Genomic DNA, 144179 nt, shown 5'->3' with positions numbered 1-144179 from the left:
AAAACTAAAAAAACTCTTTATATCTTTTAATATTAAATATACAGAACTTCTGTAATATATTTTTAAAAAATATATGCAGGAGTAACATCTTAGTACACTTTGATAATTGTTATAACATTTCGTTTGTTAATAATTAATGTATGAAATTTCGAAAAATTGGCCCTTTTAAAAAAAATCGAGTATTTCAGGAAGGAAAACAAATTAAAACTCCGTAAGAACTACAACTATGTACTTTAAAACAATGTTTTAACGTCCCAGTAATAAACATAATACATATATTTAACTAAATTAGCTATCAGTAAGAATTAATCTAGTTCCCCCTCAATGTCACTACCAGGGAGATTCTCACATTCATTAGTTGGCCAAGAGTACAGCTCGTTATAAAACTCGTTGAATTCTTCAGGAATGAATTGTTTTAATTTTTTAAGGTCTTCCACCTTCACTTTTTTCAGAGTAACTTTGCCACTTGGATAAGCCAAACTATCCACCTGTAGAACAGTACCCGTATGTTTGGACATAAAAAAAGTATGACAGACCAAACCATTAATATTGGTGAATGCCTTAATGTAGCCTTTTTTATCATGCTCATATACAAAATAAAACAAGTTACTAATTGAAAAGTGAACCTTCTTTTATTTTGGGGTATTTATACCCTTGGTTTCTGAAGAAATGCGAGATTTTTTGTAATGTTTTCGGCTCCAAGCTTTAAAATCAAAAAATTCAGTTGCGTCTACAATTTCTTTCACCGTAAACTTTTGTGATCTGGAGTTACTAATAATAAGCTCGGTGAGTTGATGCATGTGATAAAGACGGTCATGTGTTTTTAAAACACTTGAAATTATACCAAAGTCCCTATCACAAGGGAGGAAACTATGCCCTCTCATAGGAAAGAACTGTTCAACTTTATCAAACCTACCACTGTAAGTTAAGTATAAACAAAAATGTGATAAGGTTTGATTTTTATTTTGTCCACCACAGTTGTCACAAAACAAAGGTAATGTATTATACTTTTGTCGAAGTGAGATCAAATAATCATTTAAAAAAGTCGCAACTTCATTAGGCCCTTTTCTTCCTTGACCTTCATGGTATATATATATATGTGACTTTTTTCTTCTTTAATGTTATGTATAGAAAAACATTAACTGATAGCTGTCTCATGTAATCAAGTTGTAAGACAGGTATTTTTGGCAAGCTTATCGTCTTCATATAGTCAAATGCCAATGATAGAATGTCCTTTGAGCTATCTTCTGATGTTTCATGTTTTAAAGCATTGTAAAATTTTTTACTCCTGAGCTTATGAGCATCTAAATCAGTCTGCGCTGCTCTTTTAGCTACATCATTGAGATGTGGTGATTTCAATCTAAGATTTAATTCTTTGCACGTGCAACAAGTGTCCACTTGTGGGCGCCCAAACCGATAGTTAAAATTTGTTTTAAAATGGTTCCAGTAAAAAGACTTGCTCACTTTTAAATCTGGATTTTTATCACAAAAAAGTTGCCACATTAATTTTACATTTAAACTTGCATTGAGGTAATATACTTTTTTGCCTGAGTAATGTGATTCCTTGAGTGGAAATGATCTTATGTGATTACTAACAATGTCATGAACATTCTGAGAAAGACAATTAGTAATACCTTTTCCTCTTTTATCTTCAGGGGTTATTCCAATTACCTTAAGGTTCCTTATTCTCCTTTATCGTTTTTCATTAATACTTAAGACAGATAAAAATGCCCTGCAACATATTTCTACGCGTATATTGTCTGCAATCACATGATAGGAGAAGCTATTTGGCTGCTTTGGTTTTTCAAAATTTTTTTGATGTGCCGTTCTTCTTTTAACTTTAGTGACATCTATCAATCCTTGAATATAAAAATCTTGTTTGTCTTTGTTTTTTATATCATAGAATTTGGAAAAGATATCCACACAGTTAGCCTCTCCAAAGTTTTCCAAACACTTTTTATTGCACCTTAAAAAAGAAATCAGAAAAATTAATATACAACTAATACAAGCTAGAAAACGCTTTTATTAAAATACACAGCATTATCTATAATCTTAAACAGAGAACAACATTGCCACCAATGTTTTACGGAAATAGACCAAATCATATTAAGTGTATTTGACTTTTTAGTGCTTCCACCTATGTTATACTCTCAAGAATTTTATAAGCCTAGGCTTACTATAACAAGATAACTATTCAGTGTATGTTAACTATCTGAAAAAATAATCATAACAAAACTTAGGCATATCAAACTACTATTCAAAAAAAGTTTAATATGTAAAACCTGTAAGTTATTTACTTTAAAGTCATTTTACTCATCATACCTGTATAAAACAGGTATACCCATATCTAAGTACTATAGCTGGTTTGAACTTAGGGTTAGGTTTTAGGGTTAAAATATTTTGAAGTATGCTTTTCTATAAATTTTAGACCTATAAACATATAATATATTTAAATTATTTTAAACTTATGCTTTCATGAAATTTGATTAATGTTTCAAAATCTTATAGTATAATATTTTTTATAATTTTAGTAGAGTTTCATGTAAACATTAAAGTTATGATAAGTTTAAAATGATTTAAATATACTATATGTAAATGTATATATAGTGTGTGTGTGTATATATATATATATATATATATATATATATATATATATATATATATATATATATATATATATATATATATATATATATATATATATATATATATATGTATATATGCATATTTATATATATATATATATATATATATATATATATATATATATATATATATATATATATATATATATATATATATATATACAGATTGGACAAAACATTTGCAACCAACATCGAACAATGCTAAAAAGTATTCCTAATTTTACATGTCTTAAAAACAAAATGAACTATACTACCACAGCAAACAGTTCAGGAGTCTGGCGTCATAGCATGCCATGACATGAGCAATCAGCTTACAGGTGACAGCACATAGGCAGAATTTCGTTGACAAGTGCCATTTTGCAGCGGACAAAACAAGTGCAACTTTTTTGGTTTGTTTCATTTTCTTAAGTCTAGTCCGTGTCAACGTCACAGAAGTTTTTTAATAATTAAAGGAAGTATCCAGAAGTTTCCATAAGTTTCCATAAGCATGCAGAAGCTTGCAGAAGTTTCTAGAAGAAGCATCTGAAGGCATCCAGTAGCATCCAGAAGTATCCAGAAACATTCAGAAGCATCCAGACGCATCCAGAAGCTTCCAGAAGCATCGAAAAGAAGCATCTAGAATCTTCCAGAACAGGTTCACACAGGTTTATTTTACTATATAAGAGACATGTAAATCGACATGTAATTCAGTTAGTATATGGAAGTCAATCAGTCAGTATTATCAAGACAGTTTATCGAAGTGAGTTTTATCAAAGTGTTTTATCGAAGAACATCAATACAAGAAGTGAAATACAACAAGTGTTTCATTACATCAATAAGGTCCACATCCAACCAAGAGGTTGTGTTCCACAGAGCATTATTTTATCATCACAAGGTAAATGTAACACGGTAAGCCTTGAGAAGCGTGATTATTTATCTTTATTATTTTTATGACTTCAAGTGCAAAAATGGCTCCCGACAGTCTTGGATTGGAACTAAGAAAGAAAATTATTGGCGATTACGTAAGTGGAATGTCACAAAAAAGTATTTGTGATAAATATCGCGTCAAAAAATGGACCGTATTAAGACTATGTTCCAAATATCGTTCTTCGGGGAAGTTGGCAGCAGATAACAAAGGTGGAAGACTGCGTTCCACCACTTCTAGGAAAGGATTCTATGATCGTCAGATCCGTCAAGAAGGATCCCTGGATATCATCAGTCGAGATACAAAAGCAATTAGAGCTGCCTGTATCGGACCGAACAATCAGACGACGTGCTGTTGAAGCCGGATTGTTTTCTTGACGCCCTGCACAGAAACCGCTGATTTCACTAAAAAACCAGAAGAAAAGACTCCTGTTTGCTACATCTTATATTGACTGGGTTGTGCAGAAATGGCGAACTGTCCTGTTCAGTGATGAATCGAAGTTCAACATCATTGGGAGCGATGGCATTTGCTGTGTACGTCGACCGGCCGGAAAACGCCTCGATTTACGTTACTGCCATAAGACCGTGAACCATGGTGGAGGCAATGTAATGGTCTGGGGGTGTTTTTCTGCTAACAGTCTAGGTCCAATACATCGAAACAATGGAATAATAGACCGTTTCATGTATAAAAATATCCTGAAACATGTTATGTTACCTCATGCTGAATGGAATATACCAACAAAATGGGTTTTTCAACAAGACAACGATCCGAAACACACTGCAAAAGTGGTCAAGCAGTGGTTTCAAGACAACCACCTATCGGTGATGGATTGGCCGCCTCAATCTCCGGATCTCAACCCTATCGAGAACCTGTGGGAGATCGTCAACCGCAGAATTAATAGTGAAGGTGTTCGTAATAAGGATCAACTGTTTGAACAAATCCAAAAGGCCTGGGCAGCGATTCAACAAAGTTTCATTGATCACCTGATCGAATTTATGCCTCGAAGATGCAAGGCTGTGATCGACAACAAAGGATTCGCCACGAAATATTGATAGCGAAATACAGCTTGGTCAACATTTTGCCGAGTTGCAATTGTTTTTTCCAGAAGGAAATCAACTTTTTTTATTACTTTTGATTAATTTATTAACTTTCGTGTGCAAATAATGAACTTTGTGATGAATAAAACTTGAAGAACTTTGTCTCTAAACAGTTACTTAGTTATTTCTCTAAATTGAAAAAATGCAGCACTTTTATATAAAGAAACTAAATTAGCATTATTTGGTTGCACTCGTTTATATATATATATATATATATATATATATATATATATATATATATATATATATATATATATATATATATATATATATATATATATATATATATATATATATATATATTACATTGGATATTTGAAACTTACCTGCAAGTAAATTTAGGGTACTTTGATGGGACTTCATTTCCTTTATGATTTATGTATGACTGTCCCATTAAACGTGGTTGTTTTATTTTTTTATGTTTGTAATCACAAGGATAACTTTCTTTCCTCTTTCTAGGACTTGGAATTACGAGATCCATTAAAATTTTTATAATAACAACAACATACATGAAACTGTTTACATTTTCCGCGTAAAATAACGATAAATAAAATTAATTTGCGCCTAAAAATACGAATCAGCTGGAGAGTAAATTTTTTAAAAAGGGCGTGTTTGAAGCAAATTTGCCCTTTTAAAAAAAATCAAAAACTTTCAGGTGGCTTTATTTGTGTAAGAATATAAAATTTAAAGACATTTTTGACATAAACTGATGAAGCTATCATAGAAGGACACAAAACACACAAAAAGTGAATTTCAAAAAAAATGTCAATTCAGCCCTTTTAAAAAACACTGATTCAATTTACTATTTCAATTTTTTTAAATTTATAATATTAGAATTATAAGACTCTTAATTCTATTATTATAAATAAAACAGAATTAAGAAACTGAGTTGAACAAGAATAAAGTTATCTTAAAATGTCTTTAAAAAATGAAGACATATAGACTATAGACTAACTATGTTGGAGTCGCGGTGCAATGGTCAGTATAGAATTAAAAAGTCCAAGGTTCAATGGCAACTCTGGATATAAAGGAAGACGTACATTTACCAGTTAAAATACTCCTTCGCGTTGCTCTGTGACAAAACAATAGGAGTTGGTCTTTTCACTGGGCGAGTTTTGCGACATCGGTTAGGAAGGAGGTGTGAACTTCTAATTAAATGTTTATCCGCGGTGCTCTGTGATAAAAAAAAAGATACAATATTATTGCAGACCGTATAAACACTAGATGTTACAAACTAGATGTTACGATAGATATATATACATATATATATATATATATATATATATATATATATATATATATATAGAGAGAGAGAGAGAGAGAGAGAGAGAGAGAGAGAGAGAGAGAGAGAGTAAACTGGAGTAAGAGTTAACGAAAAAATAAGTTAACGGTTTTACAATTTTGTTTCTTTTGCATTTATTGAAAGCTAAAACAAAAAATCTTTAAAAATGCTGGGCACCGTTTTGTAGAGAATTATGTAGTCTATCTAAAGGTGTAAAAATTATTTAAACAAAAAATAATTTTGCCTTAGCAAACCTCAAAATTCTCACCCTCGTAAAAAAAAAGTTTTTTTTCTAAAAAATCAACTTTAAAACTCCCAAAACTAAAATTAAATTTTACTAAACAAAAAAGGCTGTTTTGTAGAAAATTTTAAGACAATCAAGATTCTCTTTTCAAAATTGAATTTGTTATGACCGATCAGGAACTAGGCTATGCTAGAGCCTGAGAAAAGAATTTTAAATTTAGGTATGCTTTTTGAGCATCTTTTATTCGTTTTTTACCAACTAGTTAGGTACGGCTCCACTCCTTCGGCCTAGACACCCGTATATATGTAAACCGGATTTGAATCATGACTTTTTAGAAAGTAACTAAGCTGTAGGTATATATACTATTGGGGCAGTAGAGTATTTGTATCAGATTGATAATGTGTTTAAAGACAGAAAATGTTCTTTTTCCAAAATCATCTGCAGAACTGAAAACTGAGAAACTTATGAAAAGAAAATTTATTTGTTTCCCTAAAAAAAATAAGGCTGGAGGGTCTATTTTTTTTGCAGTGCCTGGGATGCAACCTAATCAACCCCCGCCTTAATACGGTACTGAATATTAGCATATTAGCAGAGAGAAATGACGTTCATTTATAAAAATTTTAGGGAATTTAAACACATTTTATTAATTACTGACCAAAATAGTTGAGTAAGTAAACACTTATTACTTACTTCTTCTCATTTAATGCAACGCTTAACTTTCCTTATTGCCATGCATAATCGACTTTTATTTTTATATTTATCGACCGACTTAGGTAGAATATTGTATTTTTTAGTTTTTATTCAATAACTTCCTTATTTTACAACATAATAAAATAGAAACATTACCATTTGATTTAGAACAAAAAACTCTATAAGACCGTATTTTTAATGTCTTCATAGCTAGTTTATAATTTAAAATTTAAAAAGTTTCAAATTAGTAAATTATAGTTTTATTCAAATTGATTCGCCAAAAAACCTCTTTACCCTTACAAAGATTTCATCAAACCAGTGGTGAGATTCAGGCGGTTCGTACCGGTTCGCAAGAACCGGTTCCTGGACAGTAACATACTCTGCGAACCGGTTACTAAATTCTTGGAAAACGTAACGAAATATAGTGCTCTCGCAATATTTAATTACTCGGAGTTGTCGCACAATAAAAATGGCTTTTTGACGAAGACAAAACACAAATGATCTCTTAAAATTAAAAACATTTGGATATGACACCGTATTACTTCGAAATATTGAAGACAACTTTCATAAAGTAAGTTACTATGTTATAAATAATAGTTTAAATTGATCCAAAACTAACAATGTTACATAGCGTTCGATAAACATTATGATCGCCACAATGTGAAAGAGTCTTAAATTAGTTCATGTCATATTTTTGGTTATTTCTTAGAATAAATCCTGAAAAATGAAGAGACGGCAGACCATGTTCCATTTCGTACAGAAAGTAAGAAAAACTGCAGATACTCTGGATGAGACTGCTTTGTCTTCAGCCACTGATACTGCATCCCTGAATGATGCTAAGGTAGAATAAGAAACAGATACCATATTAGTTCTTAATGTAGTGCTACAAGAGAAAATACTGATTCATCTCAGGATACTTTTCTGCAGGAAGAAATGAGTACCACCTCAGCTCTCAACGCTGTTCAGCAAGACAAACAACTTCCAGACTGCTGGAGTATGAAGCAATATGATTCATTTAAACAAAAATATGATGGATTAATTATGCAGGACAAAAAACTTATTTGCTTGCATTGTGGAAAATTTGATTCTCTGAATATGAAAGGCGTACATATTCCAATAGAATAGAAAAAGTGTCAAGTATTAGCATCAGGGAAGAACAAAACAACCTAGCAAGCTTGTCTCAATAAGAAAATGAATGAACATTTTACATCCAAGGCTCATTCAATTTGTGTAAATAAAGTTGATGCCTGTAAACACGATACTATTACCAAAAGCATTGATAAAGCTAATGAGAAGTACATCAGTTCAGCGTGCAAAGTTTTCAACACAGTGTATAGCCTAGCGAAAAGGAGCAGGCCATTTAGTGATGTGGAAGACGAAATTGAACTCCATATTAAAAATGGAATTGACATGGGTTTCTGCCTTCATTCCCGCAAAACTGCAGTAAAAATATTATCTCACATTGCAAAGGACATTAGAGGTCAAATATTTTCAAAGATTATGGAAGAAGGCCGTAAAATATGTGTCATTGTTGATAAAACTTCTACAAAATGCTGGGATAGGAGATCCTGAAAAAAGGCAAAGTTTTAGGGTCAAGATGGGCTGCATGTAGTTTTAGAGTAGCACAAGCAGTGTGGCGGAACTATCTTGTTCTGCATGAATTTTTCTGCAGCAATGCAAAGTTTTTAGAAATGGCTGCACGGATGTCTAACAAATATTTTTTAAATGACTTGGCACTCATGTCAAATATACTTCATGAAATTTCTCTTCTTTCAAATGCATTGGAAGCCAGAATCATCATTGTATCATTACCAATGGCTATGAAATTAATTAAGAGGAAAATAAAAGCATTTCAAATGCTCAAGAAAGATGGAAGACAACATGAAAAAGAAGTTGGTGTAAAGCTGGACTCTGAAAACTTTTAAAAAAAATAGGTTTTACTGACAATTCTAAGTTTGTCAATTTGCCAAGAGCTGTTGGATTCTATAATCCAAAACATGCAGAAGAGGTTAATGGATTCCAACCATTTGTCAAGTAGGGACAATGATAAAGGTTCACATCTAGTGCATGATCTCATAAAATTGGTAGAACGTATATCATGGAACATTGAAGAGGTTACTATACCATGGATGGAGGCAGAAGAAAAACTTTGCATGATTCAGGAAATTTTCTACAACAAAATTGATGTTAATGATTTTAGAGACTTTGTTGAAAGTGCAATACAGAATGATGAAAACCACACCATACCACCAAGTATTAGAAAGGCCAAAGTATTGTGAATACCATAGCTGTCAGTTCAGCAGAAGCTGAAAGAAATTTTTTAAAAATGAATATTACCTATTCAGATAAAAGAAGTAGGTTACTTTTTGAAAATGTGGACAATTTAATGACTATAAATTTGCCGGGTCTACCACTAGAAGACTGGGATCCTTAATCATCTGTAAAATCATGGCTAAGACAAAATCATTCTGCTGATGACAGTCGTGTAAAACAAAAAAAGTTAAAAATCTGCAATAAAAATCAAGCTGCTATTTGGAATTACTTGAAATAAATATGTGTATGAGTTGTATTTGTTTTATTTTTATTTTGCTTATATGCATATACATAGAATTGCAAATCTGTAGTACTTGGATGCATCATGCACCAAAAACGATAGTAGTTCAAATATTTAAGACTTCTAGTTCTAATATCTAAGATTCCTAAAATATTTGAATCCCACCACTGCATCAAACAAAATATTTTTTATATGATCTGTTGTACCATTAGATACTTTTGATTAAATAAAATTGAAGAAAAATTGATCGACTTACAACAGTGAAGAAAAATACACTAACTTAACCTCTTTTTAAGTTAAACGTTTTAATTAGCTATACAAGTAAAACTATTAAGTGAAAAGAAATGAAGCAATTAAATGAATTAAATAATTACAATTAACAAGAAAGATGAGGAGGTAAAGTAAAAAATATCAGTCTCTACATTTATTGGTTTAAAAAAACTTACCTCCAGGCGTGGATATTTTCTAAGGCAAGCATGCAAATCACATCCAGCTTTGGGATTTTAAACATTCACATGCAAACTGTTAGTCATTTTTGGTTGCATTTTTGTTCCAACGTTTTGGACACTTGCATTTTGCTATTTTTTGTTTTGTTTTGTTTGAACCTCCAATATTTGTTGCGTAGATCGACTTTCGAAAGGCTAATTACTTTGCGTAACATTAAAATCAAGTTTTTTTTTTTCATAACACTTTCTCATTTTTTTGTTTTTCAGCCTCTTTGAGCATGTCAGCATCTCGAGTAAATTAAGACATTTTCCTTTTGGTCAACTAACTCTGGTATTTTTTCGCATAGAGGAGTTAAGGTAATCAACTTGAATTTGCTCTTTCTAGAACTGTAATTCTAGAGCAACTCTTTTAAATCTGCAATCCAGCAAATTCAATTTGAAAAAATCTTCAGCAGAAGTTTTACTACAAAATTACTTTTTAAGTTTAACACTGAAAGTTTCGACTTTCGAAACTAAGAAGTCAGATAATAAAACTTTAAATAATTTACTCAAAGTAACTCATTTTTGAACTAATATTAAAATTTTTAAATTAAAAACAAAATTGGTTTTATATCATTTGGTAGAGCAAAAAATTCTATATGATACTGCAAAAAAGAAAAAAATAAATAATAAATAATGAAAAAAATATATACACAATACTGCAAATAAAAAAACAGATCGAAATGTTTTTCTCTTCGCATGCCATCAATTATTCCCGCATTTACTTTTGAATAAAAGTAAGTTAAATATGTAAAAAAAAAAAAAATTTTAATAGAAATAATTAAAAACATATATAAGATTGTATTTAATAAAATATTAGTTAACTTTTTCGCAATCGGATCGTTTTTTTTAAATCATTTTTTAAAATTTGAAGAGGGTAAAGTTATGACAAACAATGCATTTATTGTTTTATTGCAATTTAAACAATTGAAGAGCATTTTTCAAAATAATAAATTGAGAAAGATTAAAAAAACTAATTATCGGGCGAATTATTTTTGGAAAATCAATAATTTTATAACCGTAAGTAAGAATGATAAACTTTTTTTTTTAATACTAACAAAACTTTTTGTTGTTGTTTTAATATGGATTAAAATAAAATACGTTAAAACAACAAAAACTTAACTCCATGTTAAAAAATGGACAAAGGTCCCTTTTAGAAAATTGCTTATCAATTATATCTTTTATCCTTTTAGAAAATTGCTTATCATATATATATATATATATATATATATATATATATATATATATATATATATATATATATATATAATAGAACAACTTTTTACTTTTTCGAAATATACAAAATAATTTATCAAGTTGTTTAGTTTTGTTTTAAATTCTTCAGCTCTTTGACTAAATTTAATTTTATATTATATACTCTTTCCTGGTGGGCACAAGACGTGTTTTAAACTTCTAAAATACGTATTAAATTACTGGGTTAAGATTACCATTCTCTCTGTAATCTAGATTTGATACTACTACGATGGTAATTCTCAAAGACAAAATCCCCCAAAATATTTTGAGGTTGACTCTCGATATCTCGAAACCTCGGTGAACGTGGGGAAAAGTTCGAAATATCGAGATTTTGGCTCAAACTAGTGCGCAAGGGACCGAAAATAAAGTTCGAGATATCGAGATTCAACTGTATTATTAATTTATTTTTCCTTTTTTATTTGTTTGATACAATTGCATTAATACTATAATTATTATTTTAACAACAAAATTTTCTTTTTTTACCAGGAGTGTGCCAACACTTTTTTAATTTATGTTGGTTATTTATGCTAATTTATGTTGGGCATTTTATCTTAGATTACTAGATTTGAAGATAGATAGATTCTGTGATCATATTTATAGATGTTAATTCTTTGGGCCAGCCGTTTGAAGATAACATTTTTGGTCTTTTTTTATTACCAAAATTTACTACATTTATAGCAAAACATCTTCGTTGGTGAAAAGTATAAAGTGCAGAAGTACGGAGTTTGTTTCGTCTTTATTCAAATAATTTAAGTGGGTTGCTTATAACTTAGAAAAATAAACCATGAAATCGATATTATATAGCTAAAAAATAAATATGATAAACAAGTGAGATAAAAATATCTTATAAATAATTACTAGAAAAACACGATTAAACATCGATTGTCTAAAATGTTTTTTTCTTTTAAGACATTCCATGTATGTGATTGACAATATTTTACACAGCCAAATTAAAAAAATTAAACTAATCTGTTTTATCGATATTATCGAAAAGCTTTCGTTTTTCTTCGTCATATTTGTTTCTTTTCATTCGCGCATAAAGACCCACTGAAGAATCCGTTATAAATTTGTAAATTACATTGACCCAAGAAGTATGGAAAGGAATATTGTTATAGTACTCAGGAGCATATTCTCGGACTTTTGGCAATAAAGATCCAGGAATGTTGGGAAAATCGTGATGTTCATTGTGATAGCCTACATTAAATGTAAGCTTATTCAAAATCCCATAATATGAATATGTTTCAAAGCCTTTAGAAAACATGTAGTGTTCTGCAATAAAATGCCCTGCAACTGGATGTATTCCCATTCCAAGTAAAGAACCAATAATCAAATAAAATAATGCTTTTGGACCTAAGTAATAAAAAATAAAAGAATCAAATGCAAACTGTACAAGAAAGTTAAATGCTTCAATTTTGCAAACTTCTTTTGGGTAAGAAATTAATGGACGGAAGGCATAAAAAAGAGACTGGAAAAACATCCAAATAGCTTTTCCAAGTGTATTTGTAAACAGTTTAGCTTCTAACACTGTTGGAATATCAGTATCAACAACATCATGACCAAGATAACGATGATGTTCTAAGTGATACTTTTTAAACGACAAAGCCATTGGCACTCCGATAGGTAGATTTGCAAACATACTAAATATACGATTGTACAATGGCTTGGAATGCCCAAATGCCATATTATGTGAAATTTCATGAATAGCCAATAACAAAGCTTGATTCACTGTTCCACCTACAATATACGTTATTAATATCAAGAGAGGCCATTTAGTATCAAAATATGAGACGGCTGTTATGATAAAAAACTGAAGGAGCACCAGAGCAGTTACTTGGTATTTAAATTGATGATCAACGACCATTAAAGATTTGATTTCAGGGTGTTTTTCTGTAAAAAAAAAAAAAAAATAGAAAAAAGAATTTAAACAAATATAGAAAGAACAAAATTACATTAGCAAAAAGTACTGATTTGAAATACTGAAAGAAAAAAACGTAATAAAAATACATAATTTTTTCATAAAACTTAGTAAAAGTATTTTTCTGTTTAAATATCAGACATTCTTTTTTTTTTTTTTTGTCATGTTAGCATCAAAATGAGTGGAAAGTGTGAACTAAAGACAAGCACTTTATATGACAACTTAAAACTGACATATCATAACTGACAAGTATCCTATAAACATTTGAATTGCCACTTATCCTAAATTTTAATAAAATTTTAATAATAAAAATTATTAAAATTTTAATAAAAATTTTAATAATTTTTTCTAAATGTTAATAGTAGTTAAAAAAATCAACATTTTTTTTCAAATTTTCAACAATTTTTAGTAGGAACTGAATTAACAAATGTAAATAATTATAGAGAAATTTCAATTTTTCCTGCTTGTTCTAAAATATTTGAAGGTATTTTATTAATTTTTGAAGTCACTGCCATTAATAATTATTTAATACAAAGATAACGGCATGGTATTTAATCAAAAGCAAAAATGTAAAATTGTGTTAAACAACTTTTATTTTATTTACTTTACAGCTGGTTCCGAACCAGGTTTAGCACAGCCTTTATTTCTATTGTGAAAATTTTTCAAAAGCACTGAATATAGTTTGCAATTTTTACACTAAATTAAAGTTACTTCATCTAAATCATTTGTTTGAAAGCACCATAATCAGATGATTCAGATGAATCATAAAATGATTCATCTGAATCATTTGTTTGAAAGCAGCATAATTTAAACCCCCATTTTTTAAGAACAGTTTTGTTAGGCATTATGACTTGTTTTGAGTTTGCTTTGTGCAAACTGTCGCATTCCTGATTTTGAATGGATTTGATAAAAACTCTAACTTGTATTAAATTTAAAAAAAGTTAAATGCTTTTTGTTTCATGTTTCTTTTTCACATGTTTAACATAACTATCCCAAGACTAAACTTAATAAATTTTCTTATTTTATTGACAAATTTAAGTATCTAGATCATATAATTAAAAATAATTTAACTGATAATGCTAATGCAAGAGAAATTAAACATTGATATAAATGTACAAATATTCTTATCAGAAGATTCAAGAGATGCTCAGTTTAGGTAAAAACATAGTTATTAAAGCTGTACTGCCTTTATTTGTATGATCCAGCCTAATTTTTATGTAAATATTTTATTAAACCTACAATCTTGTTACAAGTAATGTACAAAAATGTATTTTGGCCACAAAAAGTATTCAAGTGTTAAAAACATGTTTATGGAATAAGACTTGCTTACTCTAGACATAGTCTTTAAAATTAGCTTTTCACTTGCACCAGTAATGCAGCTGTGTATGCAGTAAACAGGATTAGTAATTGATTACACTTATTTTAACTATGGACATTGTATTGTACTTGTGGTCTAAATCAAACAAATAATAATAATAACAACAACAACAACAATAATAATAATAACAACAATAATAATAATAACAACAATACTAATAATAATAATAATAGTAATAATAATAATGATTATTATAATAAAGCCTTAGTCAATTTATCAGAGTACAACTTCTAAAAATAAAAAAAAAGATTAGGCTTGGCTAAAGAAAAACAAAATTTTTAAGTGTAAACTTTTATATTATGTTATTCTTAAAAAAGCAAGTGATTTTTTATAATTTTGTTTTGGCTAAGACTAAAAAACAAAACAATAATATATCTTTGGGGAAAAAAAAAAAATCGAGCAAATAATTGGCATGCTAAATTGAAAATAGGACTAAAAAAACTTCTAAACATGACAACAATGCTTGATTGATTCAATTCTGAGTAAAAGCAATTTATAAAAAATACATACTACTAATGAGTACCAATGACATAAATAATGATTACTAATGACATAAATAATGACTACTAATAACTTATGACATAAAAAAATTAACTACTATAGGTGCAAGAAAAAATGTATAACAGCAATTATAACTAAGAGTAACAGTGTGTCTCAGACATACAAATGTATAATAGCAGTTATAACTAAGAGTAACCGTTGCGTCTCAGACATACAATGATTTACACTAACTATTTTGCTTCAGAAATATAATGCTTTACTGACAACTGCATAAAAATTAATTTTTTTTTATTTTTATTAAAGTATTTAATATATAGCTTTAAAATACATTTTTATAAGCATAGGAACCACTTTGTAGTGGTGTCAACAAAACCTATGTTAATACTATTGCTATCAACAAAAACTTCGCTGATACTACTACTTAATGCTTTTAGTTTGCTTTAGCCTAAGGACCTTAATCTAAAGCAAACTTATTTAACTTAAGCAAAATTTACCTTAATAAGATAAATTTAAAACTTGGTAAAAAAAAAAAAAAAAAAACCCACCTAAAATTTCTTTTCTTCTTGATTTATGAGGTTCCTCTTGTTGAGACCAATTGAAATCTGTCGCTGAAACTGTCCCTCCCATATTTTCTGAACCTTGTAAACAACGCTTTTTTAGTAAGTTTCTGAGGCCACATCAACTTTTCTGAGGTCACAACTTGAGTCTATATCGTGATGAACTTTGAACTCACGATGTCAGGGAATACCCTTATTGTTATGCAATATATTAAAAAGTTCGGTTAACTTAACTCCAAAATTAAAAATAAAAACTTGAATAGAAACCTGGAAACAAAAGTATTAAGTCGTTTAGCCAATAGAAAATAATAGTTAGACCGAACATAACACCGGAAAAATTTTCTACTTATTTTTTTAATTTTATTTTTGTAGGTCTTCAATCACGTTCAAAACAAAGAAAAAGCGGTTTGCTAGGGTATCATGTTATTTCCAAGAACTGGTAGTTCTTTCAATAGAGTAACGTATTAGTGACGTCAAGTTATTTGTTTGTCCAAATTGCGTTTTTAAAAAACTCTTGTTTCTGGACGATATTTGTCCGAATATCCATCTGACGATGTCCGAAAATACCTTGTGCTTCTAATAAAAAATCTATTTTCAGAATTCTTACGCTATTTTCAGAATTCTTACGCTGTTGTTTATTTGACATAAGGCGGGTAAATTAAAAAAAAATGCGTTTACTCAGCGCTTTTGGAGTAATTGTTCAGCTTTACGTGAATAAAGGTTAGAGAAAAATTAATGACGTTTTATTCACGTAAAGCTGACCAATTTTTAGTAAGAGCAATTGCTTTTTTTTTATTCACCCGGCCTTAGGGTGGCCCGTTATAGTATGAGATTTTTACTCCTGCGTTTTTTTTTACTCCTCGTAAAAACCCCATATTAAATTTTTACTTCCCAGTAAAAATCACACACGAGTTTTTACTCCCGAGTAAAAATCTCATATTAAATATTTACTCCCATTATTCATAATGGGAGTCAATAAATTTTACTCCCATTAATCATAATGGGAGTAAATAAATTTTGCTCCCATTATTCATAATGGGAGTAGATAAATTTTACTCCTATTATTCATAATGGGAGTAAATAAATTTTACACCCATTATTCATAATGGGAATAAAATTTATTTACTCCATTATGAATAATGGGAGTAAAATTTATTTACAACAAATCTCATATTAAATTTTCACTCACATTATGAGATTTTTACTCCCATAAAATATTTGGCGGCAAAATGTATTTTTGCAACCAAACCACGTATTTTGTGAATACTTTTGAAATTTTTAATTACTTTTTATATAACGTTTTAATTACTGCGGTTACTTAAAAAGCAATGAAGAAACGAGTATTTAAATAAAAATATTAAAATCTTTGTAATCTGCTAATGCAGTTGCATATATTTTGTTAAAATTATCAAATGAAGATAATTTCAAAACTGAACCAATTATCAAAGACATTGAATCAAGCGACACATATAGTGTTCATATCATGCGGCCGTGGCGCAGTGGTTAGAACGCTTGGTTTCTAAGCAGGAGATCCAGGTTCGAAACGAGCTCTGGACATATTTTCGCGTCACGGTAAGGAAGGAGGCGTGAACTTCCTGGTTAAATGCATTTCCGCGGTGCTCTGTGACAAGACCGTTAGGACTTCTTGGGGCACCTAAAATAAAAAAAATTAAAAAAAAATAGTAAGGCTCAACATGAAAGCAGTTTAAATGTTTCTAATGAAAGAATAGCAAAATGTGCAACTTTTGATATGAGAGAATCAATTGCAGAAAATTTTGAAATTATTAGGAAACAATTTAACCATATGGGTAACAAAATACAGGATGAAATAACGAGATATTTAAATATACTAACTTAAACGCATATTTGTGAAACTAAAATGCTTGAAGATGCGACATGGGCGACTGATGAAGAGATAATTGAATGTGTTTCATTTATGGAGGTGGATATCCAAGTATACAGCAAATATGGAGCAAAAACAAAATGGATGAACTACCCATGTAGTTTAAAGCTTAATAAGTTAAGTGATTATTCTATATTTCTAAATAACTCAACTGGAATTCACTTTGATGCTGTGATTAACAGTTGAAAATCTAGTGCATTTACTTATGTATTTATTTCACGAACTTTGTATATTGTTGTTTATTTTAAATTATTGTATTTTTGTTTTCGCTCCATATTAACTGTATATATATAAAGTAATTTTAAGATAACTTTTATTTTTTTCTTACAGGAAAGTAAGAAGAACATGTTGCCATACTTGCAAGTGGAGGGGATGGTGTGGCTGAAGATTCAAATCCCAAAGTTCTCGGGATTCTTACAACCCCAAATGCTACTGGTGTAGCCCAAAAAGATCAGTTTATCAACCATTTTAAATCATGGAAGCTACTTGATGATTTGATTGCTTTTTGCTTTGACACTACAACTAGTAACACCGGCTGTAAAGCAGGGTGTGCGGCTTTAATTGTGAAGGATATCAGTAGTGCAATTTTGTGGGCTGCTTGTCAGCACCACATTTAGGAGTTACACATTAAACACGTCGGGGAAGCAGACGAAAAAAAGATATTATTCAGTTTGATTTCCTGCAGATGGAGATAACCCAATCTATTGTCAAGAAATGAAACTTGTCTTGAAATGGGCCAGCAGTTGTCTACAAAAAAGTACATTTCCAAGAGAAGATTATTGGGAACTTATTGAACTGGTAATTGCTTATCTTGGCGGAAAATTACAAGATAAAAAGTTTTTTTGGTTCAAGAAACCTGGTGCTTATCATCGTGCAAGATTTATGCACAATAAAATATACATCTTTAAGTATGTTGATATTCCATCATTGTACCAAATGTTGACTACCAGTACATCACTGACATGCAGTGGTATCGCGAATTTGACAGTAGCAGCAGTGCAGCCTTTCAGTTGTGTTACATGTATCTTTGGTATTGTTTGATGAATCTATTCCTGCAATCGAACGTTCTGCCGCAGCTTTAAAATTGTTTAACAAAAAAAAAAAGAATAAATCAAACTTGGAAAACCACAAATTGAACTAAATAAAATTCCTGATTTTGTGTTGCTAATTGGCCCAGATTCCTGGCTACTGTTTAATTTACTCAAAATAAAACCTAATCAAGTGGATTGGTTGCAACTACCTGTTGAACAGTGGACAAAGATGAAGGACTAAAACTATGTTAAAAAAGTAGTCGAGTTTTTAGGAATGGTTAATAACTACGCTTAACGAGGAGTTAAGCTGATCCAAGACTTTAAAAACAAAGTCAAAGATCCAAAGCAGTTTCAATACGTACTTCATATTGTTGAGAATCATCACAAACGGGTGTCTCTCATTGGAAAAAAAAGAAGAAATTAAATAACATATAGTTCTTTTTATCATGGTTTTAGGTAATTTTGTACATTAGTAACACATTATATCTGCCCTGAGCAACCCCTAAATATTTTTCTTTCAGCCCAGTTTTTTACCTGTAATACTTTACTTAATAAAAAATAACATGCTAAAAGTTCTTGAATGAATTTTGAAAAACTGACAGTAAAATCTTAAAAAATGTTGAAAAATAGGCGCAAAAACGACAATTTACTCAAACTAGGTAACTGTGCTACCCCTAAATTCTGTTTGATTGTCCTAAAATTTTATAATAACCATTTTTTAATCGTTATACACCTCACATAAAAAGATTAACTCATAATTTAAAAAAATTGCGGAAAAGGGACACCCAAACAGGGCCTATAGAATCAAGAAAAAAGTTTTATTTATTGGTTTTAAGACAAAAAAAAACGTTATAAAACGTTTTGAGGGGTGGACATTTCCATTTCTGCGAAAAGAGGTGTGGTTTGAACCACGGATACTTTGTTTCTAAGACAAGTGCGCTACCACTGCGCCACGGCTGCTCAAGTTTATAATAAATTATAACAAAAATATTTTTATCATATTTTAGGCTACCAGAATAAATCATATATGTATATATATACTTTTATCGTTTTACTTTTTTTGCGCGTTAATATCTCAATAGCTTGAGAAATATAGAATAAAACGCAATTCTCTAGAAATATTTGATGACTGCTATTTCTCAAGTAAGAATATTATACAAAAAATTACAATCCCAGCGGGCTTGTGTCGTGTGGGGACGTCTCTCGGACGTCCGAGAGACGTCCGGACAGCCTGAAAACAATATTATTTAAAAAATTTGGGTTCCACTGTCCCAAATATAGAAGGAAAAAAACCCTTTTATTTTGTAGTATTTTAAACTAGATCGAAATGCATGGGAAAAAAATTTATCAAAAAAAAAAATTAACAAGCATTTAAAAACAACGACAAAGCAAAGTTTACAGCTAGGAATTCAAAAAATCATCAAATTTCATATCAAAAGCACAAAAGTAGTAAAAGTAAAAAGCTTTTAGTATAAAAATAGTAAAAGTTTTGATTCGAATAAGATTCAGCCACATTTATTTTTCTCATGATTCGAATAAGATTCAGCCACATTTATTTTTCTCATGATTCGAATAAGATTCAGCCACATTTATTTTTCTCATGATTCGAATAAGATTCAGCCACATTTATTTTTCTCATGATTCGAATAAGATTCAGCCACATTTATTTTTCTCATGATTCGAATAAGATTCAGCCACATTTATTTTTCTCATGGTTCGAATAAGATTCAGCCACATTTATTTTTCTCATGGTTCGAATAAGATTCAGCCACATTTATTTTTCTCATGGTTCAAATAAGATTCAGCCACATTTATTTTTCTCATGGTTCGAATAAGATTCAGCCACATTTATTTTTCTCATGATTCGAATAAGATTCAGCTACATTTTCCTTATTTTTTATTAAATATTCTTTCCACATAGCTATTTTTTTTTTGACTTTACAGTCTTTCACTTTTTCTATGAAACTTAAACAAACTTTAAAAAGTCCGCCTGAAACGCAAATCAGTACCTTTAGAATATAATCCTGTAATAATTTTTCAACAAATGTTTGTCTCAACAAATCTTGACCTATTTTGAATATCTTATTCTAAAACATTATCTAAACTGTCGATTTCTTTCCGCACAACGGCTGTAAAATCAAAAATATAAAATCAAAAAACACAAAAAAATATAAAATCAAAAAACACAAAAAAAATATAAAATCAAAAAAACACAAAAAAGTAATTAAAAAAAAAAAGAAAGTATATATATGAACAGTTGTAAAACTTATATATTGTAAAACCTTATTATTATTGTAACCTAAGTTAATGTAATTTTATAAAATTGCAAATAATTATTGTTTTATAAAAAAAAAAAAAAAGAAAAAAAAGAATATTCAAAATCATTATCAAAAGTACAACCACCCATAACAAATAAAATCAAGGAATTTGGTCTGAGTACAATGAAAAGTTAATTGATTGCCCTGGCGTTATTTTATTCAAATTGTAGAAGAAACATATTTTTGCTGGTGAAGGGATCAAGCACTTATTTGTCAAACTGGATGAATAAAGTTTCTCAAGTACACAGCTTATTTAATTTAAATAATTAATATATAAATAAAATATAGTTTTTTAAATAAAGTATATGCTTTTGAATTAGGTTGACAGGCCAAGAATCAGACGCAGTACTGAACTTAGTGGTGGGATAAATACAATTAGTCATTAATTAATAAATTTTTGTTGAATTATTCCTTTGTGATTAAAAAATAAATAGTTTCAACCCCATTAAATAGCAATAATAGTTAGTGGGTAAAAACGTTATGCAACACTCGTGCAATCCATTACTTGAACGTACAATGTTTTGTTGGGATCTAAAAAACGTTCTAAATTCAAAATTTTTGATATATAGCGTTTTTAGATCAAATTCATTCCTGATAAAAAAAATCCGGTAAAATTTTCAAAAAAACGTTTATAATGGACCACCCTAATACTCCACCAATTCACTCTCACGAAAATAAGGGAAAACTTAATAGAAGTATTAGACATAGTTAGGGCGAACTTTTTACTGCTTTTAATATTTCAAACTTAAAATTTAAAAGCTCATATGAAAAATCTGAAATATAAAAACTGAAAACATGATGTAAATTTTTTTTCTTATATTAAAATACACAAGGTGTAAAACTTCAATGCTCAAATGTATTAATAAAAGGTTTGCGGCGGAGGGAACAAATCAAGTTTTCAGCCAAAGGTAAAGCGCTTGCCGTTGAACGATTGAAAAGCTCTCCTTAGTGCTTCTCGAAGTTAAGAAGAGTTCCTATTACGGAAATAAATTTAAAAACACTTGTGGACATACAGAGAGTAATAGTTCTTAGCATAATTAGAAGCGAAAAGGAAAAAGACTTATTTGAAAGTAACGTAAGAGACAAACTTAATGAGACAAACTTAATGAAGATATTTAAATGATTATTATGATGCAATAGAAATCAGTTTAGGACAACAATTAAAAAATTACAGGACTTTCGTTACGAACACTACAGATAGCATTTATATGTAAAAATTATTTATCATAAAATAAGGGCTGGCAGTGATAGTCTAATCACAAATAGCAATAACTTTGTTGTATAACATGAAAAAAATTTGCAGAGAAGAGGAAATCTTTACTAAACATGCAGATTTTGTATCGAGCCGTTGTTTTATTTTAGCTCATATGTTTAGTTTAAGACTTCCATTCTCAACTTGGCAATAAACATTCTTGATACAAAAATATTGACAGCAAAAAATAAAGTCCGCAGTGTTTCTACGGACATGATAATTATATTTTAAAGTAATAATATTTCTGATGTTCCTGATTATTACCCTGATCACTGCCACTGGGTCAATTTTTGTGTTGCTAAACATATTGTGGCATCTACTGTTCCATATTGCACTCATGATGGTTTAAGTGAGTGTCAACAGCAGTTGCGAAATAGGGTTCTTCTCTAATGGATTCGCTGTTTCAGTTGAAAAGATCGAATTTATCTGAGAAAATTTTTTTAAGATCAAAGAGTTATATACATGTTTAAAATACTCCCATATTTCAACGGAAGGAAGACAGTAAGCAAAGATATGAATGTTGTCCTCAATTTTACCACAAGTTTTGCACTTGTTATTTTTAACAATCTGTTGCCTTGTGCTTTTGGAAAGCAAGGCCTCAGAAGGTACATTGTTGTGTAAAAAACGAAAGAGGATATTTTGTGTCAGTCTGCATGCGTGGGAGGTAAAGTTTTTTTTCCAAATTTGGGTCCACGGCATTGTTGTTTTTGTTGAACCGTTCCAGAAAAGTTCTGCTGGCACGACTGAGTTTTTGTTTTTTGTCACTTTTTTTTTAGGGGGATGTTAAAGAGGGAGCCGTTTTTGCCTAATATTTCAATTGTTGTTTTGTAGTACTGAGACGTTTTGTTGTCCCAGTGTTTCGGAAAATTTTTCTGTCTTAAAAAGTTCCAGCTTTGATTTTGGTTCGTAAATTTTAAAAGTGAACTTGTCAACCAATACTTTGAAAAGTAGTAATAATCGTGAGTTTTATCCCCTCCGCATTCTTTTAGTTGAAAGACCATTTTAAGGCGAAGAGCAAGACTTTGCTCCTTCGGAGATAAAATTCCGAGGTCCCCTCTTTTGAGAGGTAAGAAAAGTGTCTCTCTATTGACCAGATTGAAACTATTCTTTTGCCACAGATTTTCGAAAATGGCTTTGTACAGATGTTCTATAACCCATTCGGGGATGGGCAGCATGTTTGCCAGAAACCACACTTTTGACATTGCTAGCGTATTTATTCACATAGTCTTTCTCCTAAGTGACAAAGTACGTAGTCCCAGAAATTTGAGTTTTTTCTCTACCTTATTTAGAGTTACTAACCGGTTGAAATTGGTAGTTTCACTCATTGTGGTGTAAAAGGTAACACCTAATATTTTGAAACCGGTGTCATTGTTCCACTCTATATTATCCAATTCACATTTTAGGATCAAAACCCCCAAGAGCGAGACCCTTGGTTTTTGAGGCATTGATCACTGAACCACATGCTTTTTCAAACAGTTTTACTTTTTCTAAAAAATTGCGGACAGATTTTACGTCCCTGGCAAAAAAGTTTGAACCGTCTGCGTACTGCTGTAATTTAAGAGGTTTCGATATTCCTGGTAGTGGGAAACCCTCTATTCTGCTATCCGCTCTGACCACCAAAGCAAGAGCTTCGGCGAAAAAAGGGTACAGCAGAAGAGAGAGAGGGTCACCTTGTCTGACTCCTCTTTCCATAGGGAAGAAGACCGACAAGAAACCACAATTCAGAACAGATGCCAAAACCTCTGAATATAGTGTGTTAACAAAAGATACAAAATTTTCTCCGAGATTGAATTTTTGAAGAATTTGCAGTAGAAACGCACTTTGTAAGAAACGACATTGTCAAACGCCTTTTCTTAGTCTATAGATAAAATGAAACTAGGTAGATTTTTAAATTCTGCGGAATCTATAAGATCATGGACTAAATGTAAATTTGAGAATATTGTTCTACTTGGGATTCTGTAAGTTTGATTTGGTTCTATAATTTTCCCAATTGCTTTTGTAAGTCTTAAGGCCAGCGCTTTTGTGATTATTTTGTAATCAGCGCCGATTAAGGATATGAGCCTCCAATTTTTGCATTCAGTAAGTTCTCCTTGTTTAAGAATTAGTGAAATTACTGATTTTTTCAAAGAGTGACTGGTTTGTTTCTCTACAAAAAGTTTCTAAAGCAAGTTCTTCAAAATCTTTTTCTGAAATATGCCAAAAAGTTTTGTAAAATTCAGCTTGAACTCCGTCATGGCCCGGAGATTTTTCCGTTTTCAAATTTAAAAAGGGCTTCTTTTAGTTCCGTGCTGGTTAGACGGGTATTTAAAATTTGGTTTTCATCATCACTTAAACGTTTAGTGATGTGTGACAAGACATAGTTTTGGCTGTCTTTGCATAAATTTGTTTTGGTGTAAACATTTTTATAATATGAAACCAGGGAGTTAAGTATTTCACCAGGTTCACTCGTCAATGTGCCGTCATTCTTGCGAATTTCGGTAATTGACGTTCCGCTGTTGAATTTTTCCAAATTATACAAAAATTTTGAAGGTTTTTCTCCTTCTTCGACTAGTTTTTGTTTCGTGCGAATAAACGCTCCTGGAAACTGGAGCAAGAAAAGAGCATTGCGTTTAATTTGATGCTATCTAAATTCGGGTTAGCGTTTTGTCGCTCCCGTTGGATTTCGTTTTCAATCCTTTTGATGTGTTTTTTGCTTTTCGCACTTTCCTGTATTGACATATGTTGTAATTCAGCCCTAATAAAAAGTTTGCAGTCGTCCCACCATTTTAAAATTGACTTACAGGACCGTTTTTTAGTTTGCCAATCTTGAATAAAGAGTTCAATTTTCTGCCTATGCATCTCTATTTCCAAAAGGGAACAATTTAACTTCCAGTACCCTGGTCCTCTCCTAGTTTTAGTAAAATCGACGGTCGTTGTTAGGAACTCATGGTCGGAAAAGGGGTTGATGAGAACTTTAGTGTATGTTGCTTTTTTGGCGATTTTATCAGGGCAGTAGATTCTATCGAGTCTACATTTTACCTTCTGATTTCTCCATGTGAACTCTTTTTTGTTTGGAAATTTAAAACGAAAAACATCTACTATGTTATACTTACCTTGGAAGACCTCGAGTTCGTCAATGCCATAGGTGTGATATTTAGCGTTGTTTGTGCCTTCTGTGTCAAGTGGCAGGCCATGTTGAAATCTCTGGCCAACAGGACGGGTAGTCCTGTGTCCTGCGAGAAGTCTCTAAGGTCACCGAAAAAACGACACCTTTCTCTCGGCACATTAGGAGCGTAAATATTTAGCACCTGCATTTCGTGTTTGTCAATTTTTATCATGACGTTTAATATTCTCCCGTTATTGTCCTTTTTTAGCTCGTTTAAAAAAACGTTGGATTTAGAGAGAACCGCCACCCCACAGCAGTTGTGACTCGGACCAGAGTTTCAAATAGACTCGCCAGTCCGTTCGTCACTCCATTGTTTGACAGTGAAAGGTTCAGATTTTGTTTCCTGAAGGAGGATGAGATCGCAGGTGTACTTTTTGAGAAAAAAATGTCGCGTTTGTCTTGGTCGTTTAGACCGTTTATGTTGCACGTTAAAATATTAATAGCCACGATGGAGAGGATTAGATGTACTAAATTGAAAACTCGTGTGCCTTAAACATAAATATAATAATTCTAAAACCTGACATAAAAAAAGAAAACATATAAACCTTAACCTTATAGGACGAGTTTTCGTTTGAACTGACGTAATACTAACAGATGGACCATAACATTTTACACAAAAGCGCGATCTACAACAACACGGATTACCACAGCTTGCGCGCTAAATTAAAAATAGAACATGCATTTTAGAATAGAACGTAAAAGAATCGAAAAATTATACAGATTTGAAAATAGAAAAAAACAAAGAGTTTAAAAAATAGGAAAGATTTTCAAAAAGAATAGAAAAAATAAAATCTTACGATTTCTTCTCCGCACAATGTAAGGCATCATAGCCGTTAAAATTTAAATTTAAATCTTGCTCGTCGTCGATTAAAACAGTATCTTTTTTATCTTTTTCATAAGAAGCCACTAGTTTTCTTTGTTTGAAAATTCTGTGTTTTCTTCGCTGGAATTTCATTGCTACTTTTTTTTGGTTTGAAGCTGTTTCCTATTTTGTTTTTGAATCTTTTCCTAATTAATGTTTTTATTTCCACGTTTCGATCTTCATTTTCAACACGATTGGTTGTTTCGCCAATTTCTCCCATGGTCTCTAACTTTTCTGTTTGTGTGTTGGGCAAACTTTCTAAATTATTTGTTGGTACTTTTTCTGAGGTTTCAGTTGATGAAATTTCAGCACTTGCTGGAGTATTTAAGTTTACAAACTTTGTGCTACGTTAAGGGTATCCGCTGTGCTTATATCTTAGTGTGTATCCATCAACATTTTGATATCTTGGTAACGGTTTAATGTGCGGATTTTGTCAATTTTTGATTATAATTACTACATTACCCGTTAGTATATCTTCTCCGTAAACCTTAACCTTTTGGCAGCTAAAAGACTCAAAGATTCCTCTACCTTCCGCAAGGTGTTTACCTAAAGTGGTTAGAGCTGTTGAACCTCTGTTTAATAGGATACCGATAGGTATATTTTGCACTAGTACATGTATGTTGCTAACAAACTTTTGAGTAATTGTAACAGAAACGTTTTTAATAAAAATTTCAGTCTCAAGAAATTCGGATACTTTACTGATGTTGTTGACAACAAACTCAAAGTACCGATGATTATAATGTTTTGTAACACCCCAGACGTAGCATAGTAAATTTTATTTTGCAAAAACTTCCAAAAAATCCTCCACGCTACAATTTAGGTTACCGTAACGACATATTAAAACAGAATGTGACGAATTTTGAGAGGTTTAAAAATACCAAGTTTAACACGTCCAGGTTCTCCTTTGCTCTCTGGAGCCACCTTATTGGCATAACTTTTCGCCATTTAAAACTGCTAAAAGTAAACTATTTTAATAATAACTTTATTACTCCAATATAAAAAACCCACAAGTAAGACTCCTGCAAAGTTTCACTATGTGTTTTTTTTTTTTTGCAATTTAGTATTTGCCTTTTTTTTCAAAACAAACTGCACAAACAGACTGTTTAGAATCCGCCATTTTCACCGCTCCGTGTTTTACGATTTTTCATGTCAGGTAAAGACAAAGATATAATATATATTATCTAGATGTCTAACTTCGATCCGAAAAGTGGAGCCGCTTTTTGTCCTTTTTACAAACGGCGAATAAAATTTGTAAAAAAATATTAATTAACTTTTCTTTTCTTAAATGAAGTAAATATATTACAAAAATAAACACAATTTATGTAAAAGTGTTAAGCGGAAATTATAATACTTGTAAAATAATAATTTAAGATTCCTAAATTTATTTTCGACTAGAAAGGGATTAGGGTTTTTGAAAAGTAAAACGACAGACGCTTTTGAAGCATTTTAATGAATTAAAATACTTTATAATAAACATATGAATTATAATATATTTTAATAAACATAGGCTCATAAAAAAACTTTGATAAGTATTTTATAGCTATTAAAACTTGTTTTTGAATTATCTTTAATTTATTGGGAGCTTTTGACTTGCATTTTTAACTTCCACACTTCGGCTTCAGCTTTTGCCCTTTTTACAAATGGCGGACTATTGTTATAAACAAAAAAAAGCGGCTTTATTTTTTGTCCAAGAAAATCCCGCAAGTTAGACATCTAGTTTATATAATATTATCATTGTTTAAAAGTTATTAAAAAAAAAAGAAGCCAAAAATGGTGGACAACATTACATCATACTACAGTATCACGAAAGAAAGCAATGAAAGAAATTGTTTCATATTAAAAAACAGGAGTTTAAAAATCTTGAATTTTGCTCAACCATTACTGATGATAATGAAGTCAACGAGGGCGCCAAATTTTCTTCAGATGTTACAGAAGTGGATAAAGAGAGGAAAACCTTTAACTAAAAGAGAAAAAAAACCATCATTGCAAATCTGCGATAACGCTGAAAATTTCAAAAAGAGAGCTATTAAAAGAAAGGTATATAGTTGCTGATGGATCAGGAATTAGTGAAAGACAACAGCTACTTATTATGGGAAAGACTTTAATAGTCGGTGGAGCAGCTTTAAATGATATTACAGTTTCTAAAACATCAGTTCATAGAGCAAGATCGGCTAACAGAATTGAAGAAACTTTGATTCATACTGAACTTTTAGAAATTCATTGGGATAGAAAAACTTTCAAGCAAGCTACTCTCGAGTCCTTCATAAAGGGGGGGGGGGGGGCGCGTATTAATTTTTGTAAAACTTTACCACCCACCCCAAGCTTATTAAGACCCCATCCCCCCCCCCCTCCGCTTATTAATTTTTACTTGTTGTCAGCAAAAACTTTTTATTTCTCACCAAAGTACTTATATCAGCATATTAAATCCTATTGAAATTATACTAAAACAGCTATTCGAAAATTCGCATTCGACCGCAAGCCACGCTAGAATTAAATAGTTTTAAGTGTGTTTTGTAAAAAATATTAGTTTGGATCTATAAACTGAATTAAAAAAAAAAAATACTTATATTGTAACATAAAAAAACTTCTTCCCCCTTTTTATTAAAACCCCCCGTTTATTAGATCTAAACTAAAATCACCCCCTCCTTTTTTTTAATTTCCCCCTTCCCCCCTCCCCTTCCTTCTTCTATTAAGGACCCGAGAGTATTAAAAAAAAGGTGAGCAACTCACTGTATATGCTAGACCACCTCCTAAATTGCTAGGTACTCCTTAAATAGCTGACAAATCTAGTTAAACGCAATGTTATTTAATGATGAAATGACTAAAATTTAATGATGAAAAAAATGAAGTTGATAAATGAAAATTAAAAGCATCTGTTTTATTTGTCTATGATACAACATGTACAAACAGTGGAGCGTATAATGGAGCTGCAATTTTAATTAAGAAGCAAACTAGTCGTTTCTATTCCAATTTGAATGCAGACATCATATTCCAGAGCTCGTTATAAAAGCAACATCCAATGCTACCTGTGATCGAAACAAACCACCAAGAGTTCAGCTGTTTGAAATGAACTTAGAGTGTGGGATTGGCATCATGATCAAAATAGTTTTTTATTTCAACAAGCACTTGAAGTAAAGAAATGGGCAATGGAATGCATTCCGCATTCGGTATGCCGGTATCGTCATACAAGATGGATATCAAAAGCCATTTATTATACAAGAATAAAGATTATTGATAAAGAAGCAAAATAGGTTGAGATAATGGACAAGTACATTTGCCTTTTTTACGGAAATCGCTTTCTTCAATCTACTATTATTGTTGCTACTCCAGCTAACGACCTGCATTTTTGAGAAAATGAGGAAATTTTAAATCAATCTACCTTAAAAGTGCATTAGAAACCATCAAGTATTCTGAACGACAATATGGAAACTTATCTGAGTAGCAAGTAGTCTTTTCCTTGATGAAAGACTCTGTAATTTATGCAGAAAAGACTATGATGGGTCAAAAACTTATAAACTTGCCAAGACCAGACAAAGTGAATACTTTTGGCAGATCTTGCCAAAAGTATTCACTTTGCCTCCGATTATCATTTGGTGCTACGGAGAAAAATATTTCATTGATGAAAAGTCATGGTTGCTTTTACATCTGCTAAAATTAAACAGACCTCAAAAATGGCTAAACGTTCTATCAAAGCATTTGAAAAAATTTGTATGCAATCTTTCTTGTGTCAACGATATTGCAGAGCGAGATATCAAGCTTATAAAAGACATCAAAGACAAATGTTTTGATCCAGTAGAGAAAGAACAACTTGCTGAAGTTGTGGAAAAGCATCAAAAAAGCTTTAAAAAAGCATATTACACAAAGAAATCATTAGAACTAAATTTTCAACAAACAAAAAAATAACATTTCAGTAGCGTTATTAATTGTACTTAGGTCGTTAGAGAATTTCATAGAACTTCATCTACAAAGATACAATGTGACAGGAAATAATTAAATATTTATATATCATTTTAAAATGTGTTTAATTATGAACATTTTAAGTACTTGTTGAAATAATTAAATAATTATTTAATTATTGAAATAATGAATTATTATATATATATATATATATATATATATATATATATGAATAAAAACTCAAAATATATATATATATATATATATATATATATATATATATATAATAACTATTTAAAATATATATATATATATATATATATATATATATATATATATATATATATATATATATATATATATATATATATATATATATATATATATATATATATATATATGAATAAAAACTCAGAATTAATTTCTAAATGCAGACATGAAAATAAGTTCCTTTTAAAAAATTATAAAAACAAATGACCAGTCCAAATTTTTCCTAATTCTAAAAATTCTTTTCATGATTTTTTAATTATCTAATGTAGTTGATGCAACTTCCTGGTTGCAAAATACTACTATTATTACATAATTAATTATAACAATTCCCAACTTCCTGTGGAATAATTTTTCTATAATTTCAAAACTTTTTTATGTTTAGACATTCTTCCTGATGAACCTACTGATGGTGAAACACTGTGTAGAAGAAATCAAAAATTAGATAAGTGTTTTTACTAATATATATATATATATATATATATATATATATATATATATATATATATATATATATATATATATATATATATATACATATATATATATATATATATATATATATATATATATATATATATATATATACATATATATATATATATATATATATATATATATATATATATATATATATATGTATATATATATATATATATATATATATATATGTTTATATATATATATATATATATATATATATATATATATATATATATATATATATATATATATATATATATATATATGGCCATAAACAAGTAGGAGCTTAGGAGAGGGGCTATAGCCTCCCACTTTTTGTTTTTGTTACGCCTCTACCTAAATATATTTATGAACAATTTAAAAGTATTTATAAAAACATCTTTTTGCAAACATATAATGAAAAATATTTCGCAATTAAACTAACAATAAAGATAAATATATAGTAGCAAATAATAGTCTTTTCCATAAAAAAACTCGTTTTATAGAAGTTATTAAAACATTGTGTTGAACTCGTGTATATGTAAGACGATTTTTTTTTACATTTTTTTGTTAGAGACTTTTTAAAATTAATTTGTGAGGGACTAAATTTTCAATTTTCCTGTTGTTTTTTTAGTTTATTTCGAGTCGCTTTTAAGCTTGAAAAAATCTTTTAAGAATTAAATATTTAAAATTATATATTATTAGATAATGTTTAAATAAAAGTTTGCATAAGAGAGCAAAGCATGGCGGGATTGTTTTAAAAACTACCGTAAGATGGGGTCACATTGGCCCTTTGAAGGTAAATTTGGCCAAAGTTTGAAGTTGTTGTAATGTGCTGTATTTTGGCGATAGAATTGAGATATTGACTTATTTTATGTATTACCTTTTAGGTGGCAGTATTAGGATGATGTTTTAATAAAAGAACGTGTAATATCATTGTTCACCACCTCTGTAATAGTGACCTATCTTGGTTTTGAAGAAGTGTTGCATTTTGTTGTCTTCCCACTTTTACTTGTAAAAGCCTACTAAGGAAATTTTCGGCTGGCTAGTGTGTTTTTGTTTAATTTTAGTAAGTTTTTAAAAGAATTCCTTGTGTATAAACTTATTCTTTTATTTACAAACTGATGATATTTTACTCGTTTAATACAATTTAAGCTCTAACTTGGGGTAACTTTGGCCGAAGATCGTCGCATGGTTTGAGATTACATATTTTGATTTGGACATTTATTTTTTTGATTTATGCACATAAAACTTGTTGAAACTATTTTTTTTCTTTTTTTTGTACTATGTAAGAGAAGAGCAAAATATGTACAAAACTTATGCAATCATCATAAAAAAGCAATATCGCAGAATATACTCTCTTGGTAAATATACTCTCTTGCCCCGCATGTTGAATACAAGACAAATATGTGATCCACTAGGACAGAAAACGGGCCAGAAGAAACGCGCTTTAACCACTCAAAAAATTGAATGTTTTGATGCTGTGTGTAAGGGCTGATTTGAATCAAGTTTTAAAGTGTTAGAAACCTAAATAGGACAAAAGTTTTATTGGCGATAACTTATCTTCATATTTCCGTTTATATGTGCTTAAGATATTTTAAAATCACAATGTTCGGTTTGTTTGTCTCCCTCTAAATTCAACATTGCTAACTCATTCATTGGATGTTGCTTTCTTTGCGTCTATGAAAAGATTATGGCGCGGAATACTGAGCAAGTGATTCTACTTCAGGGTCTAAATTTTGAACCATCCTGAAAGATTATTTTTATACACTATTAAAAAAACTATTGGCAAATTTAGAAGTAAATCAAGAGGAGATTTTGGTGGCTGGGTTCAAAAAATGTGGAATTTATCACTTAAATAAACAAAAAACTGACTGTTTACCTGTAAACAAGCCTGTACATAAAAACGCTGTCAGCAAAGCTTATCCTTAAATAGATAAAAACGGACAGAACTTCTAACTTAATTGTTCAAAAAAATGAAAAAAAAAATCCAGCTACCTGTTGGTAAGAGTGTTCACTTCAAGATGTTGAAACAACTGAAATTTTAAAAGCAATTTCCGAACCCTTTGTATAAAAGAAGACCAGCACAACTACTGTTAAGTTTCATTATTATCGTTATTGTATTTTTGAACTAGCTTTGAGTGCTAAGATGACTTTAAGTGCAAAGAAAACTTTGTTTTTTAAGAATATATCTTTTGCTTGCCCTGCAACTACCGCTATTACTGCATTTATTATTAGTTATTCTTTCAACTTCTAGTGGTTTTAACAGTACTTTTACAAGTGAATCTCTTTAGATACCATCACTTCTGCTACTAATTCTTCTTTTGTTGACGATGCATCTACTGTTACTTTGGCAATCTCGTGCTTGCCATAATTTTTTATAAAGGTCTCATACTATTTAAAACCTTTTTTTTAAAGCCAAATTTTGTTTCTTACTTTCTTTAACTTTCGGCATCACGTAGGCATTTGAAAATGTTTTTAAATAATAATTTTTTACAGAAATTTACATTAATTGGTACTACCAATCGGTTGAATAACTTAGCTTATACATAAATATTCTAAATACTATTTAAATTATGTTATCGTATTTATAATATTTAAGCGATTTACAGCACCTGTAGAACGTACCCATGCATTGGGCCGCAGATATGCAGATCTCTCATATAAACGTTTGAATCTCCGTATTTTCAAAGTTTATAACATTTTTTGCTGAGTTGAATGAGTTATAACGTGAGCAGTAATATAGAGCATTTGACACTTAAAAGTAAACTTATGGAGCCCCTAAAAACATGCTTTATTGCTCTATACGTAAGAGATATGTATTACTACAGAATCTTGAAAAGTTTCATTGTTAAGAGACAAGTTGCTTGCATCCCTCTTTTTCATAGCTTTCCCCCTCCCCGAGTTAAAATAAGTTTTCAGCATCCGTGATATATATATATATATATATATATATATATATATATATATATATATATATATATATATATATATAATCTTATAACTTAAATTTTCGACATTTTTGCTACTTTCATAAATTTCTTTAAATAATATCTTTGAATATCACAAATAAATTTTGCAAGCTTAAATTCATTTAAAATTAGCTTTAAGCTATTTTATATTTATTATTATATATATTATAATTGTAGTTAGGATTGTTTAACCATTCTCAATCGATAAAATGGCTCATTAAAATTTTTTTAAACATTAAACAGAAACCACATCTTCAAACGAGCCAGAAATATTTAAATGCTATCTTAGTGTTAGAAAATAATTTTAATTTAAAAACTGAAAATAATTAACTGTTGCAAGTAAATGCAGGAAAACTCAATGACATCAAACATATAAACATAAGTTTTACTGATTGCAAGGTTTTTTTTTAATTTATTTCACATTTTAAAATAATCAATTAAAATAAAATAAAACTCAATTTATGGGGAAAACAGTACAATATGCAAGAAATTAATTAGAAATAATTTTTTTTTTTTATTAATAAAAAACAAAACGAAAAAGTTGTTTTCAATCGAATTATTATTTAATAAATATATTAAATAGAGTTTTATTTATACGACAAAAAAATAAAATAAAAATAAAAACAAGTTTCCACCTCATTTAATCCAACACAAGGTTCAAGTTTATATAGTAGAAAAAATATGTAAACGGTTCAACATTCTATGTACGGTGACTGGCGTAACAGATAGTCAACAAAAGTAATTAATGCAGTTGGCATTTGAAGGCGATGAAGCCTCTGAGATATTCAACTCAAAAAATACTTTAAGAAGCTGTAGACTCTTTTAAAAAACAAGTCTAGCTATCAACAACCATCAAAAAACTTAAAACTTGATCTTTTCAAAACCCAAACAAAACTTTAACCAAAACCCTAAGCAGGCAATGACAGAAAACTCAATAAGGGTGAACCGTTTTTTTTAAATTGCAAGCTTCAACAGTTGTTTTGACTGGAGGGTAGGGTTGGGCGGGGGTGGTACAACACTCAATTAGATGTATGCCAAGGAGAAAAAAAAAACGTAGTTTAATTATAAAAATATTGGGTATTATTATTGTAAAATAATAGATATTAATTTCAAACAAGTTCAGTGGATTATTGAACAATTGTAATTGTATTTCAGCCGATGAATAATAAGGAAATAATAAGAAAAATTCGTAAATCGTTTTGCCTTTCTAACATCGAGAAAGAAACCTAAAGATAAAAGAAATTTTTTAAAAAGTATTTTTAAAAATATTCATTTAGTTAATGATTCCCGGTGTTTGAGAAGTTTTGTGCCCAATGGGAATAAAACGTATTAAAACGTACTAATACGTTTTTTAGACGTTTAAAATACGTCTTGTGCCCAGAAGGTTATTTTAACAAATCTTTTTGTTTTACATGATGACAACACAAGACCACTCAAAAAAAATTCAGCAAAACAACTAATACAAATAAACCAACATAAGTTAAAATTAATAGAAAATACTGGTGCATCAGTAAACATCATATATATAAAAAAAACGCTTTACTGACTAAAAACATTTCAAAAACACATTAAAAAAAAGTCATATCTTACGGCGCAAGCCAACCTAACTAAATGGTGCAAACCAATCTAATTGACGAGTTTGTAGCATTGACCAAAACATTAACTAAAGTGATGTCAATTATATTTTAATATCGGAAACAAGCCACAAAAAATCTACTAATAGGCAAAACAGCTCTTGCATTAATCATCATTTAGTTCCAAACAAATGACACTAATAACCACAAGCAATTTGTGCAACTATTATCGATAATGACAGATTAAGTAAACATACCACAAAGATTGACAAAAACATTAAACTGTTTTAAAAACAACAAACTTAGTGAAAAAGTAGGAAAGTTTAAAATCACCGTCGAATTAAAAATAGATAATGCTTTCAAAAACAGATTTTATTATTTTATCTTTTATTTCTAATATGTTTTTAAAAATAGATTTTATAATTTGTCAATTATTGGGCGTTACGCCACCCTATAATAAACGAAATAGTTAACCGTGTCACAGATTCTACTATTTTTAGTAACTTAGATATAAATAGTGTTTTTCACCGACTTGAGTTATATTTCCGAGTCATGATCTATAGACACCAATCAGACACTCGTCCTTACAGGTTTCAGATCACTCAGTCTCAGATCACATAAATCAGATCACTCGTCTATAGGTTTAATTGATTAATCGTAAGGGTAACCTCAGTTCAAAAAGAATTGAAACATGAATTGAATTCAACAAACTGCAACGTAAACTGCCATATGCACTAAAACAAACACTTTTAGATATAACAGGACTAGCTAACATAGGAAACAATATTTTAGTTCATGAAAAAAACCGACTACTAAGATTTTTCTCTGAAAAGTTTAAAAAGACTTAAGATTTATCGCTAAAAAGTTTTAAACAGATTGCGTGACAACAGGTTAACTTCTAATTTAAATAAATGTACAGTTTGAAAAACATTTCATGGATTTATTTCTACGAGGATGGTATTAAATCTACTTTTGCAAAAACTAACAAAATATAAAAATACACCTCCACCAGAGAATGGAAAACTATTGAAAAGTTCTTTAGGATGGATGAATTATTTTTAATGATTTATCAACAAATTTAGTACAATTACACAATCACTTTGCGAATTACTGAAAAAAGACAACTAGTATAAATGTTCAGAAAACTGTCGAACTGTCGAACTGCATTTGACATTCTAAAAAAGCTTGTCATTAACTTATATCTGTATAACATTCTTTGACATTTAAGCTATTCTTTAAGAGCTTTTTCAAAAGCAAATCAAAGATATTCTTAACTAGAAAGAAAATACCTTAGCATAGTATATGAAAGTGAAAACAACCAGCTTTATTTGATTGGACGTCATCAACTAAAGACGGTTTTTTTCACACTCGTATAAAATATACAATGATCACAAACCAATAATAACATTTTCGAAAAACCTCTTGATTCTAAAAATTTTTTTAAAGACCTTTTTAAAAATTGAGAGAATAAATCTACAAAGTTTATCATTTATTTTAAAGCGCGTCAAAAGCGAATAAATATAAACGTATGTGCCAGCGCACATTTTTTAAGCTAGAAGAATGTGTAAATTTATTTAGCAAATTTGCCAAATTGCATGCTAATAATATTAACTGAATAAAATCATGCACTCACCAACGATACAATTTAGTAAGTAGGCTGCTGGCAAGTGAGAGCAAATGACACTATTAAGACAAAGCCTTAAGATATTATTTTTGAATTTACGGAACTTACACAACGTATTGTTGCATAAGTTCCGTATTTTCAAAAATGAATTAACTGTCACTACGAATAATGATGTAATATTGGAAAATAAAAGCCATTATACAATCAAAGACATATTTCTAACACATGAACAAAATGACTTGACTTGTGGCTGGATAGCTAAGTTGGTTAGAGCGTCAAACAAAAAGTTAGACCTAGACTAGCGATTGAACGATAGGATCGATCAGTTTGATTTAACAAAGAAGTTATGAAAAACTTACATTAATCTAATTATATTTACAATTTAGATTACATTAAAGTGATATAAATTTATATTACACATATAATGTATATATTTTTTATCAGTATCGTACTCACGGCAGTTTCAAGATGGACATACGGCTTCTTGTTTTTTTATCAAATTATTTACTTAAGGGGTGTTACTAAAACTTTTATAACTTTTGAAATATTACAGATAATTTTGTTCTGTAAAAAGAATATAAATAGCAATAAAATGTTTTATATTTTAACATTTAATAAAGTATCAAAAATTCTTTTGATTTTTGAATAAATTTTTGAAAAGTTTAATCTTACTTTTTTTAGCAAAAATAATCAGAAAATACACATTTCTGTTGTTTAATACATAATATAAACATTGTTAGACCATTTTTAAAGGACAATTTTTACTTTATTCAATCGGAATCGATAGAGGGATTATTAAAGTCCGATAACAAAATCGCCAAATATTACAAAAAATTCTTTTTTTTAAAAAAAAAAAAAAGAAGAAGTTTGAATGGAAATTAAGGTGGCTACCCACTATTAAAATCTGAAAAAATAAAAAAAAAGTGAAATTTTTTTCTTCTTATTTTTGGAAGGTTTAACCTTTATAAACAATAAATAACGTACAACAATGGTATAAAAGTTTTATAACTTACCGTAATTTTGTTTTTTAAAAAGGGGCAAACTTCTAAAATTTTAAATAATTCCATAGCAACGGCCTTAGCGACAGTTGAAACCTTTTTTCTCCATAACTATTGAACAGTTTTTCTTACAAATTTTACTGCATCTTAACCAAATAAAGTAACTGTAAGTCCTGTTATCGACAGTTCACATGCATCAACTTCGTTTAACAAAATTGATTTATTTTTTTTAAAAGTAACAAATAACATTCAAAAGGAAGCTAGTAATGATGATTGTAACTTGATTGTTAATTCAGACTTGCTAATTAATTTACTTAGTTTGATTGGTCGGTGCCCAAACTGCACAGCTGCAATCAAAGTTTTTCACGACACGGAAAATAAAAAAGGACTTGCTCACAGTTTTCTTCTCTCTTGCAATGAATGTGATTGGAGTATAAACTTTTTAACTTCTAAACCAATTATAGAGGATCATGGAAAAAATGGTCCAAAATCTTATGAAGTAAACTACAGATTAATAATGGCTTTTCGTGAGATAGGTTGTAGTTTTACTGCAATGAAAAGATTTTGCTCTATGTGCAAAAACGATGTGGTGCACGGCTAAGAACTTTGCGAATAAACTATCGTGGTAAACTGTTAACAGATGGTAAACCTTTGGCAGGTAAAGGACGCCTTACCGACAAAGTAATTAATAGATTACAGAATTATTATGGCTTAGCAATACGCCAAAATACAAATAATCTTTACAAAATGAAAAAAGCAATTGTTGCTATCATTTTTCATTGCTGTGAAAATGATGACTCAAACAAACGTCTTGAACTTTGTCGAAAAGGAGCCAAATCTTGGTGCAAATATAACTCAGACCTAGCTACAGACAAAAACACTTATAAGTCTAACATAACTATTCCTCAAGCAGTTGCAAATATCCTTAAACCAATCTTTTCATATCAGGATCTTGCAAACGAAAAGCTCCTGGAAAAATGTTTGCATGGTAAAACACAAAATGCAAATGAATCTCTGAATGGTATGATATGGACCAAATGTTCAAAAAGAGTTCTTGCAGGAAAAGATTCAATAGAGATAGCTGCAGCATCTGCTGTTATTTGCTTTAATGAAGGTTCCCAGGGACTACTCCCTATATTTTTAAAGATCGGTATTGTACCTGAAAAGTATACTTTAAAAGGACTGCAAAATATTGATGTTAAACGCGTTAGAGAGATGAACAAAAAGTCAGCAGAGCCAGCCAAAAAACGAAGAAGAAAGCTAAGATTAATTAAAAAAGGTTACAGTGATAAAACAAATGAAAACGAGGATGAATTTTATGCCTCTGGTTCTTTTACTTAAACTGTATGCTATTTTTTGACTTAATTTTATTTGTTTTTGTGTTTTTCTCCATTTAAAAATTTTCTATCTTCTAACAAAGGTATCTTTAGTTTGGTTTAATGTTTTTCTTTGAAATTTTTTACAGAGATAAAATGTAGTTAGGTGAATGTGCTGAGTTAAAAATATTTACACTATGGTATCCTATTCAAATAAAAATTTGGGTAACTTGGGCTATTTTGGTATTTAATTTAAGCATTAAACTAAATTGCAAATTCCAGAGCATTAAAAAATATATATAATTTTTTTTTTGACTCAGCACATAGTTCATACAATAAACAATGTTTTTGAAAAGTTTGACTTAATTTAAAAAAATTTGGCAGTTAGTTATCCTTGTTGAAAAATATGCTGTTTTTAAGTTATTTATGCACATAATTAATGACGTAATGTTGAAAATATGAAAAATTTGTATTTTTTTTATCTGTTTTGATTCCAATGCTACTAAAATGTTTAAGTATGAGGTAAAAAAGCGATTCTATCAATATTTTTTTAAAATAGTGGGTAGCCACCTTAAATATATTTATCAATATTAAATTTATTAAAGGCATATTTAAAATCAATTAAGTATGTAAAGGTAATTTCACATAGTTGATAAGCTTAATAAAAACCAAAATAAAATTAGAGTGAAGTTTTGTAACGCATTTAAGGTTACGTGACGTAACATACGTCATTGCTTCAAAATATAAACAAACATATTCACGCAAAAAGCAAATTTAGTGCTGAACATGCCAAGTTTGACAACATATTTAATAACATAGCCAGAGGTACAGAAAGTAATTTTTTGATTTTCTTATTTATAAAAGGTTGATGTATTACTAATTCCGCAGATTTTTCTAAATTTATGTTTTTTATTTAAAACGAATAAAAACAAAAATATAAATGCATTAAAAACTAACTTTTTATATGAAAATATGTAAAGACTGTGGAAATCTAAATAGAACAGACATTCATTAATAATTGTTCCAAATTTCAACCATCAACCATGAAGCAATGTTATCAAATCTTAGTTGGCCTAAGACAGATTTTCCGTAAAAATCGCAAAAATCAGAAAAGTGGTCCCAAGTTATTACCAACATTTTTACAACTTTTATTTCTATTCCGTTCAAAGTAAATATTTATTTAACAAGGAATAATTTCATATTTTTTTAATTAGAAGATGAAAGCGTTTATAGAAAAAAAAAAAACTGTTATTTTAAAGTTGTTGAATTTTTAACTTTTTTTTTGCTAAACTTGTGACGCAATGCCCAAATTTACATTGCGTGAAACAGCCAAATACTCATAAAACCTTTTTCAAAAAAAACCGTTTTTTTTTTAAATATTAATGCTATATAAATATGGGAGATATTTACAACCTTTTTCAAAAAAAACCGGTTTTTTTTTTAAAAAAGGTAGCTAGTTTTATTGAAAAATCTGGAGTTTTTTATTTTTTTAAAGTAGTAAAGTTAAAAAATTGCATTAAGTAGTTTGTAATTTAAGTAATTTATTTTATATGTAATTTAAGTAATTTATTTTATCTATTAAATGTTACAAAATGTTATGTCATATTTATAGTAAATAATAATGGTGTTACTATTATTAGTTATAATCATGCCAAGAAAATTTTCAATAAATAATTGTACCACAAAGTATTTAACATCAACTTTAGAAGAAAAGCTTCATGTTTACATGTTTCCAAGTGACACACTAAAGTTACAATATTGGTTGTCATCTATTCTAATTGCGTTTGAAAAAGTAACTTCAAATATGGGTGTATGTGTGTGTGTGTGTGTGTGAAAAACACTGGCCACTAGGCTGCAAAATGCACAAGCTTTTTCGATCAAAGTTTGAGGTAAGAATCATTAAAATTGTTTTTATTGATAAATCTTGCAACTAATTGACTAAATTTATTTATATCTTTTTTTTAGGTTCCTATTGATCCCTCATCTATTTTTCCTGGATGCACATCTTCAATGGTGCGCCAAACAGCTTAACACAACCAAGATCTACAAATATAAATAAAATTTCTTTAACATCACGAAATGCAATACCTGATGAAATGGATGATTTCAATCAAATTAATTTGATTAGATTTTATAATGTTGAAATAATGCTGTCTGAAATAAAAGAAAGGTAACATTAATGATTTTTTCCTTGTTTTATGATATTTGTTTGTTTTGATTTAAAGTTTACTTGTTGTTAAATCTATTTTAGATATCCTCAATACTTTTCATTCATAAAAAATTCAAAAGTCATATTGTTTGATGTTTCTCGATCATGTCTGCCTGAAACAATATTTTCTGTTGAAATTTGTTGGTCACAGCTTGAAGCTGAAATAAAAAATGGGGTATTAAGTTTGATTAGTCAAATTGAAAATACATACAGTGACACTTCTGAATAAATTTTATTCCTCATTGAACAACTACGCCTCACTACTTATTCTCCAAACGGACATCACTTTTTTACTTTATGTATAACATTGTACATTTGAACTGTATTTGTCCTTCAGATCAACATTTAAAAAATCTTGTCCAGTCCAAAGACTCTCATTTCAAAATTAGGAAGAGTTGGAGAAGTTGGAAATGAAAAAGAGTGCAATGATGCAATCAAAGTTGTTTTTGAAAATTTTAACAGTTCTGGAAAGCGTTGCTGCCTTCTTTTTGATGAGAGGTATAAAAAACCAAGTGATTGTTTCAGAGGAGGTCACCTTATTGGATATAGTAAGGACAATCCCACTAAAATTGCAAAAACATTAGTCATAAAAATAAAACCTATGTTTGCTAAACCTTCTTTTGTTTGTAGAATTATACCAATATTACAATTGTCAGTACACTTTCTTCACAATTTGATCATAAACATAAATAAACAAATAATTGATGCAGGAGGAGAATTATTGTGTTTCTTATCAGATAACCATCCCACAAAGCAAAGTGTTTACCAAAGTTTTGTTGTTAATAAGAGTTTTCCATAGCAAGGTGTTATAGAAAAAGAAAAACCAGTTATTATGCTACACAAACCAGTTCACTTATTTAAAAGTATAAGAAATAATTGGTTTAACAACCTCTCTCTGGTAATTGGTCTCACATTGTTCAATTATATAACAGACAGAAATTATGTGTTACCAAAGCTACACAGCTTTCATGCAAGTTTTTTTACCCTAGTTTGATTGATAGACAAAATGTTGCAAACATGGTTGCTGTAATTAATGAAAAAACTGTTACAGCATTGAGATTAGCTAATTTTGAGAACACTGTCTGTTTTTTGGCACCAATTGTTTTATTATGGAACATGCTAAATGTAAAAAGGAAAAGTTGTGATGTTTTACTTAATGATACTAATAGGTCTCCTTTCCAGACACTTAATGACCTTATATTTAAAGAAATTTCAGCATTTGTTCATGCAACTTCTAAGATGTCAGTGGGAAAGGGATTTAAGCATTATAATACTTTTACAGATGTTTAGTTAACACCCTACAAGAATTGGTAGAATTAATAAAAAAAACTGCTTTCAGAAGATCACCGATATGTTCTTCCTGGTATTTTTCAAACAGATCGTCTTGAAGGTGAATTTGGCATCTACAGGTAAAATTATTTTTGTGTTACTTATAGTTAAGAAAATATTGTAGATTTAAAATCTAAAAAACGAATATTTCTTTCATTTATTTATTTAAAAGTATTCATTTTTAACATACATAAGTTTAGCAATACATTTTTATTTGACAATTACTGTTTTAACTATAACTTAATGCTAAGTTCAACTCAATTTATTTGGTTTTATCTTTTTGTAAATTTTTTGCTTATCTGTAGACAACTAAGCGGTGGAAATTATTTTATCTCAGCAGAACAAGTATTGAACAATTTGCACCTTCAGTGGTTAAAATTATTCAGCAATTTTTATTATTATTGTTAGTACTGTTTAGGTGCATTGTCTGTCTTATTTATATTTTAAATATTCCTCTATTAATCTTTATTTTTGTCTTGACAACTGTCAAAATATGCTTTCTTATTACAACCTAATAAAAGAGCTACAACAACTAGCACAAATTTTAGTTATACGAGGCTACTCTATTCAATCTATTAACAAAGGTTTTAAAAAAGCACTACGACATACACAACACAAACTTGTCTACAACAAATATAAATAAGAAAGAGAAAAAGAGAGAATTTTACCGTTAGTGACAACATTTGGAAAAGTCGAAAACTTATCAATAAAATAATAAAAAAGCACTGGAATATTGTGGAACAGGATACTGATCTTAAAAATATATGGCCAACTCCACCTATTGCGATGTTATATAACTACAATAAGCAAACTTGTTTCTTTGGATGAAACTGACATTCATTGCTCATGCATACAATCAGACTGTTGCACAATGGATCTAATGGAAAAAGATATTTATTTATATGAATGTTTAATTAATGCAGACAATGAATCTATTAATGATCAGGAGAATGCTGCCCATTTAATTAATGCCCATTTAATTAATGCAGACAATGAATCTATTAATGATCAGGAGAATGCTGCCCATTTTATTTGGCTGGTTATGTACAGTACAAGATTGATCCGCAGCGTGTAGTTGATACAACAACATCTCAGTCAGCTAGTTCTGAATTAACAGATTATGTTTGATGTGGTTAATTTTCAGTTTTTTTTTTTTTTGTTATTTGCTGTTTAACAGCGTTTTAATGTCTGAAAGACGTTTTCAATGTGCTGTTTATTTAAAGAAATTATTTTTATTCTTGCATTCAACATTACGATTTGATTTAGAAACAGACAGTATAGAGATTACGAAATCTCAATAATAACTAACTGTTTCTTGGAAGGTGTTACGACCCTTGATGATACATCTGATATTGTTTCATTAAACACTAAGACAGAAAAAGAAAGAAACTCAATACTTAGTGGTCTGATCTTTTATTTTTTGTTGGTGATCTTATTAATAAAGTTTTAAAATGTATTTATAGTTTTACATTTGTTTGATTTAAAATTTATTTATAATTATATATTTATTATTATGATATGAATATACTATAGTATGATAAATAATAATTAGTTAGTTCATTAACAGTGTCTTTAAAAATGATTATTTACAGCTAATTTTCAGATAATTTTCAGATAATTTTCAGTTAATTTTCAGTTTCTTTGTAAAAAGTTGTTTTATTTTTAACACTTCATCAACACAATTTAATTTTTGTTTGAAATAATTGAGTCATAAAATGTTTTTATTATATTTCTATTGATAATTATTGATATTATAGTGTAATAATAGAAGTGTTTCGCTTTTTTTTCATCGGCTCTGTCGTCAAAATTACATGAAATAAGAGTTTTGCGTCCCGTTGTTTTCGTATTCCCTGGCCTACACCATTCTGCATTCAGAAACCCATGAAAAGTTCAGGAAAACAATTAGTACGAACTATTTAAGTCCATTCCCTAACAGAAACGACATCTTAAAGTTTTAATAGACCAGATATCCAATCGTTTGTTTTTTCAAATGCAAAAACTTTTATTCAAACACTCGTTAATATCATGACACTCTTCGGAATCCCTTACACTATCGCTTAAATGTCGCACTCCTAATAAAATAGAAATATCGCTTGAGTATTGCACTCCTACTAAAATAGAAGTAAATAGGTTATTAATCGAAGAACCATTGAATATTTTGAAGTAATTTTTATACATTATTCATAAATTTTTTTGCATATTTAAAAAAAATTAATTTATTTTACCGGTAATTAATAGTAATAAAACGATAGTTTCCTTTATTGAACATCGTTTGAGCATGTTTATTTATTATATCATTTTGTTTTTTTACGCAATAAATAACAAAGTTTTTAAGAAAATAATCAGTTTAAATAATCAGTAAAGAGTCAGTTCACTTTAACAGTTCACACCCGTAAAAATCTTGCTTCAGAGGTAAAAGTATCTTACTTGAGAGATAGCCAGAATATTTTTTTAACTTATAAAATGTCAATTTGTTGCATAAAGTTTGTATCAAATAAAAAACTGGCTACCTCTGTAATATTATGATTCAATCCATTAATCTTTTTGGACTAAAATAAATTACAAAAAACGTTTTTTATACATTATGCATTTTCATCTTAACGATATATTAAATTAATTAAAAATATTTTTTACATAAGTGTACTCTTATACAAAAAAACTTTTAATTATTTTAATATATCGTTAAGTTGAATGTGTATAAAAGTATACTTTTATACACATTCAACTTAACGATATATTAAAATAATTAAAATTTTTTTTTGCAGAAACTTGATATTTTTTATAAACTTATCATAATCAATTCAAAAATTAAGAAAATTTTTTTTTTTTTTAACCCTGAAATTTTACCTTTTAAAAATCCAAAACTAAAAAAGTTTAAAATCCGTCAAAAAATTATTTAAAGAGTTAAAATTAAAAAAATCTTTAAGAGATTTAAGTAAAATCCTAGTTCTGCTTAGTAACGCAAAGTGACAACGGCCTTCCATTTCATTCACACTCAGTGCAGTTATTTCTGAACTCGAATGAAGTTAATCATCATAAACACGTGACTTAATGATTGCCACAGATCAACAGAGACATTTTGTATGAATCGTCTACTCAACAAAATTGTTCGAACATCTACTTTAGAAATCCAAGGAGGATCAAGTTTACATGGAAAACAGCTGCGTAACAAACGACATAAAAACATTTAACATTTGACATTGAACTTGACCTGCTATAAATTGTTTATATATTGGTTAGTATATTTTTTGATTTGCCTAATAAAATATTACCTAAAGGTTGCTAAGCTGCTCAACCTACCTCAACGTGGTAAGTTGAGTAACTGTGTGAAGAAAGTTGAGCAATCAGCAAATAAATGAATATGCATTGTATGAAACTTTGACATTTATTATTAAAACTATCGTTAACAGTAAGCGTGTCTATTATTTATAAACTTCTTCTTTAATGACATAAATAAGAGAAGAGAAAAATTAAATAGTAAGAAAATTTAAAATATAAAACAAAACAACAGCTGCGTACAAACTAAATTTTTTTCTTCGTAATATTTCGACCTGTTTTTACACAGAAAGTATCAGAAGTAAAATTTATTATATTAATAATTTAATATATTATTTAAATTATTAAAAACAATTATCTAACTTTTTCTTTAACAACTTGTTTCTCTGTCAGTAAGTTCATCAACAAGCAGGAAGGCTAAAACATTGCTAAAACAATTAATTTAAATGTTAGAATTAAATCAGTTGTACCAGCGCAAGCATTTTATTACTCTAAAAGATCATAAACCAAATTTTTAAAATTGACTTTCTTGTATGCTACTAGTTCCTTCAAAAAGTGAAAGTGGGCAAATTAGTAAAAATAAAATAGACAAAATAAATAATATTATTCGAAAAAATTAAATTTGCAGCAGTTGAAAAAATACTACTGATGTTATAAATTGATTTTCTAAAACTAGTAATAAAAATGAATGCAACTTATGCAAATTGATATCAATGATTTCTACCCCTCATTTATAGCAGAAATTTTAGATAAAAACAATAAAATTGAGAAAAACCCACACTGAAATTACAGGCAAAACTATTTCTCTAATTAAACATTGCAAAAAAACTTTACTCTACTTTAATAACGTGAAAGAAAAAATCCACGCACGAATGCGTTGATGTTACAATGTGATGTTAGGACGAAGCAGATATATATATATATATATATATATATATATATATATATATATATATATATATATATATATATATATATATATATATATATATATATATATATATATATATATATATATATATATATATATATATATATATATATATATATACAGAGGCGTAGAAAGAATTTTTTGGTGTTCCAGATAGGTAACTTCCAGACATGGAGCAAACTCCAAACATTTATATGTTTATACTTATGTCAAATAATGAGTGTTTGCAAAAAATTGCGATGATTGGCGGCTGGGAACAAAAATGCCCCAAAATTTTCGCCCCCACTGCCCCAAACGTGAGAGCAACAAGTTGATGAAGTATTATTTGTACTATTCTTAACTAGACTTATATTCATCGATAAATTTTAGATTTCATTTAAAAATATTTTAGCGTTCAAAAATTATGACCATATAAAGTTTTAACCCCCCTCAATTTGAGGGGGTTGCACATTTTATATAGTAATAATTTTTAAACGCTAATAGATAGTACTATGAAACTTAAAATTTATCGATGAATATAAGTCTAGTTAAGAATAGTACAAAAAATACTTCATCAACTTGTTGCTCTCACGTTTGGGGCAGGGGGGGCGAAAATTTTGGGGCTTTTTTGTTCCCAGCCTCCAATCATCACAATTTTTTGCAAACCCTCATTATTTGACATAAGTATAAACATATAAATGTTTGGAGTTTGCTCCATGTCTGGAAGTTACCTATCTCGAACACCAAAAAATTCTTTCTACGTCTCTGTATATATATATATATATATAGAAATATATATATATATATATATATATATATATATATATATATATATATATATATATATATATATATATATATATACATATATATATTATATATTAATGCGGGATGTGTTGGCAATTATAAACTCTTATCAGAAAAAAAATTAAATAACTTAATATAAGACAAAATTGTTCAAAAGGTAAAAACATTTTTATTTTGTTAATATTTAGGCAATAACTTACATTTTATTTTGGTTGCTAATAGTTTTGTTTATTTTCAGCCATTGTTTTCAGATAATAAATAAATCTAAATTTTATTTGGAAAAGAATTCAAATGCAGCATTCAAAAAGTGACATTTAAAGGAAGTCTGTCAATCTGTCAAAAACCCAATTGTAAAATTAAAGCAATGCAATAACTGAGTCCATATCTCTCTGAATATATATCTGTTATAGGCCAATCTACTAATTTGTGACATTTCTGTATTTCTTTTTTTATGGCTTTACCTGATTATTTGCTCTCCATTATTTTTTTCAAATAAAACTGTTAATAATTAAATTTTTCTATGCGTAAAGTAATATAATATTAAATTTATACTTTAAATAATAATATATAATATGACATATTTATGCTTTGTATAAACTCATACTAAGTTTTGAGGTCAAAAGTTATATCAATGAGTGATTTCATTTTGGTATCATCTTGATATCATAAACGTCTCATATTATACCATATAGATATCATAATGATATCAAACTATGATACCATAGTTTGATATCATTATGATATCTATATGGTATCAAACTCCTAACTGGGAAGGAGGCATGAACTTTCTATTTAAATGCTCTTCCGTGGTGCTCTGTAACAAGACCGTTAGGTCTTCTTAGGGCCTCTAAAATAATAATATATACATACATACAAACATATATATATATATATATATATATATATATATATATATATATATATATATATATATATATATATATATATATATATATATTTATGTATAACTTGTATAATTTGTATATATGTATAATTTGTATAATTTGTATAATATAATGTATAATTTACTTTAAAAAATTGCTTTACAGTCGTAAAAGTTCGTAGAGAAACGTGTACAGCTATAAAAAAAAGCTTTATAATTTATAGCTATAAAAAATCGTTTTAATAATCAACAAACTAAAATAACAAAAAAATTCCTATTAAAACGTTTTTTGAACGTTTATAAATGTTTTACTAATACAATCGTCGCCCAAGCAACCATTAAACGTTTACTAAACGTTTGAAAACTTTTTTGTGCCCTTGCTTGGTGTGGAAACTTTTTTTTAGAACTAACACTAATAATAATTTATAGATAATCTGGTCACAAAAGTTCATCACTTATGACCATAGGTGAAAATTTTGCAAAAATGTTATAACCATAACACGTACAATGTTACAACCATAATACATAATGTACACAAAACGGTTAATTTACAAAACAAATTTTTTTGCGGTAACTTCAATGAGGTTTTTTTGAAACTTTTCAGTTTATTAAAAAACCTTTGAAATATTTCACTTTAACGAAGCATACATATATATTAATATACTTTTTAAAATATACTTTTGATATTTAATATACTTATTAAATATATATTTTTGAAATATTTTAACTATTTTTGAAAAAAAAAAAATATTTTGCGGTAACTTTTGTGTCATTCCACGCCAAACGGTCCAATTTCCGAAATCATGCCCATTCGACCATCTCAGATTTCGATAAAATTGCGTCAGTATGTAGTTAAACATGTTTCATTAACATTGACAAAGTTTCAGGTCAAAATGTTTGTTATTTCGAATTTTGTGGTACTTTTTGTAGGGCTTACCCAAATTTTAATATCAGTCAGTAGCTAAAAGTTATATTTTTGGGGTCTTATATTTTTGCAATAAAAGGGTAATATATCTTAAAAACGTGGATTTTTAGTAAACCAAAGGTGTAGATTGCAAATTATTTAATACAAATTTTATATCTAGCTAAGAATTAAGTCTATGGTTCAACAAATAGCGTCACAAATTCATCACTATAAATTTTTTGTTATTTTTCGTAGGGTCATATCTCCAAAACAAAAGGTTTTTCAGCATTGTAATTTTTTCTGAAGGTTCTAACTACTAATATAATGATATGGATAAAAAATAGGCTTTTAAAAAATTGCTTATGTTAAGTTATTATGAAACCAATATGGCGACAGTAGTAAAATACCCTAAAATAACATGTATTTGAACCCTTTAAAATAAATGTAAGCAAATTTTTTTTGTTTTTTTAATTGCATCATTGGAAAGAGCTTATTTCATATTTTTAGAAAAAATGAAAATCATTTTGGAGAGATTTTTCCCATGAACGAAAAAAATATATCGATTTTTTAAATTATACGATTTTGTACTAAACATATGGATTTATCATACTGCATTAAAAACAAAGTTTGTTCTACCAAAAATCAAAATATTTTAATATTTAAAAAATATTTTCTCGAGTTATTTCAGAAAAATAAACAAATCAGCAACGTGAAGCGCAATATTTAGAGTGGCGCTTAACTGCAAACAAGTAAGTTTTTTGACAAAATTTAATTTTAAGATTTTTTTGTAATTTGATTCTATAATCATTTGATTTTTAATATGCAGTCTATTAATTACGTCAACAATTTTCTGGCGATTTTTGATTCCTCCTTGTCAAAAACTTATCAAACTTTCAGAAACCCTCTCCCCGCTCCTCCTCCTTCCCTCTATAAAATTACGTCAACAATTAATTATCCCCCCTGCTTGAGGAAGATAAAAATAAAACGAAAAACAAAAAAACAATTTAAATAATAGAATAAAATAAATAGTTTTAAATAGTGGAATGACCCTTTTAATTTTTGCGGTAACTTTAATGAATTAATTTTGATTGACTTTTTTGATCAAAAACTCCACTGTGCCTGTTTGATTTGATTTTTGGCGACTGCTATAAAGCATAATTATGTTTTATAGCATAATTTAGCAATATGCCATTGACGTACTCGTTTAAAATGGCATAAAGATGATATAAAACTATTGCCTACAACAGTTTTTTTATTATCATTATACCATTTTTACACATATTTTTGACATTTTAATGTTTGGTGTCGAGTTAAATGTGTGGAAATAAAAACTTATTTCCACACATTTAACATGTGGGTGTGTGGGTATGCCTAAAAAATTGCATAAACTGAAACAGGTAATCGATTAAACTAAAATTAAGCTAGAATAAAAAAAGTTGTTTCGAGTAAAAGAACATAAAAGATCCTTAAACGAAGAGTATCAACCCAAAAGAAAGAGATAGAAAAAGTGGATCTATATCTAATTAACACTAGTTAGTTTAAATATTAAAATCAAATACTCGCTGTTGCGATACCACTAAATTGTGCAAACTAACTTAAAGTGGTGATCCCCATTTAAGCTATTATCTTAAAAAATAACAGAGAAAGTTTTCTTTTATTTAATTAATTTTTTTGTCTTGAAAAAACTATAAAAAAATTAGATGATAAAAAAATAGACTTAACTATCAATAACTGTCTTTGTCCTTACAAAATAATGCTGATTTTGATATATTTTGTTAACACAAGTGTATTAAACATATTGTGAAAATTTTAAGTAAAACCTGAGATATTTTTGTCCCAAATTTGAAAATGTAGATTCAGGGTAAATAATCGTTTGAAAATTTGTATAAAAATACAAGTAATTTCACGTTTTGCAAAACTAATAAGCTCCAAGTAAATAGGACTCTACTAGTTCTGTCTCCTTCTCTTTGCCAAAAAAGCCTTTACCAATAGGCCTAAGTTTTTTTCTTCTTGTAAGTCCGAGTTCACTAGTTTATTTGAAACACTAATTATGCGTCTTACAATTGATGCATTTGTTACTTTGTTCATAAACTTTCTTGTTGTTGTTTTTTTATATTAAGATTCACTCAACAAAGCTTCAAGCAACCACTATTAAAAGTTGGGAGTTACAAGAAAAAAAGAATAGAGTTATAGAGCAAGGTAACGGTTGTCAAAAGACTTCAGAAGCTGAAGGTTGTATGAGTCAGGAAAACATGAAGATGGAAGAAAGTTCCAAAGAGTTAAAGTGCGGGGAAAAAAAGACGAATAAAAGTTTTTAGAGTATGCGGGACAGATACAGTAAACGAATGAAACTTTTCTGAACGATAAGTTAAGCGAGAATAAATTTTAATTACTGGAAATAGAGATGATGAGCAGCGACTATGATAGTATTTGTAGAAAAGAGAAAGAGATGCAAATTTACGACAATACCTCAAGCTTAGCAGATAGAGTGGGTCCAACTGCGTTTAGAGTCTCTTTTGGACCTTGTCTGGAAGAGAAAAAGCATCATTAGAAGAACCAGCCCAAATATGACAACAGTATTCCATACAGGGACAAATTAAAAAATTTGCGAAGGTAGGGAATAGAGTCAGAATTAAGAAAACAGCATGCACGATAGAGAAAAACAAGCTTAGCGGATACTAATAATTAGTATTTGCTATGGTTGCTTGTCTTTGTTGTGCTCGCCATGAAAATCATATATACAATTGATTTCAAAATTAGTAATTTAGCAATCAGTTGTAAATATAGTTTCCATAAAAAGTTGGTACTATAATCCAAGAAGTCATAAAGAAGAGAACTCAGTGAGAAGGCTGCCATTCATTAATATAAGAATGTCAACAATATTGCGATAGTTATTTGCAGTATATAACTGAGTTTTGTTGGAGTTAAAATTTACAAGCCACTGCGAGCCCCAATATGTTACAGAAGTGAGATCAGATTTAAGAACTGCCGCCTGTTCCAAGCGACCGAAAAGAGAAGACTTTTTGAAAAGACAGGTGTATAAAGTTATCAGAGTCATCAGCAAAAAGAGCTACTTTAAATGTAAATGTTAAGGTTATCAGAAGGAAAATTAGTGTAGATAAAAAAAAAAACAGGCCCAAGTATAGAACCTTGAGGTACTCCAGAAGTTACTGGAAGTGAAGAAGAGTGTTGGTCTTTGAGGATGACTTTAATAAAGCGGTTAGAAAGAATCAATTTGATAATCTCGAAAACTTTCCTAGATACACCAAACTTCCCAGTATTAATACCTAGTTTTAAAACTTGGTATTATAAAATACGTTTGCATGGCCATGCAACCATTATGTTAATAAACTATCAGCACTTATGTCAAAAAATGAAGGTTTTGTCAATTTGCCTGTAGCATTAGGTAAACTTAGTTTTACTTTATATCTGTTAAGACCTGTAACTTCATCTGCTTGCCATATACACTAATTTGTAGCAATCCTTGGACAAAACTTGTTGGTTGTGTCTGAATTGTAATAAAGTACTTCCCAAATAACCTTTTTCATAACATACAAGTTATCACCGGTTGTCGAATAACCATTCCGTAGTAGTTTTGAAGTGTGTTCACTACATTATCAGTAAGTCTACCTTTTCCTGAAAATTTTTCTTGTCTGACAAAATAATATATTTTATTTTCATGCCGCATATTCATAAGGCGTGTACTTATTCGCTTTTGCACATATCCAATGCAGTCTTTTTTTTTATCAATAGCCACATAGTCATCATATGGTTTAGAATCGACTACACCACTGAAAGATGAAGTATCTCCATCTCCAATGTATGATGTGTATTGAATATTTTTTTAAATTGATCTAGTAAACATTTTCACTGCACCAGCAGGTTTCATAACACTAGAAGCTTCATTATTTAGATTAGCTAAGCATTGGTGATTCAAATTCCTATCATTATATTCAGGGTCAGTTTTTCTTTTTTTCCAATACTGGCAGCCCTTGCATGACTCTGAAAAAGCATATATATATCAATACATTTCCCATTTTCTTTTGACATAAGTGTCACAACGCCATTTTTGACTAATGTCCTCGTTTCTACCATGTCCCGTCAATATATAACTGACAGTTAGTAGCAATTTCAGTAAAATTCCCACTAATTAAAATAATAGTTTCTTGCGGTACTTTGGAAGTGTATTCATCAGCAGCTTCAGTATATTTCTCTTGAAAAATGTGGTTTATATTGTTAGAGCTTTCTTTAGTCATTGGGCTAGGCATATTCAAAATATGTTCAAATGTTTGTAATATGGCATAGCTTTTGCCAAAAGTGGGGTTAGTGGTTTTCTGACGACTCATACGGATATTGTTACTAAAGAAAGGATATTGTTACTAAAGGAAGGGGTCTAAAACGGTCTAAAATTGCGTGACGTAATTTGTGGACGACTCCTCAATCAAGTTGAAGTTTTTAAATTATACTTATTTAATTGTAAAGTTGAATTGACTAAAATTATTGAAACTATAATTTTTTTAAAAAAACCAATAGAATTCCCGTTCGATGACAATAAATCGTTTAACGAAATTCAGAGAACTAATATATATTGCACTAAGGTAAAATTAAATTTTTTTTTTTTTGATTCATTTGTATTTCTTGTATCAGGTAAATTTCAAGAAGTTCTTGGAACTCAAAACCTGTTCAATGTGAGAAGCGAAGGGTTGAAATTTTTTCTCATTTTAAAAACAATCATATTCCTTACAACAATTTATCACAATTAGTGGAGGTCGCTTTATGTTTGCCCATGTACAAATGCTTCGCTAGAGCAACCATATCCACTTTCAACGATCCACCACTCCATTTTACGCATTCGTACGATTGTGGCGGACCCCATACCTGTACACCCTTTGGTTTCTTAATGCGTAAGAAATTAAAAAACTGTGAGTATATCGAAAAATGGATAGAAAATTCAATGAATATCCATATCTATTTGTCTTTGATTATAATCCACTTTCACGAAGTCTTTAAATACCCATAAGTTAATAAAAATGTTAGTAACTAAAAAAAAAAAGTTATGAATTTAGTTAAACTAAACTGATCTAATTTAAAAATAATTATGTTGATATCTTCACAAATCAAGCATAGTGAAAAATGAATAACGGATTTAGGTTTTAAAATCGGTGCCCTGAAATCCCTATAGACGTGCAAATCTATCAACATTTATATTTACTTACATTTTTGATATTTTATAGCTTGAATTTAAAGCATATATAGCTTTACACATATTTTTATATATATAAAAATTTACAGAATCTGACTTTAGTATATAAAAATTGAGCAAGTCTTATATACTTAATAAGTATAACTATAAGTATAACTTATAGCAATTTTTATAAACTCAAATATTATAACTTGTTTAAGGAACAAAAGTTGACAACAGTAATCAATTTTATTTTATTTAAAATCAATTTTATTTTATTTAAAAACAATAAACTGATTACTTTAGTTGATTCTTTTATTATTTTTTTGTTTTATTATTTTATTTGTATGTAAATTAACAAAACTTAATAAAAAAACAAACATTAGTTTGTTATTTTAATATTTTTAGTAAGTTATGCTTTCGTCTCAAATTCATGCTAAAGTTTATGGAACCAACTTAATAAATTACACTCAGAATAAAATCTCTAATCACTGTCAGAGTCTGTATAGAAAAGACTTATTGGCTCATTTTGGATGTGTCAATGCAATTAATTTTTCAAGAAATGGTAACTTTCTTGTATCAGGTAAATTTAATATGTATATATTTTTTATCACATTTAAAAAGATATTTGCACAATTTTTAGACATAAACTAAATCTCCATAAATTAAATTGTAGTTTGCAATTGCCATATTTACCATTAACATTTTTTGTTTATATGGAATATATAAAATATAAGCGATTGTGGATGGATAACTCAGTTGGTTAAAGTACATAAAGCATGTATAGTATAATACAATACTTATACGTATACATAATATATTGATATAATATACACACACAAATATATATAAATATATATATATATATATAAATATATATATATATATATATATATATATATATATATATATATATATATATATATATATATATATATATATATATATATCACATTAACATAACATTCACCCTCCTCTTAAAAGTATTCAGGTGTATTTACAAGTTAGGTTTTTCTGGTGCTTTAAAAATTCGTAAAGATCTACAGGGAAGAATATCTCTTTGGTCTATAGGATTCAGATTGTTTTCTAGTTCCATTTCAGAGGTTAAAAGAGTTTGAATGCTACCATTAGGGGTTTGAGGATTGTTACCAATGGCTGTTATTTCTAAATTATTGTTTGATGTTTGTATTATAGGTCTTGTTTCTATGGGAGCCAGCTGTTTAATAGACACAGTAGTTTCATGACCACTAGATTAAATCTCACCTAAGCATAATGAGGCTTTGCTTCAATAAGCTGAACATCATTAACTGTATCTTCATATTTACTTTGCATCACATTTCTTTTTATAAGTACTGGTCCTGGGTTAATAAGCCATAAAGGAATTGAGGACCCAGATGATGATCTTTGTCTAAAATTGAAAAGACATTCATGAGGACTAAAATTAGTAGAAGTACATAATAGAGATCTTGTAGCATGAAGTGCTAGGTAAAACTCTTTTCCATGATGATATTGGCAGATTTTAAGATTTCAGAGTGAGTAAAATTAACTTCCATTCTATCTTTCAACTTGCCCATTTCTGATCAGGTTTTAAGGAGTTGTTCTTTTGCGATCCCTTTTGATAAGAACCAGTGTTTTAATTTAGAAGATATTAACAAGCATCCATGATCAAAATAAACATAGCTAGGCATACCAAACAATCAAAAAAGATGAGCTAAACAGTTAATTATTGTCTGAGTTGTTATATCTTTGACAGGATAAGCATAGGAAAAACAAGAGAATTTGTCTACATTTGTAAGCATATATTGTTCAGGGGTTGAAGAAGGTAATAAACCTTTGAAGTTAATAGATATATGTTTGAATAGCTGAGTTGCTTTAATTAGGTGCACATCATTTAGGCAATATTACTTGGGTTTTATTTTTTTTACATATTCTACAATCTCTGCATATTTGTTTTACATCTTCTACTGAATAAGAGAGATTTCTTGATCAAATAAAATGTTGGAGGTGAGTAACACCAGCAAGTGCAGCATGCAAATCATAGAATGATTCTAAACTTATTGCTGTACATCTAACACAAGTAAATGTATCTGGACCTACTTAGATTGGCCAGAATGATAATGGATATCATAAAATGAGACAAGGCTATTCTCCAATGCATTGCTTTATCATTTTTTATTTTTATTGCTTGATTTATAATGACATAAATGCCACAGATCGTTGTCAGTGATGAGAATGAAATGTTGACCCAGAAGAAAATGGCGACAATGATTTATGGCTTCGACTGTCGCTTGAGATTCTTTTTCCACTGATGAATAGTGTTGTTCACTCCCTTGAAGGGTATGTGAATGGAAGGCAACATGCCTCCCATCTTAGTTAAGTGTAGTGGGTATGGCAAAATCAGAAGCATCAGTCTCTACAGTAAAAGGTATATTCTCATCAATGGTTTGTATGGAAGATTGAACAAGCTAATTTTTTAATGTTTCAAGTGTTGATATTTGCTGCTGATTGAGTGGGAATTGAGTAACAGTTCAAAGGTCTAATTTTATCTGAAAACTGAGGATCAGGTTTTAAAGAGACATAAGATATATGGTAGCCTAAAAAATCTAAAGATTCAACAATCTTTTGTGAGATAAGCAAATGATTCAGGAGGTTCGGTTTTAATTGTTGTTAAAGCTGCAAACGTTATGTGTGGTCTTTTCCCACCATATTTAATGGCAAAACTCTCATGCAACTCTTGAAAACCTGTACCAAGAATAATATCTATTTTATTTAATATCTATATTATTCATAATTTAAAGTAACTTATAAAATTTTCTTTTAAAAGATTTTTAGAAAGACATGGAAAAATAGTTTCAAACAAATTATTATATTTAAATTTATCATAAAAAAACATTTAACTATAACATTATTTGCTAATTTACACAAAATATATTTATTTTAAACAATCACAATAATTAATTTTTATTTTATTTAAAGCCTTCCCATAAAATAAAAACTTTAAAAAAGATCAACAATTAAAAGTTATTTATGTAACAATTTTTTTTTATAGCATTTAAATTGTTAAAACATTAAAACCGCTGTGGTCAAATTGTAAAGAAAAAATATTATAAGTGTGGGTAGTTACAGCGTGCAATCGCATGCCATTCCTGCCCAAGCTTGATATCATAACAAAAAACTATTTTCTTCTGAATGTTTTGATTATTTCGATATTTCAATAAAAAAGTTAATTTAATAAAAATTCAAACTTTATTTTTTATTTATTATATATTTTATTTATATATTTGTTTTTTATTTTATATTTATTTCTTTATATATTTTATTTTTTGAATTTATTATGTCTATAAATAATAAGTGTATTTTATGAATTTGTAATTTAAAATTTTGTTTAAAAAAAATAAAAAGGGTGTGCAGTTTTTAAAACATTAAGTATTTCATTAAAATAAATTTTTCTTTATTAAATATTGCTTAAAAGTATCCATGGAGTTATTTAAATATTACCAAACAAAAAAGTTTTTAGCCTTATGTAAATAGCATAGCGTAATGTATAGTTGCATTTTTATATATAAGTGGAGATTTACATACACGTTCAGCAGTTTTACGTAAGCAAAAACTTTTTTATTTTGGAATATTTAAATTCTTTTTTAATATCATTTATGTGATGCTTATTCAAAAAATATTACATTGTAAAAAAAATATTTAACGGGAAATGTGATTATTTTGAATAAATTAAAAAAAAAAAGACTTTGAATTAAATATGATTTTCAAAATTTAAATTTAGTTTTATATAAAATAGTAAAACATAAAACGTAAAATTTAGTTTCAGAGGATGTAAAATAGTTTTGTAATATTTATTAAAGAAGAAAATTTTTCTTGCTAATTCTTGCTAAATAATTATATAAAACATAAATCTCCTCATAATAGATTAAAACATGTGAAAGCAAATAAAAAACTTTGTTTTTTTCTTTTAAAAAAGGGAGAAGTATTATTGTTTAAAAAAATTCTTTTCATAAATGTATTAAAAATTAGTTTCTTATTCAATATTGTGTAAAGTTTTTTTGACATAATTCATTTATGAACATAAATTTTGTTTATGAATATCTTATTGGTAACAAAAATCTTTCTATAAATTGTAGACCACACGGGTAAAACCACAGATGTCACATTTTTCTCATTTTGAGAAAAATGAAGTTTAGTGTTTAGTGATATTAGATATCTGTTTGGTAATAATGTATTTAATTAAAACTATATTTTTATAACATTTTAGTCCTAACACAGTATATAACCACAATGTATTAAGTGTGTGATGGGATAATAAAGCCGTCCCCCCACCCCTACTTCTTTTCATGAAAAAAAATTCAAATAAAAAATTATATGAAAGTTTTTTTAATAAATAGCATTACAACCTTACCTCTTCCATAACCTCATCTATTTACCATAAATAATTCCATGATGTCTGTGTTTCATCACTTTATATCAAGTTTGTATAAACCATACAAAAACCAATTGTGAACAACAGGATAATAAAAATGTGTTTTCTTAATTTTAAAGAAAAATAAAATAAATTTTTTAAAAGTAAGATAAAATAATATCAAATGATGTCTTACTTAGAAAATGTTAAGCTTCAATAAGTCTTTAAATTTTTAACAAAAAAGAGGCAACAGAGCTATGTATGCTTGCTTCAGTTTATCAGGCACTTCGATCTTTGATTTAAACATATGGGATGTAACACACATAAAACTAAATATTTCCAATTTCCCATTTCAATTTCTCTAAATGAACATGTCTTAAATGAAAAAGCAACAAAGAAGTTTGGCTTTGAAACTCTGCAAATTTCAGGAATTTTTCTTGTATGATGTTTATTATAATATTGAATTGTTATGGTTTTTAGTGAGATTGTCTAGTGTTTCATCATGCAGCATAAATCATGCAGCATCAAACATACATCATCAGACCATCTGATGATGTATGTTTGTTGCTGCATGATTTATGCAAATCCAACCAAACTACTTCACAATTACAAAATTAAATCACAAAGCGTGATGAGTTGGAAGACATGTAGCTCCAGGCCTTGTTACGAGATTTCGCTGCGTAGCGAAAACGCGTAACGCATTTCTAAGTAACTCAACTCATCAAATATATTTTGCATCGTTAGAAGTTATATTGCGTCACTCGCGTCTTTTCAAGTACCGCATTGTAATTAAAGTTATTTTATTAACGTGTTAAAAATCATACAAAACAGTTTGTTTTTTTCTCACTATAACAAAAGTTACAAATAAAATCTAAGTTCTTATTTAAAAAATCATTTTTATTATTCTTTTCAAATATGAACTAAATTTTATTTTGAAAAAAATATTTTTTTCATGAAGCGTAAAATAATGTTTGTTTATTTTCTTGTGATTTTACAATTGGTGTTTGGTTATTTTATTAACTGTTAATAAATTTTTTCTTATTTAATATGTGAACTCATTTTAATGTTTTTAAACAAGAAAGAGTTTTTTTTTGTTGTTTATCAGTTACCGATAACATATTCGTGATCATAATTTATTTTCATAAATTAAACAAACGTCATTAAAACGTTACGTTATTGAATTAACAATAAACAAAATATCTTATTAATAAAATATTTACATCAAAATAAATCGTGCATTTTTTAAACTATTATGACTAAAAATAAATTTTATATTTAAAAGAAATTTATATATTTAATTCCTTAAGATAAAACTTAAAACACTTAATTTTTTTTAACTAATTTTAAACAACAACAAAAAAATTATTTAACAAACTGTTTCTTTAACAAAAAATCTATTAGTTGACAATTGCGGTTAAATGCTTTTACTTACGACTTTATTTCTTCTGAATAAACGTCACGTTAACGACAATCAAAAGATAATTTAAATATTCTAAAAGATATAAGTTTTTGCGTAGCGCAAAACTGCTGAACGCGTATGCAAATCGCCTTTTCGCAAGCAAAATGCGAGCTGCGTAACGCTTCTTAACAAGGCCTGTAGCTCTTTCCTTCTAATAAAGCATTTAAGCTTTTCTCTTATGGAGCTGGAGCAATTCGTTTAAAACATTTTTTTTTGCTATATATTGTTAGCAGTAATTTGTAGTGGTAGAGTAAAAATGAGTGCTCGCCTCATAAGCGAGAAGTTCCAAGTTCGATCCCCACCACGTCCCTGGTAGTATCGCGCTGAACTTTTTCTCTTGTTGTTTCAAAGTTTCCCTTTTTTTAAAATGACCATAGAACTTTAAAACATAGTTTTTTTGTTATGAATTTTTAAATTAAAATAGCTTAGTACTAAAATATCCTTAAAATATATAAAACTTGAAACTTTCAAAAAGTGGACATCTGTGATTTTACCCGTGTGGTCTTCAATTGTTTATAACCAATAAAAAAAATTACATTAAATGCTTAAAATTAATAATAATAATAAAATAATTAGTTTTGATAAAGAAACTAAAGATTATGTTAAGAATAAGATTGATTTAGGAAGTGAATATAAAAGTTTTCAAATATCGAATTTAGATTTCATCAGTAATTTTTGTTAAAAGCCGCATTAAATGATTTTTAATGTGATTTAAAATTAAATTTATTTACAACGTGATACTTTAAAATACGCTAATGATGCAGTTAAACTTTTAACAATGTAAATTTTAAATGAATCATGAATATTTTAAGAAATGAATAAAAAGTGTAAGTTTTTTTAAAATAGTTGATATTTACATGATATATATTTTTTAAACAGCGTATTTAAATTTCATTAATAATTTTTTTTTATAATAATATTGTTTAATTTAAAGATATTTAGATTTGAATGATTTTTAACATGGTTTCAAATTAAATTTAATTACAAAGCATTACTTTCAAATACGCAGCTGACGTAATTTAACAATATAAAGATGTATATTGAGTTATATTTACTTGCTTTTCAGTTATGCAACAAAATCTCATAATAAGGCCTCCCATATGTTTACTTTAACTTTCAGTATTCCGTTAGATTGAATGCTTTTCCTAAATGCATTTGCAAAATATCTAGTTCAATTTTAATGTGCATTGTCAAGGCCACAAAAAGAACCCTTAGCTATGACTTTAGGTCACTTAGCAGGTCTGAGGCATCTTTTTTTTTAAACATCTTCACATCCAACAAGGCAGCAAACAACCACTATTAGAGTTGGAAGTCACTGGAAGAGAAAGCATAAAACTTATAGAGCAAGATAACGATTAACAGGTGACTTAAACAATTTAATAGAATGACAAGTAACACGAGAATGAGTTTTAGTAGATGGCACAAGAGGCGCTAGCTCTTTGTGCTCTTACCTAGACCAGCGTGTAGCTCTTACCTAGACCAGCGCCCATTACAGTATTTATAGAAAAGAGAAAGAGAAGCAACATTATGACAATGTGGTAATGATTGGAGGTTGCCTACAAGAGGAAATTGAACTATGTTTACAATACTTTTTTTGCACCTTGTCTAAAAGAGAAAGGGCATCATTAGAAGATCTGCCCCAGATATGGCAACAGTATTCCAAACAAGGACGGATTTGAGATTTATAGAGATAAAGAAAAGAATCCGGAGCACGATAGAGAGATGCAACTTTAGCAGATGCCAATTTTGCAATCGATTTGATATATGGTTTTCAAGAAAGATCAGAAGAGTTAATCCTAGAAGATGAAGGGTAGATGACTCATCAAGTACATGACCATTCATAAAAATATAGGAAGATCTAGATTATTGCGATAACGATTAACTTAAAAAAAATTTTTTTGAGTTAAAATTCACCAGCCACTGAGATACAGCCATATGCTGTAGCAGAAGTAAGATCCTTTTCAAACTCAAATGCCCCTCCAATTTATATATATGTATATATATATATATATATATATATATATATATGGGCAATTCCACGTAAAAGAGGAAAAAAAAAAAAAAAAAAAATTCTCGGCGACTTATAATAACTTGATTAAATTTATTTTCCAACTATTTAAGAATACTTTTAAGAAAAAAATTTATTAAAAAAATAATTTTATCATACTATAACATACTCCTAAACTTGTAAGGGTTATATGAGCATTTTTTGACGTTTATATATAGTCATGTTGTGAAGCGTTGAAAAAAGTTTCAGTGCTGTTTTTTTAAATAACTATTACTTCTAAGTTTGACTAAAAGGCAAAATCAAACATTATGCATAATATTTTTTATAAAAACGAACTCTAACTAGGTCTATAAGAAGAACATATTAATGAAAACAAGACGTTACGACCGTCACAAAAAAAAGTCGAAAAGCTTTTTCTATCCTTCGTATCGAACTTTTTAAAACTACATCCATGGTAAAAGTAAAGATACTTATACATATTTTATCATCGTTTCAAAAAAAAACATTAAAGTGCTTTAAATCACCCTTTCAACATGTTACTAAGTACGTTACGACCATCACGATACGTTTGCTTTTCCGTAACGGCTTCTTGACTTAAAAAAAAAAAGTTCAAGCGCGAACGATATAATCCATTTCAAACGATTTACGTCATTTAAACCAAGTTATAATATTAATCAACTTTGTTTATTGTTTAATTTGCAGTTTGTTTATTCATTTTATTACTAAACTTGTTAAAGTTTTTTTTGAAACCATAAGTAACTATTTTCAACAAATTGATGTAATGAATTTTTTTTTTAGAAATAAAAACTTTTAACAAAAAGGCAATTTTTTTTAGATTAAACGTTGTTTATAGTTTGCCCTGCAACTTTTTGGTTTAATCGATTTCGCGGTTGTTTTTTTATTTACAACATTTCGCGGGTTTTTTTAAAATATACAACGGAGCATATATCATAAACAGCATTATCATTAATAGCTGATAAAATAGAAGAAGCGAAAGCCGTTACAAATATTACCAAAATGCATTTCTGGCAAGTAAAAAATGGAAAGTTTTTGGTTTCAAAATTCTCTAATATTTTGTAATGGGGTTGCGGAACTATTTTAAAATTTATATATAAGTAAAAAAAATTTACTTGTCTCAGATATTTTTTTCCTATATTGGATTCCCGGCTCCGCAAAACATTTGCGAGGCGTATGAAAGTACATACTCCTAGATATTGAGCTGTACTAAATAGAGTTAATAAAACAAAAAAAACAGGGAGCATAAATAGCATTAAGCGTTTGTTGCCTACTCCAAATAAAACGATCCCAGTATTGAAGAATCACCATGGATAACCTTGATAATGTTATAAAGTTCATATTTTTTAACATAATTCAATTGGTTTTTATAGTCATTTATCTTTTTTTATTTCATTCATTGCGTTATTTGTTGTTTTTCATTTTTGGCTTTTTCGTTACGACCGTCACAGTTACGACCGTCACGACATAAAACTTAATAAAATTCATGGAAAACTTCAAGCGAAAACTATGAAACTTACCATATAGTAAGTTCAATGTGTAATTAAAGAACACAGCAAAGGATTTTTTTTCTCACTGTGTAGATGGCTGCATAAAGATTGACAAAGTTTATTTGTTTAGATTTGTCAAAAAGTAAGCGTTACGACCGTCACGCTACGTTGAGTTGATTTTTCAAATAAATTGAACACTTGAATAATTTAACTTTTGCATACTAAATTATATAATAGTATTTAACATTTCTGGAAATTTTCATGTAAATACCATTCTTGGTTCATTTTTAATGGCTAAAAAAGCGTCAAATGTTACGACCGTCACTTGCGTGGAATTGCCCATATATATATATATATATATATATATATATATATATATATATATATATATATATATATATATATATATATATATATATATATATATATATATATATATGTATATATATAACCTTAAGGAACCCCTGGAGTTACAGGATATGAGGAAGAGTGCTGTCCAACTTTTACTACAATTATACTACATTTTACTACCAACTTTTACTACAATTATACATACATTATACCAACTTATACCACAATTGGTAGGGAAGGATGCAATAAGCTTAAAAATGTGACCTGATACACTGTAAGAATAGAGCGTATGAAGAAGACCAGCATGCCAAACTTTATCAAAAGCTATAGAAATGTCAAAAGCGATAATAGTAGTAAATATGCGTCTGTTTTCTGGAGAATTGTTTTGCTGATAGATATGAAAGTAATGGTTACGATTGGAAATTACAGCAGCGCAATGAGAGGAAAACCATGGAGAAGAGTTAGGCCTGACTTAAAATTGTTGAGAGGGAATATAGTATTCCGTGCTAGTCTGAATCCAAAAAGTTATGTAAGAAGCACATTTGTCAGCAGGAAGACAAAAGATTTCTGCATCAGACTTACTTGCTCTAGGATTCTTTTTGCAATTTTCTTCGTGACAGTCCTTGGGCTGATGTCTTTTAACTCTAAAAATGCTGTAAAATGCGTTTCCTATGTAACCTGTAAAATGTGTTTCCTATGTAACCAATAAAATGCGTTTTTTATATAATCTTCCTGGATCCACAAAGGTATGGAAGCTTTTACTCACTTTTGTTGGCTTCAAGTCAAGTCTCATTCTACTCCATAATTTTCACCTTCTTGTGCTGCTGCTACTTATCTAATTGTAGTATTTTGATTTTTTTCACAAAAACAACTTTCTTGAAATAAAGTTCTTTTTATTATTGCAAAAAGTTGAGGTAAAGTAGTGCTGATTGATGCTAAGCTTTATTATTCTCAATTTTTCTAAATCTTTCATCTTATCTAGAAATTAGTTCTTAAGACTTTTGGAAAATCAGTGTCAATAATAAAGATAAGTTTAACAGTGTCAATAATAAAGATAAGTTGAACATTCCATCTTTTATTAATGGATCTGATCTTATTAGTTCTCCCAAGGATAAGGTTGAACTATTTGCATAGAACCTTTGAATCCAATGGCCATACACTTCCTGCCATTCATGTTAAACAGGTTAAACCATTGTTAGACATCCAAATCACTTTGGCTTCCATTGCTAAAGTCATTTCTTAATTAAACTCTTTGATGGTTTTTGATCCAGACTACATTTCTGTCACAAAAGTGACAATCCAGGAAAAAAATGCCTCACAAAAGTGTTATCCAGAACTCTCTTTAATTCTCTCTAAATAATCTAATAAGTACTTGATTGAATCTTGTTTTCCTGCCTGCTGGAAAATGGCATCTGTGCTTCCAATTACTCTGGAGAACACTTTGACCCCTCCACTTATCATTCAATCAGTTTCCTCTCTATGACCCCTCTAACTATTGTCCAGTCTTCTTTCTATTACTAGAAAGATCTTTTCAAGAACAAATTTCTAACATCACATCTTGAGTCTTATTACTTACTCTCTGACAATCAATATGGATTTCTATCTTCTAGGTCTATGGCTGACCTGCCATAACTCCTGTAACTGAAAGATTCTATTGTGCATTAAATAGAGGTGGTGAGGCAAGGGCTATTACTCATGACATATCAAAAGTTTTTGTTAAAGTTTGGGATGCTGGTCTTTTCAATAAGTTTGCTTCTTATGGTGTATCTAAGAATGTTTTAAAGTTTATTAAATCATTTCCTTCTAACTGCAGTATTAAAGTCATTCTCAAAGGCTGATGCTCTTCTTTATTTTTAGTAATTTCTGGGGTACTGCAAGGTTCTATTCTTGGTCCTGTATTGCTTTACATTATCTACATTAATAACCTTCCTGACAATCTTACATCTAAAATGGTTCTATTTGCTAATGACTCAAGTCTATACTCCTGTGTCTTGACAAAGTCTTCATTTTTCAATTGCTTTTAACTTTTAACAATTAATTTTAACTCAGTTATTTACTAAAAACCACTCTTGCAATATTTTTGACGTTCCTATATTGATGAATGGTAACCCTCTCACTGAGACTTCTACTTTACGTTTTATTATTATTCACTACTGTCCTCTCATGGAAACCATATATAAAATCCATTGCAAAGTTAGCATTTGCCAAACATGCTTCTCTTTATTTTGACTGCCATTTTCTTACTCACAATTCCATTCTCTACCTCTACAAATCTCTTATTCGTCTTTGTATGGAATACTGTTGTCATATTTGGGCTGGTTTTTCTAATGATGCTTTTTTAGACAAAGTAGAAAAGCACATTGTAATTGTAGTTGGACTTGCTCCGTATGCCAAGCTTAAGCCACTCTCCTAGTGTTGTAATGTTGTTTCTCTTTTCTATAAGTGAGCTATTATCTACCAAAACTCATTCTGGCTTGACTTGTTCAGCAAAGTTGCATTCTTATATTGTATCTAACTGTTGTGTCTGTATTTTCCTGACAACCTACAACTTTTCAAGTCTTATGTCAACGGTCTTTAACACTATTCTTTGTTTTTTTTTAGTAATTCCCCAAATATATAAATAAAATTTCAAAATTTCAGTATAGTAGTTTAATAAATATTAATATATTTATATTATTATAACTTTTATAACATTTTCTCTCAAAAAAATTTAGTTTTTTAAATATATTAGAGAATGATATAGATGCTATTTTACCACCCTTAATGTGCTCTTAGTATATAATTATTTTCCTTTGTAAGACCTTTCTTTTGATCCCAAGTTGTATGCATTTTTATTAGAGTTGACAAAGTTTTTAAGATAAGAAAAACTCACAATTGTTCCAGTTTCTTCAACAAATTCATTTATAAAAAATTCGATAGTTAAACATAATATTTTATAGAGTTGTTTGGTTTCAATATAATTTTTTTTTTTTTTGTTGTTTATAAAATTTGTGTTTTAAATAATTATTGTTTACTGAAAATAACTTTAATTTTCCCAAATATATTACAATGGTCTTTTTTATATTGAAAATAATTCTATTGAATATAAAAAGATAATGACATAATAAAATAATAAAATATTTGCTTTAGCTAACAACCAGGTAAACTCAAAATGCTTGCAAGACAATATTAATAGTCTAACTAAATGGTCGGACAAATTAAAATCTTCAGGAACAAGCTTGATAAATATATGGATATTATGAAACTGTAATTAGCATGGGCTCATTATAGATTCAACATGATGTTGAATCTCAAGGAGCATAATAAATAAAATAAGAAAATAAAAGTAAATAAAAAAATGCATTTATCAAAAATAGCTAATTGTTTACTTGAACTTGTTAGTGGCTTACTAGTTATAGATTACTTGTGAACATTCAAGGCAAAATTTACCTGGAGAAATTAACAATAAGAGAGATTAATACAAGAAGCCTAATCATGGTTACCGTATTTAGAAACTGGTAGTTTTTCAAATATACCTCACATTAGAGGGTATACATATTTGTATACAACAAGGGATTTTAAATTATTGGGTAAATAGTCTTCCTAATGAACCCAAAAACCCAAAAATGACCCCCCAAAAAAATTGGCTGCACCTTGCCATCTCAGATTTTGATGGTTTTAGAATACAAGCTTGTTTTGATAAAAAAAAACTTCACTCCAAATTTAATGTCTGACTCCTTATGGTTTCAGAGATATTGATATTCAGTCCCAATCTTTTTTTTGAGTGCTTTTTTTTGCGCCGATTATTTTTAAAGCTAATTGCATAACACAACTAGCATTAACTTATGGCATACTTGTTTAATAATAGTGAAAATTTGTACCTAACTATATTTTAGGGAGAGGAACTCAAAAATGATGGCTAAAACACTACAAAATTAAAGCTTCTATATGAAAATTTAATTTCAAATAATGTAATACTTTTTGTTTCAAAATTTCAGTACACTTAAACTTCAGTTGGTAAATGTTTGAAAATAGATAAGTTTTTCACACAAACAAGTGACAAAGAGAAAGATTTTTTTGATCTGCAACTTGGTAGATTCAAATACAGTTCAAACACTAGCTTAAGAACAGTTAAACATGAAGAATTTAAAAAAGTTTATCAACATGCTTCATTCTGGTTACATTCTACCTAATAGAACTCAAATTGGAGGAGCAATATTTGATAAGGTTTACACAGAAGAAATTGAAAAAAGTAATGTAATGAATGGGAAAATTTTGCAGTAACTTTAGATGGATGGAGTAATGTGCATAACGAACCAATAATTTATGTCGCTATAATTGTAGGTTATATTAACATTTTAGTAGAAACAATTAGTACTTCTGGTCATTACCATACTGGTGAATATCTTACACAATTGGCAAGAGAAGCAATAGAATCTGTAACATAAATTTGGATGCAAAGTAAAAAGCTTTGCACTGACAATGCAGCTAATCTGAAATCAATGCAACAAGTATTGTCATCTGAAGGAGATATAATAATAACTTATGGGCATGCTGCTCATATGCTAAATCTATTAGCAAATGACCTTAACATTGAAAATGTGAGCAAGCATGTTATACAGATAATAAAATACATACAAAATAGTCATCAAGCTAGAGCAAATTATAGCGAAAGTGGAGGAACAAAATTACCACTTCCTGCTGAAACATGCTGGAATTTAGTATGTAATTCACTTAAAAATATGTCAATAACTGGAGCATCGTTTTCACAATGTTTGAAAAAAATAGAGACTTGTATCCCACAATTGGTAGAAAAGTAAGTGACATACAGATAAAGTGAAATGCAGAATATTTGTTGAAAATATTAAAACCAATTGGAGTTGCTCTAGATAAGTTGCAAAAAGATCAAACAAAAGTAAGTGACACTGTTGAAATTTTTTAAGATTTCATAAGCATATTATCATTTTTATCAATTGAAAAAAAAAAAAAATTGGAAACTAGATATCTTCTGATTGTCAGTGATGCTCCTTGCAAACACACTAGATCATAGATACTTTGGATCTAATCTTTCTGAAAATAAAAATGAAGCTGCAGTAATGATAATTACTACTTCAGTGTGTGTTTTGCTAAAAAATCCAGTATATGTAATATATTTTTCACGTGCGTCTTAATAATGTTTTTTATTTTGTTAATTTTGTTTGACAAAGTTAACAAAATTTTATTTTACAAATGAAAAACAAAAGAGATTCAGAGTTGTCAATGATTCAACTGCCCATTCAGTGATATAAAATGCGACTATAAGTTTAAAAAATGGTACAATAGCATTTAGAAATGCAACAACAATGTTTAAAAAAATAGTACAGTTGCACTTTCAAACATTAAATTGTGTGTTGGCTTCTTTTTATTAAGTTTAGTAAAATTATATAACGCACTGTAGTGTACTGTATTGTTAAACGAATGGAAGCAAACTGTTGCATTTTCATCAATTTCAATGCCAGAACAACTAACTATCAAGTCTTTTTCCACATGATTAAGACTTGAATTTTGATGATATCAATGAGTTTCACATGTTTGTGACAAATTTCTTTATTTATTAATTCAATTCTTTCTTTATTTAAAATAAATTTATTTAAAATGTTTGTGACAAATTTCTTTATTTATTAATTCAATTGAGCATCTTTCTTTATTATTTATATTTTTATATTATTTTTTAGTTCTATAAGAAATAATTTTGAAATAATTATTATTTGAAGATTTATAAATATAAAATTCTTCATTAAACATGAAGGTTCTATAAAATAAAGATCTTTAATGTGAAATGCAAACAAGGGTATATATATATTAGAACAGTATCTTTAAGCCATCTCAATATATACTTCTTTTTTTTACAGGGCATCAAAAAACTTATAGAAATATATTTTATTAAGTTTTTTTGATGCCCTTCATATATTCAATTTACATTTTATAAAAGCAAACTTTATTAAGAAGACTATTTATCCAACAATTTAAAGTCCCTTGTTTACAAATCTGTCTACAACAAGGGATTTTAAATTGTGAGGTATATTTGTAAAACTAACAGTTTCTGATTACATTAACCATGATTGGTAATTATATTGAATACATTACTGAATACATAAATCATGATTAACTTAATTTAAGTGAAGTCATTTCTCTAAAAAGGTTGTATTTAATATATATATATTTTTTTAATATATTTACAAAAGATGAATATTTTTTGTCTGTCGACAATATTTTTTAAAATTTTCCAACATTATTCCATACAAATATGTCTTTCTGACTATTCTAGACTACCTGATTATTTTTTTCCATAAAATTGATAAAAATTTCTCAAAAAGCACCCTATTTTTAATATCATATAAATACTATAAATATTACATCATATTTTTATTGTTACATAAATTCATATTTTACTATTATCTAAATTATATTTAGCATTATTTAGTATTGTTTACTTATTTATCTACATTGTCTTTGACAGCTATACAAAATCCTTATATGATGTTATTAAAGTTAGTTATGCAACCTTAAGTATATTATAATATTTCTTAATAGAAATGTATAACTTATAAATATTGTCATTAATATTAAAAATTGACTTAAAAGTAGCCCTAAATATGTTAAATTATTTTGTCATATGGTCTACAACAGTTGTGTTTTTAATTTTACTAAATAACAATTTTAATGGCAGATTTTCTATGTATAAAAAAACGTTTTTACATATTTTAACTGTTTCATGTATTGCTTTCAAAAATAATTTTTTTCTACTTTAGGTGGGGATGATAGACGCGTTGTTTTATGGAATTCAAATGAAATAGTTCACAATATAGCCAATAAACCGATTGTCATGAAAAGTACACATCAATCAAATATTTTTTCTACTATATTTGATTGCTGCACAGAACATATTTTTTCATCTGGTAATTTTATATTAAATAAATTTAAATGTATCTGTAATTGAATTTCTTTATTATTATTATTTTTTTCAATAGTTTTTTTGGTTTTCTTTGACAAATACTGATTGGAAACTAGGATTTAGTAGATTAGCAATGGTTTTTTTATGAGTTATTATTTTATTGTCACTAGTTTCCAGTGCTAGTATTTTTGTATGTATTTGATTTTTCCTTTGTTCGTATGCATAGAAGCGTTTTGGATTACGTTTTACATCTTTTGCTAAACATATTTTATAATCATGTGAAGACTTTTAAGTTTGTTTTTTAATTGTTTTATTGACTAATTTGAATTCATTATTCAAGTTTGCATTCTTGAAGTTCATAGCACCATAAACTACGTTTTTTCTTATTAAATTTTCAATTTGTTATTAATGCATGGATTTTGAATAGAACTAGTGAGTTTAAAATGGTGAGGAATATATTGTATGCAAGCTTTTTTGTAAATTTTTAAAAAGTATTCATAACATTGATTTGTAGATATTTTATTGAAGATTTCAATCCAATTTATTTTATTAAATCTATTTAATAAAATAGATTATCTCTTACTGTTGAACTTTTTGTCACGTGAATTAAAAAGGTTATTTTCCCATTTTAAGATGTAATGACTTTTAGAAATTTGTCCCAGTGGAGCAACATATTCAATATCGATTACTAAATCTAGATTGTCACATATTGTTAAATCTAATATATTTGTTGGTTTATCAACAGCCATTTAAAAAGTTGGTTTGCTAACTAATTTAAAGCAAATAATTATTTTATTAATAAATTCTTTGCTTGTTTAGCAGTTTTCTTTTAGTTCGATAGTTCCATCTTCATTCCAAATAATATTCAGGTAATTTAAATCACCAGCAATCATTAAATTGAAGTATTTTCCATTGAACATTTCCTTTTTTGCAGTGTTTATTAATTTATTAATTTAATTGTTTACTACTGTTTGGTGGTCTGTATATACATCCAATTAATATTTTTGTTTTATGATGTACTAAGCCACTCTATATTTGTTCAACTCCTTTATATAATGGTGAAACTACTACTTCATGAGCAATTATCTCATATTTGGTAAAAATTGCAGCACCTCCACCTTGTTTATTTGTTCTATTATAGTAAAAGCAGTTGTAGTTGGTAATATATTAATAATTGAGTCATTTATGAACCATATTTTACAAATAAGTATGATATCTGGTGAATCTATTATGATTAGTTTCAAACTTGCTTTTGTATGCCAATACTTAAGATATATTTTTCAACAAGTTCTATTTAATTTTATCTAACAATATTAAGGTATAAGTTATACTTTTCAACAATAAGTTCATTTAAATTGTCTTTTTCCAACTTACTGAAATTTACTTGAGTCAAATCGTTGTTAGGCGGGTTAATTGAGTTTTTAATGTCTTTTCATTGCTATCTCTGTGTTTTTATTACTTTATCCTTTCGGATACCATAATAAAAATCTCTATTTGTTTTCATTATTTTTATTCCTACATTCTTGTTTCAGTAACTTGGATTTATATCTTTCAGTTTCTGTTAAGTCCGGATTGATGATTGATGATCCACATTTCATACTCTTTTGAGTCATGTAGCTCTTTGCTTTTTTTAATATTGAGTTTCTTTCAGATCAAACAGTGGCAAACATGAATGTTTCTCGCTGTTTGATCTTAACTTAATAATACTTTGTATGCTTACTTAAACTTGCGATTTATTAATGACTTTTTCAATAATTTTTATTATCATCTAACTTTGCTTTGCTTTTGTCTTTTTGTCTGAGGTTTTTATTCCAAAAATTACAATGTTATTCTCTCGTTTTTCTTTTTCCTTTGTTTTACTTGCCACTGTATTTATTATGAGCATTTGTTCCTAATAAATACAGTTGAGATTTCTTTGCTTTATCTGCCCATTTTATGCTGGCATAAGTAGGTGCAGATTTTTTATTTTCCTATTGTCAACTTTTTTTACCAGTTTTTCGTTATCATTGTTTTTCAATCAAACCTCTTAACTCTTTTTATATCGACTCCTGTTGTGCTTTTATAAGTGATAAATTCTGTGATTTGAACACTTGCCATTTTCTTTTTATGTTGAAAAATTTTTTTTCAATTTTTTTCCACTTAAAAAAAATGTCATCTTTAAAAGTCATCTTTAAAAGCTGCAAAGTTTTTTTGAAATGTATATTGTATATATGATATCCATGTATTGTATATATGATTACCATGAAGAGTCAGCAGTGAAAGATAATTTGAGAAAATGTAAAAAGTTTTTATCAATAAAGAAATGTCAAGAGCAGTGCAATAATTATCTGCAGTAGCAACTGCTGCTAATCTGTTTTGTTTGGGTTAAATTCGCTAACCATTGTAAGCCCCAAGCTGTCACGAAAGAAAGATTACATTCAAGATTCTAAAAGATCTACATATGATGACTTCCTCAGCAAATAGAATTACTTTAGATTTTATTACAAAGATCATTCACATTGACAAAAAGCAACATGGGACCAGGGATAGTTTTTGTGGTGATGAAGAAGTTACAGGATAAAAAAAAGAGTGTTATTCGTAAAGGACAACTTTAATACTGCGGTTAGAAAAAAAGGATTTAATAAAATTTGATAACTTAAATGGGTACACCATATAAAAAAAGCTTATGAAGAAGACCAGCATGCGCTGCACAGCTTGTCAGGCGTTATTGATAACCTTCTTTGCTTAATGCACTATAGAATTTTTCTGTTATAAGGTTAATAACTCAACAGTAGAATTAGAAGATCAAAGTTTGTATTAAATTTCAGAGAGTAAGTTATTAGGCTCAAGATGAGGTGTTAAATGTTTTTTAATTAAATATTTTAGGACCTTCCTTACAAAAGTTTCTAATAAAAATGTTAAGAGTGATCTCCAGAGTTTTAAAAAATATTCAGAGTGATCTCTAGAGTTTTTAAAAACTGTTCAGTGTGATCTCCAGAGTTTTTAAAAAAGGTTCAGAGTGATCTCCAGAGTTTAAAAAAATGTTCACAGTGGTCTTCAGAGTTTTAAAAATATTTAGAGTAATCTCCAGAGTTTTAAAAAGTGTTTAGAGTAATCTCCAGAGTTTTAAAAAGTGTTTAGAGTAATCTCCAGAGTTTTAAAAAATTGGAACCACAGATGTTGTTTTCTAAAGAAATCTTTTAATAAATGTTTCATATATGTGATTTAAACGTGTGAAGATTTTTTTCTATAAATAAGTAGCAGTAAAAATGTAAGTAAACAGTCAAATAAATACAATTTACATAATAATAGTATAATTAAGTATTATTATATTAGTATAATAGTGTCTATTAGGAATATGGAAGTGTTCAAATTATGTACCTTATGCTTACAAAGCAAGCACCACCACAAAATACCAGTTCAAAATAGCAAGCAAGATTTGAAATCTATTTGCTTTCTATTTTGAGGTTAAAAAATTACTTATTTAATCTTTCAGATACCTTAACAGCAAAATAAAAAAAGATAGTTTACAAAATTTTATTACAAGATATTAATAATTTGTTTATACATTTTTATAATGTTGACCAGATAATAATATTCTTCTAAACCTTATCTTTTTCATTGTTTTTATTACTTGTCATATAAAATTTATGCAGCTTATTTTAATTACATTTTTTTTTAAATATATAACTTTAATGTATATTATATGATAATATTATATACTAAATAACTTTAATGTATATTAAATAATGTATAGTAAGTATTAAATAATTTTCATTTTTACTTTTAGTATTATTTATTATTATTTTTATATTTTTTTATATTTTTATATAAGGTTTTTTTTTAAAGGTAATGATGAAAAAGTTATTAGACATGACATTGAAAGGTATGACTTTTTTGAGCTTGTGTGTAAAAAGTGTGTGTTTGTGCAAAGTGTAAATTTTTATGCTTCAAATGGTGCTTTTAATGATCCCCAATTTTTTGAGGAACAGTTCTAGTTGAACAATTTAAACAATTGTATCATAAAATATTAAGCAACTTGCAAAATATTTCTTATACATGGTCATAATTAATTGCGGTATTAAGAAAAAACGAGCTCAGTTATTACATAGTGGGTTCCATAAATGTTCTCTTAATTAATAAACTCTCATTTAAGAGAGAGAAGCTGACAGCGTTTCCAAAGCACTGTGTTAAAAAAAGTATGAAATATTTATGAGCATAAGAAAAGTTATTGTTAATGACAATGACAAAAACAACATAGTAGCACAAAATAGCTATAACACAATTAACTATAAAAACTAGTTTTGTGATGTTACCAGTAAACAAAATTATTTTTACCTTCATTACATAGAATTCTAGTTTCTCCTTTTTTCTCATCATATAAATTTACTAAATTAAAAACATGTTTCAACAGTAAATTAAAATCATGTTTCAACAGTAAATTAAAACCATGTTTCAACAGTAAGCAAACTATTAAAGCGACGACAAAAGCAGCTAAAAAAAAAAGGAAAATAATTATGTTTAAATTTATAAAAAAACATAAAGTTTTTTAAATTGAAGACTTTAATATTTTGTTATTATAAATAGTAAAATTCATACATAGCTTGGTGTCCAAAGTAAAAACAAATTAACAGACATTACCGCTCGACAACTTAGTAGCATCACTTGATTGGCAAGAATAACAATGTTGCTCTACACATTGCAAATTAACAGGACTTTTAAAACATCCAAAAATGCAATGCAAACATAAATAAGCTATTAACACATCATGTAACACATAAACAGATCAAAAACTATAAGTTAGGAACTTAATCATTTTTAAACCTAAATAAAAACTAATTATTAATGGTTAATAAATTTAAAATGAAAATGTATAGTCATTAAAAAAACCACAGTAATAAAAATTAAAATACAGTCTTGAGATCATTGCATTAAAACATTACTTTCTATTTTGTTTCTCCAAGGAAATTTTATAGGTTTTTTAAAAAAAGACTTTAATTAAAAAGAATTAATTTTTTTTAAAAAAGTGTTTAGGTTTTTTTCTTCAAAAAAAAAAAATCAAGTTTCATGAGAAAAGACAATATAATGACTTTACTTGTAAAAATTTCATCCGGAATAACAAAACAAAAAATTAAATAAAAACATATATATTCACATAAAATTACAAAAAAACAAAGTAAAACTTTAAATTATGATACGTGGAAAGGCATAATCACTGTTTCTTGATTACATCCAGCAAAAAAATTCCTTAAAATTTTTTCTTAATGTTAAGAGAAATTATACATTCTAGCATTAACCAACTCATAATACAGTTCTGTACAGAAATAATCGCCATAAACACTTTTAGAAAGAAGCAATTGAAAGTATTATATCATCAGTAAAATCAACATTAAAAGTATTAAGAGAAGATTACAATCTAAAAACTAAAATCTTAAATTATTTGAATGATTTACAACTAACATAGGTCATGTCATTTTATTGCAGAACCATTTGCCCTGTCTTTTCCAAAGTTTTAAAATGTCATTCTACTATTGTTATTTAAAATTTAAACAACTTTTTTATTAAAATAATTAGTTTTGATTAAAATATCATCAAATCAAGATAAGAAGCAAAACAAAACTCTGCATTTTGTTGTTAAAAGTTCTGATGTATCAAACAAAAAAAGTTTCTAAAGAGTTGCATATTGCTTTAAGAACAGTGCAGAGCCTTGCGAAATGATTTAAGGACACTGGTAAAATCAAAAGAAAATGTTAAAAAAGTTAAGATGCCTTTGAAAGATAAATTATAAATGTAAATGCATTGGAATGCAAAAATTCACTGAAAATTCTTAGTTTGGCAAACAATTTGTAAATGTGGTGAAAAAAGCTCTTGCTTTGTGACTACAAGAACAATTAACATTGAAATATACATCAAAAAGTGGTTCAAGAAGCATCTTTTGCTGTTTTTAAGATCTGATACAGGTAATCCATTATTTTGGCTCAATTTAGCATCATAGGACAACTATAAACTGGCTTAAAAAACATATTTTTTAAAAAAACATGATTTTGTTGAAAAACACTGTAATCCATCCATTTGTCGCCAGTTATGTCGTATCAAAAGATACTCTCATTTGTCAAAGTATAACTTTTTCAAGGTTTAATGTAAAATTGGCAGATTGACTGGTACATGTCTTATGGGCAGATATGGACAGACTGGTAAAAAAGATTGTTGTGTCTGAGAAAAATCTCCGTCATGATGAGAAATTAAGAGCCATGGTTATTGAATAAAGTTCAATAGATAGTAACAAAATTTTTAAAGAATCTTTTATGTAGTTTATTTTATTGTTTTAAAATATTGTTTATGGCATTTTATTTGTCTGCAATTTATAATTTGTTCTTTTTGCATGAGTGCGTGTATCTGTGGAGATGAAAATTTTTTGGACTTAAAATAGATTTCTGTCAAGTATAGAAAAAGTTGCCACTTTTTTTGTACTAATGACAGTTAGAGCACAGGAATAAGTACAGGTATACAGTTAGAGTATACAAAAGTATCCTCATAATAAGCTTCCAGTTACCCTCTTGTTTTTTTTTGTTAAGGAAAATTAGTTTAAAAATATTGCTTTTCCTTAAATAGGAATTATAAATAATAGATTGTGACTCTCAAAAATTAATATGTAGTCCAATAAAAATCTTTTGAACGTTTTAAAGTTGTAAAAAAGGTTTAAAACATTAAAAAAGATGCAGTTATTAATTAGTTTTTGACAGTTTTTATCACATGTCAATTTACTGGAAAGAGTGGTGTAAAAAATCACTAAGTAAATACAACATCAAAACTTCTAGTTAGCAATGTACCATAGTAACTTAGAAATTTCAGCAGTTAGGTTTAACATTGTTAAATTCTGACCTTGAGTTCCAAAGGCTGATATTGTCTAGCATGTTTAAAGCTAGTTCTACTGCACAACATGCGATTTTACGATCTTTTTTGATGTTGTCAAGAATTTAAAAATCTTCCTTTTGTAAGGTTTTTTCACTGATCCTACAGATTCACCAGCGTGTTCCTTACTAATCTACTAATAGTTAAGTTTTGTTGTTTAAAATGCTTTCTAATGCTTCTGTTAGACTCTCCTTGGTCAGCAGCTTCAGTAATTTGTCTCTGTCAGTCTGCTGTTCTAAAATATTAAATGTGGCCATTTTAATCTTTTTTTTTTAATTTCATTTATATAAATGTTAATGTATACACAAATATACTACTTCTGCCCTAGATTTTTTTACTGTCACAGTTTCTTTTTTTCTGGATTATACATTTTACATTTAAAAATTAAAAAAATGGTTATTTGCAAAAATAGTTATTTTGCTTGTATGTAAACAGTGATGACTTAAACCAACAAGAATAAGAGTGAGCCTGTGTTGTATATATGTGTGTGTTTTTTTTTGTGTAGTATGTGTTTGGGTGTATATTGTTTTACAAGTTATATTTTTGTTCTAAAAAAAAACATGATTCAAGTAAAACACATTTGTTTGTTACCTTGGTATTTTGACTGATTATTTTTAGTTTGAGTGAAAATGGTAGATTTTTATTTGATGAAGCCATATACTCAATAGATGTTTCACTGCATGACCAGCATTTTTTTGCAACAGCAGGAGAAGACGGAACTGTTCAATTGTGTGATGTAAGAAACAATAATGGTAAAATTTTTATTTTTATAATGAAGAAACAGGGGTCAGGAGTGTGGATATTTTTTAACTTTTGCAGAAATTTCTTGTGTTAATTTAAAGTGTTAATTAGAAGACTGGTACACAGTACACAGAAGACTTAATGATCTTATCACAGAACAAGAGTACATTTTATAAAGAAATTTTAAAGAACTGGGCTTACTGTTATGCAATTATGCAATAAATTTCAATAGTGATTTTTAGATAAAGAATCACAGACAATTAGTTTGTGATATTAGAATTTTGTGGTTTGTTAGAATTTTGATTAAGTGATTGAGATACAACTATTATTGACTATACAACTAAAATAAGAATAAAATAAAATATTAAAAATAAAATCAAATAGAACTAAATAAAATTAAAATCAAACTTAAAACTACAATATAAAATTGAAACACAACTACTTTTGATTGAAGAACAGAAAATTTTTATTCATTTTTAGTAAAATTTGGACCTGCTCTTTGAAGGCTGGTTTAGGCTTGGAAGCCAACCAGAGACTGAAGGATCTTGTGAACGTTGAGTGTCTTTTTAAGGTTCTTTTGGTTGTGGTGGATCGGCAGGCTTATCTTTACAAAATCTTTTTGCTAAAAGTTTGAATTAACTGCAGGATAATTTTCTTTGACACACAACAGCATTCTGAGGGTATGTTGATTTTGGTTATACTGCCAAAAAAAACATTCTTTTGGAGAAGCAGAGGTTACTGGTATGCATAGATAGCTTCTTGCGAGGCTAGTAAGACAACTTTCTTTTACCATGCAAAATAACATCAATATTTTTAGCAGTCAAATCCATGTCTTTGTAAATGTTTATTTCCTTTTGTAGCAGAGGAAGTATTTTGGTAGAACATGATGGCTCTTAAGGCATTTATGCAAATATATCTCCTACATCATTTGTAGGATCATCTGTAACAGATGGTTCAAATAATGACTTTTTTTTTCTCCAGTTGCTCATAGAATTATTTAGTTGTTGCATGATTGTTAACCATACATTGCATTGTCAAGTGTTTGATCAGTGTTGTTTTGGACAATGAATAACCTTTATAAAATGGATGCGAAAAAGTAGAAACACAAAGTTAATTAAATGTGAGTTCTTTATAAGGAAATCTTTGATCCATCTCAGATAGGAATGTCTTGATAATTTTACAAACCAGAGAACCTCTTGCTCTTAACATTTTCTTCTCACCTTCAATGTAGAGTGTTACAACATTCTGTTGAAATTTAGCTATTGTAACACTTTTGTCTAATGACAATCTATTAGAGTCTAGTGAGGATCTATTAGATTTGCTGACCAGCAATCAAAATTTTTTTTGCACAATTACAAAGATGGCAGAACATTTTGACTAAAAGTAAACTCTGCTCTCAACATGGATCATATCAGGTAGTTGATCTTTAGATGTATTTTTATGTGGGACTAATAGACCAGCTTTAATCTTATGAATTGAGTTTAGCATCATGTAGTTCAAGTTTCTTAACAAGGACATCATGGTTTCTATGGTTTTTTTTGACTGCATCTATCAGGCAGTTGTTCAAGATATGATCAGCTTAAATCATATGATTTGAATTTTTGATCAATTTACTTTGACCAATAGCACTCTTAATATTTGAAGCTCTATCTGTCACACAAACTCATTTTAGACTTTATTCTGCTAAAACTGGATATTATAATATAAGAAATTATGCTGGTCTTCATTCCAATGTAGTTTTAGCAATCAAAAGATAGCTTCTCTAATTCAAAATCTTTACTTGACATAGTGGATAGTCAGGAATTCATAAGGATCATTGTTTCTTGAAATCCAACCATCATATGTAAAAGCCACCAAACTGCAATCAGGAATATCTTTTTCAATATTTTTTTTTAGCTTCTTTTTATTTATGTATAACATTGACAGTTTTGCTTTTAAAAGTGTATTTAACAACATTCTGATTGGGTTTAGAACATAGATAGTTCAGTACCACCTTAGTACCAGGTCTTTCAAATATACTCAATGACATGTTTGAAAGGAGAACAACAAGTGTAAGGGCTGTATTAAGTTCTATTCTAAATGTCTTTTTTGTAATGGTCACTTTTTTAGCTTGGTGAAATCAGCCAAAGTGGTTTAAATGGACCTTTTCTGAAACTGTGACTCAGATGAGGTAATTTTATCCAACCAACTGTGCATGACAGAAGCAAAGAAGCTTTTTATCAAGCTAAATTTTTTAGTTTTGTCTTTTGCAGTTTTATTAGCTGATTCTTTAGCAACAGCTTCATTTTCTTACTTCATCATTTTAGTGTAAAGTGGTGGATGTTTGTTATAAAGAAATAAATATTACCAGTTTAAACTATTTCCAAACTAGCAAAAAACTGTCGCTCTAAAAGATCTGCCGCTAAACCGCTTTGCTGCTCTGAAAGATAGAAAAGAATAGATAGAAAAGTTTAGATTACAATATTGATAAAATTACAATTTCTTGATAAAAATTTATTGGCAGGGTTATCATTGTTTAATTGTTTTAAAAAAACATTAGTGTCACCTAGCAGAAAAACCGAATATTTTGAAATATGAAAAAAATTGCAAGTAGATTGATAAATTAAAAAAATATTGGAAAATGGTTCTGAAATCATAATAGATTTTTCAAAAATAGAGGGAAATAGTTCTATAATCGATTAAACACAATGTAAGTTGTTTTTAGATTAAAATTTGTTTAAACTAACATTTAACTAATACAATTAAAGTTGGTAATAAAATGTTACAATTTTTATTGTTTTACCTGAAACTAATTGTAGTTATTAATAAATCTCATAAAATTATTTGCTATTAAAATTGCAAAAACTGCAGTTTTTGTTTAAAAATTTCAAGTGTGAAGAGTTCAAGTGTGAAGAGTTCAAGTGTAAAGAGTTCAAGTGTGAAGAGTTCAAGTGTGAAGAGTTCAAGTGTGAAGAGTTCAAGTGTAAAGAGTTCAAGTGTGAAGAGTTCAAGTGTGAAGAGTTCAAGTGTGAAGAGTTCAAGTGTGAAGAGTTCAAGTGTGAAGAGTTCAAGTGTGAAGAGTTCAAGTGTGAAGAGTTCAAGTGTGAAGAGTTCAAGTGTGAAGAGTTCAAGTGTGAAGAGTTCAAGTGTGAAGAGTTCAAGTGTGAAGAGTTCAAGTGTGAAGAGTTCAAGTGTGAAGAGTTCAAGTGTGAAGAGTTCAAGTGTGAAGAGTTCAAGTGTGAAGAGTTGTGAATTTTCATTGAGCAAATTGCTATTTATTGCGAGTCAATTTTCATTAAAAAATTTATTTAACGCAATTATATTTAATTGCTCAATCAAAATAGATTGTTTTTTTACTTATTACCAATAGAGTAGTGCCTGTGCTTTGGAAGTTTATGCTGTTTTCCTGTTGTTTATATGGCTAGAGTAGGCTTTGAACCTCTTAATCCATCTGGCCTCTTCATTCTGATGCCAAAATGTTTACCACTGCAACATGAATGCTTAGTTTATCATTCATGCATGGTATGAAATCAAAAGTTTGGGCAAAAGTTTTATTCTGGTGGTTACTTGATAAGTTCACCAGGGTAGTAGTGCATTCACCAGTATTTACAGTAAATACTTTAGTTATTGCTAATCTGTGTTGCAGAAAATTAAATTGGATTTAAAATTCAGTTGCATTCAATTGCATTCACAGTTGGATTGTCTGAATATTTGACTCCTGTTCTTGGATTAGATTTCAATTTGTGAATCAACTTTAAATTGATTAAAGATTCAAATTTAATTTTTTTTCTTTTTTATTAATTTTAGTAGTCAAAACTAAAAAATGTTTAACAAAAGGTTTTGACTTTAACTTAAAAAGAAACATTTAAAACTTAGGACTACAAAAATGAGATATAAATTTTATTTTTTCTTCTGTACTCCTCATCCCTGCTAACGAGCACTTTTTAATGTTTTTATTGCTTGAATTATATGCTTAATTGTTTTGAGCTGCTCTTTTGTCTTTCTATTTTCTCTATAATCTCTACTGACTACCATAACATAATATAAAATGAATAAGTAACAAGGTATATTAGTTAGTATATTAGTAAAATGAAACAAGGTATATTACACCAAGAATGTGATATATTTGGTTCTTGCAACTTTCAGTATTAATACAACTACTTTCTATATTATAACCAAATTATTATAGTTGTGTTTACTGAAAAAACCTGAAACTTTTTATTTAGTGTATTTTTAATTATTTTTATTTAATTTATCTTTAATTAGCTCTTAGTATGTGGTATAACTTTTTTTTATTTTATATATATATATATATATATATATATATATGCGGTAGTGGTAGAGCGCTCGCCTCATAAGCGAAAAGTTCCGAGTTCGATCTCCACCATGTCCCTGGTAGTACCGCGCTCAACTTGTTTCTCTGCCCAGTGGCCTTGTTTGTCAAGGTTCGTGTTTCAGAATTATAGAGTTGAGAGAGGGTTATAACCACAAAAAAAAAGGTAGCCTCCTTGACTGTAGCAGCCTTCTCAGCCTTAGGGAAGAGAATAGTAAAAAAAAAGAATTAGAAAATTGAAATCAGGAACAATCAGGTCGGCAATAATTTGCTGACTCAAATGCAGCAAATTATTGCCGAGGCCAGCATCAGGTTGGCAAAAAATATTTGAAGCTTTTACCATAAAACATAAAAACAAGGTCGAGGCGTGTATATATATATATATATATATATATATATATATATATATATAGATATATATATATATATATATCAAGCCATCCCAGGAACGGCGTGCGGTTGCACGCCTTGTTCCTCCATGTTTAAAGTAAATTTTTTAGACTAACTGACCACGGTAGTTCACACCTTTTAACTTATAAAGCGTTTCAAAAAATCATGGCAAAAAGCTAAACTTTTTTTACTAAGAAAAAAAATAAGGAATAATCTTAAATAAGGAAACAAAGTTGTAACAAAATATCAAGTTTAATTAAATAAACTAGCAAATTTATCACTTAAAAAAAGTAAATTAAAAAAAGAATACTAAAGTTATATAAAAATTTTTTATAAAATTTTTATACAACTTTAGTTTTCTTTTTTTTTAAAGTCATTGTTGAAAAAAACTTCTTTTATAATGATTTAACAACAATTGAAAGTTTTGATATGCAATCTATTCACGATTTTTATCAGTCAAGAAACTAATTTGCCATGTACGCTAAAACTATAAGAAATTTTATTACTTTTTTTTTCTTACGTTTATTTGTTTATTATGTTTATTTGGTTATTCGTTTTTAAGTCTTTTTGCTTTTAAAAATGTTTTTTCTCAATACTTATATAATAGGAAAATAAGAAAATAAGTTAGTATTTATTTGTAAAAAATATTATTTGATTAATAAATTTTGTTAATGACGAAATAAGTTAAATAAAAGAATAATATAGTTTCTTTAATAAATGTATTTACCGCATTTGATGCACGTATGAAATTATTTCTTTTACACTGCCCAACTTCTAATGTTAATCTTTCTAGACATTATGAACATAACGATTGCTCTGTTTAAAAAATGTATTTAAAAACTTAAACAAAAGTTTTAAATAGGCTCCTAAAAATTACGTTAAGAAAGTTCAGTATATTAACAATGCCCAAAAATTTTACAGCATCGTTTCATTTTTTTACATGAAAAACTTGTTAAAAAAAAATTAAATTTTTCACAAATAAATAGTAATTAGTTTTCTCGCTTTCCTATATATATATATATATATATATATATATATATATATATATATATATATATATATATATATATATATATATATATATATATATATATATATATATATATATATATCAAAAAATCAATTATATATATATATATATATATATATATATATATATATATATATATATATATATATCAAAAAATCAATTATATATATATATATATATATATATATATATATATATATATCAAAAAATCAATTATATATATATATGTATATATATATATATCAAAAAATCAATTATATATATATATATATATATATATATATATGTGTGTGTGTGTATATATATATATATATATCAAAAAATCAATTATATATATATATATTAGGGTGATTCATATTTGATGAACTTTTGAAAATCAAGTTGGTCCTACCTGGAATGGTTGACCAATAATATAAAAATAATTTTAAGCCCAAAAATTTTAATGTCACGTGACTTTAGAAGTCCCCGCCAGTCAAATTTGTGTATAAAAACATATCAAACTTCAGGGGTCTGGCGGGGACCTTTAAAATCAACACGGAAAGCCAACTTTTATTCTATATGGTATATTTTAGACTACTTATTTATAATAGGGTAGGACCAAAAAGAAATACGGTGGTATTTATTCCACATGATGCGGAGAAAGTGGCGAAAAAACGTTTTTTTTACATAAAATGACGCATTACTATGTATAACTGACGCTGGTTTATTCATCATATTTAGGCCAAATTTTGAAAATTAATATTAGATCTAAGCATTAATAATGTTTATATAGAAGGGGCGTGTCAATAGCTACCCGCCCCCCCTCACCCTATTATTGGAGATTTATACCCCCTCTATCCCTTCTTTGTTAGAAGGGGGGGGGCGAAGTTATTTAAATTTTATTATAAATCATAATTTTTAAAATTACTTTATTTTCTTTAGCAAAAAAAAAACATAATTTGGCAATATAAATATTAAAATCATGACATGTAAATATAATATAATATATTGCAATGCATAAATATAGTATATAAATCATGTTTATTTTTTTCTCTGCTTTCCTAATGCTTCATACGCTAGCTTCAACTGTTCCTTGGTTTCTGACCCACGGAAGTGATCTCGTCTTTGCTGCACAGCTAGTATAAGTTGTTGACTCATTGTGACATCATCCTCATTGTGAACATTGTTCACAAACTCTGATACAAGTTTTACAGCCCTTTCAGAACAATCGTTCACTACTTCAAGTTTACTTACAAAATTGGAGAATGTTTTGAACTGGTCAACATAGCACCACATAGGAGCAGGACAGTTTAACCAAAGTTTGTCCTCCATTCTTGTCAGGTTTAATAAACTGAAGATAAACCAAGAGTTCTCTTCAATTAATGGAGCAAGTCCTGGTGGCACTACTTGTTTAAATTTTAACTCGTTTATCAAGTTTAACTTCTCTGAATGCTGAAAATAATCAGGAACTGGTTTGGAGAGTAATGTTTTTGTGATGTTTTCTTTCTCCACATCAGGAAGGGTAGGGTCTAGGAGAGCAAGTGGAACGAAAGTTTCATCTAAGTACCAGGTGCCTCTCTTCATTGACATCATTGTACTTTCAATTCCGTTTAGAACTCTCTTGGAATCAGTGTCGCGTTTCTCTACATATTCTTTGTACTGCACCATTTGCCAATAGGCTTTTACATCCTGAAATGGTGCCGCTAAGGGCAATGAGGTTCTCAGAAACCAGACAGAATAGAAAATCGAGATAAATTCTGCCATTGTCTTCAACTCTTTATTTTGGGCAGCAGTCAAATCATAGGGCAGATGTTTACTCAATATCTGAATCTTCAAGTAGTAAATGGCTTTGGACATGAACCTAGCATGAGAAACACAGCCTGGAGCTCGAACTTTGAAAAATATTTTAGGATACAGATACATCAGGGAAAGTTCCAATAACTCCCTATAATCCCCTCTTGGAAATATGTCATTGTTTAATGCATCTTTGCAAAACTGGATAGTTTCCTCAATCTGGGTTGCCAAGAAAGTATTGCTGATGAAATTGATATCAAACCTTGTTAAATTGGAAGAATCGACAGTTTCCTTGATGTCATTCCAGTTTGTCTGAAACCGTTTGAACATTAAATTTTCTGGAGCTGCTGTTTTGCCTGAGGTAATCTGCTCCCAAAAATGTTTGAGATGAAGTTCATATATATGCCTTCTGCAGGCAAGCTCTAATAAAATACATTCCTGTCTTTGACTGAACCTAATATTGGTTCCTGAATATCTTCCAGTATTTGTGGCAGTTGTGTCAAAACATAGTCCCTTCACACCGTCATGTATTCCATAATCTTCCAGTACATTATACAAAGCTTCATACTGAGCAGCTCCAGTCCCATGCTCCATTGCTGGAATTCCAAGAAGCTTAATATCTCCATCAATATTAGCTGAAACAGCAAACCTGTCTCTTTTTTCTTTTTTCCCATTAGTAATATCTTCAATAATTTTGCCATCAAAGTGCGCTATTATAGGGAAAATTGCTTTCTCAGCAGCTTTTTTAACCTCTATTTTGAGCTTTGCAGCATTTTGCTGGATGGTTTTCTTTTGTGCCCGCCAAATAGTAGATTGAACTAACAACCAAATCTGTACACACATGCAGCAAATCTCTGGAGGAAATATTTTTGGAAACTGAAGTCATGGCAATATCTTTTACAAAATCCTTGGCTAACTGTGGCGTGTCATTACTTGGACCTGGCTGATCGAAATCAAACGAACAATCTGAGTCTATGCTGGTATTTATATCACTGGTTTCTGAGGAAAACTGAAGCTCTGTAGTAAAATCATCTCTCTGAGAAAACTGTTCAACACTGTGTACTAACTGTGGATGTTTTAATCTTCTCTGTTCTCTCTTAATTATCCGGTTATAAAGTTTTTCTTTTTTACCAAGAGTCATTTTGCGACTGGTCTTTTGATCTCTCAAAAATTTCATATCGGTACAATACGATTCCTTATTAAGACTAGTCTTCTTTAGAATATCTTGTATATTTGGTTTAGCAATCCAGAAAACCTTCTTTCCTTTTTCTTTGAAATCTTGTCTAGCTTCTCCTGCTTCTTTTGAGTTCTTACACTTACTTTTCTTTAAATTCTCCCAGCTGTTGATCAGATCAGCGATATGCTTCCTGTAATAATATATATAACAGGTTTAGAAAATATTATATTATTCAAGTTTTGTGTAGTGTTTATGGTAACCTGTCCCTTTAATTTGAATTAATTTTTGTTTGGCCTACCTTATAAATGAGTCAGTGAGTATCCCATCCTTGTATCCTTCGTCTATCCATGGTTTCTTAACTGCGAACATAATGCAGTTTTCAGGACAGCTACTAAGACCAGAACACTTTGCTGTTTGACGACCAATGGTACAAGCAATCAGCTTTTTTGTTGGAGTTATTTTGTCTCCAGATCTTCTAAACTGAAAGTAGAGAATAATGTCTGTATTTGTTGAAAACATTATTTCTGAAAGATTTTCTTTAAGATCCTCTTCTTCAAAAAGATATGCCCTTGTTTTAAGTCTTGTCGATCTTGGCATCTTAGTTTCTAAACAGTAATTTGATTTATAAAAACAATTGATATTCATTCTTTGTTTAAGTCACATGTATTTTACAATAATAATTTCATATATAACCGCAGATAGTATACCTTTTATTTTCTGTGTGTTATAGATAAATGTGTGTGTACACAGAATGTAAAATTACGACAATATGTCTTCAGCAAATACGACAATATGATACGAATACGAATATGAATAAATATTCCAAAATAAGAATCAAAATGTAATCATAATTTAATGTTTATATTGTCTTTTTTTGCTAAAGAAAATAAAGTAATTTTAAATATTATGATTTATAATAAAATTTAAATAACTTCGCCCCCCCCCCTCCTTCTAACAAAGAAGGGATAGAGGGGGTATAAATCTCCAATAATAGGATGAGGGGGGCGAGTAGCTATTGACACGCCCCTTCTACATAAACATTATTAATGCTTAGATCTAATATTAATTTTCAAAATTTGGCCTAAATATGATGAATAAACCAGCGTCAGTTATACATAGTAATGCGTCATTTTATGTAAAAAAAACGTTTTTTCGCCACTTTCTCCGCATCATGTGGAATAAATACCACCGTATTTCTTTTTGGTCCTACCCTATTATAAATAAGTAGTCTAAAATATACCATATAGAATAAAGGTTGGCTTTCCGTGTTGATTTTAAAGGTCCCCGCCAGACCCCTGAAGTTTGATATGTTTTTATACACAAATTTGACTGGCGAAGACCTCTAAGTCACGTGACATTAAAATTTTTGGGCTTAAAATTATTTTTATATTATTGGTCAACCATTCCAGGTAGGACCAACTTGATTTTCAAAAGTTCGTCAAATATGAACCACCCTAATATATATATATATATATATATATATATATATATATATATATATATATATATATATATATATATATATATATATATATATATATATATATATAACATTATTTGGTTGCACTCGTTTTGTCCGATACTGTATGTATGTACGTGTTTATGTATGTATGCATCTACTTCTCATTCTCTCTCTCTCTCTCTCTCTCTCTCTCTCTCTCTCTCTCTCTCTGTATATATATATATATATATAAAAAGATATATATATATATATATATATATATATATATATATAATATATATATATATATATATAAATATATATATATATATATATAAATATATATATATAAATAGGGTCATTTCGGATAAAGCGAGCCAATAAAACTAAAATCAGTGTGTATTAATAACTATGTGAGATATCTTAATACTTCTTGTACTAAAAAACTCTATAACAGATACCTAAACTATGATATAATGTAAAGTGAGCCACACTAATATAAAGTGAGCCAAGTAAACTATATATGATACATAGGAAAGGCTCGCTTTATATTAACAAATTTATAAAGTGAGCCACCATTATTGGTAAAGCGAGCCAATAGCTTATATGATTATTCTAAAGTGAGCCATTTAGCTTTTATTTCAGACAAATAATATTTACTATATTAATATTAACTTTATTACCTACGATATAGTAAACTGGTATTAAAAGTTTGCAAACATTAACCTCAAATGCATACAATGCAAAAAATTTAAAGAACAAAAGCAATATAAAAATGTCAGGGACTAGTCTAATAAAAATAATACTGCTAAAGCTGCAGATAAATGATGCAGTACAAAATGCAAAATATCAAGTCTTAACTAGAGTTAATTTACTTAGTTGTTGTTTGAACATAATCAGCACATAGCTGTCCATGCACGGTTATTTCGATACAGCTCTCATGTAACCAATCACGGCACGCGTCACACTCAATCCATTCATCATCAATGAGAGGATCAATTGCTTCACCATATGCAAACTCACAATATTTGCAAATGTCCTCTTCTTTTTGTTTCTTTTTTTTTTTGGATTCTTTCTTTTTCTTTATAACCTTCTGTTTAACAGTTTTCTTCTGTTTCTTTTCTTTGCTGGTCTCTTTCTCTTTAGCTGCTTTTTTTGTTATTGGTTTGGTTCTTTTTTGAATAAATGCTACATTTTCTTCTGATGTCAATTCATAAGATGGTGGTTTCTTACGTGGCCGACTGCTTTGTGGTCGATCTCTGTGTGGCACTGGCATCAAGTTTTCGAAAGACACATCGAGGTCTGCTTGTTCAATTGACACAATTGCATTTTCATCAGTGGTAGGTAAACAAGTACTACCAGCAATATCAGTATTGACATGTTGCTCATGCTGCTTATCTAGGCGAGTATTAGAATTAGATGCATTAATATTATCTTTATTAGCTGTATCAACAAGTTTAGCACTAGAACTATTTGAAATATCTGGCAATTGCATTTCATTCAGATTAATTATGTCAACGGATTCGGTCACAGAAATCAACTGCAAATTCATAGCTGCATTAGGTACAGGTGGCTGTTCAATACTCGATCGCAGTGGCAAACAAGAATTTTCAATATTTGACAACATATTGGGCTGAGAATCCAATGGCTTGGTTTACCTGAATGCCCTTGGCTCGGTTTATCTAACAGTTATGCAAAACCGAGCCAGGTTGAAAATTCGATTAAAAAACTTTATCATCGCTCAAATACATATCAACACTGTATTTTTTGAAATAGTTTCTCATATTACTAATATTACAATCATATTTACTATAAATAGTGTCAAATATGAAATACTCACTTTTCTTAATTGAAGCTAAACAAAATATAAGGTCTTAAAGCGAAAAAACGTTTTGTTACTACTCGAATGATTATAATTATACCACCGCGAAAATAATTGCTTAGCAACTGTTTTTAAAATATTCATTAGACTTTAAAATGAATAACTAATATCCAATAAATTGTTATAAATCGAAAGCATAATTTGATTTCGTAAAATTGCAATATTTAGGCGACCGGCTCGCTTTTTCCGAAATGACCCTATATATATATATATATAAATATATATATATAAATATATATATATAAATATATAAATATAAATATATATATATATAGATATATATATATATATAAATATATATATATAAATATATAAATATAAATATATATATATATAGATATATATATATATATAAATATATATATATATATATAAATATATGTGTATATATATATATATATATATATATAAATATATATGTATATATATATATAAATATAGATATATATAAAAATAAATATATATATAAATATATATATATATATATATTTATATATATATATATATATATTTATATATATATATATATATATATATATATACATACATATATATATATATATATATATATATATATATATATATATATATATATATATATATATATATATATATATATATATATATATATATATATATATATATATATATATATATATATATATATATATAAAGGCGCAAAATAAAAAATCTAAGGAACCTTAACTTTTACATAACTTATTTAAATTTTTTATATGATATAATTGAACTTTTATAAAATATTAGCTTAATAAAACATAAAAGAACTTTAATTTAAAAAGATTTTTGTAATTTATTACCCCCTAATGCTTTACAATGCATGAAGATGTTTTTAAAATTACTAATTTTAATTGTTTTCTTGATAAATCAATTTTAAATAAATGGGATAATGATAAATATAGTTTAATATAAATTTCTAAACAGGTTCATAACATTCTTTGTTGCAATGACTTCACAAATAGTGGCGAAATTTTTCGAGATTTTTTTAAAAGATTTAATAAAAAAACATTTAATTTAAAAGTTAAAGAAGAAAAGAAAAAAAAAACTAGTAATAAAAAAAATTTATTAAAATAAAAATACAATAAAAACTTTAATCAAGTATATAGAAAGCAACCATTGATTTGTAATGATTGTTTGTCAATTGTTATCTTGCTCTATAAACTTCATCTTTTCTTTCAACTCTAATAGTGGTTGCTTGCAGCCTTGTTGGGAGCGAAGATATTGAAAAAATAATAATTGTTATTATTATTATTAATAATTAGTAATTTTACTGTAAAATGAAACTAAAAATATGTAAAAAAATAAAGATTACCTCATATAAAATACGCGACAACAAAGTGAATTAAAAGTAGCTTGTGATAAACAATAAAAATATGATAAATACAATATAAAAATTCATTTGGAGATAAAATGAAAAATTCATTGGCGATAAAATGGAAAATGTTGAAATGGAATTTGTAAACTTTGAAAGCTGTAATCGAAGTGGGTTAATCTCTTAAAAGTTTATTAGATAGGTTTTCTAACAATTATTTGATCAATTAAGAAGTTAATTGCAACAAGAATCACGATTAAGGTGAAGTAATTATTTCTTGTACACATCAATTGTAGGTATAAATATCAAAGTTGTAGACAATCTTTACTACCTGTTTAAACCTTAATTTTTGTTTGCCTGTTCAGCTCTAGCTTCATTCTACATTGCTCTCCAAATGTCACAAATAGCTACTAATTGTGAAAGTAAGCTTTCCATATTTGAAACTTCCATATCTAAAGTTGCGTTACTGGCTTGAATGACTTTGTTGCAAATATCAACAGGAATTAATATTCTAGTTATTGAAGTAATATTATTTAAGCAAGTCTTCCAAAGCCAGCTTTACTTCTTGAAGGTGAAAATGGTTTGTAGCTCACCTTCAAATGAACATATTTGGTGCATTGTCATAACTTTGAGCGCTACAATCAGTGAAATGAATAGCATTACTCTCTAACATTTTTGTAGATTTACATAATAAAAAACAAAATATTGAAACTCAACATTAATCAGTTTTATCAAAAAATCTTGTATCTTTACCCAGTGGCGTAGCTAGGGTTTCTGGTGCCCAAGGCAATGCTGAAAATCGGCGCCCCCTGAACAAGACATGCGAACTAAAAAAAAACACCTAATAATTCCAAGTATATAACAATTTTAATAAAAAATGTAAATGCTAATCATAATTCAAACTCAATTTAACTCATGTTCCCAATTACGTATCCATTATGGTTCATGTGAATTAGTTATTGAAAGTGACGGATGGTCAACCAGATCCAATTATCAATAACTATTTATAAATTATAATTTGATCTTTCTGGCTTTAGCTGCAGCAAAATTATCTATTATGTTGTCAAAGTCTAGAGTTTATGGGTTTATGGCTTATGTCATTTGAAAAGACTTTCAAGAAGTTCAACCAATTCTATGACTCCTTCAGAAATTACTTTAAAGCTTCTGCTTTTGCACTCCATCTGGTTTCTGCTTCCCATTTAACAGTGATCTTAACAGCATTTTTTGATTGCTCCCATTGCAGAGTCAAATGAAAAAAAACCAGATAAATGCTTAACTGTTCCAAAAAATGTTATGACTATAGGATCTATTTTAGCAGCATGAACTCCAACCAAGTTCAAACTGGTTGCAGTTCATGCTGCTATCACAGTTTGTAATCACAGTTAACAAACAATACCCAAGAATTTTGGTCACATATTTGTTGTTGAAGCCCAGAGATATGTCCTGTCATCACAGCAGCGTTGTCGTAACATTGGGATCTACTATGTGCCAGTGGTAGGTCGTCCGATTTAATTTTCTCAGTAATTAAATAAAAAACAGTTTTAAGAGTTGCTGCATTTTTGGCATGGATTTCAATGTATCCAAGAAATGACTCTCTGATCACAACATTCTTGGTAACAAAATCAATGTACACAAATCTTATTACTTTGGATAACTGCTCTTGATGTCCCAGATCAGGAGTCAAATCAAGTAAGATACCAAAATACTTGTGTCTCATTGTGCAACTCATTCTATTATCTCCTAATGAGGGTACAGCTCTAAAACTCAGTTTTATGGTTCTGAGGCCGACTAGTAGTCAGGTTTCCTGAACTCTTTAGTAGCTCTCAGAGAGGCTGATTCCATCAACAGCTAAAAAATATCAAAGTATTAACAGTGCCATGTTGCGCATGGATGGTGTCCCTGTTTGTCTGTGTGCATTGCAGAGGCCACATTTGGAGCCCTTTGTTACAGCTTAGGGTTTATTAGTAGTAATGAAGCAATTGCTTGGGCTATTAAACGGTGTTCTGAGTACTATCTTTGCTTTGAGTCAAGTTCTTCAATCTAATTTTAAAATGAATAAAGTACCAAAAACTATAAAACACAAAAAACCATCATCATCACCAAGTTCTCTAAACCTATCATTCACTAATATTTGTGGTCTTTGAAGTAACTTTTCTTCTGTTGAGTCTTATCTCTTGCAAAGTTCACCAGACCTACTTGCTCTTTGTGAGACTAATTTGAGTTCAGCTGTCTCATCTTGCGATCTTAGTGTTGATGGTTATCTTCCTTTAATTCATAAAGACTCCAATAGTCACATGCTTAACTTGGGCATTTACATTCGTAAGAATTCACCCATTTGTCGTGAAACTAGATTTGAATCCACAGACTATTCTTTCATGTGCTTTCGTTTAGCACCACTTCACTCTATTGCCTTTCTATTTGTTCTATATCGCTCTCCTTCATCTCAAGACTGCACTCTTTTTGATGTTATTTCTGATGATATTGACCAAGCCCTCTCTCTTTATCCATCAGCTAATATAGTTGTTGTCGGTAACTTTAATGCTCACCACTCTGAATGGCTTGACTCTAGTGTCAGTGACTCTGCAGGCTTTAAAGCCCACAACTTTTGATTTTCACAATCCCTAACTCAAACACTTAACTTTCCAACTCACTTTCCTGATAACCCGAATCATTTACCTTCTCTACTCGACTTATGTCTTGTTTCTGATCCTAGTCAGTGCTCAGTTTCTCCTCATTCACCCTTAGGTGCTTCTGATCACAGTTTGTTTTCTCTAAAACTAATATCTTATTCTTCTTCATCACCTGAATCCCCCTATTATCGTACCTCTTACAACTACAGTAAAGCTGACTGGGATTCTTTCCGTGATTTGTTTCGTGATGGCCCTTGGTTAGAAATCTTTTGTCTTCCTGTCAACAAATGCGCATCTTACATAACTTCGTGGATTCAGGTTGGCATGGAATCTTTTGTTCCCTCTCGACGATTCCAGGTCAAGCCTCACTCTCCTCCATGGTTTTCCTCACACTGTGCTGCTGCGATTGCCAATCGAAACCGTTACTTCTATATTTATCAGCAAAACAATTCTCCAGAAAACAGACGTCTGTTTATTACTGCTAGAAACCATTGTAAAAAGGTTTTGTCTAACGCCAAAGCCCGCTATTCTCAGGTCATGAAATCTCGTATCTCATCTCAAAAATTAGGCTCTCGTGACTTCTGGAGAATCTTTAATAGTATCAATAATAAGGGCAAATCTTTAATTCCACCTCTCTTGTATGGTTCAAACTTTGTCACCTCACCTAAAGACAAAGCTGAATTGTTTGCTAAAAACTAAAGTGATATCCTGCCTAGACTCTTCTACAGCTTGTGGCCCGGAGAACATACCTGTTATTGTCTTGCAGAAGTGTTCTCTGGAGCTGTTGTCTATACTTTCAAAACTATTTAACAAGTGCTTATCAGAGTCTTGTTTTCCAGCCTGCTGGAAAGCGGCATCCGTTATCCCTATCTTCAAAAATTCTGGAGAGCGATCTGATTTGTCTAACTACCGTCCCATTAGTCTTTTTCCTATCATAAGCAAGGTTTTTGAATCTTTAATTAACAAACACTTAATTTCTCATCTTGAATCTAATAACTTTCTGACCATCAATATGGATTTCGTTCTTCTCGTTCTACAGCTGATTTGCTAACAGTAATAACTGATAAGTTTTAAGGTGCATTAGATAAAGGTGGAGAGGTTAAGGCCATCGCTCTTGACATTTCAAAAGCTTTTGATAAAGTTTGGCATGCTGGTCCACTCCATAAGCTTTCTTCTTATGTTGTATCTGGCAACATCTTTAAGATTATTGAATCCTTCCTTTCCAATCATAGCATAAAAGTTGTTCTCAATGGACAGCACTCTTCTTCTTATTCTGTAAGTTCAGGGGTTTCTCAAGGTTCTATCCTTGGCCCAATACTCTTTTTAATTTACATCAACGATCTTCCAGATATTCTCACATCTAAGGTGGCATTGTTTGCTGATGATACTACCATTTATTCTTGTCGTGATAAGAAACCAACACTCTCTGATTGCTTGGAGGGGGCATTTGAGCTTGAAAAGGATCTCACTTCTGCTACAGCATGGGGCTCACAGTGTCTGGTGAACTTCAATACAGATAAAACTCAATTTTTTTCAGCCAATCGTTATCGCAATAATTTAGATCTTCCTATATTTATGAATAGTGATGTACTCAATGAGTCTACTCTTCATCTTCTAGGATTAATTCTTACTTCCAATCTTTCTTGGGAACCATATATCAAATCAGTTGCAAAATTAGCATCTGCTAAGGTTGCATCTCTTTATCGAGCTCGTCACTTTCTTACTCTGGATTCTATTCTCTATCTCTATAAATCTCAAATCCGGCCTTGTATGGAATACTGTTGCCATATCTGGGGCGGATTTTCTAACGATGCCCTTTCTCTTTTAGACAAGGTGCAAAAACGCATTGTAAACACAGTTGGACCTGCTCTTGCAGCCAACCTCTAACCATTATCACATTGTCGTAATGTTGCTTCTCTTTCTCTTTTCTGCAAATACTATAATGGGCACTGCTCTAAAGAGCTAGCATCTCTTGTGCCATCTACTAAAATTCATTCTCGTGTTACTCGTCATTCAATTAAGTGTCATCCTTTTTCTGTGACTGTTCCTAAGTGCTCCATATAATTTGCAATCTTTCAAGTTGTTCGTCAATCGTTATCTTGCTCTACAATCTTCATCTTTTCTCTTTCAGTAACTTCCAACTTTAATTAGTGGCTGCTTGCAGCCTTGTTGGAAGCGAAGATGTTTAAAAAAAAAAAAGTTCTTTTAATACTGGTGAGGAGCTTAAATCTCTAACAGTACAGGTAAGCATGATGATGAATTCATTTTGAATGTCTGGAGACAGATAAGAGATGGACCCTGGATTTACTTTAGCATACTGTAGATGGTTTGCAGTGAGAAGGTCATACTCAGCAAGGAGTTTCAAAAGGGTCAAGAAAGTTTCCAATATTGGCTCCTTCATCAGCAGTACTAAGTTTTTCTCTATGACCACATAAAGCCATGTTCTGAGAAGCAAGAACTTTAATACAAGAAAAAATTCTTTTTAAGATATTTTGCCAGTGTTACTTTTCAGATTCAATTTAAGCTTCGAGTTCTGAATCTATTCCTTTTCCATAAGTTATTCTTTGTTCAACTTCTTTCCATATAGTAAATGATTTGCAGTGACAGGGACTGTGTTGTTTGGTCAAAATTTAAAAAGCCAACATCAAGAAATGACAATACAGCAGGAATAGAAAGATCTTCAACCATTTCTTTATTTTTACCATCACTGTCATTAAAAGGATTTGGATGTATCTTCACCTCCTTGGTCCATTGAGTTTTCTTCATTTTCGACAAACAATTGATAAATGTCTTCATTCTGCTGTCATCTTAAGATTCTGATTCACTTTCTGCATCTGTTTTCGCTTTCTTTGAATATAAAAACTTGCTCATTAATTCTTTGGACTTTAATGCCTCTTTCTCATCATTTTTTTGTTTTTTTTCAACGCTGAGCCTCAATTAGTTTGAGTTTTGGCATTTCTGAATTCAAAAAATAATATTGTGATGATTAGGATTAGTTTCTCTACTTAAATATTATAAAATTATAATTTGTAGATTTTAAAATCTTTGTAAATTAAAGGCAGAATTCTCGGAGTCAAACTCGTTTACATTTGTCATACATTTTTGTGGTCTTAACTGCTTTAAACAATTTAAAAAAAGTCACGTTTAATGTTTGGACATGAACGATGATGCTGTACAACAATTTAAGTGTTGAAATTTTGTCATTTTAGAATATGCTAACTCTCAAAATTGTATAACTCAGTTTTAGTATGATATTAACACTTACCTTTCGCAATGATAATTTTAGTTAAGCTGAAATGTTTATATTTCATATTGATTTATATTTAAATATTTATGTTAAAAACTCATAAGTTTCATCGTAATTTTAGGTTGAGTTTGTACTACTAATACATATGTATGTAATGCTAGCTCAAATGTGTTTGAGTTCGAACGTTCAAACTTTAAGCCAAAATTTCAATGTTCAGGTTTGAACTTTTTTCTCTTAAAAGTTCGAACTTTCAGAAAAAATGCTTTTACGGTCATTTCGATAAATACAGCTGAAGTATAAATAAAAATTAGTGTTTTAAAATTTGTTACATTTTTTGAAAGCAATGTTCTTTCCTTTTTGATTTATTTGTAGCTATTTAAATTTTAGAAAAACAGTGTTTATCTGACCACTCTAAAAATACAAACAGAATAACGTCACGTGTAAAATTTGCACTTCAATTCAGAATGCGTCAGTTTTTTTCCCGTTAATTAAATTTAAATCAGTAAGTAATTAGTAAAGTAAATTAAAATTAAATGAACAGTAACCGTTTGACCACTGTTTATTTACGTTTTGAAAAAAATAAAAATAAAATAAAAAGTAAAAACATGGCTTATTTCAAAGACGTCAGCACATTTGGAAGATTTGAGCTTTGGAATTATTTTAAATTTTCTTGGGGTTGCTTGTTACTGGTGGTTCCGGTTCTGGCTGACTGGCTCTTGTTCTTGAACTTGCTCTTTAATTCAGCTGTGTTACTGTTAGTCACTGAGCAGTTATTGGCCAGAGTGGCGCCCAGGGCAACCATCCCACCCGTCCCTCCCTTGCTACGCCTCCGTCTTTACTGTGGATTCCAGGAATTAGCCTGAATTTTAAAAAAGTTTTCAATAAAGCAGTTTAACCTGCTTTTTTGAAAACCAGTCTTTAAATCATCAAAAAGTTTACAACATATAATTACCACAAAAAATAAACCTTCCTATAAATTCTCACCCAGGTGTGTATAAACTTGAATGCTCCTGTAAAAAATGTTATATCGATGAAACAAAATTAAAAATCTCATTTCACATTTACCAGCATCAGAAAAATACATACAAAGAAAAATGGGATTATTCAGTAATAGCAGAGCAGTTGAAAATTGTCATGGAAATTTTACATGGAACAATAAAAATACTTTAAAAGTAGAGGTCAACAATTTTAACAGAAAAGTTATGGAAGCCATTGAAATACAACGCCATGATTGTGCACCTTCAGATGGAGGTCTGAATTAGGATGACGAAGGTTACAACACAATTTCCTTTTAGAAACCTATGTTTTAATATTTGAATCAAAAGAAACTATTGCATTGATTTGCTTTTGTTTTTAACGGTTTTTTATATATATATATACTATACTTGACAATGAGGGTATCTATACTCCCTTGAAATATTGTATAAAAATTAACTCAAAAAATAAAGTGTTACATCAGTAATAGAAGCTTCTATTTAACTAACTTACCACTACATTGCCAAAATATTGAGAAGTAAAAAATTTCTGTCAAAAGACCGTTTGAACTAATCAGAGTTCAAACTGTCAAAACCCTTTACATAAATCACATACAACAAAAAAACTTTGTTAAAATTTTAAAAATATATATATGTTATTCATGGGCCCTTAAACTCTTATGGGCCCTGGTGCAGCGCACCGACTGCACCCCCTCTCATTGGGCCTGCATCAGCATGATTGTATTAAATAGTTTTCTACAACTAATTAAAGTAGTTTAAATATTGCAATATTTGCGTTTTTACTTTTTATAAAAAGTATTTATAATTTTGAGTATCATGTTAATTACTAAAAGTAATATCGTAATAGTATTAAATACTTTACTTGCTTATTACATCATAATTTGCACATTACACTGCAACTTAAACTCAAAACTAAGCTGTAAATTATAACAGTAAATTACGCTATTTTGAACTCCACCAAATGAGAAAAATAAAAAATAGTATTTAAATATAAGAGATACTAATTTCGAAAAATATAATTTTATACTAACAAACCAAATACAGCAGAATGATGTCAAGGATGAGGGGAGGGGAAGGGGGATAAAACGATTTGTTTTTTTTTTTGCAATTAGATTATTTTTGCATTAATTTGAGCCCTGCTTATATTAAAATTTATTTATTAAAAAAGTTAAAGCAAAACGAAACTAAAAATTAAAAAAAATTTTTCAATAAACAATATGTATAACAAATATATTTGTTATATAACCTTGAATTTAAACTTTTGAAAGCATGCTCACAAACAACAACAACAAAAATGTAACGTCACTATTTTCAACAAAAGAAAACATTTTGTCCCAATGAAAATAGAAAATTTAAATTAAAAAATTAAAACTCTATTGAATTTTTAAATATCTAAATTTTTAATCCACAAGATTTTGTAAATTGTAAGATTCTTTAGCGTTATTGTTTTTATTTTTTTACACATTTTTTGTAAATAAAAGAAATATTTTAAATCTTTTTATTTTTATTTTTAACTATTATTTATTTTAAATTAAATTAAAAACATTTCTGTTGTTTAGAATGTCTGCAATCAAGTATGTTAATTCAACTTCAAAAGGAAATAATGTTGTCATATTATGTTATGTTTTCAACTTTTAGTAAATGGCGATGTTTCATTGTTTTTATTTAATATAAAGCTGCAGTAACAAATGCATTAACTAAAAAACCAAAGCTTTTTTGTCTGATTTCCCGAACTTCACATGAAAAAAATTCAAACACAAAGTCGTCCACTCTTTCCCTTATATGCACTGGTACACTTTTGAGTGACCCCCTCCCCATACATGCGTACGTAATTTATGAATGGCCCCATGGCAACCAATTCCCAACTCTGACAATCGCTCTCGAAGACTTGATGCCGAGCACGCATAATCGCACTCGTAGATAATGTGTTTCAGTATTACAAGCGCAAAATATTGCACTGGGCGATTTTATTTATGACATACATTATATATATTTATATATATATATATATATATATATATATATATATATATATATATATATATATATATATATATATATATATATATATATATATATATATGTATATAATAAAATATCCAAGACTCGGCTAATAACCCCTGCTAGAATTATTGTTTGGCTGAGGTTGTCCGTATTTAGCAGGCCAAAGGCTGGGGCCCTTTTCACTTCCTACTCAATGACGAATTTAAGATATATTTTTAACTTACACTATATCTTGTTTTACTTGAGTTTCTATTATATATTTCCTAGTATTATATATTTCTAGATTCCCCTACAGAAAAACATTTCCTAAAACATAGAAATCTTTAAGTATCATCATTTTATCATTCAATTCACTAAACTAACTCCATATGGCTGATAATCTTCAAGAGATTTTTTTTTAGAACTGTATTAATTTCAAGCACTTAACCGACTTATTTTACTCTAAAAATTTTTCTCTGTTTTTAATTTGACTTAGTGTTATGAGAATTTTAGAATCATAATAAACAAAAGTGAGTGCTTGCAAACAAACACCAGCATTTTCTGAAATTATGTTATTTTTGTTTTTGTATATTTTTACTTTACAAATTGTTTTGTAATAAACTTAATTTAAATTATTTTTGAAGTAATAAACACATTATATTCAGAACTTATTAAATTAACTTCCAGGCCAAATTCCAGGCATATGACCGACTTCCAGGAATAAGACTAACTTTCAGGAATTGAACCAACTTCCAAGCATTGACCAGTTCTTTTATATGAAAATAAGAGTATCAAATAAAAGTAGTAGTGTTGCAAAAAATTGCTGTGATTGAAGTCTAATAACACAAAAAAAAATTGTTTGCTCCAAATGAAAGAAGAATAAACATTTAAAAAATATTTTTGTAATTTCAAAATTCATTTACAAATTTTGAGTTTCATAAAAAGTTCATGTTTACTTTAGAAGTTGTAAAGCAAAGAGTAAAAATTAAAACCTTATAAGGGGGACTGGGGACTTTATAAGGGGGACTGGGGACTTTATAAGGGGGACTGGGGACTTTTTTTGATAATAATTTTTGAAATGTATTTTTTTTTTTTTCGTTTTTGTTTATTTTAGATTGTAGATTTGAGATCCCCTTATAAGGGGTTGCTAGACCAAAAACATTGTACTTTCAATGTTCCCTTTCCTAATTTTTAGAGAATCGTTGTTTAAAGAAACATCCTTATTTGACATTTGTATAAGTATGTAAAATTTTGCTGCATGTCTAGAAGGTGTTTGCTTAATAGCCATTTTCAACTTTTTTTAGAAAAATTAATTGCTTCAATACGGGAATACCTTAGATCAGAAAAATTTAATGTGCAAAATTTGGAAGTTGCATGTCTATCCAAATGTAAATAAAAAATTTAAATAAAGCATGGTTGCAACTGGTTGTGGTTTAGATAACAATTATCACTAAAAATTTTTCAGATTTTTGTGTTTAAGTTAAAAAAAAAACATTTAATTTTTTAGCATGTAAACTTTAACTTAATGCAGAAAAAAATAAATAAACTGCTGGAAAGTTTTAGTTTTTTTTTACGTTTACTTATTTATTAAGTGACACATTACTTTATAATTTTACAAAAAATGGTGTCTTTAAAGTGGTTTATTTATTTTGATTTTTCAAACATTTTTTTCTTTAGATTTTTTAATTTTTTAGTTATTTGCTTGTAAACTAACTACTCCAGCTCAAAGCAACCAAAAGTACTTATTGCTGATACTTATTGCTTACACTATAAAAATTTATGTGCTTCTTTTAGATATTTTTTATGAAGTTTTAGGTATCCTTAAGGTTTTTTAAAACAAGTTTAAAATTTTTGGGGGTGTTCCAAAATCAAAATTAAATCATTTCTGACCTGTGCATATCTAATTATAGAAAGAAAAAAAGTTTTGTTACCAACACTGTAGTGCTGTCAACAAGAGCACGCAAAATAATAATAATGCTAATAAATACATTTTAAATTTAAATTTAAGATTCAGCGCACGAGTTAGTGGTGATTAAAAAAAAAAATTCAATATGCAAAAATAATAGGTGTAATCTTTATAATAATTTGTGGCTGTTCCTATGCTAAGCCTACATTATCTTCAGATATAAGAGCATTGTATAGCAAAATATAGCCTGAAACCTAAATAAAATTTTAAAAATTGAAATAATTTTTTTTAGATCTTATCACGTTCTATTTTTCTTTAACTCTAAATAAAAATTTGTTTCAGTATTAAATAGACTTAAATGGTACTTGTTTTTTATGTAAATAAATTGCAACAGTCACTCACCCAATATACATTTGATACATGATTGATAGAATAGTTAAACATCATAAAATCATGTTGAGTGAGTCCTTGTTTCTTGTGAATCTTTGTTTAAGTGGAATTCAACATTATTAAATTATGTCGAGTGAATCATTTTTCTTAACGAATTATCAATCAAGTTGAAATTGTGTTGAGCATTAAAAATGCTTTATTGTTAATCATATATTAAAAATAGTTTTATAAAAGAATTTAATTTAGAGTACACAAGACTAGCTTTCTCAGGAGGTGCTTTTCACAGCGTATCTTTTAACCCTGTTGACCCTCGATTAGTTGCAACAGCAAATTCAGTGGATGGAATTTCACTGTGGGATATAAGAATTCCTGAAAAGTATGGTTTTTCGCAGTGTGGGTGCTTTATTTATGCAATTATATAATATTATAATAACTTATGATAAAATTTATTTTGTTGGTTATATTTGGTTAAATAAATAGATTTTCATGAATATTGTATTTTATTAAGCAATACCAGTGTTATATTCAATGAACACTTGTTTTCAGGAAGCTCTTTACATATGGCTGTTCGAATAGCAATAAGAGTGCTATGTCTGTATGCTTTGACTACACTGGAAGTAAGCTGCTAGCAATGTTGCGTTGTGATAATCCCATGCTGTTTGATATTGGTAAAAAGGAACCCCTTCAAGAGTTTTCAAGTTATGGGTTTAACAACAAATGTACAATGAAAAGTGCATGTTTTGCTGGCGATAAAGATCAGGTTTTTTTTTTTTCACTAAACTTTACTGGAAATTTCTTTTTGTTTAACATATTTGAATTGAATTTTTATAATTTGTTATTAACTTTTTTTAACAAGTTTGTTTTATTAATAATTTTGTTGAGATATTTGTTAATCTTTTTTATTAGTTCATCGTTGCAGGTTCAGAGAATTTCAAGATTTATTTCTGGGAACGAGATCACTATTTAGGTTTGTAGCTATTTAGACATTAGCTTTTGATCATCTGAGATATTCTTTCCACCATAATAAATAGTTGATAGAGCCTGTGCATAATAAAACCTCTAAAAAGTTGATATTCCTGTGATTTGGGGAGCCTAATTCATAAAAACCCTTATTCTTAAGGTTTGATATATGAACTGGGTGTTTTTTTTACCTTATTCTTTTGTTTTGTTTTTGTTTTTTTCTTACCTTATCCTTTTTTTTTTTTTACCTTATCCTGCTTTTGCTTCCTAAGTGAGAGTGAAAGTGAGGTTGATTTCTTAAAATATGTTTAATGATGCTAGAACAACATTGGGTTGGTATTAAATATATTTAATGATGCTAAAACAATATTGGGTTGGTATTAAATATGTTTAATGATTTTAAAGCTTTTTATGGATGCCATTTAATACCAACCCAATGTTGGATTGGTATTAAATGGCATCCATAAAAAGTTAAACTTTGAAAAAATATTTTGCCTTTTTCAAAAGTTTAAGGTTATCATTGATATTTAGGTGAAGATGTAAAAATTGATATTTAGGTGAAGATGTAAAAATTGATATTTAGGTGAAGATGTAAAAATTGATATTTAGGTGAAGATGTATAATTTAATATTTAGGAGAAATTATATAAAGTAAAAGTGCAAATTTTTAAAAATGTCCTTATAAAAAGTTTTATTGCATTTTTACCTCTAACTTATATACTTGTATGCAATTTTTTCAGAAACTCAAGATGCACACTTTATGTTAGAAGGTCATCGTTCCATTGTAAATCAAGTTCGATTTAATCGTCAATTTAGTTTATTGGCTTCATCAGGTGTGGAAAAATCTATAAAAGTAAATCAGTTTTTATGTAATTTCAAAATATAATGTAGTATTTTTAAATGTTTAGCAAAGTTTAAAAATGTTTTTGTGATTTGAATTATAACTAAATTTGTTAATTCTTTTGAAACAGCCATAATTGTTGTGCAAATTTGACCTGAGATAAAATTAATTTGTTTATTAAGTTAACATTAGTTTTTGTGTTTATAAAATTAGTTTGTTGCTTATTTTCTTTCATGTGTTTTTATTTTAATCATTAAATAATACCACTTTTTAATCCTAAAGTTTACAAGCTCTTCCTTTATTCACATATAAATTATCAGAGTTTTTTTTTCCGAGGTAAGTTGCCATAATCCATCTAAGCAGCTGAAACCATCTGATGGTAATAGAGATATACATATATATATATATATATATATATATATATATATATATATATATATATATATATATATATATATATATATATATATATATATATATATATATATATATATATATATATATATATATATATATATATATATATATATTAGATGTATATATGTATTTTTCGTTTATAGCTTAGAGAATGTAAAGTGTATAAAATATAAAAATTTTAAATATAGAAATATAAGAAAGATAAAGTTATCCATTTTTTTTTGTTGAAAAAAACCTACTTTATAGTCAATAGTAGCTCACATAACCTAAACTTATTTCTAATAAACTTATATTTGCTTTGTGTAATTGGTGCAATGATAAATACAAAGTATTTTTTCAAAGTACCGCCATGGCCAATGGCCATGAAAATCGAAAGAGTTATTCCTTTTCAACTACAGTTTATTTCTTTTTCTGAAATAAAAACTTGGTAATTTTGTGTAAAAAAACACATTTATCAAACATTTCAATTGAAAAGTGATGATGTTTCTTTTTATATTCGTTTAACAAAAATGAGTTTTAATAGCAAACATTTATCAAATATTTTTAGACAAAATACTTGTTATGGTTAACTTCTTTATTTCTATTTTTTTAAATAAACCATGTTTTCATTAAAACGTTTTTTTTTAATATTATAAGTAAAATCCAAATCTTTTAAAAAAATGATATTATATTATTTAATTATTATATTTTATTATATTTTATTTAATTGTTATATTATTAAATAATATTAGACTGATTTATTTGAAAGTATGGATATTTAATGTAAAACGGTTCATAAAGATGCATTTCCGATTTGCCCCGTCTCATGATGATTTGGAAAAGTGATGAACGATCACTTCACTCTTTAATTATGCAGTATGATTTGTGAAAATTTTGTCTAAAATGCTGCTTAAAATTAGCTCTGTTTTTGTCAATTGAAATTTACTATAAAATAAACTTAATATAATACCTTTTTATTCTTAATACTCCGATTTATTGTATTATTGTTGTATTTAAGCTTATTTTCTCTCTTTTTATTAAATAGGTTTGGAGTCCGTATCAATTCAGTGGCTGTGTAGGTGACATAACCGGTGAAGAGAGTTTTATTCAACGTAAGTGTTACAGTCGACACGAACGCGAGAGATTATATAGGCACCAACAACTAAGTCATGACTACAGTGCTGAGTCTCTCGAAGAAGATACCGGCATGCTAGCTTTTTTTGATGCTTTAATTGAAAAATCGCAAGAAAACTCGGACTCAAGCGATAGTGAAAATGATCATCCTATAAGGGCATTAAGTGCTGTCCTAAACCTGATTGACTTACCTCCATTAAGTACTGAGATCTCGCTAAGTAATGAAGTCTCTGACGAAGCAAGTAACGATGGAATTATTCTAGGAAGCGCTCCGCGTTTAGAACGAACTAATCTTGAAGCAGATATTTATGAGCTACGAAAAATATTTCGCGGTAATACGCAACCAGAATCAAGTAGAACGGCTATGTCGTTTAATGATGATGGAAATATGAATAAATTAGATTTAGAAAATTCTATCAGTCCGTTTTGTAAGACTAAAGTTAATGTAAATTTTAATATTGAAAATATTAATACAGGTATATTATCGAATAAAGCCGATCAATATCCCAGTTGTGGTTCCAGTCAAAATGCATTTCCGATACCTTGCTCAAGCAACTATACTGAAACTAATGATTGGATAAACTCATCTAGGTTTAAAAAAACTATTGAATCAGAAGCAAATACAAAAACATATAATAGTTCTTTTGACACGTCTGTTAAATCAGGTGCCGTAGATAGTAGTTTATCACCAGAAGTAAGTACTTTTTATGATAACCAGCTGTTATCAAATCGTGATGTTAGCATCACCTATACAACTTCTTCAGATCAACGTGAAATTGATGATCAAATGAGGGACATGGAAACTAACTTGAATCCAAATTTCCAAACCGGTATTATCGGACAATTTAAGAAATCTGAAAAACGAAGAAAACGCAAGTATCGAGCTACTAACGAGAAAAAGAGGTGATGTTTTGGCTTTTATAGCGTTAAGATATTGAATATTGATTTTATTGTTCTAATGATTTTGTTTTTCACTTTTGTGTATTTAATTACTTTGTCCTTATTATTCTTCTTGCGATAGCCATTTTGTTTCGTGACGTGGCTAAAACATTACTTAAGAAAGAAAAAAACATTACGAACTAAAACGTTACTTAATTGTATGTAAGAATCAGACAATTTTGTAGAAATAAAAAACTGAATGTCACCAATTCTGATCATTTTCAGATATTTGCTTTGTATAATGGGTGCAATGATAAGTGCAAAGTATTTTTTTCAAAGTACGCCATGGCCATTGGCCATACTTTAATACTTTGCTATATATCATTGCTATATATCTTTAAAAAGTAATAACTGGAAAATTATTTATTTCAATATGTATTATCAACATTCTTATATTAGCCTGCCACAAGTTTTATAAGACAAATGAAAAAATCAAAATAAAAAGTTGTTCGTTGTCTAGAAATCATAGTTCAAAAGTAGAAAAGTTGTAAAAAGTACAAACTTAAAGAGAACATAACAATTGAAACCAACATGGTCACAGATTTTCTTACAGCATATGATAACTGTGGGTTTAATCTTTTATTAACAAGTAAAATTACCCGTGTTCATACTGGCATCAGAAAAAAGTCTTGAAAAACGAAACAATGAAAAAACTGTTCTAACTTTAGACCGATATATAGCGATCTAAAGTTAAAACAGTTTTAGTTATAGTATAAATACTGAAGCCTAAAGATTTAAAAAAAGCTAGAAATATGTCTAGGAGAAAATGGGGCAAGATGGCTTTTCATATAACAACTTAATAAAAAAAACTTCAAAATGGGTGAAAACGAAATTGTATTTGTATCCTATATTTTAAAACGCCAATTGTTTTTTTCAAATATTATTAACGCAATTTTATACGCTTAAGTTTACTTTTTGCGCTTAAAAAGTACTTTGGTTTCGGCTATTTATAATTGATGGTGTACTTTGGACGTAACTTTTATAGAAATATTTTTTGCGTGTTTGTTTTGTGTTACTTTAATTGAATCGGTGAAAAGAAGATTAGTACTAGTCCAATTTTTCATTTCGAGATAATCAATGTTTAAATTTTAAACAGTAAAATAATTCTAGTCCATCTTTTATTATAAAAAATAATGAAAGAAAGGCGGACTCGTATTATTTTTGTAGTACACAAAGAGATCGACATAAGTTAAATGAAATTATGAAAAAAGTGCAAATAACAAAAAATGGACTAGTACTGTTCTTCTTCTCACCAATTCAATTATAGTAGCTGATAGTTTTAAATATTTTATAAAATTAGAGGCAAGAATCGCATAATAAGTCATCTTGCCCCGGCCACGTAACCAGACGACAAACTTGTGAACTTGTTATTCTGATTTTTATTTCAAATTTTTTCTACTTGCAAAATGAGAATTGCAGGCAATGAATCAATGTGATAACATAAACATACTGACAGAGTATTATTGCTTCATGGCTGATTTGCGATAACTCAGGGCTTTCAAAACGTTCGCCATCTTGCCCCGTCTTTCCCAATACGTAATAAATAGAAGTGTAAGTACACTTGAAACTAGAAATATTTATAGTGTAATTATAAAAAAAATTTAAGTGCGATACTAACTACTTCTTTAAAAAAAAAAATTAAAAAATCAGTTTGAAAATAATAAAATGACTTTTTTTCGTGTTTTTACATTACATTATCACGTACTTATTTTTAAGTTTAGATAATTTTTATTTTTAAGTTTAGATAAACAACTTTGTTGTTATATAATCTGTAAATACTTTACATATGGTGTGTAAGTGGTCGAATGAATTAAGTAACAAATTTTCTGCTTATTTGCTATTAAGAAGTATTCTTTTCAAAAAAGCGTTAACTTTATCAAGTCGTCTTCAGGTACAATGAATTGTTCAATTTATCGTCGTTTAAGTACAATGAAATATGATTTTGGGTTTATTGGAATAGTGGCGCAATTTAAAATAAAATATCATCTTTCTCCTATATTTTTCTCTAGCTAGTCATTTGAAACAGCTTCTTTTTTTTTATTTTTTTTTATTTTGCTGTTTATATAAATTACAATTCACTTTCACAAAAAATAAAATATAATTACAAATGTATAAATAATAAACGGACAGGGGATCAAAGAAGATATGGATGGCAAGATACCAACCTAATCTTTTCATAGAGCCCATACAGATCATAACAATAATAGTAATATATGGTTAATAAATCAAGTAGAAATTTTAGAAGAAAAAAAAAAGAAATAATAAAAAAGAAGATATAATATTTAAGAATAAAAATAGGGAAAAAAGAAGATGTATCAATTAAAAGTACAAACACCCTCTATTAGTCAAAAAAGAAGATATAATATTGAAAAATTTTTATTTAATATATATATATATATACAGTATTGGACAAAACATTTGCAACCAACATCGAACAATGCTAAAAAGTGTTCCTAATTTTACATGTCTTAAAAACGAAACGAACTATATTACCACAACAAACAGTTCAGGAGTCTGGAGTCATAGCATGCCATGACATGAGCAAACAGCTGACAGGTGACAGCACACAGGCAGAATTTCGTTGACAAGTGAAATTTTGCAGCGGACAAAACAAGTGCAACTTTTTTGGTTTGTTTCATTTTCTTAAGTCTGGTCCGTGTCAACGTCACGGAAGTTTTTTAATAATTAAAGGAAGTATCTAGAAGTTTCCAGAAGCATGCAGAAGCTTCCAGAAGTTTCCCGAAGAAACATCTGGAAGCATCCAGTAGCATCCAGAAATATCCAGAAACATTCAGAAGCATCCAGACGCATCCAGAAGCTTCCAGAAGCATTGAAAAGAAGCATCTAGAATCTACCAGAACAGGTTCACACAGGTTCATTTTACTATATAAGAGACATGTAAATCGACGTGTAATTCAGTCAGTATATGGAAGTTAATCAGTCAGTATTATCAAGACAGTTTATCGAAGTGAGTTTTATCAAAGTGTTTTATCAAAGAACATCAATACAAGAAGTGAAATACAACAAGTGTTACATCAATACAGTAAAATCCAACCAAGACGTTGTGTTCCACATAGCATTATTGTATCATCACAAGGTAAATGTAACACGGTAAACCTTGAGAAGCGTGATTATTTATTTTTATTATTTTTATGATTTCAAGTGCAAAAATGGCTCCTGACAGTCTTGAATTGGAACTAAGAAAGAAAGTTATTGGCGATTACGTAAGTGGAATGTCACAAAAAAGTATTTGTGATAAATATCGCGTCAAAAAATGGACCGTATCAAGACTATGTTCCAAATATCGTTCTACGGGGAAGTTGGCAGCAGATAACAAAGGTGGAAGACCGCGTTCCACCACTTCTGGAGAGGAGACTATGATCGTCAAATCCGTCAAGAAGGATCCCTGGATATCATCAGTCGAGATACAAAAGGAACTAGAGCTGCCTGTATCGGACCGAACAATCAGACGACGTGCTGTTGAAGCCGGATTGTTTTCTTGACGCCCTGCAAAGAAACCACTAATTTCACGCAAAAGCCAGAAGAAAAGACTCATGTTTGCTACATCTCATATTGACTGGGTTGTGCAGAAATGGCGAACTGTTCTGTTCAGAGATGAATCGAAGTTCAACATCATTGGGAGCGATGGCATTTGCCGTGTACGTCGACCGGCCGGAAAACGCCTCGATTTACGTTACTGCCATAAGACCGTGAAACATGTTGGAGGCAATGTAATGGTCTGGGGGTGTTTTTCTGCTAATGGTCTAGGTCTAATACATCGAAACAATGGAATAATGGACCGTTTCATGTATAAAATATCCTGAAAGATGTTATTTTACCTCATGCTGAATGGAATATGCCAATAAAATGGGTTTTTCAGCAAGACAACGATCCGAAACTCACTGCAAAAGTGGTCAAGCAGTAGTTTCAAGACAACCACCTATCGGTGATGGATTGGCCGCCTCAATCTCCGGATCTCAACCCTATCGAGAACCTGTGGGAGATCGTCAACCGCAGAATTAATCGTGAAGGTGTTCGTAATAAGGATCAACTGTTTGAACAAATCAAAAAGGCCTGGGCAGCGATTCCACAAAGTTTCATTGATCACCTGATCGAATTTATGCCTCGAAGATGCAAGGCTGTGATCGACAACAAAGGATTCGCCACGAAATATTGATAGCGAAATACAGCTTGGTCAACATTTTGCCGAGTTGGAATTGTTTTGTCGAGAAGGAAATCAACTTTTTTTAATACTTTTGATTAATTTATTAATTTTCGTGTACAAATAATGAACTTTGTGATGAATAAAACTTGAAGAACTTTGTCTCTAAACGGTTACATAGTTATTTCTCTAAATTGAAAAAATCTAGTACTTTTATATAAAAAAACTAAATTAGCATTATTTGGTTGCACTCTTTTTGTCCGATACTATATATATACATATATATATATATATATATATATATATATATATATATATATATATATATATATATATAAATATATATATATATATATATATATATATATATATATATATATATATATATATATATATATATATATATATATATATTGATACAAATAGTTAAGAAGAAGATATAATATTAATAGATACTAATAGTCACAAAAGGCCATAAAAAGAAGCTATTTAAATACAAATTTCCAATTAAATATATGATATCATATTCAACATATAATATATAAAGATTACATTTAATATGTAAAAATACAAACAGTTAAATAATCAGATATAATGCTTAAAAAGCAATTTTTTGTAAATAAAAATTAATCCGTAAGATTTAAAACGTAAGTTTTTGTTTGACACTGAAATGAATTTAAAGATTTTGCCATATTTAAATTGCTTTTCAGAAAAGAGTTCCATAGCTTGGGACCTCTATAAGTTATACTATATTCTGTGTATTTGTTTACTTTTTTAGGTAATTTTTATATGTTAATTTGATTTATTCTTAAGAAATACTTCTCATTTAGATTTTTATTAAATTTACTTATAAAGATTTCAGGATTTAGATTATTGGTATATTTATACATAAAGATTAGGTGTTGGTAAATATTTATCTGGTATATGTTCATCATTTTCATATCCATCATTAGAGGTTTAGTGTGGTCCCCCCTTTTTTTGTTGTATTTAATTATACAAGCATGTTTTTGTAAGGTAAGTATTTTTTTAAGTTTTGTTGGTTGACAACTTGCAAACGTAATATTTGCACAAGTAATGTAACAATGGATTAAGCTGAAGTATATTAGCTTTAGACTATGTGAATTTATGTATGGGCGAGTTCGATACATAATACAAATGGTTCTGCTAACTTTTGATTGTATATATTTTATATGTGGGAGCCATGATAAATGATCATCCACAATAACTCCTAAAAACTTTATAGTATCTTGTTTTTTAATTTGTTTATAATTTAGAATAAGTTTTAGCAGTTTTAGAGGAAGGTTTTCTTCTTATGTTTTTTTTATGAAACAAGGTATAGTGTATTTTTTCAACTTTAAGAGAAAGTTTATTTGACCTGAAACAATCATTTACTTTTTCTAGTTCAATGTTCATGTCAGCACAAAGTTGATTAATATTACAGTTAGATAAAAATAGATTTGCATTGTCTGCAAACATGATAGCATTTAGTTTTACTGATGCATTATTAAAATCATTAACATATATTAAAAATAAGAGCGGTCCTAGGATCGATCCTTTTATCACATGCTGCTACGTATACCGTACGCGAAACATTTAGAGGTATTAGGACGCCATTCACATCAATCTGAGAAGTGAAACAAATTATTAAATTGCATGACTACATTTGTACAAAACAGTGTTTCTTTAATAAACGCACGACTTCAACCTAATACAACATCCATTGAATGCTTTTTGGGCCTTTTTTTTTACTAATTATCTTTTCTATGTTGATGATATTGCATTATATGCACCCTCAGCCATAGTTCTTCAGAACCCACTTGACTTAAGCTCTTGCTTTGAAGCATGATGTAATTTTTAGCAACATTAAGTCTCTAATAATTTTATTTTAAAGTTATGACCCCCGAGTTAAAAGCATCTATATTAACTGAGATGGTTCTCTCGTACACTACTCTATTCAAATTAGTGAATCCAAATCCGGATATCGGAATTTCGGAATTCCGAAATTCCGTCATATTTTGAATTTTTAAAAATCCGGAATTCAAAAACGCAAATACCGGATTTTTCGAATTTAGAATTTCGATTATTTAATTCTTATTTTATTTTTGAAGTTATTTAGAACTGTTTTTATAAAAATTTCAAAAAAAACTTTTGTTTTGTTTTTATATTATGTATTACTTCCGTTCTAAAAATTTTAATTTTTATTACTAAAAACGTTTTTCAACAACAAAGTTGTCATCCTCAGTAGTATAATACAACAGTTTTTAGTAATAAAAATTAAAATTTTTAAAACGGAATAAATACATAATATAAAAACAAAACAAAAGTTTTTTTTTGAAATTTTGAGAATTTCGAATTTAGAAGAACTTTTACTATAGATGGCAGCATTGTGTACTTTCATTGTTATAAATTCAAAAAATTTAAATTTTAGTAGGCTTAGGCTACTGCAAATGCATTAAAAAATTTTTTTTAATGAAATATTAACATTAAGAAATTAAATTGTATGCAGAGCAGACAAAGTAAGTCATTATATTAATTTTATGTTTCAAAACTTTTGTAGACTTACATTGTTATTGTTTTAAATCCCAACCCAAGTATAGTAGATAAATCTGAAGAAACTTTTATGGACATTTCAAAAGAAAGCTCATCAAATTCAGTGTGGAAATATTTTCTACGAGGGAAAACAAATCAGGTGGCGAAATGCATGCAATGCAAGCAAGTTTTAAAGATATTGGGTGGATGTACAACTCCCATGCACACACATCTTCGTTCTAAACACAACACAGTTTTGAACAAGCGAAAGTTTGATGAAAATACAACAGCTTCTACATCTGACAGTAACGATAGTGTTGTGAGCACAACCAGAAAAACGAACACGATCATTGATTTTTACAAGTCAAAAAAAGATGAAACTTTACCTGCCGTAGTAGCTAGAATGATTGCTTCTGATGGTTATGAAGAGGTAGATGAAGATGATTATGAGAGTGTCCTAGATCTGGACTCTGATGAAGAAGATTTAAGTGATGATGAAGGAATGCAAGTGGGGACGAGAAATGAATGTGATGTAGAAATTACTGAAAAGTTTACATTGCGAAATGTAATCATGAAAGTTCGGGTAATTGTTCGAATGTTTCGACGTTCCCCTTTAAAAAATGAAGTGTTGCAAAAACATGTGAAGGAAGATCATGGAAAGGAATTGCAGCTATTGCTTGATTCGAAGACTAGATGGAGTAGCCTTATGTCCATGTTAGAACGTTTTAATCTTTTGAAAAGTTCAATAAAAAAGGCAATAATTGATATCAAAGCGGATACATTTTTGAATGATTCAGAATGGAATATAATATCTACAGTTTTTAGAAATTTGAAGCCTATAAAATTAGCCGTAGACGCGTTATGCCGTGCTGATGCAAATTTACTTTCTGCTGATGCAATATTACGTTTGTGTTAGAAAATTTTGATGAGAATGAAGAAATTGGCCGTGAAATGAAAAAAGAGTTTGAAGTTCAAGTTAATCGAAGAAGAACTGTGGTATCCGATGTTCTTCAATACTTGCATAATGGGGGTAAAACCAAAATTCACAAGAACATTTTGCGTCGCTCGAAAACTGAAATAACCAAAATTATCCCTAATCCAAAGACTTATTGGTGAAGTAGCATTAGAAATAGACCCGACAGTATCTGAGTCTACTAAAATGGATGACGATAAACCTATCGAATCATTGGAAACTCAGTTATTCTTGCAGGAAATTCTTCAGCAAAAGATAAAGGAATCACTCTCGGAATCACGGTCAAAAGTTCTACAAAAATCATCGATTCATTCCAAAATTCGCAGTGAAATGAAATTTTGGGATGAAGGGGGATCCCGCGGAATGCTTTTGGAAGATCTTTACAAAAGTTTATTAACAATTCCACCAACTAGTGTGGAGTCAGAGCGCGCTTTTTCCGCTGCAGGAGCATTTTCAACAAAAATTCGATCAAGGCGTTTATTTATGTAGTTCAAAAATATTTTAATATGAAATATTTCCTTATTTTGTAATTTGTTTTAATTTTATTGTTTTGAACTAAATACATTTATGTTAAAAAATAATGTACTTTCTTTTCTTTATATTTTTTAAATTCTTCTATAATAATTCCGGAATTAAACCGGAATTCCGGATTTCATCTCCTGTAATTCCGAAATAAATTCCGAAAAAAATCCGGAATTCAGTTTTTTACAAAAAAATGGATTCACTAACCTGGACGTTTTGAGATAAAAGCTTCCCCCATATATAACAATACACTCCTGCACCCATTTTCAGCATGATGGTGCACCCTGCCACCAGACTGCTGCTGTCGAAAGCTGGTCGAATGAGGAAGGGGTTCAGTTGCTTGGTTCATGGCGTGGGTCAAGTCCAGACTTAAACCCAATTGAAAATATGTGTAGAATGATGAAGCAGAAGGTTAGTCAAGAAGATCCAACGTCAGAGAAAACGTCAAGATGGATCCATGGTAAAAAAAATGCATAAAAATGATTTTTTTTTAATAATGTTTTTATCAGAAAAATTACCTATCTTTTAGAAGAAAATGATTTTTAATCATTGTTTACATTAAAAACCTGTTTAAAACAATAAAACTGTCAACTTTTATTAACAATTGTCTATAGCAACGCGCATAGCAACCACAACTGGTTGTCAATTTCTACTTTTTATCTTCTATAAAAATCTAAACAATTGATATCTGTATTATTTAAAAGTATATCCACTATCTTTTAAAATATTCTGTTTTTATGTGTTTCTGTTGTTTTGTTTCTATTTTGCTCAATGAATATCTTTACTATTATATTAATTTCTGTTTCATTTTTCTTTATTTTTTCGAATGTAGTAATCTTAGAATAACAATATCTCAAGATTCGCAAATAGTTAAACGTTTAAATTTTCACGATTTATTATACTTTAAAGTAGTGCCTGAAGCAGAATCTTCAACCAAAACATTTTTTTTATCGAAAAATATGTTTTTCCGTGTCAACTTTTAGATTATTCATCAATTTAGCAGTCATTCTGAAACGAAATAAAAATATAGAAAAAACCTGATTCAGGCACTTTATTAATGTGTTAACACCAATTTATAAAATTTGTAGCTTATTAGCACAAGGATTTTTCAAGCATAAGTTGTTTTACATATCTCGTGGATCCACCTTAATAGACGTCATCAATCATACCAGTATAACATCTGAGTACTGTAAATCTTTAGCCTGTTTTATACTTAGGTATAATAGTAATTAGTTCGAATAGAGGCTGTTCTGAAGGCCAAGGGACACTATACTAAGTATTGAATCACGAGATTGTAATTGCTGTAGTTGTTAATAAATAACATAAAACGTGTTTTTGTTTCATTATAAGTAAAAAAAAAATTATTTCACAAATTAAGATGGAATTCTTATATAAATAATGAGGTGATTCCAAACATTTAGCCACAACTGTATAAATATATATACATATATATATATATATATATATATATATATATATATATATATATATATATATATTTTTTTTTTTTTTTTTTTTTTTTTTTTTCATATGTATTTTTTTAAAACGTACTTAAGTTTAATAATATATAAGAAAAGTTGAAAGAATATATTATTTTGAATAAATAAACAAAATTGATGAGGAAACATGAGAGATTTGTTTGTTTATTTATTAAAACGATGTGTCCTAACAACTACATCCAAAACAGGATATTCGAAAAATTCTGTTACAGAAATCAGAGCAACTGGCTCCCTTGAAGATAGAAAGAAAAGTGGTAGAACTCCTAAGCTAACAAAAGATGACAATAAATATTTAAAAACCCTATCTTTAAGAAATACAAAAAAAGCATCAACCGAGCTGTAGCCGTATTCTCATCTCTCCGTTAAGCTTAACGGAGCGTTAGTCAAAAACTTTATTAATAAAAAATTTAAAATTACATTAATAAAAAATTTATTTAAAATTATAATTTTTTAAACATAAATATTTTATTTTGGTATAAGTTTTATTTTAACGAATTTATATAAATTTTCGTCAATTCTTTACTTAGAAATATTGTAATGAAATTTTAGACAAAAGCTCCGTTAAGCTTAACGGAGAGATGAGAATTCGGCCGCAGGCAGAAGACATTAACACAGCAACTGGGAAAATTGTCCGCTCTTCTTTTATTCGACGGCACCTACATAAATTGGGATTAACAGGGTGTGTTACAATTCGAAAACCATTATTACGATGTGGCAATAAAAAAAAACGACTTAAATGTGCAAACAACACAAAGATTGTCCCAGGAAATGTTTAATCGGGTTCTGTACACCGATGAATCCAAATTCAAAATTTTTGGAACGAAAGGACGCCAATATGTTTGAAGAAGAACTGAAGAAGCCTATAAGCCCGAGCGTTTAAACCCTACTATTAACCACAGAGAAGGCTCTTTATAAATTTGGGGCAGTTTATCTTCATCTGGAATAGGTGATTTAATCAAAATAGGGGGGCGACTCACCAGGGAACGTTGTGTGGATTTTCTAAGGCACCATGCTGTATCGTCCGGAATGAGACTAATAGGTCATAATTTTATTCTGCAGCAGGACAATGACCCAAAACATTGTTCCTGAGCGGCAAAAAATTATTTAAATGAAATGGCAGAGGAAGGAGTACTGGAACTGTTCTAGCATTAACTAATAATAAAAGTATTAATTGAAATGAGTTGTATTCAAAAAAACAAAAAAAAGAAGACTGAGAAGAGAAAGTACAGCGTGTCAACTAATCCAAGGAGGCTGCTGTTTCTCCCAAAGTACACAATCAATGAGCTTTCAATGAACCAGCCAGTAACTATCAGAAATATTCAATAATATTAATAAGATACATCCAGTTTCTAAAATCTCTCAATTAGAACAAATAGTTATTATTTTTTATATAAGAATACAATAAAACATTGATAAAATTTAAAAATGGTCTATTTTATGCATTACCTATTTAATCTAATATCCCCCCTCCTAACTGTTTAAAATGAGCAAAAATTTATGTAAGAATAAAAAAGTCATAATGATAAATACTTGTCTACTTGTGTCTACTTGATCGAAAAGATTTTAATCTACTAAGTTGATAGTAGCCTGCCCTCAGAAGCATGAGAACAGGGATCTAATCTGCAAAGAGAGTTTCTACAAGAATTCGAAACAAAGATGTGTTGCCTCCGCTGTAATAGATGCTTGTAAGAAAGCAGGGTATAAGATTTTATCATCAATGAATCTAGTGTCAAGGATAAGATACTGAAGCTCCATAATAAGTACATAAATCTGCATCAAATCATTGAACTAGAACTCAAGCGATGGCAACTTCCTTAAAATACAGAATGAGTTTTCAAGATCATTAAGCAAGAGTTTTAAGATCATTAGCATTCACTGCGAACAGACGTGTTTTTTTTTTACTTACTGTTTATCAACAAAAAAAAAAATTTCAATATGGCTACTAAAAATTTTACATCTGCACAACTAAAAGATATTTTGGAAATTCATAAAAATACTATTATGAAGATGTTTAATGATAGAATTGAAAAACATGAAAACAAATCAAACTCAGTAATTGACGAGAACAAGGAACTAAAAAAGGAATTACGCGAAATTAATAAAGCTGTTGAATTTGTGAGTAATAATTTTGATAAAATAGTTGCTGATCATCAAACATCAAAAACATCATTGATAAATGAATATGCAAATACTAACATGATTAACAAATTGGCAGAACTTGAAGACAGAAGTCGACGCAACAACTTAAGGTTCTGTGGGATTGAAGAAATTGAAAATGAAAGTTGGCAAGACAGTGGAAATAAAATAAGGGAGTTTTTAAATAATAAACTTCAGCTACACAGAAAATTTGAAATTGAAAGGGCGCATAGAGTTGGGAAAAAATTACCTGAAAACAATAAAAAAAATAGATCGATCGTAGTAAGATATCTTAACTACAAAGACAAAGCCACGATATTAAGAAAATATACGACGATAAAATTATGGACTCAAAAGTTCTTTTACCAATTTTGAACTGCCGGGTTTTAATGTAATTTTATTGGCACGAAAAACAAATAATTTAAAATCTTATATTGTAAATTATTTATGTTAAAAATAATTTACAATATTTTACCCGGCATGACATGGGCATCACTGATGCTGATAAAGAGGTTTTAACGATTAAAATTTTAACCAATAAATTAAAAAATAAAATTCTAAGTTGTTGTATTCGCTCACCTTCAGGTGAAATTAAAAATTTTAATTCGTTTTTATGTAATGACGTTATTTAAAAAAGTAACCGCGAAAAATAAATTTATCTACTTATTGGGTGATCTGAATTTAGATTGTTTTCAATATCACGTCAATAATAACATTAAAAAGTTTTATAATGGCATTCTTGAAAATGGTGCGATTAGCAAATTGATTAGCAAACCGACAAGAATTACTTAATCAAGTGCTTCTTTAATTGATAATATTTTAACCACTGATGTTTTTAACGTATCCTTAAAAAAAAGGCATAATTAAAAATGACACATCTGATCATTTTCCTGTTTTCTTTTCTATAAATATAGATAATAAATTACTTCCTAATGAAAAACGAGTTTTTAAAAAGCGAATTTTTACAAATAAAAACCTTGAATCTTTTAAAGAGCAATCATCACTAATTGATTGGAACTTTATTAAAGCCTCTGATAATACAAACTTAGTTTATAACTCCTTTTTTTAAACTTTCTATGATATTTACGACACTAATTTCCCTGAAGTTAATTTAAATCTCAAAGCTAAAAGTATTAATAACATTAAAAAAATCGCCTTGGATTACAAAGGGTTTGCGTAAGTCTTCAAAAATTAAACAAAAATTATACATTAAGTAAAACAAATGAAAATAAAATCATATATAAAAATTACGCTAAACTTTTTGAAAGCCTCAAAAAAAATATATATATATATTATTTAAATTTACTAGATAAATATAAATCAAATTTTAAACGCACTTGGTTTATAATAAGAGAAATTACTGGCAGCAAAAAAAGGACATCTCACCCTCTGCCAAACATGGTTAAACATAGTTAGGAATTTTTATATGATAAAAGACAAATTACGGAAGAGTTTAATAAATATTTTGTGTCTGTAGGACCAAATCTTGCAAGAAACATTCCTAGAGCAAACAGTTTAATGAATGATCTATGTTTCCCTCTAAACTCTAACTTGAACATTTTTGAATTATCTTTTGAAGAGTTTGAAATTGCATTTAAAATGTTAAAATCTAACAAAGCAGTAGGCCCTGATGGTATTAACGGCAACATTATTGTAAGTTCATTTGATGTTTTAAAAGATAAACTCTTAAGGATTTTTTCAATATCAACTAAACAGGGAATTTTTCCACAAGCTCTAAAATTAGCAAAAGTCATACCAATATTTAAAGGTGGTGACATTGAGAATATAAGTAACTATCGACCAATTTCACTACTTTCTGTATTCTCTAAAGTTTTAGAAAGAATTTTGTACAATAAAATTTGTAATAATCTTACTATAAACAATTTATTATACAGCAATCAATATGGATTCCAAAAAAACAATTAAACTGAACATGCCATTTTACAATTTACAAGAAATATATTTGATTCATTTGAAAATTCTCAATTTACTTTAGGTGTTTTCATTGACTTGGCAAAAGCTTTTGATACTATTGATCACAAAATTCTTTTTAAAAAGTTGGAGTGGTACGGAATTAATGGAAATATATTAATTTGGCTTAAAAGTTACCTAAATAATCGGAAACAATTTGTTTATGCGGATGATAACGTATCATTTAATTTGTTAAATATTTCATGTGGAGTTCCTCAAGGATCCATATTAGGACCCCTCCTATTTCTAATATATATTAATGATCTACCAAAAGCTTTTAACCTAATGACAATTATGTTTCTTAATGAATCTAACTTATTTCTTTCTCATAAAAACATTTTTACACATTTTAGCAACATAAACATTGAACTAGCAAAAATTTCCGAATGGTTTCGATTAAACAAACTATTATTAAATATTGATAAAACTAAGTGGATTCTTTTTCATAATTATGGTAAAAAGCACCAGCTGCCTAGCAACTTACCCTTTTTTTTTATCGATAACATAATTATTATAAAAGTTCTAGTGACAAGATTTTTAGGTGTATATATCGATGAAAATCTTAATTGGAAAAGCCACATTGCTAACTTGTGCAATAAAATTTCAAAGAGTGTAGGCATTTTATACAAAATAAGAAACGTTCTAGATAAACATACCTTAAATCAATTATATTATTCGCTAATTCATTGCCATATTAATTATGCAAACATTGTTTGGGGTAGCACTTACAAAAGTAAACTTAAACCTCTCTATCGGCAACAGAAGCATGTAGCACGCCTTATAAATTTCAAGGACCGTTTTGCTCACGCCAAGCCTCTTTTATATGATATGAAAGCACGCAATACATCGAGGATACACTGCCAGAACGTACTAAGTCATTTTTCATTGTTTTGAAATAATGGCAGTTTAATGAAAAAAATTTTTTAAATGCAATGGTTTATATTCCCACTGTATATTTGGGAATGATCAATAACTTGGTATTATATAGAATATAAGGTCTGGTACGTTTTGGACGTGATAAAGCATATAATAACGAGTGCTTATGTTGACTTAACTCAAAACCAACAAAAAATGGCTTCTGGCAGTATACCCTCGATATATGAGTTAAATGTTTTTAATATTCTTTATTTTATGTATAAATGCAAGTCCCACCTATCACCCGTTTCTTTTCGTAACTTGTATTTACAAAGAGATAGAAATAAATATATTTTAAGGAACGATAATTTAATTCCACAACCATTTTTCAAACTAATTTAAAAAAATTTTTTATTTCATTTCGCGGACCATTTTTATGGAATAGTATAGTTCTAAATACTTCTAAAGATTTTTCTCAAGAATGTAATTTTGATTCTTTTAAACAAAATCTTAAAAGGCTCATTTTTTCAACTGAAAGTATACTAATCTACTTTTAAATTTTTAAATTTTTGAAAATCCCTTATCTAATTTATAATATTTATATTACGAACTTTATATACTTTTATTATTAAAATTTTGTAATAAAAAAAATTGAACAAAAATAAATAAATAACAAGAATATAAAAACGTTCAAATATTTTCAATAGCGGTTTCTCTGTGACAAGACCTGATGGTCTTCTTTGAGTATCCGCGTTCTTTATATTTATTTTTATTATTTATTTCTTAACGATATCTCGACTTGTTAACTTTTATTATTGTAATAATTTTTTTTTTTTTTAAATTGTAATAAATATTGTAATAAAGAACATAAAGAAAAAAAAAAAAAAAAAAAAAAAAGTTTTTAAAGGAGAGTAATACACTCTTTGATATTTCACTAGCAAACTTTGAGCAAAAAGTAAAGATTGTTTTTGTTCTGAGAATGCCAAAAAGGAGGATATTCAGTCGTATCTAGATCAAAAAGGAGGATATTCAGTCGTATCTAGATCAAAAAGGCGAGCAAAACGTGTATATTACAGAAGGACTGGATGAGTTACAAAATGCATTGCCAATTTAAAAATAAAAAATGCATTACCAGTTAAAAATAAAAATATTTGACTCAAGAGGATGGAGGTAGAGGATGGAAGTAGAATCACAACGAATGCAGTAAAACCCAATGAACTTGAGGTTTATTCTTGTTTATCTGGAAATGATTCTGAATCGGAGCTTAGTTTAGGTTCTTCAGATGATGAAGATTCTACCAAATTAAATCTAAAATAATTATAAGCATAAGTGCTGAAGATCTGGTTGTTTGTATTGCTGCAGTTTCTGACCAATACAGAGTAGCTAAGCGTCCAGAAACTTTATTAGTAGCATATTTGCAATATAGCTGGTGTAAATCTAGAAGATCTATCTATTAAAATCTATTAAAAAGTCCATAGAAAGAGATTTAAGAAGATTGAGATATTAGGAGATAAACTCAGGCAAGAAATTATAACTACTCTGAAGGGAAAAAAGCTATGTGTTCATTTTGATGGAAAGAGGAAGAAACAGATCGAAGAAGATCTAGTATTACATTCCCTGATATAGATGACACAAATGACATACTGCTAGGTGTTCTTCAAACACCAAGATCCAATGGTAGTGACCTGGCTTAAGCAATTTCGAATCTGCTAGAATAATTTGACATTGATGATAGACCTAGTTAGGTTTGATTGGAGTTAGCTGAATCACCCCTTTATAAAATTGCTAGAAACCTCCCGGTATTTGAAAAAGAGGCCTATGCTTCAAAAACTTTTTTGAGGAGTGATTACAGGAAACTATAAGGGCTTTTTGTTATCAATTTGGAAGATGAAGTACCTAAATTTTGTTTTCATTAACCTGGAGTCTGCCATCAAGCTAGGTACAGTATATTGAAAAAATAAATGCGTAACTATAATAAATAATAAATATATAAATAAAAAAATGTAACATATAAATATTAATGGTGAAAAAATCTTACTCTTTAGGTTTATGGCTGATGCTTTATACATTCTTACTCTGTGAATAATAGATAAGATTACCATGATTACAAGGAAAGTGGAAAAAAGATGATAAAGATAGCAGTCTTCTTCACATCTGTCTTGTATAATAAACTTTTACTACTTGCCTGAGTGGTAACACATGAAACTCAGAGTTGCAATATTAAATTATATTATAAACATTAGCATTTAACTATCTATTGAGCACTCTTTTAAGTATACAATATTACACATGATAATATAAAGATATTTTCTTTATTCATATATGTATATACACTTACGTATATATATATATATATATATATATATATATATATATATATATATATATATATATATATATATATATATATATATATATATATATATATATATATATATATATATATATATATATATATATATATATATATATATATATATATATATACCTGATTATGTCAATTGTGATTGATAAAAACATGTTGTTTTAAATAATATATATCAAATTGATAGCACTTCTACGAAGGATTTGTACCTCACAAATCCTCTTATTTAAGAGTTCTTTCTTAAAAATGAAATGGATTTAACTTATTTGAACAGTTCTTTAGAAGATATTTTAAAGTTTGCTCGATAGTTAGTTAGACTCGATAGTTAAACTTTAGTTTCTAGATATTAAGTAAACTTTAATTTAAAAACAACTATTATCAAGTTTACAAAAAAAAAATTTATTATTTGACAAGGTAAATTATTTAAGTAATAAGGTTCTTATTGTTTTTGTTTTTTTATTTCTTCTATTAATTGGGCAACGGGAATTTTCTTTTCAAAAATAGTTTATTATTTTTAAATTATAAATTATCATAAATTAGTTAATTTATTATAAAATCCATCCTTTTTTACCGAAAAGAAGATGCTTGTCGTACTTAATTTTTATTTTTTTATTGCAAACTAATGCCGTTTCTTCTAAACTTCTTTTAATAACATTTTCTATCGCTCTCTGTTGGCGTCTAGGAGTGTACCCATCTCTAAGAGAACGAGCAACTGATACAAATTTTAATATTCCTCTTGAGTTTATTTTTTTTAGTATCGAAGTCAATCTTTTACCTCGTTGTTCTATTTCTTGGTTTGATCCCGCGTAAATCTGATTTAAGGGATCATCAGGGTAAATATTTCCAGAACATATGCCAAAGTTGGGTTGAAACATAAAGACTGGGCTATTTGAAAGACAATATCTTGCACTCACTAGCGCTTCAAGTTCGTAGTTTGATTCTTGATATATAAGAAAACTTATGTTTTTTAATATTGCGTCTATTTTATATGCCGTGTCTATCGTGTCTACCGAGAACATAGTGCTTTTATTATTTAAATCGCCACTACTTATGCAACTAAATCTGTTTGATAAATCTATAAAGTCACGCTTTAAAGCAGATAAAATTAATTCGCTAGAAAAATCCATTTTTTTCATCTTAATTATGCTTTTAAACATGTTTCGAATTGCTTCATCTGCATAAGTTTCTTCTGGTATACTGAATGGACAAATTATTTGTGAAAGCTGTTTATTGAGGTGTTCGTGGAGCTTTAACGTTAATCCTTTATCCATAAACGCCTGAACACCGCTTTCGACACCGAAAAAGTCTTCATCGATGTCAATAAAGATTTTTTTTACAGAGTTTAATTTGACCTTTTCAAACTTCAGTTCGTTTACAACTAGAAATGAAAAGTTTTTCAATCGATGACATTTATGAGAGGGGATATCAAGATTAATAAGTGATTGAGAACTACGGTTCATATACATGCAAGAATAGTTTGTTAAGTATAGTTTTGAGAAAAAAGCGTGGCATACACAATAAGATCTTTTATTTTCATTAAAATCAACCCATCCAATGTAACTTTTACCCATAAAAGAAAAATTTAGCTTTAGCCAATCAGGTGTTACCCATATTATTCTGTTGATTAATCCAGTTAAAACGGCAGATAATATGAATACGTCATTTGATTGCATTAATGGTAGAAGTATACTTTCTGATGATGGTATTTTAAATAGAAGATCTGATGATAATTCTATATTTTGAGTGAGTTTATCGAGCTCTTCGAATTCATCAGGAGCAGCCATATCAGAGTGACCGTCAATATGAATCTAATAAAATAAATCATTTAAGCAATCGTGAAATATCAAAGAAAAAAATTTTGCGACTCAATATAATAATATTAAAGTTGACATTCATGTCTGTTTTTTTCTTTTATCAGTTATTCAAACTTTTGTTTGATGTAAAATAGTTATTTTACTTAAATTTTGTTATAAAAAAAGCAAAAATAAAATAAAAATCTGATTTTAGCAGCAAAATTGCAGTAAAAAAATCATTAACAGCATTTTTTTTTTAAAATAGATGTTCTTAAAACATTATACATAAAAAGAAAATACAAGAGGTAGGCACTCAGGATTTATATCAGAAGATGCAAAGGAAGGAAACTAAGGATTTAAAATACATTTTACTAGCTAACTCTTTTTATGATTTCTGAACAAAACCTGAGTTTGTTTGTCTCCTCTTCAAATCCTGTATTCAATCCTGATCTAATTATGAAAACCTGAATCAATGCATGATTCATACCAGTGTGTTTCCTTCGCTGTTTATTAAACCTTCTTTAACCGCTTGAAACCAATATGGAATTACTAAAAGTATTTATAACATAAATATATATATATATATATATATATATATATATATATATATATATATATATATATATATATATATATATATATATATATATATATAGTTAGAGAAATAAGTATCCGAACAAAAGATTTTTTTATGGAAAATAAGCTTTGTCAGGTTATTTCCGAAAAAAAAAACTTTATAAAAATAAAATTAATGATTATTCTGAAAGAAAATTTTATTACGAATTCAATATGCAAAAAAAAAATACCAATAATAATATTTAATTGATAAAAAATTAAGATACATTTAAACTATGCAATTTTTTAGCATTAAATAAGTATCCGAACAAAATTTTAAAGATTAAGGCTTAAAGATTGACGTTTCTCCGAGTAATTATTTTTATGACTTTTTAATATCGAGTTGGACCGCCTTTAGCTTTTATGACTTCTGCAAGTCGACATGGCATCGATTCAACTAATTTCTTTGTCGTATCTGAGTCGGTATCAGCCAAAGCTTCTTGGAGCATGATTTTTAAATCTTCTTTTCTTTTTAGACATCGTGTGCCACATTTTTTATCCAGAATAGCCCAGAGATGTTCAACTGGATTGAAATCTGGACTTTGCGCAGGCCATTCAAGTAACTCAGTTTGCTTTTGGATAAAAAACTCTTTTGCTTTCTTTGACGTATTTTAGGGTCATTGTCTTGTTGGAAGATAAAATGTTTTCTCAATCGCAGTTTTTTAGTTGAAGCCAGAAGATTTTTATTGAGAATGTTAACATAAACCTCAGAGTCCATAATTCCATCAATAAACTCCAGTTTTCCTGTTCCGTTCCAAGCCATTGATCCCCATACCATAACATTGCCTCCACTAAATTTTACTGTGCCTCGAATACAACTGAGTGTGACTGCTTTCCCTTTTTTTCTCCATACTTTTTGAGCTACATCGGACTTCACAAGATTAAATTTTGACTCGTCCATCCACAAAACTTTCCTCCAGAATGATACCAGCATATTTACATATTTTTTAGCAAATGCAAGTCTTCGTTTTCGATGGATTTTTGAAAGGAATGGTTTCTTGCGTGGAACTCTTGCTTTAAATCCACTTTCTTTCAATTGATTTCGAATAGTACATGAGCTCACTTTTAACCCAAAATCCTTCTCAAGGAGGCTTGACACTTTTGGTGCTGATAAAAAGCGGTTTTTTTGCACCATCTTGACAATTTGTCGATCTATTCTTGATGTTGTTTTACGCTTTGCTCCGAATCTGGACTGATTTTGCACATATCTAAACATATTATACTTTTTAATCAGATCGCTGATGGTTCCTAATGCCATTCCAGTCGCTTTACTTATTGACCTAAACGTTTTACCTTGATTGAACAAATCAATAACCAAATTGCGCTGAGCTTGGGACCATTCCTTGATTTTAACTCCCATACTTGATGATATCAATGGTAAATCAAATGTATTAAAAAAAATATCAGTCAATTATTAAAAATTACTCGTTGTAAAACAACAATATATCTAAAACCATTGGTTTAAAAACTTTTTTTAATAATCAATTTCAAAACTTCGTTTACAAAACAACATGTTTGGATAATTATTTTTCATTAAAGTTTTAACACTCCTTCGGGAATCGTTAAATTTTAGCAACGCAAGTTAATTACCGTTGATTAATTTTTTGCAACATAAAATCGTAATTAAATTTGCTTTTAGAATAATTATAAAAGTATTTATCAAAAACATATGTTTTTCTGAAATAACCTGACAAAGTTTATTTTTCACAATAAAATGTTTTGTTCGGATACTTATTTCTCTGACTGTATATATATAAATATATATATATATATGAAGACCTCAGTGGAAAAACCGGCGTTGTCACATTTAAAAAGTATTGAGAAACTATTTATTGATCATTAATAAAAGTCTTTATTTAAAGCAAATGAAACTAAGCAATTTAAAAAAATTTATATTATAATTATTTTATTTAAAATTTATTCAAAACAAAACATTTTGTAATTTTTTATACAAAATTTTTTTTTCTTTGCTTTAAATAAAGACATTTATTAATGATCAACAAATACTTTCTTAATACTTTTTAAATGTGACAACGCCGGTTTTTCCACTGAGGTCTTCATATATATATATATATATATATATATATATATATATATATATATATATATATATATATATATATATATATATATATATATATATATATATATATATATATATATATATATATATATATATATATATATATATATATATATATATATATATATATATATATATATATATATATATATATATATATATATATATATATATATATATATATATATATATATATATATATAATATATATATATATATATATATATATATATATATATATATATATATATACAGGGTGGGCCAAAAGTTACTGACCCTTTTTTTTTTAATATCTTCTTTATTTCTTAATATTTTTTTTTTTTTTCAGATCCTGGAAATTAATTATGGAGAAATTCAGTACCGTCCAACGTACACAAATTGTAAAATTTTACTATCAAAATCAAGGCTCAATAATTCAAACCGAAAGAGCTTATCGAAGGCATTTCAATGTGAGAGATGTTCCTAGTAGGAATGCAATTAAGAGCATGGTTAAAAGATTTGAAGATCAAGGAGCTGTAAGTGATCTGCCACGTTCTGAAAGACCTAAAGCTGTTTGTACGGATGAAAATAAAGAAAGGATAGGTGAAAATCGTGAAGAAAATCCAACAACTTCCACCCAAAGACATTCATTGGAACTTAGAATTTCTAGAACATTTTTAGGAAGGGTTATGATAAGTCTAAATTTTTATCCATACAAAGTGCAACTCATCCAAGAATTGAAGCCACAGGACTTTCAGCCTAGACTACAGTATGCCGTTCGATTACAAGAACTTGCTGAAAATGAACCAAATTTTTTGGATAAACTAATCATGTCTGATGAAGCCCACTTCCACCTAAATGGGTTCGTCAATAAAAAAAACTGTCGCTTTTGGGCAGCAGAAAACCCAAGAGCTGTGCATCAGAGAGAAATTCACCCTGTAAAGTGCACTGTATGGTGCGCAATAACTTTAAATGAAATTATCGGGCCATACTTTTTTGAAGATGATAATGGAAATGCTGTGACTGTGACAGGAGAGAGGTACAGAGCGATGCTACAAAATTTCTTATGGCCAGCAATTGAAAATCGAGTTGGAATGTTGTTCCAGCAGGATGAAGCAACAGCTCATACTGCAAAAGAAAGCATGCAATTACTCCGGCAATTTTTTAATGGAAGAATTATTTCTCGATTTGGTGATGTCAATTGGCCATCTTGTTCTCCTGATCGGACTAGCCCAGACTTTTTCTTGTGGGGATATCTAAAGGAAAAGGTTTATGCCACCAAGCCGCAATCTTTAATGGAGCTAAAGGAAAACATCACTAGAGAAATAAGAGAAATAAGCCTAGAAACTTTGGAAAAGGTTACGGCAGAGGTAATCGAAAGAGCTACAATTTGTGAAGCAGAAAATGGAAGGCATACGCAGGATGTTATTTTTCACACTTAACGATAAAGTTTCTAAAGCTTACTAAAAGTAAATTTGTGATAAGAATAAAATTAAGTTTGTGATAGAAAATCAATTTCCATCGCCTTGACTTTATGAGAATAAAATTTCATGCATTTAACTGTTAAAATAAAAAAGTTATTTAAAATTGAAATGGTTCAGTGACTTTTGGCCCACCCTGTATACATATATATACATATATATATATATATATATATATATATATATATATATATATATATATATATATATATATATATATATATATATATATATATATATATATATTAATAAACAAGACAAACTTTTGAATTAATAAAACCATTTTATTAATTCTAAACAATACATGTTTCGACTATCAATAGTCATTTGAGTTGAAGTTTAATTTTAATAGTTTGTACACAGATAATTTCATTTTGTATTGGTATTGAAGAAATTACCTATATAGGTATTTAAACAAATATAAAAATTAAACTTCAACTGAAGATGACTATTGACAGTCGAAACACGCACTGTTTAGAATTAATAAAATGGTTTTATTAATTAAAAAGTTTGTCTTGTTTATTAAAATACTTACATTTTTTGTGCTAAAAAGAAATTTTGAATATATATATGCATATATATATATATATATATATATGCATATATATATATATATATATATATATATATATATATATATATATAAAATATATATATATATATATATATATATATATATATATATATATTAATAAACACTTCCCGTTAACAAAAAAATATAGTAATTAAAATTTTTTTATAATAATTTATAACTTCCTGTAAAATATTTTTTCTATAAATTGAATTTTTTTTGAGATTTAGTAACTCTTCCTGATGATCCAGCGATGGTGAAACTCCGAGTCGAAGATAAAAGTTAGATAAGTGTTTTTTACTAATTAATTATTGCTCTGTTCTTTAAGAACATTGAGCACTCTATTTGTAAAATACACTAACATAATTTACATATATATATATATATATATATATATATATATATATATATATATATATATATATATATATATATATATATATATATATATATATATATATATATATATATATATATATATATATATATATATATATATATATATATATATATATATATATATATATATATATATATATAGCTAGGGCTAACTACACGGGTTTCAAAAATGGGGGACACAATCGTCGATTTCTAAAAAAGGCCTCTTTTTCTTAAAATTTCTTACAAAAAAACAGCTTTTAAAAAAAAGTATGAGGGGGGGGGGTGATCTCGTTGGCCATGATACCATTAGTGTTGTAAAGTATTTTTAATACTGGTATTTAAAATATTTTTTAAAGTATTTATATTTTGTATGTTAAATACTTTTTCAGTCGAGTAATTAGTATTTGTATTCTAAATATAAATTTTGATGGGTTTTATTTTTTTACTGTTTTTCAAAATGCAAAATACTTAATTTTATTTTAATTTTAATTTATATAAAAAAACAAATGTCCAGAAATTTTAATAAGAGGTCTGAATGATGGTGGTCCCCAGCAAGCACACAACGATGAAACAACGTTGAAATAACGTTGATCGACGTTGATCAACGTTATTTCAACGTTTTTTCAACGTTGTGTGCTTGCTGGGTCTGTACACAAAAGTTGTTCCTTCAAAAACATTTTGTAGTGGAATTGGTGGTCTACTATTATTGAGTTCACCTGCTATTAAACAAAAATGAAAGGTAAGTGCAAACAAAGGTTAACAATTTAGTTATCAACTACAAACAACAATACATGGGTGTAATAGCCGATTGCTCAAAACTATAGCCAAATGTCAGCAAAGCACACAAGCATCCTATGCTGTGAAGAGTATTACTAAAGTTTTATTGAAGACACCAATTCTATGTCAACATATGTAATATATCAATTTTAGAGCCAAGAGTAAAAGAAAAACTCAAACCATTGATGCATTAAAATTGCGCCATTTCGAACTAGTGGAGTTGGAGGTATTAGGAGAACACAAACAATTTATGAAACTTATTGCTGATGCTCTCAACATACTTTAAAGGAAATTGTTTAGTATCTTCGCATAAAACTTGTGATGTTTATTCCAAAAGATATACATTTAATAAAATTTATTTCAAACTTCAGCTGCTTTAAAACATCTTCCAGAGTAGAAAAAGTACTTTGTATTTAAATACTTTTTTGAAAGCATTTTTTACAACAATGTAAAGAGCAGATTAGGGTAATATGAACACCTAGGTAATGTGAGCATACCAAAAGATTTCTAAGATGTGGGCAGTGAAGTTCAACTTGCTTTGTATTTTTTAATTTGACTTAATGTGATGATAGTAGAAAGCAGTATAATTAGAGTAAACTTATACGCATTAATTATTGGCTTTCATCTAATTAAAACGTTATTTAATTTTTTGTGTTGTTAAAATATTATCATTAAAAATGAAAGAATCTGTGGCGCAAAATTTTTTAATGTTAAAATAACGTAAAATATGCTAAATTCGGTCGCCATTTAACTTTGATCATTTAAGAATAAATAACAAAAATGCATGGGTATTTTAATTTTTACAAACTTCTTTTTCTCCAACAAAATTTGTTGCCACTTTGTGCCTAAGAATCATAAAAAAATAATAGGCCGGGTGAGTAAAAAACAGCAATTGCTTTTACGCAGCGTTTTTGGAGAAATTGCTCAGCTTTACGTAAATAAAAAGTTTAGCAAACATGCTCAAATTTTTGCTCACGTAAAGCTGACCAATTACTAAATGCAAGCAATTGCTTTTTTTTATTCACCCGGCCTGATAATGTTTATTTGAAATCTGCTGAAATAATTTGTTTGCAAAACAAGAGTTTCGTAATTATGCTTAGTATTGAAATCTAAAATAAGTAAAGTATTGAATAAATAATCAAATTTAGCACTAATATTATTGAGAGTCACCAAGTTAATTATATGTGAAAAAGAAAGTTTTTCATTTTTAAAAATCAAACACTCTTTTTCTTCCAAATCAGTGAAATTTTAAAATACTTTAACTTTGGTCACTAATGGGTTATGTGCAACGCGTCACTAAACGATAAAAACAAAAATTATCAGGAAAGTCATTGATTGTAAAAAATGTGACTTTATCGTGCGCGAACCAATTACAAAAAAAAAATAATTCCTAATTGCACTGCGCACTTGAAAAAAAATATTTCAAAATTGTGAAATTAAACTTCAAATCAGTGCTGTGGCTAGTGGGTCGGAGGCCCTAAAATCTTTTATTAGGGCCCTAAAATTTTTAAAAGCTTTCGTCTAGGTAATTCTAAAAAAAAAAAAAAACTTATTAAATTTGCAAATGGGCCCACTAAAATTGCTGCAACCCCCCCTCCCCTAATTAAATGTGTGGGTAGCCTAGCCACGGCTCTGCTTCTATATAAAAGAACTGTGAAAATAATGATAAAAGTTAACATTAGCCCCTATTCCCTCTTTTAAAACCTGCCATTAGGGCCCCTATTCCTTCTTTTAAAACCTGCCACTAGGGCCCCTATTCCCACTTTTAAAACCTGCCATTAAGGCCCCAAAATCTTACAATTTTTTTCCACTAGGTACTACCAAATTATTAAAAAAAAAGGTCCTTAAATTTCTCAAAGAGCCCTTAAATTTCCGAATGGGCCCCCTAAAATTGCTAGCGCAATTGTTTGATTATTTTATTATAATATAACAATAGAAAACAAGTTTTTATAACTTTTGTTAAATTTGTGATATTGCAATATGTTATTGCGATTATTTAGGTCTTAAATATTAGTGATATTGGTATGTTAAATTTGTAATATTGTGTTGATAGAAGTGTATATGTAATGTGATCGAACTTTTAAGATGGTATTGAAAGTTCAGTCAAAATAGCTGTTCTCGTTTAAAATAAAAAGGCCGGGTAAATAAAAAAAAGCAATTGTTTTTACTCAGCGTTTTTGGAGTAATTGCTCAGTTTTACGTGAATAAGTATTTAAGCAATTTTGCTCAAATTTTTAATTACGTAACCCTTTTGTTTATTCACATTCATTGAATAAAAAAAAAATGGTTTTGGTAGTAAAAATGCGTCGTAATGTCATGCCTAAATTGTGTAGGCTTAATATCAAATTGTATTTGAAAATATTTGTGGTACTCCCACTCCTCAATTAGAATAAGTTTGTTAAACAATACGGTTTTACGCTATTTTAAATGGTTATTTATGTTATATATATTTTTTAACCTCGTCGGAGTTATATATTCAAAATGTACGCAATTCAATAAGTTTTAAACTAATCAATTTTGAAATTGATGGTCGTTATTTCTGCATACTTAGGTATATTCTGCAACGGAGCGCATTAGGCGGATTGTAAGCAATAAAAAATACGCTTTATATTTATCCCCACATTTGACGCTTAATGTTGATATTGATGAGTAAATTGACCCAAGAACATGCACAAGATACATTACGATGTTTCTACAATGCGGACATATTAGAGCAAATTCCTTTAGATGAGGTTGCCAATATATTTGCAGCGAGAATCCAAAAATGCCTCCACTTAGAAGGTTTTTTTTAATTAATGTATATTTATATAGTATATAAACTATGTCTACAATAATAAAAATTACTGTAGACATAAAATGTGACAGTAATTACACCAGATGTCTTTGGTTTAATTTACTTGCATAAAAACTTAAAAGCTGTAAAAACACGAAGGAATTTAAAGTATTTAAATATTTAAAATTGTTTTAACAAAATATTGAAAAGTGTTGTCTCAAATAATTAAAAAGTATTTTATTATTAAAAAGTATATAAAGGAAAAATGTCAACAATAAGTTTTGTTTTCATTGAATTACATGAACCAAGTTTGTTACGCTTAGTTACATTTTAAGTACTTTATTTTTTAAATGGTAGTTCTAATAAGACTAATCAAGGGAAAGCATGAGACTCGTATTATAATTAATAAGGTTTTGGATAAGTCACTTTGTTTGAACTATTGGTTGTTACCCAGTAATTTTTTAAAACAACCAAGATATTGTTTTGAGGTGGAAGACGATTGAGCTGCGTTTTTTCATACTTTATACAAGGATAACTGTGTTGAAAAGAATATTGAATGCTTCTATGTATAACGATTTAAATTTTGAAATAGCTATTTGAATTTTATTTAAAAACGGTAATGATTACAGAGACTCAAATTGAGATAATGCAAGTCTCAATTATAGACAATGCACGTCAATCTTCTAAAAAACAATGTTGTTAATTCAAAGGAATATTTTAGTGAACTTTTTTGCTCACCAATCAAATTGAACATTATCGCACATGTGCAAAAATCTTTGGCACATATGCGACAATGTACAATTTTATAACACGCCTCTAGATAATATATGCTCCTATGTATAAGGATTTGAATTAGAAAATTACTTGCAACTTATAAAATTGATACGTTCAAAACATAACCCTTTTGCGCAAATATATAGAAGAATTAATGAAATAAGCAAATTTATGAAATTATCTCAAAGTTTTTAACAAAATAAAAGTTTTTTAGCATCGGTGGTGCAGTGATTCATTGATTTTTATTTTTAATAATTTAAAGAGTGCTGTTTGTACCAAAGATATAACCACTTTAGTGATCAAGTGTGTATTTTTACCTATTGATAAACGACTATTAGATAATATTAAATGCTAGGTAAATACTGAATGTTTATGCATGTACAAGTGTTGTTAAATGATGTAGATTTTTTTGTTTAGTTCTGTTAAAATACTTTATTATGATGTCACTATTTTTGAACTCATTGTTTTAAAAAAAAGACTGTTCTATTACACTAATATAGGTAAGGTAAATGACATAAACGACATTGTTTATTGGCCACCATTTTTTATTAATATTTAGTTTAATTCTGCTTTATTGTATTTTTGTAGGTCATTCGACTCTAAAGGTTGGTGGCAATACACCAGCATCAATTTTAAACAAGGCTTTAGATAAGAAAATGTTAGCTAGAAGGCAAAAAACGATAAATGACCATTCAAGACTGCTTACTTGTACAAAGCTCAACCTACCTTACACATGACGTCAATTCAACATTGGAATAACGCTGTACTGACGTTGCAACTTTAGATTAAAATTAATCCAATGTTAGATTGACGTTTTGTGCCTATTGGGTACTAGGTAAAAGCCATATTTAAAACATAAAAAAAATGTTTATATAAAATTACGTTTGAAATTTATTAATTATGTTTAGTTCAATTTAGTTTCAAAAATTTTATTATTTTTTAACAGTTAAAAAAAAGTATAAATATGAACTTAGTTTAGGCTTTTTTTCTGTGTATGTGCTCTGGCGACGGAAAGGCAACTAAAAAAAAAAGTTTGATCAATTAACAGGAAGACCATTTACAGAGAGCTACCAAGGCTGAAGAAAAAATGAAACATTTATATTTGTAAATCTCATTAACATGGAATGTGCGTTTTAAATTATTGTTGTATTCTTTTGGATTTATAATGCCTTTATAGTACTATTATAATTAAAATAATAAACATGTCTATTTAGTAAAATTTAATAAATTTTGCAACTAAAACATGGATTAAACATCGAGTAATTACAAAATTTAGGTAGGAGATGTTTTTCTCACTTAAACTTTTTTTCTTTTTTCTTTTATTATCTAATAAAATAAATTTAAAAAAAGAAAGAAATGGAGGATAAAATAAAATAAAAAATTTAAGTGAGAAAAATATCTCCTACTTAAATTTTGTAATTATTCGATGTTTAATCGAATAATTACAAAATTTAAAATAATGTTTTAGTGCCAAAATTTAAAATAATGTTTTAGTGCCAAAATTTGTTGAATTTTATTAAATAGACATGTTTATTATTTTAATTATAATAGTACTATAAAGGCATTATAAGTTCAAAAGAAATATAAATATAAAAAATTATTATATTTTATTTATTTATTTTTTTCTTATTTAAAACATAATTTTAAGAAAATTTTAATGGTACTTGGAAGATTTTGTATTATCTTACATGTTTTAAAAGCTATGCTATGTATCTTACGGAAATTAGTGATAAGACAACTATTGTCTTATTTTTGCCCCTGTCATGTAAATTTTTTTATATTTAGTTATTGTCATTATTGTCAAACGGCAAAATATATATATATATAAAAATCTATATTCCATCCATAAGTTTTTTTTTTCAAAAATCAAAACCGGTTAACATTTTCAAACCAGTATTTCTTATTTACTTTGTTACAACTTATTATAAAGAGTTGTAAAAAAGAAAATAGGAAATAAGGGAAAGGAAATAAATAACTTTCTTACATTGATGAAATTCTGACATGGAAAATCAATTAAAAAAATTTGAGTGGTTAAATATTAAAAAATATTTTAATTAAGTGGGTTAAAAGTTATCTTTTTAATAGAAAACAGTTTGTTGTCCTGGAGGAGTCAGGAGCTCTTGATATTGATTGCGGTGTCCCACAGGGATCGATCTTGGGACCTTTATTATTTTTAATATATGTTAATGATATGAATAAAGCTTCTCATAAAATATCGTCAATTATGTATGCAGACGATACAAATTTATTATTATATAATTATTATTATATTTGTATAATATATAATATTATACAAATTTATTATAGACGATACAAATTTATAATTCTACAGCAATTCTGATGTAAAAATATTGTTCGAAACAATGAACGCTGAACTGGAAAGCTTTAACCAATGGTTTATAGCTAATAAGGTATCATTAAATTGTAAAAAAACAAGTTTTACTCTCTTCCATAAAATAAGACAATCAACTAATCTTCCGTTAAAATTGCCAAAACTGTCAATTAATAAAAATGAAATAAATCGAGTAAATTATACAAGGTTTTTGGGAGTAATATTTGATGAGAACCTATCATGGAAAAAACATATTAGTCTTATTGAAGCAAAAATATCTTCTGCTATAAGTGTATTATATAAATCTAGGGCCTTTTTTGATTATAAATCACGCAAAATGCTTTACTTCAGTCTTGTTCATTGTCATCTCTCTTACGCTAATATTGTTTGGGCTAACACACACAAAACTAAATTAATAAGATTACAGAGGCTACAAAACCACGCATGTAAAGCGGTTAACTATTTAAAAAGATTAGAAAACCCTTCCCCTGTAATGAAATACATGAATGTGTTAAATATATCAAAACTTAATTCGCTTATAATATTAATATTTATGTATAAATATAAGAATAACTTGCTGCCGAAAGTATTTTCTGATATTTTTACATTGGCGTTTTCACAAAAATACAATCTTCGATCAAATAGCAACCATAACTATCAATTGAGCAGAGTAAAATCGCAAGTGTCAAAATTCTCAATTATTAACCAAGGTCCGTCATTATGGAATCATTTAAAAAATAACAATATAAAAGATTTGAAAAGCACTTTCTCTTTTAAACGACAAATGAAATTGCATCTCCTAAACTTCTGATATATATGCGAGTATGTTTATATATTTGTGTGTAAGTATGTTTGCATATGTGTTTGTGTATGTGTATATATGAGGATGTATATATGAGTTTTTATTCTTCACCTAGTATTTTTCAGAAAAAATATTTTATTGTAAATTTACTAAAGGCTTGTGGGCTTTAAATGTTATTTAATGTTATTGTAAATTATGTTATTGAGTTTTATTCTTCACGTAGTATTTTTCAGAAAAAATGTTTTATTGTAAATTTACTAAAGCCATGTGGGCTTTAAATGTTATTGTAAAGGGACTCTATGAAAAGATTGTGGTGACACCAGTCATCCGTATCTTCTTTGAGCTCCTGTCTGTCTTATATATATTCTTTGTGTAACGTAAAAGCTTCATTGTAATTTTATTATTTTATTTTATATAAACAGCGAAAGAAAAAAAAAAAAAAAAAAAAAAAAAAAAAAAAGCGACAAGTTTTCTAAATACACTCATGTCTTAAACTATTTTGTTTCGATTATTGATTGTCATATAAACTTTACGAACATTGCGTGGGGTAGTACTAATAAAAATGAACTTGAACCCAGAGCGAAGGGGTGGCGAACGAGGCCACATGGGCGGCAAATTTGCGAGGCGGCAAATTTCAAAATTTAATAAACATTTTTTAATATATGAAATGTTTTAAACACGCCTCAAAACCAAAATAATTTTAGTTTGCGTTTTAAAATCTTTGGACACGCCTCATAATTTTTTTGCACCTTCATGCAAATTAAAATAATTTCAATATGAAATTAAAACATTAATTAAAAAAAAATTAAATAATTAAAACAAGATCTGAAAGGCAGTGGAATATATATTAACGAAGATTTCGCTAAAGAAACTATGGAAGAGAGAAAGAAACTATGGGAAGAAGTGAAAAAACTGCGCAATCAAGGTAAATACGCAACGACTAAATATAACTAAATTAATTGTCGCGAATTTAAAAAATAACTTAATTTTTTTTTAAGCGTTAGAATTAATTACTCTTACGAATGGCTAAACAAACAATAGATTTTGGAACGCAACACTTTAATGTTTTCAAAACTACAAATAATGTTTTACTTAATGACTTTTACGACCCAGATTTGCAATTTTTTAATGAAAATAATTTTAACTCGCAGTTTTTTTTCGCACTTTTAAAAAAGAAATCGAGGCAAAATAATTGCATTAGTATTTATTGATTGCACCTAGTCGCGCACAGAAACTTTCATACTTTCTTTGTCAAGAAAAGTAAAATATTTTGAAATAAAAGTTTTAAAATCTATTATGTACCATCAAAAAAAAGAATAAAGCTATCTGGTTCAGCTTTCAAAAAGTTACAAAAGCAACGACTTGAAAGTGACAAAAAATTACAAAAGGTGTTTGCAAAATGGATTAAAAAAAGCGAAGATCAAACAGAACAATCAGGTAAAAATATTTTTTTTGATGGATTTTCAAGTCAAAATCACAAATAAATCTAATTAAAAAACTTAGCAAACTAAGCCATGTCATTTGCAATATTACAATCGAAAAAATGTTGATATAGTTTATTTTTATTTTTACAGCGCAAAAAAGTCCAGTTTTTTTTTCGATGTGATGATGAACAGTTACTGCAAAATAATGAAGTCAACCAAAATGCAGTTACAACAAATCTGTTAGAATTCAAGTTTGATGATCCACCAACTTGGCCCAAAATTAATGACAGTCTAAGATGTTCTTTGGTTGAATATGGTGCTAAACAAGACAAGAGAGAAGTCTATCCTACCACATCAACATCATCAGAAAACAGACATAGTTCTAGTTGGTTTGAAAAAAATCTTCCTAATGGGGAAAAAGTTAATCGTCAATGGTTGTTATACAGTGCATCAAAAATTCTTTGTTTTGCTTTCCATGTATTTTTTTTTCAAACACAAAGACAAGCAAGTTTGCAGATACATCAAAAGGTTTTTCAGAATGGAAACAACTAAACCCTCGAATCCCTGAACACAAGAACAGCTGTGAACATAGAAAGTGTTTCACTTCATGGAAAGAAATGGAAAAAAATCTGAGAGAGGGAAGATCTTTAGACAAGGACATTCAAAATGCCATCCAAACTGAAAAAGAAAAGTGGCGAAATATTCTAAAAGTTGTTATAGATTCATATATGTTCTGCGCTAAGAACAATTTGGCTTTTCGAGGCAGTTCCAATATTATTGGTGAGCCAAACAGTGGAACCTTTCTCAACACAATTGCAATAATAGCACGCTATCATCATCCTTTAGCAGAACACATAACAAATGTTAAACTTAAGCAGAAATCTGTTAGTTACTTTTCCCCACAAATTCAGAATGAACTAATTGAACTTCTTGGCAGAAAGGTGAAAAGCGAGATAGTCATGAGAATTAAAAAAGCCAAATATTATTCAACTTTATTTGATTGCACTCCTGATCTCTCTCACAAAGAACAAATGTCAGAAATAATCCGATATGTTTGTGTCACTGATGGAGAATGTTCTATTGAAGAGAGTTTTCTGGATTTCATTGAATCTCGTCAAAAAACCGGAGTTGGTCTGGCTTCAAAAATATTATTCAGTTTATATAAAGATGAATTAAACATCGAAGATTGCCGAGGTCAGGGTTATGACAATGGAGCCAACATGTCTGGAAAATATTTTGGTGTTCAAGCCCAAATAACTGCAAAAAATGATTTAGCACGATATGTGCCTTGCGCAGCTCACACTCTAAGTCTTGTAGGAGTCCATTCAGCAGAAGTTTCCCCATTTATGATTACATTTTTTGGAAAGGTTCGAAAAAATATTCAATTTCTTCTCAAGTTCTACTACCAGATGAGACAAACTGATGAAAACACTTGAAGTCACCCTAAAAAATCAAAGTGAAACACGCTGGTCTGCCAAAAAAGAGGCTATCATAAAACTTATTCACTAATTAATCAAATCACAAATGTTTGCAATGTTTTACAAGAAATTAGTAATGATTCTCTGCTAAATGCTGAAACAAAGTCCGGAGCTAGAGAGATTTTGATTCAAGTTGATTTTGAGTTTCTTTGCTGGCTTGACCTTTAAAACATGATACTTACATTAATTGACAGAGAGAATCGCAGCTTAAAATCAAAAAATATGACAATTGATATTGCATCAAAAAAAATTGCTGGTTGATTGCTTCTATACAAAACCTTTGAGACAGGGGCATTCATAACAGCATGAAAAAAGCTGAAATAATATCAAAAGATCTTGACATTGAAGCTAGCTTTCCAATCAAAAGAAAACGTAAAGCAAAAAGGATGTTTGATGATGAAACAAGGGAAGAAAGTTCACACATACCTCCAGAAAAAGATTTTAAAATTAATTGTAATATAGTCTTTGACAGTATAATTACACAATTACACTGGACATTTGAAACAATGGCTAAGATTTCATCAAATTTTGAGTTTCTAAATGGTAACTCTCTTGCAAGTATGTCAGTTGAAGATCTGAAGAAATGTGGAGATAAACTTTGTCAAAAATATGTTCGTGATCTTAATGCTAATGAATTTCTATCTAAAATTAAAAGCTTTAAGTTTCAAGCCAGTGTCCTGATTCCAGATTTAAAAAACGCAAATCCATTGAAAATCTTGCAATTTATGGACACCTATTCTTTGACTGAGGCATACCCTTTCATTGAAATTGCTCTTAGAATCTTTCTCACACTACCCGTCACTGTGGCATCATGTGAACGTAGCTTTAGCAAACTTAAGCTTTTGAAAAATTATCTAAGATCCTCCATGGGTCAAGAACGTTTAACTAATTTTGCCATTTTGTCAATTGAAAATCCCCTGGCAAAATCTCTGTGTTACAATGAAATTATTGATAACTTTGCATCATTGAAAGCTAGAAAAATAAATTTTGTTTGAATGTGTCTAATTTTAATATTTATTAAAAAAAGTAATGCCTGGTAATTTTTTCCATGACTTTTAACCACAAAGCACGATTTAAAGTTGATTTTAAATGTGCTTTAAGTAGGTTTATCAAAATTTGAATCAAATTAAACATTAAAAAATTATTGAATTTGAGGCGGCATTTTTTCTCCTTGCCCGAAAGGATTTTTAATCTCACTACGGCCCTGCTTGAATCTCTTTATCGTCAACAGAAACATGCTGCATGCCTTGATAATTTAAAGCATCTACTAATAAAAAGTTTATAAGATTTATATATTAAATCTTATTTAATCTATGTTTGATTTATCCCCTGTATCTTTTCATAATTTGTTTACCTAAAAAGAAGATAACAAATACGATTAAGGAAATGATAGCGACATTCGTCAATCAGCTCATCAAACTAGTTTTGGAAAATGTTAAACTTCATTTCGAAGGGGTTTTATTTTGGAATAAAATTTTTTTGAAAATTTTTGACTTATCTTAGCGTTTTGGTATCACTCTTTCAAAAAAAAACAACTTAAAAAAGTTACTTGATAAGTTGATACCTTCGTGATGTTCATCAACAATTACGACGGAAATTTCAGATTCAGAAGGATTTAGGTAAATGTCATTTTTTATTGTCTGGTTTCTCATAACATATTTTGATAACGAAAACAAAATTATACAAATTGCTACAGACAAGAATAAAACAACATTTTTTGCTCTAAACCGTGCCATCGTGTATAATAAAACTCTAAACCATGTGTAATAAAATATTACATCGTGTGTAATAAAACTCTAAGTCGTGCCATCGTGTGTAATAAAATGTAACTCAATATTTATTTGGTAAATAAAAACTTTAAGCAATTGAAATAGCTAAATACAATCTCTGTAAGATTAGTCGGGATTAAATAAAGATTTTTCATTGTTTAACAAATCTTTGCAAAGGAGGTTATTAAAAAAGATGTTCTCCGTTCACTGTAATTTGAAAGATTTTAACATAAAGTAAACTTTTATTAAAAATAAATAAAAAAAGAAAGGCAATGAACTATTATATGCAAAATGTAAACGATGGAATGAGTCTTTTCGCAGAAGATAGACAACATTAAATAGGACTGCAAAAAGCATTAAAAAAAATGATCTTTGTTTAAATTCGTGTTGAGCAGAACTTCCTACAAATGATGTTAGCTTTAGCATACAGAAAACGTATTTGTTTTAAAATAGCTTTGTCATCAAGCATTTTATTTG

The 144179-nt window shown here is 28.6% G+C and overlaps 3 protein-coding genes and 1 long non-coding RNA gene across 8 annotated transcripts; 2 read left to right on the top strand and 2 right to left on the bottom strand.

Moving 5' to 3' along the window:
• Positions 1-11942: 11942 nt before the first annotated feature.
• LOC100209713 (sphingolipid delta(4)-desaturase DES1) lies at positions 11943-16095 on the bottom strand. The gene is made up of 2 exons (XM_065805037.1): positions 15495-16095; positions 11943-13042 (listed from the first exon to the last, which is right to left on the bottom strand). The coding sequence occupies exons 1-2, from the start codon at positions 15574-15576 to the stop codon at positions 12120-12122; spliced, it is 1005 nt and encodes a 334-aa protein (XP_065661109.1). The 5' UTR covers positions 15577-16095; the 3' UTR covers positions 11943-12119.
• A 24670-nt stretch (positions 16096-40765) lies between these two features.
• On the top strand, positions 40766-44041 carry LOC136084636 (uncharacterized). The gene is made up of 4 exons (XR_010640706.1): positions 40766-41016; positions 41093-41297; positions 41379-42745; positions 42971-44041. It is a non-coding gene; the product is annotated as an uncharacterized LOC136084636 (long non-coding RNA).
• Positions 44042-53869: 9828 nt separating this feature from the next.
• LOC100215729 (DDB1- and CUL4-associated factor 5) lies at positions 53870-107693 on the top strand. Of its 2 annotated transcripts, none has more exons than XM_065805036.1 (10): positions 53870-54043; positions 55036-55210; positions 71129-71275; positions 75100-75136; positions 78781-78914; positions 103636-103765; positions 103936-104149; positions 104296-104356; positions 105089-105201; positions 106631-107693. In XM_065805036.1, the coding sequence occupies exons 2-10, from the start codon at positions 55042-55044 to the stop codon at positions 107624-107626; spliced, it is 2001 nt and encodes a 666-aa protein (XP_065661108.1). In that variant the 5' UTR covers positions 53870-54043; positions 55036-55041; the 3' UTR covers positions 107627-107693. The 2 variants fall into 2 exon arrangements, with proteins under 2 accessions (XP_065661108.1, XP_065661107.1); XM_065805035.1 differs by lacking the exon at positions 53870-54043 and adding an exon at positions 54201-54367.
• A 17313-nt stretch (positions 107694-125006) lies between these two features.
• On the bottom strand, positions 125007-143840 carry LOC101241753 (uncharacterized). 4 transcript variants are annotated; one of them, XM_065805031.1, is made up of 3 exons: positions 143483-143840; positions 126951-127012; positions 125007-126478 (listed from the first exon to the last, which is right to left on the bottom strand). In XM_065805031.1, the coding sequence occupies exons 1-3, from the start codon at positions 143667-143669 to the stop codon at positions 125219-125221; spliced, it is 1509 nt and encodes a 502-aa protein (XP_065661103.1). In that variant the 5' UTR covers positions 143670-143840; the 3' UTR covers positions 125007-125218. The 4 variants fall into 4 exon arrangements, with proteins under 4 accessions (XP_065661103.1, XP_065661104.1, XP_065661105.1 ...); XM_065805032.1 differs by having other exon boundaries at positions 143498-143785; XM_065805033.1 differs by lacking the exon at positions 126951-127012 and having other exon boundaries at positions 143498-143661.
• Positions 143841-144179: the final 339 nt, after the last annotated feature.

The sequence above is a fragment of the Hydra vulgaris genome, chromosome 09, assembly GCF_038396675.1.
Source record: "Hydra vulgaris chromosome 09, alternate assembly HydraT2T_AEP".
Taxonomy (NCBI): Eukaryota; Metazoa; Cnidaria; class Hydrozoa; order Anthoathecata; family Hydridae; genus Hydra; species Hydra vulgaris.
Note: the sequence above shows the minus strand (reverse complement) of the source record. Positions and strands in the feature narration are given on the sequence as shown.

Excerpts from the sequence above, each read along its gene's own strand:
- LOC100215729 (XM_065805036.1), top strand. The coding sequence starts at position 55,042 with ATGCTTTCGTCTCAAATTCATGCTAAAGTTTATGGAACCAACTTAATA. Across the intron at positions 55,211-71,128 it reads TGGTAACTTTCTTGTATCAG|GTGGGGATGATAGACGCGTT; the intron begins GTAAATTTAATA and ends TTTCTACTTTAG. Across the intron at positions 103,766-103,935 it reads GATATAAGAATTCCTGAAAA|GAAGCTCTTTACATATGGCT; the intron begins GTATGGTTTTTC and ends ACTTGTTTTCAG.
- LOC101241753 (XM_065805031.1), bottom strand. The coding sequence starts at position 143,669 with ATGGCACGGTTTAGAGCAAAAAATGTTGTTTTATTCTTGTCTGTAGCA. Across the intron at positions 127,013-143,482 it reads CGAAGGTATCAACTTATCAA|TAATTCCATATTGGTTTCAA; the intron begins GTAACTTTTTTA and ends AAATACTTTTAG. Across the intron at positions 126,479-126,950 it reads ACAGCGAAGGAAACACACTG|ATTCATATTGACGGTCACTC; the intron begins GTATGAATCATG and ends TTATTTTATTAG.
- LOC100209713 (XM_065805037.1), bottom strand. The coding sequence starts at position 15,576 with ATGGGAGGGACAGTTTCAGCGACAGATTTCAATTGGTCTCAACAAGAG. Across the intron at positions 13,043-15,494 it reads AAGAAGAAAAGAAATTTTAG|AAAAACACCCTGAAATCAAA; the intron begins GTGGGTTTTTTT and ends TTTTTTTTACAG.